Genomic DNA, 144179 nt, shown 5'->3' with positions numbered 1-144179 from the left:
TTTGATACGGAATCGTTTGTATTTTGTATGAAGAGTTATGAAGTGTGATTAAAAAGGTTTGTGAGTCACCCAGATAATTTTAATTAAATATTTATAAACTCGGTAGTTAGCCGAAATATAGATTTTTAGTTATTTATGTTAAAAGAAGAAGGCGCTAGTGTTCCCGAAGGTCCGTCTGCAATCAGAATTAATATAAACGTTTTAAAAATTATTTTATAGTGAAATAAATAAATATACAGACTAATAAGCCTGTAATTATAAGCGATAGTTGCTAATTAAGTTTGTGACTAATATTCTGTCTTGCAGAGAACCTCCGTAACGAGATCAAAGATGTACCAGCTGTGCAGGGTAAAGAGGTTATCTCAAACGCCCTGCCACAGCCCAATTGAGCGACTCAAATGTCATTACCGCTGAGAAGTACTTCTTGCCATTTGAATCAGCATGTCAGAGCTAGTCACTACGGATTGTGGTGACACAGCACTGGACTGCCTGCAGAAGTTAATCGCATAGGTATAGCCATCTCACTGGCAATGTGCCTGATTCAACGGAGCCTAACAAGCTGCTAATTATGCGCATTGTCGAGACAATCTGTGGTTGCGGTTGCTTCACCGGTCCACAGACCGATGAGGGTGTGCAGCTGCAGATTATTAAAGCTCTGCTGACTGTAATGACAAGCCAGCGGAGGTGTGGAGGTACACGAGAGTACGGTACTGTTAAACAATTCGTACTGTTTACAACGTTTACTTGGCGTCGCGCAACCTGGTGAATCAAACAACAGCCCGTGCGACTCACGCAGATGATCAACGTGATCTTCGCGCGAATGGAGACTCAGGCGGAGGAAGAGATCGTGACGCTTGATGGGGAACATCAGCAGGAGGGTTCTGTCATAGCAAACGGCGAAACTGAAGCCAAGGTTAGTCCAGAGAATGCTTCTAGTAATGATAACATTGATTCTCAAACAATTGTTAAAAGTATTCTTGATGATGTAGTAAAATCCGTGGTGCCATTGGAAGAGGAAGTCAGTTTGGAGAACGGTAGTCCGGAGAACAACGATGACGAGGCAGCCGCTGAGAATGACAACATGGTAACTGCAAAATTCACCCATGTGCTGCAAAATGATGCAGTCCTGGTGTTTCGCGCTCTCTGCAAGCTCTCTATGAAACCGCTGCCGGACGGCACTCCCGATCCAATATCGCACGAGCTCCGTTCCAAGATCTTGTCGCTTCAGTTACTTCTGGGAATCTTGCAGAATGCCGGTCCAATATTGCGCTCTAACGAGATGTTTGTTATTGCCATTAAACAGTACTTGTGTGTCGTACTGTCGAAGAATGGCGTGTCTTTGGTGCCGGAAGTGTTCGAGCTGTTGTTAGCGCTGTTCCTGGCGCTGCTCGCCCGTTTCAAGATGCACCTCAAGATGCAGATTGAGGTGTTTTTTAAGGAGATCTTTATGAACATCCTCGAGACCTGTAGCAGCTCTTTTAAGCACAAGTGGATGGTCATACATGCGCTTACGAGGATCTGTGCGGATGCCCAGAGCGTCGTCGACATCTACGTTAACTACGATTGCGATCTCAGCAGCGAATCTCTTTGAGAAGCTCGTCAATGATCTCTCTAAGATTGCTCAAGGTTGTCAAGCTCTGGAGCTAGGTGCATCGCCAAATCAGGTGCGTTATAAGAAAGAGGATGACAGGATAGGTGTATTATTTGGAACAGAGAATGTTCTTCGAAACAAGCAATATAAAGATTTGTTTGTAATATTAGTGTCTTGCTCTTTCAGGAGAAATCCATGCGCATTCGTGGTCTCGAGTGCCTCGTGTCTATTCTGAAATGCATGGTGGAGTGGAGTCGGGATCTTTACGTAAATCCCAGCGTGCCAGCGGATCAGCAATCATTGTCACATCCACAGGATACGATGCCGGAGACCCCGCTACCGCGTTACGGCAGCGCTGGCAGCCTTTCGTCGGCCAACTCCAGTCTGACTGGCAACAAGGAGGTGCCGGACTCGCCTGAGCAGTATGAAGTTCAGAAACAAAAGGAGGTATGGGAGGCTGGTATCGACATCTTTAGTTGGAAGCCCGGCAAGGGTGTGCAGTACTTGCAGGAGCAAGGCTGCTCGGTACTTCGCCGGAGGACGTGGCCAGGTGGCTGCACCTGGACGAGCGGCTCGATAAGACCGCCATTGGAGACTTTCTGGGCGACCATAATCATAACCAGGTGAGAGGAGGAGAAAACAATTGAAATTAATAGACTATACTAATTATAGACATAAATAGCGACCATGGTTGATCAACTCTAAATTATGTTATGATTATGCGCGATAATTATTGTTAATTAATTAGGATAATGACTAATTTTGTTATACCGTTTGCACAGGTAATGTACCATTACATCGATCAGATGAACTTTGCCGAACGCGATCTAGTAACCGCACTCAAGTATTTCCTGGAGGGCTTTTGGCTGCCCGGTGAGGCACAGAAGATCGACCGACTAATCGAAAAGTTTACCAGTCGCTATTGCGAGTGTAACCCTAACAACGGCCTCTTCACGAGCGCGGATACAGCCTACGTTCTCGGCTTCTCAATTATAATGCTGTCCACCGATTTGCGCTCGCCGCAGGTTAAGAATAAAATGACCAAAGAACGATACATCAAGTACGTATAGCAATTTTTAAAGTTAATTATAATTAAAAAATTATGTTTTACATACATATAATTATTAATATTGAGAAAATTTTATTGTATTTAAGTTTATCTTTGTTAGTATATTTTTATTAATTTTTTCTTATTACATTTTATTATTATTAATATTATGTAATAATTATAACAATAGGAGATTAAGATGAAGTCGAACCCTAATAATAGCCGGCTCGCCGGTAAACAGCTGATATCTAGTGAAAAGAAACGACGATTGTTATGGAACATGGACATGGAAGTAATTTCTACGGCGGCGAAGAATTTGATGGAATTTGTCAGTCATGTTCAGGCATCATTCACTACGGCGAAGCATCTGGAACACGTGCAGCCGATGTTCAAAATGGTCTGGACGCCATTCCTCGCGGCGTTTAGCGTCGGAGTTCAAGACTGCGACGATCCTTCAAACAATAATAATTATTTTTAATGTAGATGTGTTATGAAAGCCAAGCAATACATTCTTTAATGTTAATATCTTTGATATTAATTTCTAATGACATGAAGAAATATGTACAAGATAAAAAATTAACTAAAAATAAAATTATAAAAACTTATACAACATATAGACAAATTTAATAAAATATGTAAATGTAAATTTTAGTTAGCTGTGCTAAAAAGCATGAACGTTATAAAAGCAATCAATATCGAACTCTCTATCAGTAACTGATATACCTTCATCATGTGACAGCGAGAATCTAGTCATCTTCTCTTGCATTTTGATGCGTTCGACATTGCTATTTTCTTGTCTAGGATGTTCAGTAGAGGTGTCATCAGGAAGATTCAAAGTAACAGGTCCATTCTCCATACCACTTTGAAGCTCCATGCATAAAACTTATAAATAATAAATCTACTCGACGATAGTTTTAATTAGTTTTAAATCTAGTACTTTCGATCTTCCTTGGATTCTGCTATAGGCATAAAAAAATCAATTATTGACATTATAGTTTTCTATAAAGTTATTGTATAAAACTAATTTATAAAATAAATACATTTTTTGTTAAACTAATATATAATTTTGTAAAAGCTACATATGTACATACATAAAAAATAAATACACAGCATATAATAAATCTGTTATACTAATACATACATGTCTATACCTTCTGTTCACTGAGTAGCCCTACAGATTCCCCAATTGTCGGATCAAAAGGTATGACTAGCACGTCTTGAGAATTTTTATACAAAGTCTCCTCTTCAGGGGCAGCGGTGCCATTAATTTTGCTCCGCACTTTCGTTTGATACATTTGGTGAGAATGTAGTCATTCTTATCCCGCACGTCCTTTTCCCATTATAAAATATTTTAACATTACACTGTTGATAATTAAGACACATATACACATATAATCATTATTGCACTATTCATGTAATATACCTTTTCCTGCAGCAACACCTCGTTTGCGACAGCATTTCTGCTAATTGTTTTCTATCAAATGAGTTATGCGATATTGTTTCTCCATTTTTATCACTAGCGATCGTGTTCAAAAACGTAATTAAAGAGTTTTAGTTCACTTTCCGTAAACAGAGTGCTGCGGATCGTGACAGGCTATGAAATTTATTATTGTCAATAATCGTTGGTTCCTCTTCCAGCTTTTCTGTCGCGCCATCCAACATCGAGTCTATTATAGAAGACACCGAATCCTTCTCGAACTTCTTGTAAAGATCAATAATCGATTGATAATTATTGATAATTATTGAGATATCAATAATTATCGATACTTTAATACTTTTGTAGCGAAAGCATTTGTCCAACTTGCATTAGATTAAACTTCGCGACGTAACTTATCGGTGCATCGGTAATACCATAAGGCTCGGGATTAACTATAGCGGGACAAATTAAGTACGTGAATACAAGATCCGTGCACATGGCGTGCACCTCTTTTGGATCTACATTTCCGTTCTTACTAAAAAGCCCTGCCATTTGTCTTACAAGCCAGCAAACATTCGTAGGAAAGCAGTGTATTGTATCGCGAATGTTGACGATAAATCTCTGCGTGATACGATACAAGGAATTAACCGTCCACAGTCTGTAACGCTGTAACTTGGCTTGATACTCGGCCGTGCCTTCTTTCCCGAATTTTTTCAATCTCTCCGCAGGTGGAAATCTAATAGGCGCTTTATCCGGATCGATGTCCAGGAACATTTCATCTTCCATAAGTAACTGCACTATATTTGTTCGTGTTCGTATGTATAATTGTGTGTGTATGTCCGCGGTGTCGGGAACTCGAATTGATGCCGTAGGTTCGTTAAGCCCAAGGAACTGCGCGGATCACTTCCCCCTGCGGCCAATTATCTGCAGTAACATGAGATATTTCAACAGTTGGAGGACGTTTTTCTTATTAATCTTATTATATTGGACATATGTATCTACATACCATATTTAATTATCTTCATGAATTATATATATCGCAGCGATAGGAATAATTGTCTCATTTTGTGTACAAGATTTTACTTTAGTGCTTAAATTATTATATTGCTCCCATAATCCTGAAAGTCGTCTACAATAAGCAATAAAATGACCTGGATATCCTGCAACAACGCCTACTAGCCTGAAACATTGAAATAACACTTATATACTTTGTTTTAAAAAAATATGTAATTTAATATAAAACAACTTTACCTATATTGTTTTGCCAGTGTTACGTCCGGACGATCGTTCGGACGTCGGGGTGGGTTAATCAGTGAGAAAGAGTGAATTGAAACCTTCGCGATATTGTGTGAGTGCCTCACATGAACGAGGAGAGACGGTAAGTCTACTATATATATATATATATACATTTCTTCTTTAATTTTTGACTGGGTTGGTACTGACTTCTCTAAGTATCAGGCGGATTTTTTGCGTTAACGTCTCGATTTTCGTTATCTTAGGTAACTGTGGGTCTTGGACCATGGCACTCGATTGCTCCCGATTTGCAACGACCGGTGATTCTACGCGAGGATCAGTTTTTACTGTCGGTGGCGGAACGGTGTTTAGCACGCGCGGATCGAAATCGCCGCCGGAATAATAGGCTCGTTGTAGCCTTTTCAGTTGATGAGCACGTCCCGATCGTCTGGATCGCACCATTGATGAAAAAATGTACCTACCTTGGTAACTTGCTGACCTCCGAGTACGTTATATAAGTATATAGTGACTGGTTAAACTTCCTTCCTCCATCAATCGCATGCAAGCGTGTGTGTGTGCGTGTGTTCTTGCGAGTACGCGTGTGTGTAAGGACCCTTACGGTAACGTGCCGGCAGTCGTAATTAATATATATATATTTTTTCGCTGATTTAGATTAATATATGTTATAGGAACAAAGAAGGAACAGAGGAATTTAGAGAACGCCCTGAGAGAGGCGCGCATCTGGTTTAAGGAGCTGTCACGAACGCCCTGAGAGAGGCGCGCATTGACGGAAGGATCGGTTGAGAACGCCCTGAGGGAGGCGCGCATCAACGGGTATCCGGTAGAAATCAGTGTAAGATAAAAGAAGGATAAATCTTTATGTCTGGTAGAATGAGTATTTATTAATGCTGATGACGTTTCGTTTATTACAGAGTATCCGGCAGCACGACGCGTGAGAAGGCACCACGATCTGTACACTCTCGCGGCTATGTCCCTCGAGCTCGCAAGGCTCTCGCGGCTAAGTCCCTCGAGCTCGCAAGGCTCTCGCGGCTAAGTCCCTTCTCGACTCGCGGTGCTCTCGAAATCGAAATGAAACTGAGGGAATCTGAGGGAATCTGCCTGGCCCGTCTCGCAGGGCCCGTATTTATACTACCCGGTCGGTGGCGTCCGGGGTAAAGGGAATATTGTAATCACGCGAGTACGTGAATTTATCACGTGAAACTCTCTGTACACCGTGTTATTGATCGAGAGCGTCGCGCGTCGGTTCAGACTACGAATCAATTGATCGATGACGAATTTATCTAATTATGCGAATATTATTTCCACGTTCCTTTATATTGTTGCGGTTATATTTTACACTGTTGCTTTAAATAATCTGTAATAAATTTTAAGAACAATACTGATAATACTTAACACTATTATTAACAGGCGATTTACTTAAACCTACGAATTATAATAATATCAATACTGTCATGAGTCGTAAATTATATATACATTTATTCATGTGTAACATTGAACGGTGACAATATTAATATTATTATTCGTGCATCTACTAATTCCTATTTCTACGCAAAATACAGTATCTATACGTGCAACCTACTCTAAGCGTAATTTTACAGCAGTATCAGTGTTGCAAGCAATATGTATGTCGTGTCGTTTACATGCGGCCTTGAGATTTTTCGCGGTTCGTTACACCAGCATTAGCATTATTGGTAATTCTTTCAATTTACAAAACTTTGAAGCAGAATAAAGATTATCTCTGATATCCAATTCTATAAAAATGTGGCAATTAGTTTCGGTTGTTAGAACAGAGCAGCCATCACATTGACATCGTTTATTGTAAATGATTTCATGAAATTGCAACGCTTTCTGCAGAGCACGAAAACCTTTCTCCATAATTATTTTATGATTAGGCATTAACATTAATTGCACTCTTTCATGCTCGCCACACTTATCGCATTTCTCCATTTGACGGGAACTTGGCATTGATTTTAACAGTGTCATCCAAACATGAGCCGGACTATCTTTTGCATCATAAGAGAACATAAGCTCGCGATGCTCAGTTTTTGTAATACTTTTAGTATTTTCATATAAGGGTTTCAATAACATAAATCTCTCCTTATATAATTGATGACTTGGGCCAATGTCCATGAATTTCAAGACAAACTTAAAGAATGGGTTATCAGAAGTTTTGGCAATGGATAAATACCCAGGATCATCCAAAACGCCAATGAAAACAATTTGTGTAATAGAGTCGAAAGGACAACTGTTCCTTAAAAAATATATTTTACCATCAATTTTATAAGTTCCACACAAGGACGCATTTTTTAATAAATAGCGTTTTATGTTCTTGGTGACCAACTTATTATTTAACTTCACTTCAGGATATGCACAAAAGAACTTCGAATGAGATGGTTTATGTTCAAAATACTTTTTTGTTTCTATTTGAGTAACCTTCTCTTGTTTTACGGTAAATTCATTTTTATTTTTGCTGTTGACAAGTAGCGGTGATTCAATAAGAGTTTCCGAATTACCTTCTTCACTTTTAATCATTTTTGCACTAGAAATCTGGTTTTCAAAATTATCTAATCCTGCATTTAGTAATGCTGAAAGTGACAAATCATCTGTATCATAACTCGTAAAAGTAGAAATACCGACATTATCTATCTCTTCAACCAATTGCTCAAAGTTTTCATTATTCGATTCTGTCATATCATTCGAAACATACTCCGTTCTTTCTTGATTTTCATTTAATAAAAATAAAGGTTCCGCTTTTCCACGCCAGTTTTCTCTTGATAACAAATCATGTTCCATTTTTAAATTTTGTGTACTGACATCATTATAAAGTTCAGTTGGGCTTTTTGCTATTGGTCGAACTATAGCATATTGGCGAAAATTTTTTGGCTTCCAAGTTGGCACTGTATTCTCGTTTACAACAAAATTTTGCATTTTTGCTGAAAAACTTCGTGTACCTCCTATTAAATCACGGAGATGAATTTTGATAAAATTGTCAATTCTTTGTGGAAGTGAATAATTTTTAAATACATCATTTTTAATATCCCGAAAGATCCTCTCACAATAACTTGTAGTTGGATGACTTGTACAAAAAGGAATACACACTGCTGTCCAGAGTGGAAATTCTTTTCCAATTTGTTACAATCGATCGATCAATTTAGGTAAATAAAAATAGTTTAAATTTTCACCCTTCTCAATTGCTGATGAGGCTGAAATTTTTATATTATTAAAAAATTCGTTGATTTTAATATTATCATCGCCTACTTCATAAACGTTATCATTCAGTTGATCATTACTGGAATCAATAATTTGCAAATAATTGTCTATATCAGTAGGACGCTCTTTTATTAACGACTCCAACTTTTCCCTTGATCGTTCAGCTGTTTTTATTCCTTGATCTACCAATTTTACACTTACGGTTGAATCTTGATAATATTGGAGGGCAACAATACACGTAAGCAAATATATTTCAATAAAATCCTGATAACTTTGGCAGTCTATCATCAAAGCGATGCATCGAATATAGAAGTCGCGTACAGGGCGTAAAGGATGACTTTTTAAAGCAGGCCATCGACAAACCATATGGATTACATGTGCAACGTCAACCCTCACATATGTTGATATCCACTCTCGTGAAACATATTCCCCCGCCGAGGCAGCATTGAAACAGATTTCAATATATTTTTTTATAGTAATATCATTGAAAGCTTTCGAACAAGCCAATAACATTGCTCTGGAATAATCAACGACCACTTGGATTGGCTTACGAAATTTGACTATACGTAGCCACAATTTCAACCAGTGTTCAATTGTTTCAGTTTCTTGTGATTCTGTTAGTAATTGATATGCTGATAAAGACGTATTGTCAAAATGTATGGCAATCACGTATAAGAAAATATGAGCTGATTTTGTTTCCAATGACCTTTTTAATTTCCTAACAACACTGCCAGTTGCATCAATACTAATAGATGAAGCATTTTTATGCATATTATGATATTGTTCATAAACACTGATTTGTTCACCTGTGCCATAACACACTTTGAACGGCCAGTAACTTACTGCAGCAATAGAACCTTTATAAGGATTTTCAAAATTTAAACGATACATTGCTTGAATTACATCCTCGTCCTTTATTTTTTTGGAACCTAAATCTTCATCAATTGCTTCATTTTTAGCATGGCGGAGTACATCCAATGAAGGTATTATTGGTGCATCAACATCTCCAAGACGCAAATTTTCTCTCACCATTCTTTTTCGCAAATTTGAACATCCTTCTGTGATTGCTGCTTTGCCTGCCTGTTTTCGTTTTTCTCCATTTAAAGGACGCTGCAGAATTTCATGGGGTTGACCTCTAGTGTCCCGAGTTTTGACACATATACAAAGCACACCAGTGCTGGCTGACGGTTCTGTGTCAACAACGCCTTTGAAAATATTGCCACATGTTTTACTCTTACAGCTGCCGATGATCTTGATATAATATTTACTTTGGGAGGATGTATTTACTTCGCCTCTAACAAAAGTGTATGTGCAAGGTAGACGATATTGTCGATAAAATGCATCGGCAACGACGTTAGTCCATATCCATGGTCTTAATGTGTGATTAAATCTCTTGTTCTTTGATTGAAGTGGTTTAATTTGTTCCCATTCATTCGAATTTAATATTAAATCAAACCAAGTCTCGTTGTCTTGACAAGTAGAATCGAATGAAAAATTATTACAATTAATTGATTCATTGTTATCGTCTTCACTGGAAATTGTAATGTTTATTGATGGATCTAGCATGTCAAGACCTATTCCTTGTCTTGCGATAGAAAATATTTCTCGTCTATTATATTTAACATTAACCCACCAGTTATGGGCACTCCATGCATTTTGACATCTTTTACTCATTTGCTTCCAAATTGGGTCCGAGTAATCAGGTAATTGATCATTGCAAAAATGATCCAAGAATTCTGCGAGAATAGCCACTGCAACATCCACAGTTAGTTTATTTTCTCTCGGCATTTTCTTCAAATCTTTATAATGTATAACGTATAATAAAATACTATATTCTACCCAAGAATCAATGCTTTCTTCGATAATCTTTTGTTTCTCATCCATGATTGTTGTGTATATTCAAATATTTTGGCGCTCTTTTTGAATCTTTAATGTACGAATTTTTTGATGCAATGTATCTTCCTGTTCTAGTTCTAAATATACATATAATAATGAGATAGATGTATATAATAACAACATAGATGTAATAATGATAAAAATATATGTAATCTTTCGGAATTTATATGGCTGGATTGTGATTTATAATCTATGTTGATGTTATAACCTAGTAAAAAATGTCTATATAAATGTCAATATAAATTCCGAAAGATTACATATATTTTTATTATCGTTATGTCTATGTTGTTATATACATATATCTATCTTATTATGTTATGCTTAGAACTAGAGCAGAAATGATAAAAAGATAACATGCAACAATATTTATTACAAGTGTATTACTTTCTTGCGTAATCTCAAATTATTATATTTACCTCACTAATGGCACAAGTATATCACGTTGCACGCGATAAACGCGTGTCCATGGTGGTGTCAAAGCTAGTAGAATATAAGATCTATAAGATCAACTAATACACTGAGCGCATAGCTTTTATATCTCCCAGTTTTCCATAATTCAGTACAAGCCGGTGCCACGTATCAGTGCCATCAGTGTTGCAGCGTAAACGGGATTTTGTAGTAACTTACGGTAATTTACTCCGCGTAAACGAATGATATATCGTAAGTTACTACAGAAGTAACGCTCGCGTAAACGTAGTAATTATTTGGTAAATTAATCGACATTTAGTAAATCCGGCATCATGTGAGCTATCACCTTGAATTCAGCATCTTTTGCTGGTTGAAAACTCTCACATACGGCACGTACTGTATGCCCTCTATTAGTATCACACATTACATCTTCATATATTGATTGTACACCGATTTCTAAACGTGTGCATCTATGAAATTTTAATTTCACCGATAGACTCCTTCACGCTGTGATCCAACGAGCTCAAGTTGACTTCTTCTTCGTCTGGTTATTGGCACTAGCGAAAATCACCTTCTCCGCGAGCTGCCTAGATAGTTGCCATCGGTGTGAGCTACTGTGATGAGAGTTTTGATGGTATCGATGTTCTTTACCTTCATTTCCGTAATTGGTGAATTAACCGTCATGCCAAAGCTTGTACATAGGCATCGCGCTCGAGGCTCATATGAAAGATGCAGGCGATACGAATGGCGCACATCTAAAATATATAACATAAATAATATAAAGCACGAAAGGCACAGCCGTATAAATCTATTTTCCTTCGTTTCTCAGATTTCTTCTCACCTGATACCGTCCAAGCAGAGCGACGCGATCTCTGGATCGTCGCAGTCTTGAAGTCCGACGCTAAACGCCGCGAGGAATGGCGTCCAGACCATTTTGAACATCGGCTGCACGTGTTCCAGATGCTTCGCCGTAGTGAATGATGCCTGAACATGACTGACAAATTCCATCAAATTCTTCGCCGCCGTAGAAATTACTTCCATTTCCATGTTCTATAACAATCGTCGTTTCTTTTCACTAGATATCAGCTGTTTACCGGCGAGCCGGCTATTATTAGGGTTCGACTTCATCTTAATCTCTTATTGTTATAATTATTACATAATATTAATAATAATAAAATGTAATAAGAAAAAATTAATAAAAATATACTAACAAAGATAAACTTAAATACAATAAAATTTTCTCAATATTAATAATTATATGTATGTAAAACATAATTTTTTAATTATAATTAACTTTAAAAATTGCTATACGTACTTGATGTTCTTTGGTCATTTTATTCTTAACCTGCGGCGAGCGCAAATCGGTGGACAGCATTATAATTGAGAAGCCGAGAACGTAGGCTGTATCCGCGCTCGTGAAGAGGCCGTTGTTAGGGTTACACTCGCAATAGCGACTGGTAAACTTTTCGATTAGTCGGTCGATCTTCTGTGCCTCACCGGGCAGCCAAAAGCCCTCCAGGAAATACTTGAGTGCGGTTACTAGATCGCGTTCGGCAAAGTTCATCTGATCGATGTAATGGTACATTACCTGTGCAAACGGTATAACAAAATTAGTCATTATCCTAATTAATTAACAATAATTATCGCGCATAATCATAACATAATTTAGAGTTGATCAACCATGGTCGCTATTTATGTCTATAATTAGTATAGTCTATTAATTTCAATTGTTTTCTCCTCCTCTCACCTGGTTATGATTATGGTCGCCCAGAAAGTCTCCAATGGCGGTCTTATCGAGCCGCTCGTCCAGGTGCAGCCACCTGGCCACGTCCTCCGGCGAAGTACCGAGCAGTCCTTGCTCCTGCAAGTACTGCACACCCTTGCCGGGCTTCCAACTAAAGATCTCGATACCAGCCTCCCATACCTCCTTTTGTTTCTGTACTTCATACTGCTCAGGCGAGTCCGGCACCTCCTTGTTGCCAGTCAGACTGGAGACTGGAGTTGGCCGACAAGAGGCTGCCAGCGCTGCCGTAACGCGGTAGCGGGGTCTCCGGCATCGTATCCTGTGGATGTGATTGCTGATCCGCTGGCACGCTGGGATTTACGTAAAGATCCCGACTCCACTCCACCATGCATTTCAGAATAGACACGAGGCACTCGAGACCACGAATGCGCATGGATTTCTCCTGAAAGAGCAAGACACTAATATTACAAACAAATCTTTATATTGCTTGTTTCGAAGAACATTTTCTGTTCCAAATAATACACCTATCCTGTCATCCTCTTTCTTATAACGCACCTGATTTGGCGATGCACCTAGCTCCAGAGCTTGACAACCTTGAGCAATCTTAGAGAGATCATTGACGAGCTTCTCAAAGAGATTCGCTGCTGAGATCGCAATCGTAGTTAACGTAGATGTCGACGACGCTCTGGGCATCCGCACAAATCCTCGTAAGCGCATGTATGACCATCCACTTGTGCTTAAAAGAGCTGCTACAGGTCTCGAGGATGTTCATAAAGATCTCCTTAAAAAACACCTCAATCTGCATTTTGAGGTGCATCTTGAAACGGGCGAGCAGCGCCAGGAACAGCGCTAACAACAGCTCGAACACTTCCGGCACCAAAGACACGCCATTCTTTGACAGTACGACACACAAGTACTGTTTAATGGCAATAACAAACATCTCGTTAGAGCGCAATATTGGACCGGCATTCTGTAAGATTCCCAGAAGTAACTGAAGCGACAAGATCTTGGAACGGAGCTCGTGCGATATTGGATCGGGAGTGCCGTCCGGCAGCGGTTTCATAGAGAGCTTGCAGAGAGCGCGAAACACCAGGACTGCATCATTTTGCAGCACATGGGTGAATTTTGCAGTTACCATGTTGTCATTCTCAGCGGCTGCCTCGTCATCGTTGTTCTCCGGACTACCGTTCTCCAAACTGACTTCCTCTTCCAATGGCACCACGGATTTTACTACATCATCAAGAATACTTTTAACAATTGTTTGAGAATCAATGTTATCATTACTAGAAGCATTCTCTGGACTAACCTTGGCTTCAGTTTCGCCGTTTGCTATGACAGAACCCTCCTGCTGATGTTCCCCATCAAGCGTCACGATCTCTTCCTCCGCCTGAGTCTCCATTCGCGCGAAGATCACGTTGATCATCTGCGTGAGTCGCACGGGCTGTTGTTTGATTCACCAGGTTGCGCGACGCCAAGTAAACGTTGTAAACAGTACGAATTGTTTAACAGTACCGTACTCTCGTGTACCTCCACACCTCCGCTGGCTTGTCATTACAGTCAGCAGAGCTTTAATAATCTGCAGCTGCACACCCTCATCGGTCTGTGGACCGGTGAAGCAACCGCAACCGCAGATTGTCTCGACAATGCGCATAATTAGCAGCTTGTTAGGCTCCGTTGAATCAGGCACATTGCCAGTGAGATGGCTATACCTATGCGATTAACTTCTGCAGGCAGTCCAGTGCTGTGTCACCACAATCCGTAGTGACTAGCTCTGACATGCTGATTCAAATGGCAAGAAGTACTTCTCAGCGGTAATGACATTTGAGTCGCTCAATTGGGCTGTGGCAGGGCGTTTGAGATAACCTCTTTACCCTGCACAGCTGGTACATCTTTGATCTCGTTACGGAGGTTCTCTGCAAGACAGAATATTAGTCACAAACTTAATTAGCAACTATCGCTTATAATTACAGGCTTATTAGTCTGTATATTTATTTATTTCACTATAAAATAATTTTTAAAACGTTTATATTAATTCTGATTGCAGACGGACCTTCGGGAACACTAGCGCCTTCTTCTTTTAACATAAATAACTAAAAATCTATATTTCGGCTAACTACCGAGTTTATAAATATTTAATTAAAATTATCTGGGTGACTCACAAACCTTTTTAATCACACTTCATAACTCTTCATACAAAATACAAACGATTCCGTATCAAAACTTTTATTAATTTATCTATTCCGGCTAAATGCATGGTGTAAAAATAATTAATTAATTACAATTAAACGAATGACTCACAAACCTTTTCAATTGCACTTCAAAAGTCTTCATACGAAATACAAACGATTTCATATGGTAGATTCTTTCCCGGATATTCATTTCCGGTCAAATACATACGAATTCAAAGTTCTCTTTATTCAACGGTTCGATTCGCACTGAGTTTGTTCCGGCCATTGTGATATCGCGTAATAGATTCTACGAGCGTATTCGCGAAACTTCGATGCACTGCGTGCGTAATGGCGTCTACGAGCGTATTCGCGAAACTTCGATGCACTGCGTGCGTAATGGCGTCCACTCGCGCGATTCCCTTTTTGACTGTTGTTCTCTGGGTTACGTTCTCGCACGCGTCACTTAGCGCGTACCGTGTCTGGGCCCATAACCAATGTTGAGGCACGCGGATTGCAAGCAGTATTTGAATATTGGTTATAAACTATAATGAGGTTTATTATAAGGAACGTTACATAGAGAGTGGACACGTGTGTAACCGACAATGGTAAAGAGCGGACTGAGGAAGTAGAGGAAGTGGGGGTATACATCCCAGCAAACGAAAAAGGATTAAAAGATATTAAAATTTTTTAATACCTTTGAATCCCTTTTTTGGCGGAATTAGATGAAATTAAATGGGATTCGAAATGAGATAGTCCAATCCCATGGAATCCAAAAAAGAAATTTTTAATTCCATTCAATCTTATGGAATCCGTAAAGGTTATGGAATTGCATGGCATTAGATGGTTTAGGAAATTGTTTTAAATTTCTCCTGAAATGACCACACACACACACAATTTTATGAAAATAGGAAAGGATCAATGCTTTTAGATAAACGTTTATTTTTGTAGTCGGACGACTGGCGCCGTGTGGGCTTAGAGCTTGGGAACTTTATTGCCTTAGGCGACTAGCGCCTGAAAATATCCAAAAATATTTTATTCGGTCCCGTAGGGAGTCTCCCTATATACCGGTCGGTGCGGAATTTTGAACTCGAGAGAATGTGCGGGCGATGCGACGCCAAGCGGCGTTGATGCGAACTACCCATTTTCCGCGAGGGCGTGTATCACTGGTGGCGCGTACCGCCAAATTGGTTTAAAAGAATATTTCCTTGATAGAAGCCATCTAAGAAGTAATTTTCTTCAAGAAAGTAAAATTTTGTCATTAAGAAAAGGAAACGTTATAACCCACAAAAGTCATACTTTATTCAAGAAAATGATTTATTACATGGCTCTTAAGAAATTATTTCATTGGATTTAAATATTTATTTTCTTGGCATATAGATTTTAAATATTACACTCTTTCTTAAAAAATGTTACTACATAGAAAAAAATTATTTTTTGGTTAAAGAATAAATGTTTACTTATAACAAGATATTAAGTGTCAAAGAGCATATAAATTTCAACTAAAAAAATTGTTATTTTGATTCTGATATTGTACATTTTTATTTAAATTAAATAAATATTTACTTAAATAAAAAACATAATTTAAAAACATATTTATTTGGTTTAAAAAAATATTTCCTTGGTAGAAGCCGCCTAAGAAGTAATTTTCTTCAAGAAAGTAAAATTTTGTCATTAAGAAAAGGAAACGTTATAACCCACAAAAGTCATACTTTATTCAAAAAAATGATTTATTACATAGCTCAAGAAATTATTTTATTGGATTTAAATACTTATTTTCTTGGCGTATATATTTTAAATATTACACTCTTTCTTAAAAAAATGTTACTACATAGAAAAAAATTATTTTTTTGTTTAATGTTTTCTTATAACAAGATATTAAGTGTCAAAGAGCATATAAATTTCAACTAAAAAAATTGTCATATTAATTCTGGAAAACATTTTCTAAGATGTAATTTTTGAAGTGAAGAAAGTTAGATTTCTCATCTTGAAATAACAGTTTACTTTGTTTAATAAATAATATTCTGTATTTCATGAAATCTTTACTTTAATGTAGAAAATGTATAATGACTTAAAATAATTTATTTAATACAATACACATATTTACTTGGAATTAGATATTTTTATTTAAATAAAATGAAAGGTAGATTAGAATACAATTCTCCTCATCGAGCTCACGCTGAAAAACGAAAAATAATATAATTTATTTTATTGTCAACTTAATTGTATATATATTTGCAATAAAAATTGTCTAATATGATTTTTGTAAATAAAACGTTTTATTTTAATGTAACAATACCGACTGTTGAATATTTAAAAAATTTAATGTTTTACATTAGTCTGTTTATCCCAAAGTTACCTAAAATTAAACTAATACGGAACTTTTAAAATTACAATTAATTTATAAGAATGACTTTCAATTTTGTAAGTGATAGGGAATGACATATTCAATATATATTATAGACTCAAATAACGATGGGATAAAACTAGAAATTTAACGTATTATGCTCGTTTTTCAATCTTAATTTGGAATAAAATGGAATTTGTTCTGTTGTAAATATCGTCAAAATTCAATGGAATTCGATATATACATATTGATTTCCAAATTTGGGATTCAATGGTATTTATTTCATTGTCGGAATAGTCGGAATTCAATGGAGTTCAACACGGACACTTTTCAATCCCTATCCTGGCATTCAATGGTATTTATTTTATTGTCAGAATAGACGGAATTCAATGGAATTCAATACGGAAATTTTTAATTCCTAGTTTGGCATTCAATGGTATTCATTTCGTTAACGAAATCAATGGTATTCAATGGAATTCATGACGAAACTTTCCAATCCCTAACCTGACATTCAGTGGTATAATATTTTTGTGTCGGAATTGGATGGGATTCAAAAAAGACAAATTCTTTCCAAAATAAGGAATTCCATGATATTGAAACTATTTTAATCCCTTTTTGGACACAATGGAATTCGGAAAGTCCTTAATTGAATTCCTGGTAATCCCGTTTTAATTCTTTTCAATCTTTTTTCGTTTGCTGGGATGGGCGCTGCGTGCGCACACTGGTATCAGGCGCGGGGGCGCCGGTCGTCGTTGTCTCCATCATAGGTCGCCATTTCCAACAGAAGGTACGCCTGAAAAAACAAGATCAGAGACATTGTACAATTCGGCATTAGCCGAAAGTGATATTCAAGTTGATGCTCCATTCCACAAAAATACAAACAAACTGTTAAGTGCTAATAAAGGTAATAATGCAAAAATTTCAGTGACATTTACTAGTTTTACATACATAATATATATGTTCTCTATTAACAATGATAAATATTTGAAAAAGAAGAGTGCAAATGGTTTAGTTGGACATCATAAGATTTAGATATAAACACAATTGTTCAGATTGGATTCAATTAGCTTTTCTCTTATGAGTTTAATATGATTGAACAGTATAGTGTCAAAATGAATCGTATCCAAATAAAACACTGTCATTTTAAGTAATAATACTGAAATTTATATTTTTATATTGTGGTTATTATGTATTGCTGAAAATTAAATTCATAATCTGTACAATGTAAATAATATATTTTTAATTGTATTTTTTTCCAATGCATGCTTAACGTTTTAAATTTCCAAATTAGGTTTAAAATGAATTAAGTATACATTTCACTTTTAAGTTGTAAACTTCTACAATAAACATCTAAATTTAACTTTTACATAAATTTGATTTTTTTCTTGCAGTACTACATAAGTAAAATATGCTATAAAATACAATTTTTGAAAATAACATTTATCAGATAAACAATTTTTTGCTTTGTTTAATTCTTACAGTAGTTTTCAGTTTATTGTTATTAAAATATTAAAATTAATTTTACTTTTCTTGCAGAAGGTATCAATCACGAACCAAATTCAATATCTGATGAAGAAGGTACACCTAAAAAAACAAGATCAGAGACATTGTACGATAATGCCGAAAGTGATATTCAAATTGATGCTCCATTCCACAAAAATACAAACGATCTGTTTAGTGCTAATAAAGGTAATAATGCAAACTTCAACGACATTTACTAGTTTTACATATATATATGTATATATTTACATATATATTTACATATATATATATATATATATATATATATATATATATGTTCTTTATTAACAATGATAAATATTTGAAAAAGAGGAGTGCAGATGATTCAGTTGGACACCATAAGATTTAGATATAAACACAATTGCTCAGATTGGATTTGATTAGCTTTTCTCTTATGAGTTTAATAGGATTGAACTGTATAGTGTCGAAATGAATCGTCCAAATAAAACACTGTCATATTAAGTAATAATACTAAAATTTATATTTTTTTATTAAGTGGTTATTATGTATTGCTAAAATTGAGTTTATAATCTGAATAATGTGACTTGAGAGAGGCACGCCTGTCAAACGGTCAGTGTTTTTGCGAGCTCATCTGCCGTTTCTTTGCCGTGGGGCGACTTTGTTTCAGGTAGTTTGCATGCTCAAATATGCAGGACTGACTGCAGATATAAGTGAAGGAGTCGAACTACGGACGAATTCGGGGATTCTGTGCGGCTGCGACAATTTGGAGGTTAAGGTTAGAGGCGGAAACAGGCACGAAGAAACCGGAGTCGGAGCAGCACGAAAGCAGGTCGATAAAGAAGAGAGTGACAGGAGGAAAGAGGTGCCGAAGGGATAAGAAGCGAGAAAAGAATTCGGATGGACGAGAAGAAGGAGGAGGACAAGAAAATAGATATTAATCTTAAGAAAGGCGAGAAGGAGAAGAGGACGATAGAAAAAGGTACGGGAGGCAGGCCCACGAGGGCGGAGGAGCTGTCAAAAATAAGGAATAGGACAGGAAGCCAAGGATCAATTACAGAATACGTAAGAAAAAGAGGAAGGGAAGAAGAAAAAGAAATAGCAGAAAAAGCGGAAAAGGAAATTTTGGAAAATTTCAGCAAAGAAAAAAGGGTGATAAGATCGCCGCCAAACAAGGTTAAGAGAGAGGAAAAAAAAGAAGGACCATATATGTGGAAAGAATGCTGAAAGAGATTTTAGTGAAAATGGATGATCAAGAGAGAGAAAGAAAGAAGGACAAAGAAGAATTAATGAAAAAGATACACGACCTGTGTGAGGATTACAGAAAGAGAGAACTGCTTTGGGAGGAGCAGAAAGCGAGCTTAGAAAATAGAATAAAACAGCTGGAGGAGAAAGTGGAGAACAGGGGAGATGAAAAGGTAGAGAGCACTGAACTGATGAAGAAGATGAAGGAGATGGAAAGAAACGCCGAATTAGCCGAAAGGAGAAGAAGGAAAAACAACATAATCATAAAAGGAATGAAAGTAGAAAATGGAGGTGAAAGAAAAGAGAAGATGGAGAAATTTCTTGAAGAAGTCACTAAAAAGAAGGTGGAAGTGGACGAAGTGCAGGCAATTGGCAGAGGAGAATACAAAATGACGCTAGTAAGATTCAATAGATGGGAAGATAAAAAAGAAATAATGGCAAAGAGGAGGGAGATAGGAAAGGCAAGAAACATATTTATGGATGACGATCTGACGGCAACAGAGAGGCAGATACAAAAACAGCTATGGAGTATGGTAAAAGCAGAGAGAGAAAAGAGGAAGAAAGCAACGGTAGGATATCAAAGAATATGGATAGACAATTGCGAATGGAAATGGAATGAAAGAACCGAAATGCTGGAAAGTAGAGATGTTTTTCGGAAAGAGTAGAGAATAGAGAGGATAGGGAGAAGGAGAGAAAGGGAGTGAGAGAGGAGGGAGAAGAAAAAAATAAGGTGGAAAAAGAAAGAGGGTTAAGGATATGCTTTTGGAACGTGGCGGGACTGGCTAATAAATGTGAGGAAACATGGGACTATTTGGAAAATTTTGACGTGATAGGACTAGTTGAAACATGGATGGAAGAAGATAAATGGAGGAAGATTAAAAATAAATTGTCCGGTAAATTCATTTGGAATTGTGTACCAGCGAAAAGGGAGCACAGAAAAGGAAGAGCAAAGGGAGGGATAATAACAGCAGTCAACAAGAATTTGAAACTTATAGAGGTTAGGGAGATTAGCGACGAAGTGGTAGAAAGCAGATTAGAGTATAATGGAAACAAATGAAGAATAATCACGTTGTACAGCCAAAAGATGGAGGATACGATGAAAACACTAAGGGAGAGGATACAAGAAGAGGACGAAGAATGGTTACTAGTAGGAGGTGATTTCAACGCGAGGACGGGAAGCGGAGGAGGACCAATAAATGAGGAGGAAAAGAAAGAAAAGAGAAGTGAGACTAGAAAGTCGGTAAATAAAGTTGTAAATAGAGAAGGACGTATATTAATAGAAAAAATAGAAGAGAGAGGATGGGCTATATTAAATGGGAGTTTCGGAAGGGAAGGGGGATGGACGTATATAGGAGAATTGGGATAATCGGTTATAGACTATATCCTAGGGAATGACAGAGCAGGAGAAGAAATCAATATGGTTGAAAAAGGAGTTAGAACAGAATCAGATCACGTCCCGCTGGAGGTGGAGTTGACAGGACCACGAGTGTTGGAGATAGGGAGAAAGGAGAAAGAAATAGAATTAGAGAGAAGCGACTGGACAGAAGAAGGGAGGAAAGAATATCATGAGAAATGTGAAGGATGGTCGAGCACACAAATAGATACAGAAGACATCTGGAGGGAGATGAAAGAGAAAGTAAAGAGCGCTATCACGAAGCATAAGAAAAGGATAATACCATGGAGATTAGGAAGAAAAGAATGGTATAATAAAGAATGGAAGGAAAGGAAAAGGAGATTGAGGAGATTGATGAGGGACTGGAAGAAGGGAAGGATCGGAAAAGAAGAATATGTGAGGGAAAGAAAGGAGCACAAGGAATGGTGTAAGGAGCAGAAAATGAGACACGAAAGGGAGGAAAAAAAAAAGTTAAGGAACATTAAAAATGAAGCGGAAGCGTGGAAGTGTATAAATAAATACAGGAAAAAGAAAACTGAAGGGATAAGCGAGGAGATACAAATGGATGAGTGGAGAAACCACTTCATGGAAATGTTAGGAGGGACAAAGGAAAGAGTGGTGCTAGACATTGAAGAGGAGGAAGAAGATGGCACGAGAGAGGAGGTAACAAGGGGAGCCGAAGAAATATCGAGGGAAGAGGTGATTGAAGTAATAAAGAAACTGAAGATGGGAAAGGCAACAGAAGAGGACGGGATTGAGAACGAGGCGTGGAGATATATGCAAAAAGATGTAGGTGAAAAGTTCCTGAAGCTAATCAACAGAATATGGAAAGGAGAGGGAATACCGGGAGATTGGAATAAAAGCATGATTAGTCCAATATATAAAAAAGGAGAGAGAAACGATCCAAAAAATTACCGAGGAGTTACTTTAATGAATACGGCGTACAAGATATACGCAAGTATCTTAAATGCGAGGTTGGAGAAGGAGATGGAGGCCAAGTTAAGGGAAGTGCAATTCGGGTTTAGAAGGAATAGAGGAACGATGGATGCAGTATACACAGTAAACTATGTAGCGAATAAGGAGCTGAGTAAGAAAAGTGGAAAGGTTTTTGCATTCTTTGCTGATCTTAAGGCAGCTTTCGATAAAGTAGATAGAAGGAAATTGAATAAAATAATGAGGAAGATAGGAATTGAAGATAACTTGAGACGAAGAATAATGGAGACATACAAAGAAACGAAAAATGTAGTGAAGATAAGAGATAAAAAGACAGAGGAATTTTGGACAGGAAAGGGACTAAGATAAGGATGCCCGTTGAGCCCGAACCTATTCAACTTATGCATCATGGATTTAGAGGAAGGAATTGAAAAAGGACAAGCAGGAAGCCTGGTGATAGGGAAAGAAAAATTCTGGACAATATCATACGCAGATGATATAGTGTTAATGGCGACGAGAGAGGAAGAATTGAAGGAAATGATGAGGAGGCTCAAGAGGTATTTGGAAGGGAAGGGTTTGAGTTTGAGTCCAGAGAAATCAAAGATAATGGTGTTCGAGAAAGCTAGGGGAAGAGGGAAGAAAAGGGAATGGAAATGGGGAGGAGAAGACATAGAGGAGGTCAAAGAAATAAAGTATCTGAGATATATTCTACAGAAGAATGGGGGAGCGGAGAATCATATAAAGGATAGGATGAAAAAGGCTACAATAGTGATAAAGAGGACATGGAGCATTGGAGAAAAAATATTTAAAGAAGATTTTGAAAGAAGGATGAAAATGTTCGAGGCACTGGTAGAAGGAGTGGCATTATACGGAGCTGAAATATGGGGGTGGCTATACGAAAGCAGATTGCAGATTAGATGTGATAAAAAGAAAGTATGTTAAATGGATTTTAGGATTGGATAGTAGAACCCCGAATTATGTAATAGCAGAAGAAACCAAAATGAAGGAAATAAAAGTAAGGGCAATAAGGAGAGCTGTGAGGTATGAGGAGAAGGCGAGACAGTCAGGAAAGAAAATAGTTCAAGCATGTATAAAGGATCTAGAGAGGAGCAGACCAAGGAAAGAAGAAAGTAAGTGGGAGAAGAAGAGAAGAGAACTGATAGAGAGGGCAGGAATGGAGAAGGAGCAGCTAAGGAGAGAAATGGAGGCGGGAGACCGAGAGGCGGTGGGGAATCTTGTAAAGAGAATAGAGGAAAAGGAGAAGGAGGAGAGACAGATAAAGATAAACGAGTCAAGGTACAATAGTAGCTATAAAGAGATTATAACAGAAGAGTTACCAAAGTATCTACTAGGAAAGAAGAAGAAAAAGGATAGAATGCTGATAGCCAGATACAGATGCGGAAGTGAGGTGAAAGGCAGTCAACATTGGAGAGAGGAGGAAGATAGAAGGTGCAGAATATGCCAAAAAGAAGAGGAGAACATAGAACATATACTAAAAGAATGTGAAGCGACAAAAAGCGAGATACAGTTAAAAGAATTTTTAGGAGAGGAAGGAAAAGGACTAGAAGTAATGAAAAGGATAGAAAGGGTTAGAAAAGAGGCAAAGGAAAGGGAAGGGATGAAGGGGGAAGAGTAGGAAGGGAAATTGAAGGACAGTTAGAATGTTAAATTAGTTTTAGAGTTAGTTAAAATGATCTAAGTGATGTATAATATATATGTATGTTAGGAGAAAGTTATATGTTTGCAAATTATGTTGTATGTTTGTAAAATTATGTAAGGTTGATGGAAGTCATCCTAAGCCGCAAGGCAAGGATTAAATAAAATTATTATTATTATTATTATTTGAATAATGTAAATAATTATATATTTCTAATTGTACATTTATCTAATATGCATGCTTAACATTTTAAATTTCCAAATTAGGCTTAAAATAGATAAGGTAAACGCTTAACTTTTAAGTTTAAAATGTCAATAAACATGTAAATTTAACTGTTATGAAAATTTGATATTTATTGCAACACTACATAATACAAATATTAAACATTCTATAAAATACAATTTTTGAAAATAAATTTTATTGGATAATAATTCTTACAATTTTCTCCAGCTTATTGCTTTATTGTTATATTAAAATATTAATATTACTTTTTTGCAGAAGGTAACAATCAAGACCAAAATTTAACATCTGCTGAAGAAGGTACGCCTGACTCAAGGATATTGTACAATAATACCGAAAGTGATATTCAAAAGTTAACGCCCTATTCCAGAAAAATATAAACAAACTGTTAAGTGCTAATAAAGGTAAGAATGCAAATTTTAATAACATATTTTACTAGTTTTATATTTTTCAAAACTAGTGAAATTAGACTAAGTCTTCAACCAACGCGCATGTCTCAAGAAATATTAAAGATGTTTAAAGAGACGTCTAATCTCTATTAGATATGTCTAATTAGACTTATCTAATAAAAATTTGACATTTTTTAAAGCGTCTTTAACATTTCTTTCAGACATGCGCGTTGTGTTGAAAATATAACATCGGTAATTATGCATAAAAGGACCGTCCTCTCCGATGACCTTGACTTTGACATATGTTGTCAAGGTCACCCTCCTGAGTGACCTTCAGAAGGTTTTAGCCGTCGGTCATTGTTTATTAAAAAGTTATAAACCAAAAAAGTTTGAAAAATAAAGCAGCTATTTTGAGTATTGATGGAAGGCATAAATGACTAATATATATACGCACTTTACAAGCTCGTTTATTGTATATCGCTACAAATATTCACACAGATGATCGACTAACTTATCTTGTTTAATACCACCAGAGGTTTAATACCGTTAGAGGCCATTAGAATTGTTTATTAGAAATGTTTATTAGAATTTACACTTGAAAAATACAGACAGATAATTAGTAGGCCTCTAACTATAATTAAAAAGAATAAATAAATTAAGTATACTTTTAACTTTTAAGTTGTAAACGTCTACAATAAACATCTACATTTAACTTTTACGAAAATTTGATTTATTTCTTGCAGTAATACATAATTAAAATTATATTGAATATGCCCATAAAATACAATTTTACATACACAAGTTGAAAATAATATTTATCACATAAACATTTTTCCTTTTTTTAATTCTTGCAATTTTCTTCTGCTTATTATTAAAATATTAATATTAATTTTACTTCTTTGCAGAAGGTCACAGTGATGTACATAACTCAACATCTAATAAAAAAAATATGCCTTATAGAACAAGATCTAGGACATTGTACAATAATGTCAAAAGTGATATTAAAGTAAACGCTCCATTCCAGAAAAGGACAAAAAAAACTGTTAAACGCTAATAAAGGTAAGAGTGCAAATTTTAATGTCATATATATATATATATATATATATATATACAAGTTTTATATTTTTTAAATTTAATTAAATTAGTTAAAATATTAATGACTATTTTTATTACTTCTTTCTTTTTTTCTCAATTATTAATATTAGACATTTCCTATTAAATAATATACTATGTCGTTGTTTCTTGTCTATATTTATTACTCAGTTGCTAATCCATCCACTTGTAAAGAAAGCGTGCAAAGTCAATTAGTCGCATATATTAAAATATTATTGACGCTTTTCATTTCTAAAAAAGGCATGTAAAGTCGATAATCAAATCTATCAAAGTTTATTGTTGTCGCCTTTTCGCAATGCCAATTGATTTTCTCGTTGCGCTTACTTCGTGAGCGGCTATTATTGCATATTTTACCAGTTGATAAAGTTGTGTGTATCTAAGGGTTAATAGCGTAATAGTGTTTATATATAATATAAAAATAGCTTAAATAAATAAGCAGCGCGCGTTTAAAATGTCTAGTTATTACATAAAATTAATTTTTTTCACATATATTTTGTCAAGGTGGATCATAAAGTTAACTATATGCCCTATGTGCCCTATTAAATTAGAGCAATCTAAGTGATCTGTACTCAATTACATGTAATAATATAGGTATTACTTGTGTAGACAAAATATATAAATTCGTTACTTTCTAATAACCCTTTTTCTTTTTGCTGATTCTATTTTGTTGAATATTATATTATATATATAGGCATAAACAAAAAATTTTATGACATAATATTCTGTTTTCTAATTAACATTTTCTTATTAATCTCCTATTATATTTTTTACACAGAATTGCTATGAAAAGAACAAAAATACGCAGAAACAACATACTACTTCAAGGAAATTGCGAGAATTACATGTGGTTTTACACAAGATAGATGAACCATTAAAAAAACGTTACAGAAGTAACAGAATTTAAATTTCGTCAGGTAATGCTACCGTTGCTTAGCACTTCGTGTAATACTTTATACTCAGACATAACAGTTGACAAGTAATAACAGTTAACAAGTATATTACAGTAAGTTTTCATACATGTCTATGGACAATATCCTTAATATTCTTTGCTCTTTTTCTTACAGATGATTCATCCATATGTGAAGTGCCAGAAGATGACTATGGATATTGGTATAAGGATAACGGCAATGCTCACAGAGAAGACCTTCCATTCCATGCTATTAACAGAGACTACCAGAATTCTAACGTGTCAGAAGCAAAACCTTTCGAAGAAACCTGCACGGTGTGTCTTACTAATCAACGATCATGTGAGTACATGTTTTCATACCATGTGGTCATCTTGCTTGTTGCATTGAATGTATTGAAAAATTAGAAAGAAATCGATGTCCGATTTGCAGTACTACTTACGACAACTTTCTTCGAGTTAAAAGACCATAAGAATTGCCTTTGAGTCAAGCAATATTTTTTTGTTTACAAACACTGCTGTCTACTAATTTTAGAACAGAAAACGCTTTATTATTTTTATTTACTCTGTTTTGAAAATAAATTGACTCATATATTTCTTACATTATTTAGAATATATAATAAATATCTGTATGTGCAATATTGCTTTGATTGCATCTGAAATATCTACTTATAATTCGAATTTTACAGGTAAAGTTATGCACTATGAAGTGCCGATATATAATAAGTTTACAAATTGTGTAATGCATACAGATATTTGTTATCCTAAACAAAAAAATGGAAACAGACAAAGATACCAAAGCCAAATGTTAATGTTATATGTAACTTATTGCTATAAACGCATGTTTTACGTTGAAATTAATTGTTTTCTAAATTTAGCTACAAATCAGTTATAACTAGACATTTTGCACTTTGTATGATTTGTTGTAATAATTAATACCTTTCAAAATGCCTGATTATAGAAACTTTAGTTCCTAATTAAGCTTAATCATAATTAGTATAAGTAAGTTCTCTGTTACCAAAATGGGCATTTTATTTCATATACCAAAGATTTATGATAAGAAAGATATTTTGACAACTATTTTTTTTAATATTGTTGCGTATAGTGCAATGCGCTGTGATGATATGCAATTTTCTTTTGTAACTTTTTATCGGAGACAACACTGTATAATACAATTCTTCGTTTTTGATTACAAATGTTTAGTATAAGTATTGTTAGACTTTTATACTGCGCAGAAGGCAGATATAAAATAAAAACTGCGCAAATTGCGGATTTATGACACACAAGATATTTTGATAACTATTTCTTTTAATATTGTTACGTATAGTACAATGCGCTGTGATGATATGCGATTTTCTTTTGTAACTTTTTTTCGGAGACAACACTATATATTATAATTCTTCGTATTTGATTTGAAATATTCAGTATAAGTATTGTTATACCGCTATTGCGCAGGAGGCAGATATAAAATAACATTACGGAAATTGTCATAAATATACATACGTTTTATTAAACAGAAATAGAGTTTGTAACTTTTATCTCCGTACATAAATTTTAATGTGTTATGTAATTTTTTATCCTTTTCTATTCTTATCCTTACCCATATACTATGAATCACTTCTGATCCCAAAGAACATTGCCAACATGTAAAAATGGTGAAAACTATTGCAATTTTTGACCCAAGTATCAATTACAACGATATGTCGCGCATCTTCGTGTCCAACTGCACAGGCCGCGCATTTTCGTGTGCAAACGAACAGATCGCGAATTCTCGTGTGCAAACGAACAGATCGCGCATTTTCGTGTGCAAACGAACAGATCGCGAATTCTCGTGTGCAAACGAACAGATCGCGTATTCTCGTGTGCAAACGAACAGATCGCGCATTTTCGTGTCCAAGTGAACAGGTCGCGAATTCTCGTGTGCAAACGAACAGATCGCGCATTTTCGTGTCCAACTGCACAGGCCGCGCATTTTCGTGTGCAAACGAACAGGTCGCGAATTCTTGTGTGCAAACGAACAGATCGCGCATTTTCGTGTCCAACTGCACAGGCCGCGCATTTTCGTGTGCAAACGAACAGGTCGCAAACTGCACAGGCCGCGCATTTTCGTGTCCAACTGCACAGGCCGCGCATTTTCGTGTGCAAACGAACAGGTCGCGAACTCTTGTGTGCAAACGAACAGATCGCGCATTTTCGTGTCCAAGTGAACAGGTCGCGAATTCTCGTGTGCAAACGAACAGATCGCGCTTTTTCGTGTCCAAGTGAGCGGCGAGCACTTTTACGGTGTCCAAATGAACCGTGTCCAAATGAACCGTGTCCAAATGAACGGTGTCCAAACGAACCGTGTCCAAATGATTCGTGTCTAAACGAACGGTGTCCAATTTGCCGTGTCCAAACGAACGGTGTCCAATTCACCGTGTCCAAATGAGCCGTGTCCAAGTGAACCGTGTCCAAATAAACGGTGTCCAAATGAACCGTGTCCATAAAAACGGTGTCCATTTGATCGTGTCCAAATGAACGGTGTCCAAATGAACCGTGTCCAAGTGCAGGCCACTCAAGTTCACGCCCCGGCCGCACCAGAAGACGCGCATCTGAGACCGTCCGCTGGACGCCCTGCTCGATACCGGATCGGACATCTCCTTCGTCAACGAGCACACCGCCCAACTCGCGCAGAACCTCGGCTTCCCCGTGACCCCGGAGGAAGGGCAAGTCCAGCTCGCCAACGGGCAGCATATCACGTTACCGGGCCGCGTCCGGCTACTAATTCAGACCACCGGCAAAACGATCTGGCATTCGTTTACAATTATGCCAAACCTGAGAAGCGCGGTATTACTCGGGGTCGATCTGGAAGGATACTCATTCACAGTAATTACCGACCACCAATCCCTCCGCTGACTGCAAAAATTAGATGCACCCACCGGCAGGTTGGGACGCTGAGCATTCGAGCTCCAACAATACGATATGGACATCAAATACCGCAAGGGAGCCCTCAACCGGGTCGCGGACGCCCTGTCGCGTCAAAACACCGCCGCCGCCGTCACGACCCCGCCCCGCTGCTCGTGGTACCGCCGGACGCTACAAGCAGTGCAAAACACTCTCCGGGAACACCCCGATTACGAGGTGAGGGACGGGAAAATGTATCGGCACATATTGCACAACCTCGACTTTAACGAAACCCCGCCCGAAGCCCAATGGAAGGAATGCGTAGCTAAGGAATTGCGCTCCGAGATCCTTCACCAAAATCACGACGCCCTCACCGCCGGACATCTCGGCATCGCAAAAACGATCACTCGCGTCGCCCAGTTATGTTACTGGCCCGGCATGTTCCGGGAAATCGCACAATATGTATGAAACTGCCCTCGGTGCCTAAGGCACAAAGTCGCGCAAACCCGACCGGCGGGAACACTGCACGCCACGTCCGTCACCCGCCCGTGGCAACAGGTCACCCTCGACCTAATCGGACCGCTGCCGCGATCGAAGCAAGGCCACACATGGCTCCTAACAATGCAGGACCGCTTCTCCAAGTGGTTGAAGATGCGCCATTGCGTCGCGCCACCGCCACCGCCGTAACCACGCACATCGCCAAAGCGATTATATTCCGCCACGGCTGCTCCGACACGATATTATCGGACAACGGCACGCAGCTCCGTTCCAGTAAACTCGCAAAAATGCTCGCCGCCCATGACGTCCGACACGTATACGCACCGGTTCACGCGCCGCATTGCAACCCGGTCGAGCGAACAAACCGGGTTGTAAAAACAATGATTTCGCAATACGTCGACTGAAACCACCGTAATTGGGATGAGCGCATCCCCGAACTCCAATTCGCGTATAATACGGCCCGCCACGAAGCCACCGGCTACACCCCCGCGTATCTCATTTTCGGCCGAGAACCAATCTCCCTTCTCAACTGGGAGACTGCCCCAAGCACCATGGCCGCTCCACCGGACGAAACGCGCCGACACCTCGAGGAGGCCTACGAGCTCGTACGTATACATTTGGCGCGAGCGTTTCAGAGACAGGAAAAATACTATAATCTACGACGCCGACAATGGGCACCGAAAGTCGGGGAGTGGGTATGGATACGCGAATACCCACTCTCCAATAAAGCCGCCGCGTTTAACGCTAAACTAGCGCCAAAGTTCCGCGGCCCCCTCGAGGTGCGCCGAATTGTATCACCGGTAATCGTCGATCTCCGCGACAGAAGCGGCAAGTGGAGCCGCCATATCCACGTACAAGATTTAAAACCCGCCCCCGCCGCCCCCGCGCCTGACAACAACGAAGAGGACAATGACACCAAAACCGAAACCGACGCTGGCGAAAACAACGAACCTGACATCGAGGATGACAGCAGTACCAAAACAGAAACCGACAACGATGACAACACGGAACCGGGAGATAACGGCAATAACAATAACAACGAAACAAATTCGGAGGACGACGACGAAGCCGAAGATTAGGCAAAAAACAAACCGCCCCACTCCCAAAAAGGAAAATAAACGCCGGCGCCGAAAAGAAAAACACAGACGAGCCATGGAGACCGACCAGAGCAAGTCAACGGAGAGCGATATTCTCGCAGAGATCGAAAAGATCCTGGCAGAGCCAGTACAGTACGATCCGGCCTACCCAGGATTCGGCGCAACCTGGACGAAGATCTTCGCCCCAGGCACCGCCGCCACCGCCGCCATCCTCGCAAAACCCGCGGTCGCACCGCCGACACGAAAACCCGTGCCGACGATCGGCTGCAGGGTACAGCGCTCGGACGAGCAACAACGGCGAAAACTGGAATGGCTTACCACCCCGCCACCGCCACTGAGCCAGACGAGGCCACAATCCGCACCTACGATCGTCCGCATCGAAAAGAAGAACGTGGACCTCGCAGCTATACGGGACCGTCTAACGACCAAGCCCCGGGCATCGCCAGCAACACCGGCCAACAACCCGCCGGCGTCGGCAAAACCTCCGCCGCAACCGGAACCAGCCACGGCAGAGAGTCCCGCGCCGCGCCAACCGCAACCACCTCCGGCCGAGCTCCGACCCTTGCGGGCCGAAAGGACAAAGCCGCCACCTCCAATCCCGGTAGAAGTGGAGGACGAGCATATTGTTTGGGTGCCACACTACCACGCTCACGTGTCACGCCAGCACAAGACAAGGTCCCGAGGAAAGAGATGGCATATTCGGTTCAACAACACCGGCACCGTACGCACAATCCGAGAGATCAAACCTAAAACCTAGAGCGCCGAATTCGCGCTTTCCAAGGAGGGGGTTGATGTAACGATGCACCCCCGAACATGCATCGTTCCGGCCCAAACACCTCGCCGAAGCCACCCCGCCGACCACCCGCGGGGTAAAGACCGGGCACGGTGTGCCCATATTTTTTGTAACATATAATAAAGTCCGCGAACGGACTTAACGCGGCAACCGCCTCACCGCGCCGAGCGGTGCCGAAGGCAGCCGAACACCGCCGAACGCGATCGCAGCGTCGGGACGCCGTAAACACCGATCGTTCCGCCGCACCGTCCCGGCGCTCGCGATCGCCGCCGCTACCCCCACCACGCCGCGACGCCGCAGCGACGCCGCCGCGACGCGTATATAAGCCCGGCGTTGCTGGCACAGAGCGCGATTCTCGATCACCCGTCTTTCCGACAACACCGATCCTGAATGCCTGCACTAAGCCAGTCCGAACGTAAGGTAGAGCGCCTCTGGCATTCTCTGTCTTCGCCGAGTGTGTCTCGGCTAACGACCAGCTTTTCGTAGTTATCCGAATCACCCGAAGCCGTCCGAATAAGAAGGTAGAGCGCCCCCGGCATTCTCTGTCTTCGCCGAGTGTGTCTCGGCGAAGGACCCGCTTCTCTCTATTATCCCAAGCATCCGAAGCCTGTCCGGACAAGAAGGTAGAGCGCCTCCGGCATTCTCTGTCTTCGCCGAGTGTGTCTCGGCCGGCGACCCGCTTCACCCGCGTTCCCCACGCTTCGCGATCCATATCGCCGCCGCGCTTTGCGCCATTTTCCCGTGCTCCGGGCCACGCCGACCGGGCAACCGGCACCACCCCGGACCAATACCTACCACCACGCGATCCGGTCCACGAGGCGAACGAAAAGCGCCGGCTCCGCCCTGCACATACCGCGGGTTTTCCCGCGCTACCCGCGGCCAAACCAACGACGCCTCATACGCACGCCCAACCGTCGAAAACCGCGCGGGCACACGCGAGCGAACCCAGCCTAAGCCGTACACGCGTATTGACACATTGCAAATGTCGCGAGTGTATATTGTTAAAGAATAAACGTTACTATTTTCTGTTAACCGAGACACGCCTTCATTTTGCTAACCTCGCCACCCGTCTGCTTCTCCGCACCTCCTTCGAATCCAGGCCCGCCGCGATCTAGATCCGCGCTTCGAAGTCAGGTTGTTTTAAATCTCCACCTGAGTACCAGTCTTGTCTTGGGTTCTCATCATCTCCTGTCTTGCGAATCTGGTCTATGTGCCGCTCCCAGATCCGACCATCATCTAACGCGATCGTATAATGTAACTTTCCGGTACGACGAATGGCTTTACCAAAACGCCATTTAACTTTATTCCTGTAGTCTCTACATTGTACTCTCTCTCCCACCTCAAATATTCTACATGTCTTAAACGTTGTATTTGTACATTTCTTTGGCTCGTCCGGTAAACATACCGTTGAGTTATACGCATTCTTCCTTTAAAAATTCGATCGCATGGAGCTACGCCTGTAATACAATGTGGAGTTACTCAATATTGTACTAAAAAGTCTTGTACCGCATCTTCTAACGTTAGTCCCTTATTTCTAGGATCCGCAAGCATCTTTCGCAAAAAGTTTTTCACCGTTTGCATAAACTTTTCTGCCAATCCATTTGTTGACGGATAATACGGAGCAGTAAATTTCGGTGTAATTCCTTTTGACTTTAAAAATTGTAAAAATTCCGTGGAACGGAAATTGCTACTACAGTATCCATTACCATTATTTTTGGATAACCAAAGTTGGTGAACATCTTTTTGCATTCGTTAATCGTGGTTTTCGCGGTAATATTCTTAATTATCCGAACAAAAGGCCACTTCGAATATGCATCCATAACTACGAAAAAGTAATGGTTCATAAATGGTCCCGCATAGTCCACATGTACATGTTCGAAGGGGACTTCTGCTGGCTCTCACTCATGTACTTCGACCTTCGTTGGGTCGTTACGCACTTTGTTACATGTATTACAATTACTTGCTAATCTCTCAATTGCTTTGTCCACGCCAGGTTACCAGAAAGCATTTCTCGCTAATGCCTTTATCCTCACTACGCCAAAATGACTTTTATGTAATTCTCGCAGAAAACGCTGTCGCGTAATTGACTAGGGACTACGGCTTTCCTATTATAAAGGAGGACACCTTGTTGAATACTAAAAGCTGCTTGGTATTTTCTTTTTTTCATGTAAATCTTCAAGGATATTACTTAACTGTACATCATTTGCTGTAGCGCGTGCTAATTCCTCCACTGTAATGGGCAAGTTTTGTACTGTATCAATTTCATAGACGTCTATTACATCGCGTTCCGCTGTTGTTGACGTCGGCAACAGTAGTCGTGATAGACAATCCGCGTTAGAATGTAATTTCGTATTCTTATACTTAATATCGAATAAAAAACCCTGTAAAAATACCGCGTAATGCTGCATTCGCAGCGCTGTGTATGCAGGCAGCGCGTTGATCGGAGAAAATATTTGCACTAGGGGCCTGTGATCAGTATACAACGTAAATTTGTTCCCATAGAGATATTGATGAAATTTCTTCACACAAAAAATGATCGCATATTTGCCTCTTTATCAATTTGCGTGTATCGCTTTTGGGTCTCTGACAGAGACTGGGACGCGTACTGTAATACTCGCTCTGTACCGTCCAGATAGCGGTGTGACAAAACCGCACCTACGCTGTAAGGACTAGCATCCGTAGCCAGAATCAATGGAAGTTTTGTGTTAAAATGTGCAAGCACTGTATCGCTTTTAAAATTCTTTTTCGCAGCTTGAAAAGCCTGTTCATAACTACGCGACCATTTAAAACAAACATTTTTCTGTAGTAGTTTATGTAACGGTGCTAATATCGTACTCAAATTCTTAATGAATTGACCATAATAATTCACCATACCAAGGAATGAGCGTAATTCCATAACATTTTTCGGTTTTGGCATTTGATCAATAGCTTGTATCTTCTTTGCAGTTTTATGTAATCCATTTTTGTCTATCTTATATCCGCAATAATCCATGCTATTTTGGAAAAATTTGCACTTATTTTCATTGATTCTGATATTGGCTTTCGCGAGGCGCTGCAGTACCATCTCAAGTCGCTGCAAATGAACCTTATCATTTGGACCGGTTATTCTAATGTCATCCAGAAAGACTGATACTCCGGGTATATCCCCTAGAATATCTTCCATCTCGCGCTGCCAGATCGCTGGCGCCGAAGCCGTACCGTACATCAATCTTTGTGCTTCGATATAATCCCTTGTGCGTACTAAGTGTAAGTAATTCGCGATCTTCGACACAAACCTCAAGCTGCAAATATGCTTGTTTTAGATCTATTTTCGAGAATTTTTCTCCGCCTGCCATTGACGAGAATAATTCGTCTGTCGTTGGCAGTGGATGTTCGTCAACCACTAAGTATGGGTGTATCGTAACCTTGAAATCCCCGCAAATACGAACCGTGTTATCACGTTTAAGAACGGGTACAATAGGCGTAGCCCATCTGGATGCATTTACCATCTCTAAAATACCGGCTTGAACTAGCGACTGCAGCTTCTCTTCAACGAGTGGTAATAACTTAAAAGGAATTGTACGTGCTTTTAAGACCGGTTTAACATTTTCCTTTAATGTCAGACTAGCTTGTAACCCTTTTATTTTTGTAGAGTGTGGATCTAACCCATTTCGATACTGTTGTAATAATCGCGCAATTGTCTCTTGTGTATTATCGCGTAATTGTACATTATTTATTGATTCCGTTAGTTGTATTTGTAACTGTCGTATCCACTCACGCCCTAAAAGTGACTCACGCTCGACATTTGAAACGTACAGGTTAAGTTTAACAGTTTTTCCGCGCAACGTAACCGTCACGGGTACGACTCCAACGATTTGAATCGGCGTTTTGCAAAACGTAATTAACTGTAAGGACGTTGGACACGGACGTCGATTTTGAAATTGTTCCCGCAGCATTCGGATACTCACGATTGTAACCGCTGCACCGCTATCGATTTCAAAACGCAGGGGGCGACCGTCCACCATAAGTGTCGCAAAAAACTTATCTCGGAATTCGGTGTGTTCTAGGAGTAGCACTTCCTCGATCTGGTTGGTGGTTGCTCGCTTCGCACTCATGCATACTTTTTGTAAGTGGCCTGGCGTACCGCAATTGTTACATTTAATATTCCTATCTAGGGTACATTTATTCGTTAAATGTTTGCCACTACACCTGAAACAAGATACATTATACATGGTATTGACACGAGATTTATTGTTATTGGATTGAACTGCCTTATTTTCTGCCTTCGCCGATTTTGTAAAGGGTTTTCGCTTGGGCTGAGATTTCTTCTCTGGCTTTTTGTCCTTGGCCCCCATGTAGCTAGTTGTCCTTGGCCGCCGGCACCGTCGATCCTGATTGCAGTTGCTGAGCATCCTTCTCAGATAACTCCATGGCTGTAACCACCTGCACAGCCTTATCGAACGTCAGGTCCTTCATCTCCAGCAGCCGGGACTGGGCTCGATGACTCGCCAGCCCGAACACGAATTGGTTGCGTAGGGCCGTTTTCAAATATGGCCCGAAATTGCAATGGACATTCAACTTGTGTAGCGCGGCAACAAAGTCTTTGATGCTCTCTCCGTCACTTTGCTTCCGTTGGTAAAAAGAAATTTTCGGCAATTTCCAGGGGTACTGGTGCATAGAATTCCGTGAGGTTATCGACCAACGTATTGAAGGGAACTGTATATGGATCTGTCGGTGCCAGTTTGTTGACATATAACGTCGAATGCTGTAGATCCAATAAAATGTAACAAGTACATAATCTTCTGCTCGTCCGACACTTTGAAAATTTTTGCCGCAGCCGTGAATCTTTGTAACCACCGGTTCCAATCCGTGGTTGCTGGATCAAACGTATCGATGCTGAAGCTACCGTGTAACACGACCTCCACCATTTTGTACTTTCGCACTGGATTCTAGATTGTTCCACGTACCGATTTCTGGATTGTTCCACGTACCGATTTCTGTAACATGTATCGTACTAGTGTATTGTAGTCTTGAAACGCGTAATTCACTCTGTAGAGCTATGTACTGTCCCGTCTGATATCTTTCCCTTTTGTAGTAAGATCGCCGTTAGCTCACGTTACACAGGGCACTTGGCGCACACACAAGTATTGCTTTTCCTCGTGCAGTCACCGTTACCCGTTAAGCGGCGATCCCATAATGTAGAATGTGCTGTGTACAAATGTAGAGCAGAAATTGTTCCACATTGTGAGCTTCCTAAACATCGCAAGCAAACATTCAGACCAATGAATTATCAATTTCGGAGGGAGAATTAGATGAGAGGGATAATGTTGGCTCTGCGATTAGGAGGGAGAATGAAGGAGAGCTCGCAAATGTGAATGAAAACATAGAATATAACAATACTGAACTCGAGCAAGTCATTAAGTTAGAGGATATACAGACAATAGAGAATATAGAAGAAATGTGTGAAAACTCAGTAATTGAAAAAGTAAAGAAACTAGAAAAAATAAATGAGGCAATGTTATGGCATGTTAGATTAGGTCATGCATCGTTAAATTATCTAAGACAGCTACAAAAAGTAGAAAAGAGATTAGAGACAGTTAAGTTTGATAACTCCATATTAGAGTGTGAAGTCTGTATAATGGCAAAGATGGCAAAACTGCCGTTTAAAGAAAACAGAAATAGAGCACAGAGACCACTACAGTTAATACATACGGACATCATGGGTCCAATAAAACCTACATCCTATCCAGGACAAAAGAGGTTTATAATCACATTTATAGACGACTATTCTAGACTAGCGAAAGCCTACTCTCTGAAGACAAAAGATGAATCGGGAGAGGCTCTAGAGCAGTATCTAATATTCGAGAAATCTACTAGAAAAGGAAGAAAAGCTATGCTACGTGAAGTCAGATCAAGGCAAGGAATTCACGGGAGGTACTTTTAAAGAGGTATTAAAAATAGAAAAGATAGAAGCCATATTTGCACCACCGTACACTCCGGAACATAATGGAGTTGCAGAAAGGTTCAACAGAACGTTGCAAGAGAAAGTAAGAACATATATGTTCAACTCGGGATTACGAAAGAGTATGTGGGAGTTGGCAGTTGACGCTGCTGTGCATGCGTACAACAGATCTCCACACAAAACTATAGAGTACGAGATCCCGTTGAAGAAGTTCTCACCAGAAACGAGTTGTCATTTTGAGCAAATAAAGAGATTCGGATGCATTGGATATGCAAGAGTACCAAAGCTTAAGTCGAAATTTGATAAGAGAGCTGTAGAATATGTATTTTATTTTGAAAAAGTTTGTATTGCCGCGCTACATTAAGGCCGGATGTATTGAAGAGGGAGTCGCTGCTGCCCTCGAGAGAGTCAGTTCGCTACCAACAAGAGACACGGTCGAACGTATTCAGTCATTTTTGTGAAGTAAGAAATATATTTCTCTTAAAACATCCGCGCGTAATCTCTTACACCCAGAATCCAGCCATCCTAACGCCCATACCCTACAAATCAGAAGTGGGATTCGCGAGAGATTGCACGGGAATTACGCGAGAGGAACGAATTTCGTATAACGGCAGTGCGTGTGTGCGAGAACAAAGACATCGTTCGAGCACTGCGTGGTAGTACGTTCGGCAGATGCATTTATGGGCTGTGTGCTAGCATTGTGTCGAAGTGAACCGAATTTATGATTAATCAGGGTCTGTCGATCCTGTGGACGAAAGACATTGACTGAAGGGGCTCTTCGTGTGTCGAAAGCCATCGGCGGTTATTGTCCGCCATTTTGAGTGCGTGTGTGCGAGGACGAAGACGTCGTTCGAGAACTTTTGTGCAGCATGACGACGCCGTTCAAGAACTTTCGCGCAGCGTGAAATATCTGCAGAGCTTTTCCGGTGATAAGTCACGGGTCGGTAATATCGGAAGCGTGTTGCCAGAAGAGTGAGAGATCGGTAACTCTGTGGTGTGAGACAGTTGGTGTGACAGCTGAGACTTTAGGTTACGTGACGGTGTTGATTGTGAGTACGCGATTGACAGTTTCGTACGGTGATTACGAAGTAATATAAGAAAATAGAAACGGTACGATGGAGGCAGCGAGTCGGTTTAAGACATCTCAGCTTAAGGAAAAACTGAGAGAACGTAACCTGTCGACGGCAGGAGTGAAGACTGACTTAATAAATTGCTTGATAGAAGCGGATCCTGACGGGACGTGAATGAACGCGGACGACCTTACGGGTGACGAAGAAGAAAGAAGAGACGCTCAACTTCAATTGGAACGTGACAGAGCGGAATTATTACGTCAAGAATTAGAGGTTATGAGACGAGAACGAGACGTAGCACAATTGGAAACGGAGTTAGCTCGACGAGAGCTCGAGTTGGCAATTGCAGCAAATCCAGAGAATCGAGGATATCTCCAGCAACCAGAGGCGAGGCCAATGAATAATGTACAGCGAGCGGAAGCACCAACGCCGCCACAACTGCGTGCAGATGTCAAGGGTATAGGAGAGTTACTGGGCGAATTCGACGGAGCAAATCGCTATTTTGAAGATTGGGAGAAGCAAGTCCGATTAGTTAAGAGGCTTTTTGCGGTCGATGACACTATTATGAAAATAATTATCAGCTCCAAACTTAAAGGAAAAGCGGATCGATGGTTTTACTCAAAATCGGAGCATACAGAGATGACGTTGGATGCATTGCTTTCGGCGATGAAGGACGGATTCGACCAAAGACCAAGCAAAGTGGATCGTCTTAAAAAGTTCGAATTGCGAGTGTGGCAGCCGAATGAATCGTTCAATAATTATTATCACGAAAAACTTATTTTGGGTAATTTAGTGCCAATTGAAGAAGATGAATTATTGGACTTTTTAACGGAAGGAATACCTGATCAAACGTTACGGAATCAGGTACGTATGCAGAACTTTGGATCAGTGAAAGACTTGTTAAACGGGTTTGGTAAGATCTCCTTTTCGCATCGTGTTAAAAAGGACTTGCCACAAGGGGAGAAATCAAGTGCAGATAAGATTTCAGTCGAAAAAACGAAATCTGAAGCCAAGGTGCAGAAGACAGCCGGGAAAAAAGAGATCAGTGGACGATCGATGAAATGTTACAATTGTAACAAATTAGGACACATTTCGAAAGACTGTACAAAACCAAAGAGAGAACGTGGATCTTGCTACAATTGTGGCAATACGGAGCACTTGGCGAAGGATTGTCCGAGTAAGAAACCGAAGGAAGTAAAGGAGAAGTCACCGGTCGCCAATGTGTACGAGGACCCAGAGGAGGAAACCGATGTCGAACATAGGAAGATTGTGACATATGAAATAAAAGACTCTAGTTTACGGCGAGTATTGTGCTTAGATACGCTTCTCGATACAGGTAGCCCAATTAGTTTTGTTAAGGAACGGTTTATCGATAAGCAGGGACTTCTTCCATTAGATGCATCAGATCGCGAATACTGTGGGTGTAAAAAGGTGCAATTAAAGTTTTTAGGTAAAGTTTACATGACGGTTTCTATTGATGATGTTGCTAAGGAAAATGTTAGAATTAATGTTGCGTCAGAAGATACGTCAGTATCACCAGCTTTATTAGGTAGAGATGTATTGCATAAATTCGGTATTAGATTAACGTTGCCGATGAATAAAAATGCTTGGCGGGAAAATGATATTAACGCAATTGAAGTCGCAGATGATCCCGCTGATGAGTTACAGATAAACCCTAAAATATCTTACGAAACAGAAGTGGAGCTAAAACAAATTTTTCAGGAGTTATACGTAGAATATCCGAGGCCTTCTGAGCCAAAAATAAAAGATGAATTGAAATTACGATTGAATAATCCGCAGCCGTTTTATTGCACGCCGCGCAGACTTTCTTATGATAAAACAGAAAAACTTTGGGTGATTCTAAAGGAATTATTAGAGAAAGGGTATATACGACCTAGTGATTCTGAGTTTACCTCGCCTATAGTTTTAGTAGAAAAGAAAAACGGACAATTAGGTATGTGTGTGGATTACAGGTTTCTTAATAAAGTTTTAGCGCGAGATAATTTCCCTCTTCTTATCATCAAGGATCAAATAGTAATTGCGAGGAATAAAAAATATTTTACAGTTTTGGATCTGAAAAATGGGTTCCACCATATCCCGGTTGAGGAAGAATCAATTAAATACACGTCGTTTGTTACTCCATTAGGTCAGTTTGAGTGGGTAAGAATAAGAATGCCTTTGGGGTTAAAAATGGGACCACCGAAATTTCAGCGCTTTATATATAGAATTTTATCAGAGCTCAGTTATTATTTCTGTATAACAATCTACATGGACGATATATTAATAGCGACTGAGACTATTGAACAGCATTTAGAGATCCTAAAAAAAAGTCTTTAAGATTCTTTCAGAAAATCTATTGGAGTTGCGAATTGACAAATGCTATTTTCTTCAGACCGAAGTAGAATACCTGAGGTATATTATTTCAGAGCAGGGTGTAAAGCCAACGCGGAGGGGTATTGAGGCCGTCGAGAAGTTTCCGATTCCTACAAGTATACGGGACGTTCGTAGTTTTATTGGACTTTGTTCCTATTTCAGGAAATTTATAGAACATTTTGCGACTATTGCTAAACCCCTTTATGATCTGACAAAAGCCAACGCAACGTTTCAATTCGGAGAAAAAGAAAGCTTTATGCAAAAGAAAGCAGATGGTAAGATGCACCCGATATTTTATTATTCTAAGCGAACGACTGAAAGCGAATCGAAACTTCACAGTTTTGAACTGGAGACTCTTGCGATAATTTATGCTTTGGAACGATTTCGAATTTATCCTCAAGGATTAAAATTCAAAATTATAACTGATTGTAACGCTGTCACTATGATACTAAAAAAGAAAGATATAAATCGTAGGGTCGAAAGGTGGGCAATTGCATTGCTCGATTATGATTATGAGTTGGAACATCGTGCGGGTACGCGTATGCGTCACGTAGATGTTCTTAGTAGAGCCATCGGAGTTATCGAGGAAAACCCATTTGAATGGAATATTGCGATATGTCAGGGACAAGATCCCAAAATTGTAGAAATTTGTAATAAGCTCGAAAAATCTGAAGACAAGTTCTATGAAATGAGAAACGGGTTGGTGTATCGTAAGTACGGTAATAAGATATTGTTTTATGTTCCGGAGCAAATGGAAAGAAATGTTCTGTATAAATATCACGATGAGTTAGGACATGTAGGTACTGAGAAGTCAGCTCAAGCGATACTTGAAAACTATTGGTTCCCGAAATTGCGTGAGAAGGTAAGTTGCCATGTTAAGAATTGCCTCAAGTGCATCGCGTTTTCTCCAGTTAGCGGGAAAGTTGAAGGATTTATACATTCTATTCCGAAAGGAAATGTCCCTTTTAGTACCGTTCACGTTCATAATCTGGGACCAATAGATAAACAGCGGTTGATTAAACAACATTTGTTAGTCGTAGTAGATTCTTTTACCAAGTCTGTGAAACTCTATCCGACTAAAACGACTTCTAGTAAAGAGCCAATTAATTGTCTTCAATTATATTTTGAGCATTATTCGCGGCCGAGGGTTATGATTACGGATAGAGGTACCTGTTTTACGAGTTCCGAATTTAAAGACTTCATGAATGACAATGGAGTTGAACATATTAAGATCGCGACAGGTTCACCTCAGGCTAATGGCCAGGTTGAGAGGGTAAATCGGACCCTGACTCCCATGTTAGCTAAATTATCTGACAATTCCGCGGGCAAGCACTGGTACAAAATTGTCGCCGATGCTGAGTATGCATTAAATAACTCTGTAAGTAAATCTACGGGGGAAACGCCTAGTCAATTATTGTTTGGCATAAAACAGCGTGCGAAATCTGCGGATAGTCTATGCGAATATTTACAGAATGAAAGCGAGTCAGAGCGACCTGATATTGATAAGATTCGAGAGCGTGCGTCTGATAGAATCCTACGATTGCAAACGTATAACAAAGAATACGCTGATGGAAAACGTAAAGAAGCGCATAAGTACTTAGTAGGCGATCTAGTTTCAATTAAGAACTTTGATAGTACGGTAGGAGCATCACAGAAGCTTAAACCCGTATTTAAAGAACCTTATAAAATAGCGGAGCAGCTGGGGAATGATAGGTATACCATTATACTGATGTAGAAGAATTTCAGAATACCATGTGACCCTACCGTGGTACCTGGCAAGCCGTAAATCTGAGACCATGGTGTCAAGCAAAAGATGCAAAGATCTTATCCTAGTCTAGTTAGACATAAGTTCAGTTCCTGTTAGAAGTAAGACTTAAGTTTAGTTAAGCCTCTTGCACAATAGGCAATAGCGATAGCGATAGCGACAGCGATAGCAATAGCGATATAAATTTATCGCCATCCAATGAATGGTGCGATAGGAATAAAAGCGTAGAACCAATCAGAAATCGTGTAGCCTTCTTACCGTCTGATTCAGATATGAACGTAGCACATAACCTGTAATTGTCAAAGCGGTTAAATTCCACATCGACTGTACAATTCTGCAACAGATTTTGGAGTATATACTTTTTTAAGTTAAATATTACTTGGTAAGTACTTCTGAAACGTATTTATTTATATACATATGTATACTTATGTATATACATTGTCCTATGTGTTATATTTTAACAAATATCTGTTTCAGGTTAACTTACGATGGAAGATGAAGAGTTATTGTTATTTATTTGTACAATGCAAATAGCTGTGGCAGCATTGTACACCGCGTGGAAGGCCGAAAAAAGCAAGCGTTGGAAAAACCGCCGATAGTGGGTACGTCCCATAAATAGAGGACGAGCGGCGTATGGCGACTTTGCAACTCTATTTTCAGAACTGAAAGAAGACCCGGATCTCTTTTTCCGGTATACGAGAATGGATGTGCCTACATTTTATGAACTGCTCCAGTTAGTGGACCCACACTTGCAAAAAAGGAGTATAAGACCATCGATATGTCCAGAACAACGTCTCGCAATAACATTGAGGTAAATTTGTTATTGAAGTAAATCATATTGTTTATAGATCTCTTGAGAAAGATTCAAACTCCAAGGATCGAAACGTCGTAACGTTTATTTTTAATTTCTTTTGCCAAAAGGTTGTTGAAATAAATACTTCTTTTGTTAAATCATATTTACTTCAAATGGTATACTACTTTTTATTTATTAATTGCATTTTTAATAATCAATATAATCCCCCTTCTTTGTACATATAACTAGATAAGAAAATTTTGCAAAAAAAGCTACAGCCCATAAAATTAAAGTAAAGTAAAAAAATTTAATATTATTTTTTAAATTAATAAAGAAATACATTATTAAAATATTAATTTTGTTACAGATATTTGGCAACAGGAGATCGATTAAATGTTATCTGTAGCTCTAGCCTATAGAGTAGGAGAGTCCACAGCTCATATCATCGTTAAAGAAACATGCTCCGTTATAGCAAATGTTTTAATGCCAATCTGCATAAAACCTCCAACAGAAGAACAATGGAAAAAGATCTGCGTAGATTTTTTAGCTTTGTGGAATTTGCCAAATTGTGTCGGAGCGATTGATGGTAAACACATTATCATTCAGGCACCTCCGAACTCTGGATCTGTTTATTTCAATTATAAGAAGACATTTAGCATCGTGCTGATGGCTGTTTGTGATGCTAGATATCGATTTACGTTGTTCGATATTGACGCGTATGGCAGCGATTCTGATGGAGGAATTCTGTCAAAATCAGCCTTCGGAAAAGCTTTATATGGAGATACACTCAACTTGCCAAAAGGAACAGCTCGTCTACCAGGAAGCGATAAGGAAACGCCTTGTTATTTTGTTGGCGACGAAGCCTTCCAAATGTCGATAAACGTCATGCGACCTTATCCGGGCAGGGCTTTAAATGACCAAAAAAGAATTTTTAACTATCGACTCTCACGAGCTAGGAGAACAATTGAAAATACATTTGGTATCCTTGCAGCCAGATGGAGGATACTTCGGAGGCCAATTTGCGCTGGGCCAGAAGTCGTCGACAAATTTGTGCTAGCAGCAATGTGTTTGCACAATTTTATAAAAACAAAAGACGACGAGACAGCACCACAGCAGCAAAGATATTGCCCCCCTCAATTCGCTGATAGAGAAATTGATGGGCAAATAATTAAAGGAGAATGGCGAGAATTACCAGGAAATGATCATTTAAGATCCATCGGAAGATGTGGAGCACATAGAACTACGAGAGAGGCTTATTCGATGCGGGTTACTTTCGTCATATTTTATGACAGCTGCTGGCGAAGTTCCGTGGCAGTACGCATATATACATCAAGGACTACATCGTGATGCGAGTTGAAATTCTGCCGTTTCTGTATATATAATTTTTTAAAACTGACATGTTTTATGCACGCGCTATTCTGCTTTAACATTATACTGTGAAATGGTATAGAAGTAATAATAATAATAATAATATGTATTAATTTATATATTTTAATAAATAAATGGCCTTGAGAATTACCATAAAATATCTATTTATGGTATTTATCTATCTATAGTATTTATTAAAGTTCAAGTTGTCAACAATACAAAATTTCCATAAATTTTTTTTTCAAAATACTTTTCTTTGGTTCAAAAGTCTTTTTTAATTCTGCGGTGACCAGCTTCCCAATAAGGACATCAGAATCGTCATCGTCCGGTGTCGGATTCTTTTTGGAATATACCCGCGATGCCATCGTACTTAAAGTAGTATTAATTTGAGAGAATGCATTTTTTACTAGGTCGATCTTTTGTCTTTTTACTGGTTTTTGGTTTCTCATAAAACAAGTAGACGGAGGACTCAATATTTCAGAATCTGAATCTGAGGGCATCGATTGCTGAAAAAAAGCAGTCGATCAGGGCAAGGAGAAAGTAGTTAACCGCTGTGGTGATGAAGCAGCTGATTGTTTTGATGACGAAATAATTGAGCACTGTGGTGATGAAACAGTTGATCGCTCTGAAGCATTTGATCGTTGTGTTGAAGCAATTGATTGCTGTGACGGTGGAGGTGTCTCGAACGGAGGAGGTAATACCTGCAGGTAATTAAAAAATAAATTCACATTTTCATAAGTGATCTGTTTTTAATCCTTAATTAAATTACTTACAATTACAACAATAAAGACACTCAATATACACACATATTTCTAATTTACTATTAATATTCAATCTATTATTCTAAATAATGAAATGAACTATTACGGTTGTTCTAACATTACTTCTTTCTTACCCAACATTTTGACCAATCTTTTACATTCTCCTCAAAGACTACTTAGGAGAAATAAGTTGTTACAATATGTTTGTCAAAACATTGGCTAAAAAATAAACAACGTTACAACAGAACTGTAAAGGAATCAATTATCTTAATTTGTGGTTCTCAAAAAACCTACCTACAAATAGTTGATCATTTTAATATTAAAATTACTCACTGGTGCAGGTTGCGTGTCAGAAATATCTGTCGAAGCGAGTATCAAATTATCATCGGCTTGCTTAATCGTTGGACTCGATAGCTGCGGCTGTTGCTGCAACGGCGAAGGCGTCCATGACTACAAGTGCAGTTAATTATTTTTTATTACATGTAGTATGTATTTTGTTTTAGCATTTTATTTTTTACATATGTTATTATTATTTGAGTATACTATACTTCTCGTTCCAATGCAGATACGTTGTTCGTGGAATTATTCTGAGAGCGCGATATCTGGTTGTTCACCTTTGGTGAAGTCATTTTCTGTAACAAATAAAATAAGTTTGCAACCCGATTTCTCTCGGTCTCGCTAGCCGAAGGAGCGCGGCTGCAATTGGATTGACTTACCGCCATCAGACGATAGCTCAAAAGGGGATACCGAGGTCAGATTCCTTACCGTAATTCCTGTATCTAAGGTCTTGGACGATACCTTGCGATTGGGCGCCAGGTGCAATTATAGACGCGCACCACGTCTCGGCAATGCTCACCGTAGCCTCAATGGCCTCGTCGCGAGCTCAGGGCGTAAGTCCGCGCGAAAGAGGTGGAGGTGGAGAAGGAGCGTGACACAACCGACACACAAAATAAAGCTCGGCGATAAACAATATTAAGTAGGTATATTTCATATAATAGGCGAACAAATCGTATCGGAAAACCAGGGCCGGACGTCGCTCGAATGGCCGGTACCAACGCGGCAATCGGATCGGCCGTTAGCGCGCGCGGAGTGCGTGATGTTCACGCCCGCGAGACTCCCTTTGCGAACGAAGCTCTCAAGCGAGCCCCGCAATCTCGGTCTGGATACGCGCGACCACGCGGTAACGCCAATCCGCCCCCGTCTTAATCCCCCGATTCCGAACGCACGGCGATTCTTATACGCACGACATGAACGATCTTTATCCACCCGACATGACAATTCTCACCGACTCGACATCAACGATTCGCACACGCACGACACAATATACGCAACGCCACGCAATGGCGCGCTCGCGAGATCCTTCCTCGAGCCGGCGCGACGTTATTTGCCCGCGCACGCGACGCAAAATATCCGCAAGACTCGCGATGCACCACAAGATGCCCGGCGCGGTTTCTCCCGACACGCACACGGGGCTTCCGTACACGACACGCAACAATATACCCGAATACGCAACTCTAAACACAATATGCACCGGAGTGTACCGCCCGCGGTACGCCTCCGTCCACGATTCACAAAACACGCAAGGCGATAGCCGCGAATTGACTGACGATCGTACGCGAGCCTTCGAGTAGGGCTTTCGGAGAGGCTTCTGGCTACGATCTCGGCCGGCCACGGTCCCGCGATCCCGACAAACAGCCGCGATAATTTTTCCGGCACCCACGACGGCGGGAGCCGGTAGCTAAATACGACACGTAATCAGGTTAATTCACACGGCAATCTATTCGATATACACGTTTACTTGCGCCGGGTCGCGACCGAAATCGAGCCCACAATTACTTGGTAGCACCGGAGTGGAGATCTTACAAGCCTGGCTGCTCGCTGCTGCTCGGCGGCGTCGGGGCGCTCGTCCAGGTGTGGCTCCTCGTTAGCGGCTCGATCGACAGTGAGGAGTGGTCTGTTCGGCGGGACCATGGTGGAAGAATACATGGGTGTGCGCAAAACGACTCTTTCTTTGTCTAAAATCTATTGTTTCTTTCTGCACAAATTGCACAAATAAAATTAATAAGTGTAAGTGTAAGTGTTTTCATGTTTTTCAATCCTTTCTCGACAGTGTGGTATTATTTTGAAACATTTCTTGAAACAACTTTTTCTTCTTGCATACTAACATAAGTTTCGAAACATTAGAAATTAAGAAAGTGAGAGTTGTATGAAATAAAAATGTAATTTGTTACAATATTACTATAAATTTTACTTTTAGGTACTCATATTTATATACATTATTTCATTCTGTCAAGTATATTTACATAATTAATACAAAATTACAAACGTTATATATATTGTACATTGTTTTTTCTCGAGTAGACGAGATTGCGCTTATTTGCGCTTTCTTTTTGCAGGAAGAACATTCATTTTTTTTTAACTTTTTTGTCTTTCTTTTTTCTTCCTTTCTTATATTTTCTCTTTTATTAATTTCGTTCACTCTGATGTATGTGCGAGTTCTAACGAGGCATTGTAGCACTTCCTCAGGTACCCAATTTGAATCGTATCCGGAGTTTTTAACGAGGGAGACAACTTTTCGGATGACATAATCTTCAGTTGAAAAGCCTTCACCGTGGAAAGCTACAAAGCATTCATCCACAACTTTGCTTAGATTCATAAGCTCCTCTGATGGATGAATTAGGTACCCTTTGGAAACTGTTTTTACCCAGTCACATTCTTCCGTACGAGAATTGTCAGTAATGTTGATTGTACGCTCTCCTAAAAATGGATATTTTGATATGAAGCGATGGGCTACATAACCCGCAACATATTGTAGTCCTGCTGTTTGGACTATATCGCTGCTATTGGTACAGCTGACTGGTTCCTTCTCTTGATGTTGGATTTTGAAGCCACATTGCATAAAGTTCCACAAGTCGTTTTCTTCATTTTCATTCTCACATACATCATCATCCAAGATTTCTAAATTGTCACTTCTGTCACTCTCATGGACGGAATCCTCCAATAATTTATCGCATGTAATGTAATACAGCTTTCTTTCTTTCACACCTACAAAAGAAATGCATAAGTAAAGTAACTCGAAAACTTATAGTTAGTCGGAAAAAGTCATAGCAAAAAGACAATAGATCTCAAATTTCAAAATCAATTATAGATATTTGTTATCTACTATACAAATGTTGTCTGCAAATGTAATTCCACGAAATGTGAGAAAAAAATAAACAATCAATCCGAAGATATACCAATTTGTGTATATTCATAATCATTGACAAGGTACACTGTTCTTGAGATGAAAGGGTTGAACCGATTGACTTAACATTTTTCTCACAACTTGTTAAATATGTTTGTGAGACAACTATGTAGGCGATGAGAGATTTCTTAATTGTCATACATTTTATGGTAGATTGAATAATTCAACAAAAAATAATTTTTTATTGAAACCAATAGACATTTGTCAAAAAACCCGAATTGATATATCTTCAAAGTGAGTATTACAAACCTTGTTGAGAACGTAGAATTCCGTACGTTGCACAACGAATCAAAAGGCCCTTCTAGTGTACGGTTGACCCTGCCATTTGGTTCCAGCCAAGGATTTCTGAAAAGACATAAAAAAAATAAAGTATAAATAATAAATACTTCCTTTTTAACTTTATCTGGCATTTATTTAAAATTAATTACAAACGACACAACGTTACGACTAGGCACTTCCTAGTTAAATATTTGTAATTATTGATAGGTACACTTGAGAATAACTAGGAAGCGCCTAGTCGAAACGTTGTGTCGTTTGTAATTGATTTTTAATAAATGCCAGATAAAGTCAAGAAGGAAGTATTTATTATTTGAACTTTTTTTTATTTGCTGGCAAAGAAAAGTCTTATACGTCTTTTAAGAATAAAGTTTGTTATTCGTAGTAATGAGTGCAGGATTTGAAAATTCTATTTGTATTTTTCAGCACATGAAAACTGCAGTCGGTAGTAAAAACAGTTTTCAGGCCTTCGGTCTTACCACGAGTAACAAAACGTTCTCAACGGCAGGTTTGTTTGATAATGGAGGATTCACACTGCGTCCGATGTTCGACATACGACGATCCGACATCCAATAGGAAATTTTTGTCTTTAATAATAAATTCTGTTATTGGATATCGGATCGTCGTACGTCGAACATCGGACGTAATGTGAATCCTCCATAAGAATCTGTACTTTATGAGACTTTATCACTGATAATGGTTTTTATAAACTTTTTATTGCCCGTGGTATGACCAAAGATCTGAAGAAAACTGTTTTTTTTTTTATGGCTTTATTGATATCTGTAGTGGTTTGTGGGCACTAAAATATTTATTTATGAGATTATTATTATTAGTAGCGCTAATTAAGTACTTGTAGTGTAATACATACCGACAAGACACTGACGTTGTTGGAGTTTCATGTTGACCTGTCATATCTGCCTTATCCAGCAGACCTAAATCAAGCAAAGGTTCTGTCATCATCCTTGATACGGGTGTTGATGAATGTAGCAAAGATGAAAGTTCCGGCTCAACAGATGAGATTCTCTCCTTTGATGGGCCTGGCACAGGCGACAGACTTGCAGCATTTATTGCTTCTAGAGGTGACGTTGATGGACAAACCAAATTAAAGGTCCGCTTAACAATGTTACAATTTACATTGCCTTTGTCATGTGCCCTAATAAAGAAAATATAAATGTAGTTTTATTGTCACATGGTTCTTGGAGCAACATCCATAGTCATCTTGTCATAAGCGTATGAATATTAATAGTTTATGTTAACTTTATTATTTTTAATAATTATTTTTAAAAAAGGGAGCGTCAATATTTGCTTTGTTTAATAAATTACACATTCAACTTACTGTTCGTTTGTTGTTACCAGATGCAACGTTGGTACAGCAGTTGGCAAAAGTCGTCTTTTAAAAATATTTTATCCTCTTTTTCTCTTCGATTGAATGAAAGATTCCGGAGTAAAGTGTACGGAGCAAATTCGTGCTTAAATAACAGATAAAAGAGATACATTACAAAACTTTTCTGATCTTTCAAACAATATAGTTTTTGTTATTCATGATACAGTATATCAAAATAAACAAATTTAAATTTTATCATGCAGAGGCATACCGTTAACGATGTTCGAAGGCAATATAACTTCTCCAATGCTCCGAAACCATCCTTCACGGATTATTTTGTTATCCGGTAATTTATGAAAATTTGCTTGCTCCGGTGTGCATGTTCTGCAATTTTTTTCACAGTTTTTCACTATGCAGCGCACCATTTTCAACGATTTTTCACGTTTCACGACGCTCACGTTTCGACAGAGAATGTCAACAATGACATATGCAGAAGTAAAGTAAGATCAAGTAAGATAGAAGATAATAACCAGGGAGTGCGAGAAGAATGTTTAAACACCAATCGTACCAAACTTTCAAAGCTAAACATTTTGTTTTTCGCAGTTGCCTGCCCTGTGTTTTTTCGTGCCCCAAAGGCTGAAAAGAGGTGTGGTTTACGAGTTTTGCGCACACCATGTATTCTTCCACTATGGGCGGAACTACGCTGGGCCCCCGCACTTGCGCCCTCAAGCTCGCGGTTTTCCTGCCCCGCCGATTGGTCGTGTGCGTCGCCCTGTCCGCGACGTTGCAGACAATTTTCCGCCATTTTCCCGCGGCCCATTTGATTTGGCTGCTGGTTGCGCGCAGGCCCCTCGCGGTTTCCCGCCCGGCTGGCCAGGCCGTGGCGGCGCCGCTCGGCCCTCGGGGCGCCGTCGAGGGAAGTGTGCGGGTCGCCTACCCGCGCTGCAGTCGCGGTGGTGCACCCGTGTTTATGCTGCGGCGGGGCCGTGTTACGCTGTGCGAGACATTCCTGGCGCTTCTCCAGCGGCAGGCCTCGGTAGCCCGCCCGTCGGTCCGACCCCTCCGCCGTACGTCCTCCGAGCGCCTGTTCTTCCCTCGTCGCGACTAACGTCGGTACATTAGGTCGTGATCCCACGCTCCGGCACCACCTGCCATCCCTACGGAATGTAGCTTAAAAGGGTTAGTTAATGCGAGTGGCCCTTCCTCGACTTGAGTCGAGGCGCCATCCCTAACCTTTCCCTCGGCCGAGCTACCGTCTAGGCGGAGGACGCGACAAATGTCACGTCACAAGTTTTCAAAATATGTTGTTCAAGCAGAATACATGATGTTATTTTAGAAAGAATATAAATTGCTTCTTGTACCCTGAAGTCCTGATTTATTCTTTTCTCTTGATGCATCTTCAAGATTGATGGCTGAGAAAAACTCATATTCGTAATACTTCTAAAATGTTGAAAAGTTATGACAAAAATGTTTACACAGTACCATAAATATCCATAATAATTGTAACAAAAGTATACTAACTTTCTATGAACCATATGCTTTTTTAAAAAGTTAAGGTTCTCAAAGAGAAACCATTTTGGCCGTGTAAGGCTTTCCAGCACCACTCCTGGTTTCTTGTTCGTGCAACGTTCGTTCTTTGCTAAAACGTTGACGGAGACGTGTCCATCGTATTTGACAATCTGATACTGAAAATATAAATAGATGTTATTATTTAACCGCTTGAAAGAAAATGCATGGAGAGAGTGATAGGTAGTTTCATACATGCATAAAGCATGGTTAAATATGTTTAGTAAACAACTTATATTCAATAAATTGTAAATTAAAGAACATTAATAAACAAATATTTTAAATCATAATTAACTTACCTGTCATATTCATAATGCTAGCCATCTCTCTCCATGCATTTTTTTCAATCTCGTGTCCTTGTATTCTCTTTGAGTTTTGTCGTACAGATAAGGACGAGATCGTACAAGATCAATTAACAGTTCGTCACCATATTTGCAATTATCGTTAATGTTGCAATTTTCGTTAACGTTGTCATAATATTCATCCGATGCGTCAAATTGTTCTTCTTCTCTTCCCAAGTTAGTCGTATAATTAAAATGATCCATATCTCTCGAGTCTGACGCTGTATATAGTTGCACCACTTGCGAAATGAGCTTCAACTCCGTCCTGGAGCATATCAAGCAGTTTCACGATGGCCAGGAGGTTTTACTAGAGATGGCGGAGCAGTTGAATAATCTGGCGACGACACGTCCGGTATCCGTGTTGTCCGAAGGCTCGGAAAATGTGGCGAATGCACGGCAGCGGCAGACGATGAATACGTTGCGCACGGAGGAATGTGTGGATAGCGAGGGTAGGCTCTACACCAGAAAAGTAGTGCAAAATGAGAAATTGTGGGACCGTACTCCGATTCGAGTGACAACGTCACAAATTAGCAAAGGCTCCGATGATCAAAAAGTTCTTTTCGAATGTGGAAGGTTAAGGTACGAGAGAAACGCCTGGCGACCGCGTCGATACAAACGTACAAATGCAATCAGTACCTGCAGCAGTTCTCCAAGATGGGAAATTTTCGCGTGCACGCCTGTTTCCGTGGCAATAATCGTTGCGAGCAATGCGATCCTGAGCTTTGCGACCCCTAAAGTATAACCTTTCATATACGTACGGTTCAAAACATTCAAAACGTTCGTCACGGTAAAATTCTGAACGCTGATTGGTTGGCTACAAGGCAATAGATATGGAATTCCAACTCGTCGGAAATTTTGTCGCTATCGCTATCGCTGTCGCTATCGCTATCGCTGTCGCTATCGCTATCGCTATTGTCTATTGTGCAAGGGGCTTTACCAAATACATTTTTATTATTTTAAGACAAAAGTTACTTTGCCGGGACGGTAAGATAGTCAGATATGGCCAAATGTAGAATATGTATTTTATTTTGAAAAAGTTTGTATTGCCGCGCTACATTAAGGCCGGATGTGTTGAAGAGGGAGCCGCTGCTGCCTTCGAGAGAGTCAGTTCGCTACCAACGAGAGACACGGTCGAACGTATTCAGTCTTTTTTGTGAAGTAAGAAATATATTCCTCTTAAAACATCCGCGCGTAATCTCTTACACCCAGAATCCAGCCATCCTAACGCCCATACAGAGCTATTAGAGGTGTGTTGGTGGGATATACCGACACTGGATATATACTCTGGCATCCAAGTACAAGAAAATTTATAGAGTCCCGACACATTCGGTTTAATAAAAAAGTAACATATAAAAATGTATATCAAAACAGTCAAACAGAAGAAGAAAAAGACTCAAATAAAAACTAGATGAAAGAATTCGTAGAAGATGAGGAAAAGGGAGAACAAAAACTGGAGATTCCTGAAAAAAAGAAAAGAAGTAGACCGAGAAAACAAACAACACAACTAGATGAACCGAAACAGAAAGTCGAACAATAGGAAAGTAAAACTCCAATGACTAGAAGTAAAACCAAAAGAAAACTAGAAGATAATGGAGAATCTAACGTGCGGAGAGTAATAAAAGATATTAGCTTTGCTAATTATACTATTGTGAAAAATATTCAACAGAATATAGAGAATGAAGATAAATTGAGTCGATGTCTTCTGGCATCATTACATAGAGAGCTTTCGACATATGAAAAGGCAATGACAAGCAGCGAAAGAAAAAACTGGAAAAATGCTGTAATAGAAGAACTTGAGTCTATGCAAATCAATCAAGTATGGACGCTTGTCGATAGACCGACAGAGATGTTAAATGGCAGACGACCTAACATCATAAATTCATGATGAATATTTAAAAGAAAATTAGAAGCAGATGGATCAACCAGATATAAAGCGAGACTAGTGATAAGAGGATGTGAAGACAAAAATGTATATGATCTGAAAGAGACATATGCACCGGTTTCGAGATTGTCTTTGGTTAGATCCATATTGGCAATAATAAACAAGTATAATTTATATACCTGCCAACTAGATGTAAAAACTGCATTTTTGAATGGAACTATAGAAGAAGAAATATATATGGAAATTCCAGACGGAGTAGAAGTGAATGAAAACACCAAGAAAACAAAGGTGTGTAAATTGAATAGAGCTTTGTACGGATTGAAGATAAGTCCGAAAAGATGGAATATGAGATTTTCAGAAAAGGCTAAGAAACTTGGATTAGAGAATGACCTACATGAGCCATGCCTATTCACGTGGAGGAAAGAAGGCAAAATAGTGATCGTACTGCTCTACGTAGATGATATGTTAGTTGCAAGTAATGACCAGGAGAAATTAGAAGAAATCAAGTCACTAACAAAAGAAGTTGAGTGATACATTTGAGACAAAGGATCTTGGAGAACCAAAGAACTTTCTGGGAATAACAATAGAGCGAAACAAAGAAGAAAGATATATGTACATTTATCAGACGCGATATACTGAGAGCATATTAGAAAAGTTTCATATGAATGAATGCAAGCCTCAGAACACTCCTATGGTCACCAGAAAAGTGAGCAATAAAAACAGAAAGAGTAAATTAGAAGAAAAGAGTATTAGAGAAGAAATTAAAAGAGTACCTTTTATAGAGAAGCTATAGGAAGCTTAATGTATCTGGCAAATGCTACACGACCTGATATAGCCTTTGCAGTAAACTATTTAGCAAGAAGACAATTAGAGCCCACGGAAGAAGACTGGCAAGATGTAAAAAGAGTCTTCAGATATCTTAGAGAAACTGCAAATAGAAGATTGATATTTAAAGGTAAAACAGATGAGTTAGAATCACTGACAGACGCTAGTTTCAGAGATTGCATTGATTCTACATCCACTGTATAATCAAATTATTTGGAGATGTGAGCTAGCATGGAGAAGTCATAAACAGACATATGTTACACTCTCTACCTGTCAAGCAGAGTATCTGGCAATGAGTGAGGCCTGTCAAGAAATAATCTCATTAGACAAGTCGCTCAGGTATGTTGTTGGAAGAACATTCTTGCCTGCAATAATCTGGTGTGATAACAGAGCAGCAGGAAACTGCATTAAGAAGAATGGAAGTCACAAACTTAAAATGTTTGATGACAACTTAGAAGAAATAAAGAAAAACTTAGAAGAGAAAGAAGAAACTGGAAACAGAAAACATATGGCTGACACTCATGGAGATTTTATCAAACAATGTGTTGATCAAGGGAAGGTGAAAGTCGAATGGATTGAAACCAAAGAAAATTTGGCGGACATTATGACAAAACCTTTACCTTTAGAAGCATTTGCATATTTAAGAGATAAGATAATGAATATAGAGTCTAAACAAAATTAGAGATTAATTTTACTCGATAACTGATTCTTGTTGATTATTTTGCCAATCATCACTGTCATCTTCATCGGAATAGGTTGATTTTGTCAACGTCGTAAGACGACGACTTTTTTTTGAAGTATTGTCAACATCAGAATCAATATCCGAAAACTTTTCAGCCAGCTTTACTTTTGTCATTCCACTCTCATATGTATCTGAATTATTACAAACAATTAAGTTAATGTAATTAAAACATTTAGCTAAATGTACGATACAGTACATATACATCAGTCACATCTTGACAATAAAAATATGTTTACTTATCACATTAATGACAAATCAAATCATAAAATATAAATAAATAAATAAAAGAATTTAACATTCACATATGTACGGAATGAAACTTATGTAATATATATATATATATATATATATATATATATATATATATATACAGGGTGTATCATTTTAAGTGATTCAGCTGAATATCTCTTAAAGTAAAAGAGATTGGAAAAATTGTTTCAGACAAAAGTTGTTTGGTTCGAAGGGGGGCATAAGATAGTGTCATTGGTTTGGCCATGGATGGTCGTTTAAAGCTCACGTGAACGACACCTTTAATTTCTTAAATGGAAATCCCTATTTTTCAATGCATATTCTTGTAGCTAATCTCGAGAACTTTTCAAAACATTATAATAAAGTATTTTTTCGTTAAAAACTTTTGGAATTACTTGAAAGTTCTAGTATTTTGACATAAAATACAAAATATCTTGTAAAACATTAATTTTTCGGTAATGTTACCTTAATACTTTTATACACAGAATAATGAGACAAATCAATAGGTATGAAAAAAGGCATAGTTCGTTTAAGAAAAAATATGTAATTTGCAACACGCATCTGCATACTTTTTCTTGAAAGCAACCATGTCTTTTTTTCATACCAATTGATTCGTCTCATTATTCTGTGCATAAAAGTATTAAGGTAACATTACCGAAAAATTAATGTTTTACAAGATATTTTGTATTTTATGTCAAAATACTAGAACTTTCAAGTAATTCCAAAAGTTTTTAACGAAAAAATACTTTATTATAGTGTTTTGAAAAGCTCTCGAGATTAGCTACAAAAATATGCATTGAAAAATAGGGGTTTCCATTTAATAAATTAAAGGTGTCGTTCACGTGAGCTTTAAACGACCATCCATGGCCAAACCAATGACACCATCTTATGTCCCCCTTCGAACCAAACAACTTTTGTCTGAAACAATTTTTCCAATCTCTTTTACTTTAAGAGATATTCAGCTAAATCACTTAAAATGATACACCCTGTATATATATATATATATATATATATATATATATACACGATTTATATACTACCTTATATACACATTATATAATGTATTAATTATATTTGCATTTATTAGTTACTTATATGTATACAATGCAGTGATTATATTTGATACATATATTATAGAAAAATTCATTTTTGTTATGTTAAACCAATATACATTTGAAGCAGTCATTTATTTACTCACTTGCCGTTCCAAAAATGCGGACAACTTTTTTGATTTCCCAATTTTCATCATCTGGTTCCTTGCATTCAGCAATATTTTTATGAAGTCTTTTTATGTTATTCTCGTGCGTTGGCCAGAAGCATTCCGATGTTCCTCTTAATAACTGCAGTCCATCCTCAAATTCGACGATGGAAAATCGACTCATCGCTTCTTACTTATTGTACTCTACAATATAAAAAGTATAGCGAAGTATCAATCTCGGGGTCTGCATATATAAAGTCACAACACACCATGCATACAAATATACTTTAAATGCAACTATTTTTATATAAAAATACACGTATTTAAAATAATCAAATATTAATAAAATAATAATAATATTAATATAATACTAGTCTTTACTGTGTAAACGTAAGAATAGAGGTATATGGCAATTATATATCTGTGTCTAAATATACATGTAAAAGGCAAGACACAGTATATTACAGGTTCTCAGAACCTAACTTCGATATATATATGGAGGGATAAAAGCCATAGCGGTGTAAGTCAAAATTTGTAAGATATTGACTCGTGTACATACGTAGATGCAATCCATATACAATATATAATTGCATCTATGCACATGAGTCAATATTTTTAAAACTTTGATTTATACTACTATGGCTTTTATCCCTACATATATACTTATCATCAAAAAGAAAAATACATACTTATACACACACACACAGATATCTTATAATATATAATAAGTTATTTATTTTATATCATTGAAAAATCTCTCTTAATATCCTATTTTAAAGATCGCATTATTGGTCATTTCTAAGTATGTATCACTGGGAAAACAACAAACTGATTTTGATTATACGGCATTTTCCACATTTTGTTTCGAATATTTTCACATGGCCAAAGGCATACAGCAGTGTCTTCGCGCATAACTTGCACACCCAATTGTTTTGATGCACAAGGATAGACAGGATCAGAATACAAATTTTTTACTACTTTAAGCTTTCTACCAATTATAAATTTAGTATTATCGTCACGTTTAACTAAATTCAAAACTGACACTACAGTCCCATTTTCAAATGAAATACAATTATTACTAGCGCTATTGGAATAGATCGTATATGTTTTAGTGCGTAATATTTTATACTGACAAGAAAAATTATAACCGTCAATTAAAGGTCCGTTTAAGTGGGCTTTTTCAAAATAAATTTCATTACTGTTTTTCCGTTTCTTAATAGGCATATTACAGTTCTTGAGTTCAGAATATCTTGTTGACAATTGTTGAAGAGGTTTCTCATTTTTTCGAAGCATTTTCTTTATGTTTAACATGTAATTTTCAAATCTAAAAGCACTAAACTCATCGATGGGTCCATACTTCCGCACATCTAAACAAATATGTAACAAATTATGCAAATTATGAGACATAAATTTAGCTCCGTAAATTTTTTTAAAACATTTTAAAAAATACTTCATTAACACTTGAGCCCATATAATATTATTATTATCTTTTGAAAGAACAGGACTAGCAAGGATTGTTACGGCAATATGTAATGTTATAAAATTGATATACATATCCTTTTTTAATATGCCTTTTAACACAACTGGACCAGTGTACAGAAGAAATTGGCGAAATTCCGTTGCTTTCCATAATTTTACGTCTTTTAGCGATCGTGGACGTCGAACAAAATCATTTGGCACACTATTTTGTAAATTTAATAAAGCCCCTGAAATCTGATTTAACAACTGTTGACTTAATTGTACAGTACGCGGACCTTTAACCCAAAGCAATATCAATTTTTTCACTACTCCTAAAAATATCAAGTGCATAGAATCAAGTAGTACACTAGAAATTAATCCGAAATTGGGAATCTGCTTTAAAATTGTTTCACCAGTTTGGAAATCATTGTATTTATTATTAGCAAAATCTTCATTAGTCCTTAAAGCATCAACAATTTTTGTCGCTGGAAAACATAACCGTCCATCTAAGTACTCGCCTGTAATAGTACATCGCGTACAACTATTGTAACCGTTATGATTTTTTATTGATAAAATAAAAGCTTTTGCTGGCGCATCACAAATTAAACCATGAAAATTAATTTTTACTTTAATTCCATTATAAAAAAGTCCAGTATTGCTTAAAGAAATTGCTTCGTCAACAAAATGTCGTAAAAAATCATTGTTACACTGCGGTTTCGTTTGACCGTAGTATGCTCCAACAATAAAGACTGATTTTAGAACGGTGTCTGAACATAAAATGGGCCATAAAGCAGAATTGCTTGATTTTGAAATTGGCAAACCGTCAATGTTTATAAATATATCCAGACTAACAGTCATTCGGCCTAAAACCTTAATATATTTATCTAACATTTTTTTAAGTGCATTTTGTAAGCCGAAATGACAATATTGTCCCGAACCTATTTCAACGACTTCTGTATGCCTTGGCGTTTTAAGCAATGTTCGAGGATCTTTCGGAAATAAATATTGCGTATATTTTCGTAATATAAACAAAAGTGCCGCGAGAGCAACGTGGCAAATGTTGAACATAATTGCCCAAGAAGTTATGTCCTTAATAAATTGATCACTTTCTTCATTATCAATTTCATTGTCAGATTAAAAATCTCTCATACGCTGTACTACTGCTTCCTCAGTTAATTCACTTAAACTTGGATCATTATCACTACTGTCGCTACTATCATTATTATCTTTTTCTTCTTCCTCATTCAATTCAATATCATCAACTGTGTTGCTTTCAATTAAGTCGTTTACAAGTTCATCGTTTCTATTGGCAAATTCATTTTCTATTGGCTCTACATTTTCAATATTATCAAGCTGTAATTCATCGTCTTCAATATTATCAAGTTGTAATTCATCGTCAATTTCAGAATGTTCATTATTGTTAGTAAAATTTAATAAATCTGAAGCAGTATTATGAGCAATTATTCTTCGAAAATGCCGTTTAGAAATGGAAGAATAATTTTTACGTTTTCTATCCATTTTTTACTATTATTATATAAAATAATAATGTACTATCAAAAACGGAGATATCTAAGTACGTGTACCAATTGATCAATCATATAACCTACCTACATTTAATATTTGTATGTAAAAACCGAGATAGATACAAAATACCTTTTTTCAATAAAATGCCAATCTCAAGCGTTAAATGATGGCTTTCTCCGCGTACGTTGAAATGCAGCTGTATGTGGAATAATGGCTCTTCACACTTCAGATCGTACTTATCTAGCAACACATACAAATATATCATATAATTAATGTACTAACAAAAACGGAGATATCTAAGTACGTGTAGCAATTGATCGATCTCATAATCTACCTACATTTAACATTTGTACTGTAAAAACCAAGATAGATACAAAATACCTTTTTTAATAAAATGCCAATCTTAAGCATTAAAATGATGACTTTCTCCGTGTACGTTGAAATGCAGCTGTATGTTAATTAATGCTCTTCACATTTCAGGTCGTACTTATCTAGCAATTAACACATACAAATATATTATAAATATATACACAAATACACAAATGTTTATAAATTTATAAGGCCCGGTTGCACTCACGTCGCAGAACTTTAACCTTAGCTTAACTCACTCTCTATCTCTTTCTAAAGTAGGGAACACAGACTTTTGTATAACGCATAATGCATAAGCATAAGAATGGATTGGTCTATAATTTCTTTATGCACATGTATATGGATCAATCAATTTTTTTATGCTTATGCATTATTTGTTATGCACAAGTGTTGTGCTCCCCGCTTAACTGCTTCCCTTAGAAAACGAAGAGCGAGTTAAACTAACAATAAGGTTATAAAGTTATGTGACGTTGGTGCAACCAGGACTAAGGGCCAATTTCTTCACCGTTGGATTCACCGTTATCCTTCCGGTTAATCTCACTATATTCATCTCTTTCTAACTGCCCCCTTAGAAAAATATGAAGAGTGAGGTTAACCGAAGGATAGAGTTATCCGACGGTGAAGAAATTGGCCATAAGAAGCTTTAGGATAATCTACAATAACAATCAAATTCTGAACGATAACTTACTGCGTAACAAAATTTGAAGAACACGTTTCTTTCGCTCGCATATACACTGCTCGCTCCTTAGTTCTTCTCCTGCCTCGAAACTCTAAAGCTGAAATTTCATGCGAGCGAAGAAAAGCCAGCGTTTATCCCCACTCCACCTCACTGTAAAGCCAGCGTAGAACAGCTAACGCTATCGCCCCTATCATTTTCATGGAGCGAAGAAAAGCTGGCGTTTATCCCCACTCCACCTCACTGTAAAGCCAGCGTAGAACAGCTAAAGAAGAACTATGTATAATAAAAATGGAGTACTCCAATTATTATAGACAGTACATCGCGTACGTTGAATATTATAGACGTACAGTGGCAGCTGCAGTTGCAGCAGAGGTTGTAAGGCGACGACGCATAGCCGCTACAGCTGCAGCTATATATTTAATGAAAAAGAAAAGAAGATACGCGAAGAAAAGGTTTTGGGTAGCACCCATTTTTGAAAATCGTGATGTACATAGTTTTTTCTTTGCGTCGGTCCCGAAGTTAATATTGGAGGACATACGTTTCCACAATTATTTTCGGATGACCGCAACTCAGTTGGAAGAATTGTTGGGCATGGTTGGACGAAGATTGCAAAAGCAGGACGTCATTCGACAAAGTATCTCACCAGCTGAACGGTTGGCATTAACATTGAGGTTTGTTTTGCTTGATCCAATTTAATTTTTAATTTAGTGTTTTTTGTAGTGTATAAACGTAACAACGTCATACATTTTTTTTTAATGCGTGAATATTGGTATATTATATATTAAATATTATAGATATCTTGCTTCCGGGGACTCCATGATATCGATGTCCTACCAATATCTCGTGGGAGTGACAACAGCGGGTAATATCATCCATGAAACCTGCAAAGCAATATGGGATGTTTTATGCCCTTTAGTTCTTTCGGGTCGACTGGAAGAAGGAGACTGGGTGAATATCGCCAATGATTTTAACGAAAGATGGAATTTCGTTCATTGTATTGGAGCCATTGATGGCAAGCACGTCACCATTCAAGTACGTAAAATCATTGTTGGTATACGATATAATTTAATAAGAAGTACAATTTGAAATAACAATTCTTACTTTTAGTGTCCCAAAAATGCTGGATCAGCGTTTTATAATTATAAACACAGTCACAGCATAGTTCTCATGGCTATCTGCGATGCAAATTATATAATACGTTTTGTGGATATCGGGGCATACGGACGACGAAGTGATGGTGGCGTCTTCAAAGAAAGTGCTATGGGGAAAGCGTTCGAAGAAGGTAGAATGAATATTCCACAACCAGCAGCGCTTGGAGAAGGAGGACCAATTTTACCATACTGTCTTGTGGGAGATGAAGCCTTTCCTTTGAAGCCATACTTGCTTCGTCCGTATCCAGGTAGAGGACTGACACCAGAGCAAGAAATGTACAATTACCGTCTGAGTCGTGCGAGACGAATAATAGAAAACGTATTTGGTATACTCGCCAGTCAATGGAGAGTATACAGAAAACCAATTATCGCCAGTCCTGATAACGCAAAGTTAATGGTTCAAGCAACTGTTTTTTTGCATAATTGGCTTCGCCGGCAGGACATTGATGAGAACGCATATGTGCCTCCGGGTTTGATCGATGTCGATGATCCGCACTGTCCAAATGGCTTCAGACCAGGGTCTTGGCGTGTCATCATGGAAGATGGATGCGCATTCAGAGACATCTCAAACTGTGGATCGAACATGAGTGCCCGACAATGCATGAAATTCGAAATAAATTTTGTCGTTATTTTAATAACGAGGGAGCAGTGCCGTGGCAATATGAAAGATGTATGTAAATAAATGTGTCTGTGTCTTTTCTATTTAAAATGCATTTTTTTTTCAAGCTAAAAAACAGAACGATTATTTTACCTTATGGATGTATTGTAGCGGAAGGCTGATCGCAGTTTCAATTTCTATTATCTAAGCTAGGACATATTGGATATAATAAGTTATTTTGTATATAAATTTTCTATTTTTATTGTATTAATTTTAATTTTAAATATAGTAGCTATGTGCGAATTACATAGCAAATACACAAAAATATAAACAAAAAGTGTTTTTACAGCCCAAAATCATAATTCAAGTTAATTTGTTAATAAATCTACAAATAATATGCTGTTGTTAAATGAAAATAAAATTAAAGTCTATAACATGAGATACGATAATATACACGAGCGTGATATAGATACATATACCAAATTTAAGATTGCGCAACGGCCACCATCTTCTCTTGATAAATTAAATGTATAGTATGATTTACAAGGCCCATCAATTTTGATAACGAGCCCCTGTATCTAGAAGAGCAGCTTGTTCTTGCGTTCCAGTAAAACGGACTACGCCAGCTGGGCGATCTGTACGCGCGCTGATTACTCCAGTCTCTACCAAATTGCAAAGACATGCTTCTGTTTCTTCAGTCGGAAGATCTAGTAACTCAGCCATGCGAGTTAATGTAATCTTGGTGTAATATTTGGCCATAATCCTTATGTTCTAAAAAAATGTTTCTTTATATATTTACATTCTGTGCATGATATTATTAAAGTAAGACTATCGTCAAATAAATATTTTACTATTTTATATTTTTCAACTAAATTTCGAATATTGACAATTTTGTATGATATAACTTAATACATATATACTTTTCATTATTATTTAAACACGTTCTGAATAATATATAAACTTACATGTTCTACAACACGGTTCCGCAAATCTGCCCACTGTTTGCATCCTTCTCGATTATACTTTTTTCGCTTTAGTCAGAATTTGCATCACTTGCAGCATAACATCGTCCACTAGCCGAGGATTGATTTCTCGAAGTTGGGCAGCAACGAGATTGCCAAATAAAGCCGCTGCTTTGTCAGTCGGTTGTGTTGGTGGAGGAGGAGGAGGAGGAGGAGGTACAAACGGCGGAATGTTAATTGTAGGTGAACGACCGAGAGCATCAACCAATCGATCAAAGGGTCCGTCTTCATCTAAACTGAGACGACGCTTACCTACAACCATTCACAGATCCTGTATTTTCTATCTATTAAAATTATATTCATAAGTCAAATAAAGGGTACTATGTAGTAAACTTGTTAGTTTACTCACGTGATCCACGACTGCTGCTGTTACTGCCAATGCTGCCACTAGGAAAGATGTCTTCACTATCATTGGATTCTTCACATTAGTTTTCCAGACCTTCGGACGCCGGAATATTGGTTGCAGTCCTGTAACATACAGTTTTGCATTAAATTTGCATGCAATAAATATAAATAAAAATGTACTAGTGCATTGAGACACGTTTGTACGCTCGTAAATTCATACATACGTACTCGGTTTGAAGCTGCATATCGTTGATAAACTGCATCCGCTCAGCGTGCACCCAGCTGCTTCTTCGTGTTCCCGCTGAGCCACTCAGTTGGTGCTGCTTATTTTTATGGATTCTGTTGGCATCGCACAGAGATTTCCATTTTTTTTTTATACTTGCAATGTCCATCGTAGCTAGAAAAGATAAAAATATGTTTATAGCACACTAATAAATTTTATTCCAGTCAAGTTATAAACGTAGAATATTACAGTTCATTGCTGCAATTATTTCCTCCCATAGTTTGTTTCTGGCTTTCAGGGCTCGTTCTGCGAGAGGACGACGACAATCGTACAGCGGGGGACGCTTGCGAACTTCTTCGATAAGCTGTTCCTCTTCTTGAATTTTTTTGCTTCGCCAATTGCCATCAGCCTCTTGGTTTAGGATTTGGATGGTCTCCTCCCTCGGCTCCACCACCATCGCCTCCGTACCGTCCACCAAACTTTTACGAATAATTTGTCCGTCATCTGCACATTACAATATCCACTAATACTACTTACAAAATATGTATAATAAAAAAAAGGCATTAATACTCACCGGTTTGAGGATATAAAATATGTAAATCGTTATTTATATAAACATGAGTAAATCCCTGAAAGCAAGGATGCAGATCTACTTCATTTTTATGAATGACATTTTCACATATGTCACAGGTGTACAATAGAGTTTCCTACAATATAACAAATACAAATTAACACAATATAACAAATAAATTTATATTACTTAAATAAATAAGAAATAAAAAGCAACCTAACCTATAAGTATGCTTAGTACTGTATAATATATAGATACTAACTTCGTTTGTATTTTCTGGCGATGTAAAATTATCCGTCCTTTCAGCCATACTTATAATTATTTAACTTCTTTCTTATAATTTTCTAACTTCGTTCTTTCTGTGTCACCACGTGTACTTATTTCTCTCTGTGTCACCACGTGTTTTCGGCGTTCGGCGTTGCTTCGCTAAAAGTTCAACCGTGTTGAACTTTTTAGCTAAGCAACGCCGTAACGCCACCTTGACGAAAATTGATGGAGTGGGGGTAAAACGCTGGCTTTTCTTCGCTCCGTGAAATTGTACCTTTACAGAGAGTGTAATACTGATATAGAATAAATAGTGTTCCGTAAATTGTTGTGTTTCCTGCCCATCTCGCCACACACACAGCCGTCCTCTGATATAAATAGCCAATAAAAGACAATACGTGTGAAGATTTGTATCGCAAGAAACGGTCTTTATTAAAATAAATATTGTTCGGTTTGGTATATTCTATCCAGCCTGCTTCTTTTACTACATCGACAACAGGTTATGGGCACAGCACACAGTCCGCGTAGCGTTATAGTTACTGTTCTGTAGTAAAAGGAAGAATCTGCTCGCAAGAAATGGCATCCCTCACGGATCAAAGGGCTCTTGTTGAAAAACTCAGGGGTCCAGAGGATTGGGTAAAGTGGAAGCGGCATATGGGACATATATTTCGTGCAAATGCGCTCGAAAGCATTGTCTACGGGACTCGTCCATGTCCGCAACTGGGTGCTGCACCAACCAACGAACAGAAGATCGCGGTCAAAAAGTGGCAAGAAGATGATGCGAAAGCGGCAAGCTACATTGCAAGTGCGTTGAATAAATCCGTCGCAGAACTCATTTTGACATGTAAAACAGCGAATGAAATATGGATAAAGCTCTGTGCACGTTTTGAACGCAGTTCTACGCAACGGTTGAACATGCTCATTAAAATGTTTTTCAAGGCTGAGCGCGAAGAAAGTGATGATATGAGCACTCACATCGCAAAGCTGCAGAAATTATTTGTCGATCTAAACACGGAGCTTGAGAAAAATCGAGAAAATAGGCTGTCTGAGCGCATGCTGAATGGAAGAATTCTATCAACTCTCGGAAAGGAATATGCAAATTTCAAGGACGTTTGGGACACGATTCCGTCTGATCAACAGACTCTAAATTTATTGATTGAAAAGATGTGCAATATTGAACTGAGGGACTCTCAGAAAAGTGAAAGCAAGTCTGCGTTCGTTTTAAAGCATAGTGGGAAGCAGGACTCTCACCGTGATAAGCGCACTGGAAAATCTACCAAAGGCGTAAATTGTGCAAAACAGAAGTTTCCCTGTAATAAATGCAAGCAGCTTGGTCATTGGGCTGCTGAATGTCCAGAATCGAAAGACAAACTTGACAAACCATCAGCTGACAAAAACAAGGTTGCATTTATGGCGTACGCTTTAGGAGCATCAACGAATGTGAAAAATTTAGAAGATTGGTACTGTGACAGTAGAGCTTCAGTCCATATCACCCCGAACAAGCAGAATTTTTCATCGTACGAAGAATTTCCTGTACCAGAAATAATCTCACTCGGAAGACGCGACGCTGTAATGAAGGCCCACGGTCAAGGCTTAGTCAACGTTAAACTGTACTTCAATAATTCATGGCATGATGCTGAACTCAACAATGTATGGTATGTTCCGGACGCTAGCGCAAATCTGTTCTCCGTAAAAGCGGCTGTTCAAAAGGGTTTCAGTGTGACACTCGATCAGAAGCAAGTCTATATACGCTCTGTAAAGGATCAAGGCATTTGCGCCACAGGTCATCTTTCAAACGGTTTGTACGTACTGAACTTAAAGGTTGTAAAGCCCAAAGAACAAGAACAAGCCAACTTAGCCAGTACCACCGACATGTTGCAAGTGTTCCACGAACGGTTAGCTCATCAAAACAAACGCCATGTCAAAGAAGTTTTAAAGCGCATGAACATTATTAATGTGACTAGTGCGGACGAAAGTTTTTGTGATGGTTGCGCATTAGGAAAGATGCATCGCCTGCCGTTTGAAAATCGTCCAAATCAGTCAGAAAAGGTTGGTGAATTAATTCATGCAGATGTGAACGGGCCCATGTCAACTGCCTTCTTAGGAAAATCAAGGTATTTTGTCTGCTTCAAGGATGACTTCAGCAAGTTTCGGCGGATCTTCTTCTTAACAAAGAAGAGTGAAGTATGCGGAGTATTGAAACAGTTCCTGAATGAAGCTAAAATTAATGGTCATACTGTGAAACGGCTCCGATGTGACGGCGGAAAGGAGTTCGATAATAAGGATGTCTCCATGCTGCTCAGCAAATATGGAATTGAACAGTTAGTAACCCCAGCTTATACGCCACAGCAAAATGGATCTGCAGAACGCGAAAACCGCACCATCTTCGAGGCAGCGCGCTCTATGCTAAATCCTAGCAAGCTACCAAGATTTCTGTGGGCAGAGGCATGTAATACGGCTGCCTATATATTAAATCACACTGGAAAAACTAGAGTCGACAACAAATCGCCGTTCGAATTGTGGTTTGGAAAAAGGCTTGAAAGCTTGAATCATCTAAAAATCTTCGGTACAGAATGCTACGTGTATGTTCAAAAGCAGTTTCGATCCAAATTCGACGATAAAGCATGCAACCCGATTTTCCTCGGTCTCGCTAGCCAAAGGGGCGCGGCTGCAAATTAATCAACTAATTGCCAGACGATAGCTCCAAGGGGATAACGAGGTCAAATCTCTTACCGTAACTTCCGTATCTAAGATCTTGGGCGATACCTTTCGATTGGGCGCCAGGTGCGATTATAGACGCGCACCACGTCTCGACAACGTCCGCCTCAATAGCCTCGCCGCGAGCTCAGGGCGTAGTTTTGCGTGATAGGGGTGAAGGTGGAGAAAGAGCGTGACGCAACCAGCACACAAAATAAAGCTCGATAATCAACAATAGTAACCAAATATATTTCACAGCAAAAACATATGAATCATAGCAGGAAACTAAAGCCAGATATCGCTCGAATGGCCGGTAACGACGCGGTAGTCGAATCGGCGGTTAAGGCACGCCCGGGGCGCGTGATGTTCACGTCCGCGAGACTCCCTTCTCGGACGAGCGTGCCAATATTCGTCCGGACAAGCAGCACCAAGTATCCGCGAAGCTCTCAAGCGAGCTCAGTAATTTCGATTCGTATCAGCACGGCCACGCCATATCGTCAATCCGCCTACGCTTTGATCCCCAGATCTCGAATACACAACGATTTTCGTACGCACAACGTAATGCCCGAAGCGCGAACCCACAAGTACGCAACGCTATGTAATAGTGCTCTCGCGGGGCTCTTTCTCGAGCAAGCACGACGATATTTGCCCACGCACGCGACGCAAAATATCCGCGACGTTTTTAATACAAAGCAATATGCCCGGTGCGATCTCCCGCGACACGCACAATATGCTTCCACGCACGGCAAGCACCAATATTCACGAATACGCAACGAGGATACGGCCTTAGAGGCGTTCAGGCATAATCCCATGGATGGTAGCTTCGCACCACCGGCCGCTCGACCGAGTGCGTGAACCAAATGTCCGAACCTGCGGTTCCTCTCGTACTGAGCAGGATTACTATCGCAATGACTGGTCATCAGTAGGGTAAAACTAACCTGTCTCACTTCGACACGTTGCAGACGATTTCTGCCATTTTCCCGCGGCCCGTTTGATTTAACTGCTGTGTGTGCATGGGCCCCTCCGGACCTCTAGGCGAGTAGTTATATCAATAAGAGTTCTATCCCGGGGATCTCAGGGGGGGTGAGGGGCGGGGGGAAGAACTCGCGGCCGAGGGGTCTGCCGGGGGGGGGACACTCTAGCGCCGCCGTCATCCGAGGGGGAGGGGGGGTGATCTGCGTTCCCACCATATGGTTGGTGGGAAAAGGGGGGGAGGGCTTCGAGATAGAGGAGGTCCTGGGGAGGGGGGGGGTCGGCGAGCGTGTCGGGACATGTTTATTAAATATTAATAAACATATTTTGTATTGACAAGGGGTACCGCCGAGGGGGGGGGGGAGTAGGTGTCCACTTCTACGCCGAGAGTGGTCCGCGGGGGGGGGGGTCGTCACTTTATCGGCGCGGGGGTTTTACAAAGGCGCCGTTCGGCTGCTGGAATTTTATCGGCGAATATAAACAAAACAGCGAGTTAGACACTTGACTCTGCAATGATCTCACCCTTCTAGAACATGCGAGCCGCCATTCGATTTCGGCGTCTCACTACAAAAGCGAGCGTCGATGGCCCGACGACGGTTTGAAGATAAAATAGCCGAAGTAAACAATTGATGAAATTTGTCATCGATGACGATTTAACCGTTGCGGAGTCCTCTTCATGTTTTTTTCTAGGAAGAGCCGCTGCCGATTACGATTTAACCGTCGCGGCGGTATTCGGTTATGGCGCGGCATATTACAAAAAGCGAGCGCCGATGTCCGGCTGCTGGAATGTATAAACAAAATATGTCTAACGATAATTATACGAACGCATAGCATCCATTGTCGCCAGGATGATTATGGATCCACATCTTGTGGATCAGTCTTTGGCTAGTTTTCGCGACGCGAACGTTCATATTCGAGGGTGAAGTTTTTTGTGTCAAGTGTTCAATACAGAAAAATATTTTTCACGATAGAGGAGATGACAATAATTCCGATATGGATCGCGAGTTAACGGACGACAGTGACTACTTCAGTGATGAAGACAACAATCATGAAGAAGTCATCGATAGAATAGTGCTAAATTTACGTGTAAGACATTGCGTAATATATTTTTATTATTCAACGGGTGGTGCACTTGCACTATGTGCTTCATGTATGGTTGCTTTATAGGACCTTGATTTCGGCATGTACGCTCGCCTAAAACACTTTGTTGAGAGACGCGGAACGACGCAAAGCCGGTATTGTTCAAGATGTCGTGAATCATTGTTTATGATATTTCCGCGAAATATGTGCCCGATTTGCACACGATAAGAAAAAAACATTATCGCGGCTCTTAAAAGTTGATACTTGGGGCTGAAGTTCTTGTGTCAAGTGAGCGGTATAAAAAAACATTTTTTTCAAAAAACAGTGAACAATAATTTCGAGGCAACAATGGATGTAGATTCATCCGACGAGGATTGTCCGTTGTCGCCGGACAGCACCTATAACAGCGATGAAGACAATAACCGTAAAGAAGTTATAAAAAAAATAGTGTCGCGTCCCGAATTTTTAGCGCTGGATGGACGTACGAAGTGTTGCGCTATTTATTTTTATTTTGAATACGGCTCAGATAACTTGTGTTATTCGTGTATGATTGCTTCACCAGACACTGGTGAGCACATACGTGAACGTCGAGAGCATGTAACCGAGCCGTACGACGTAATGACCATTCAATTTTGCACAGATTGTCGTAATACTCCATTGTTCCAAATATATCCATGCAACATGTGCCCGATTTGCATGTAGTGATAAAAAAAACATTATCGCGAGTGGGACATTATATAACGTGCGCAAAATGAAACGGATAATTGAAAAGAACAAATTAAAAAGACAAAGTGATCTTAACGAGTATATAACCTCTTTAGGCTATGATCACTATTTAATAAACGATATCGCCGATGCTTTGAAGAATAATGTGTGAGACGAAAGACTGAGGGATGTGCGACGAATATCGCCGGTACAGTTTCTTCGCGATCGCAAACTAGGTATACGCGGAACCAGTGAACGCTTCGCTAGACAAGGAATCGTTATCGAAACCGAGTCTCCTTATGACTGGAACGTGAGACAAAAAGTGTATCAACGGCTGCTGGACGAGTACGTTAGCAAGGAAAAAAGATGTGCTGACGTGCCATATTACTTTAAACCGCGCTATTGGGACTATCACTTTTGGGCAATTGAAATTTTTCGGAAGATCGAGGATGGTGGTTGTGAAGCACTGTACATTAAGATTCATACAGGTATTGGGAAGTACGTTGAATTATTGGTGATAAATAATTCGGCACATATGTATATGTACCATGACCTCAATAATCCTAATCATCTATTGATGCTTCAAAGAACCTTCGAACGTGACCGTGATGATATTGATAATTGGGAGCTTAATCATTTTAATACCCCCTACTTCTTTCTTTATCCGTTTATGTCTGCGCACTATGTCGTTCAATATTGCAAACGATATTGTTCAGCGTGCGATCGAGTCACGTGCAAGTGCTCCATCGAAGAATGTGACGTGATTTAAAAAAAAAAACAGTATTACAAAAAAACATGGAACATCTCGATAAAACGGAACGCGACCTGGTGGAAGGATCCAACCAAATCGCTACCTTGGACGAATATCTTGCATGGAAACAGCGATGCGAGAAGTTTATTGAGCAGCTCGAAGAAGACTGTCGTTCCAAACGTCCGCGGGTCTCAGACGGCTCTCAGACTGTCGGAAACAGGTCATCTTTAGTGGCAAGAATCGCGCGACTCGATGGTGCGAAGACTCTATTACAGAGACGGTTCGTACATATCGGTGGTGAGCACGCGGCAGGCAGTAGTAGCGGTAACGAAAACGCGGAAAGACTCGTGTGGCGAGAGATCGATGCCGCGTTCGAATGGCGTGTATTGACTGGTGCAGTGATAAATATCAATTACATCGAACCGCAAAAAATTCTCAAAGATGCCGAAGTCATCGTGCTCGATCATGTGCAAAACGTCGTGCAAACACACGCAAGTGTAAAGATAAACACCGTGTTCAACGGCGAGTTTGTGACGGGTAACAAACGTGACAATAAAAGTTTCAACACAAGTAACTGTGAATTCTTTCGTTCGTCCGATCTGCGCGAGTGGTACAAGCTACACGTTATCGAGCCCACATTAGCGAAACTCGATGAGTTTCAGGAACGCGATAGCGGGTGGGCGTTGTCGCGTATACTCAATTTGACAGTGAACGTGAACAAGTACAATCCTTTGCGCGCGGGATGTTACATCAATTTACCGCAAAAAATTAAATCGAAAAAAGCGGTGATCAACGTGCAATCGATGGACAATGCGTGCTTCGCGTGGTCAGTGGTGACTGCTTTACATCCAGCCGAAAGACATTCAGAACGGGAATCCTCGTACCGACATTACACAACAGTATTAAATTTACAAGGCATTGAGTTTCCAATGACTTTGAAACAGATTAAAAATTTTTAAAATTACAACAATATATCCATCAGTGTGTATACCATCAAGGAAGAGAAGACGCCAACCGTTCTCCCGATACGGTTCACCGACCGGAAAAGAGAAAAGCACGTAAATCTGCTGTACGCGCAGGACCCGCGAGACGACGTGGGACATTTCGCGTGGATAAAAAATCTATCCCGCCTCGTGAGCTCGCAATTGAGCAGGTACAATGGTCGGAAATACTTTTGCGATCGGTGAGTACTTATACTCCTTTTAATAAAATTATAAAATATTTCATTTTTTTATTTATTAATTTACAAAATTGTGTTTTTTCTTTTTTGCAGATGTTTACATTATTTTCATTCGAGCGAGAAATTGGAAGCCCACGGTGTAGACTGCCGAGAGATAAACAATTGTGCCATCCGACTACCGAGCGAGGACGACAAGTGGTTGAGTTTCAAAAATCACAGCAGGAAGGAACGACTTCCATATGTCGTATACGCCGACCAGGAATGTACCCTCGAGAAAACGGATGCGGATCCGACAACGTCCACGTTCAGGTTTCAACATCATCAGGTATTTAGCATAGGATACTACGTGCGGTGCTCGTACGACGACTCGTTATCCGCGTATCGATTTCGTCGCGATAAGAATTGCGTCGCGTGGTTCGCCGAGGAACTAAGACGTTTAGCACACGACGTAAAGAACATCTTGTCCGATAATATACCCATGGCGGATTTTACGCGAGACGAGTGGAAAAAATTTAACAGCGCAACGCACTGTCACGTGTGCGAAAAACCGTTCGAGCCAGACGACGTGCGCGTACGCGATCACTGTCACTTGACCGGCAATTATCGAGGTCCCGCGCATTTTAATTGTAACTTAAATTATAAAAATTCTCACTTCATTTCCATAGTATTTCATAATTTATCGGGTTATGATTCTCATTTTATTATAAAAAAATTGCCACCGCGTACGAAGGCGCGTAGAATTACTTCCAATCACGAAGGAAAAATACATTTCATTTACGAAAAACGTCAAAAGCACTGAAGATAAAAACTACCAAAATTGCATTAAATTAAGATTCATCGACTCGTACAAATTTCTTAGCACGAGTCTCGAAAAATTAGCATCCTTCCTCGATAAGGATAAGTTAAAAATTATACATTCAAAATTTTCCGCGTTATCCGACCAAGATTTCGAATTATTGACGCGAAAAGGTGTCTTTCCATACGAGTACATTGACTGCGTCGAAAAGTTAGAGGATGCGTGTTTACCATCGCGCGACTCGTTTTACAGTTCATTGACAGGCGACACTGTATCCGAGAACGATTACGCGCACGCCGTCAACGTCTGGCAGCGGTCCTCTATTCGAACGCTCGGTGACTACAGCGATCTAAAGATCTAAAGATCGATGTCTTGCTGTTGGCCGATATCTTTGAAAATTTTCGCGATAGCTGCGTCGCGAGTTATGGACTCGATCCGGCGTATTATTACACTCTACCGGGATTTACGTGGGACGCTATGTTGAAGCATACGGGTATCAATTTCGAACTGCTCATAAACATTGACATGGTCATGTTCATCGAACGCGGTATTCGCGGCGGTTTGAGTCAATGTTCAAACAGATACGCGCTGGCCAATAACAGGCACATGCAATCTTACGATACATCGAAACCATCGTCATACCTGATGTATTTCGACGTAAACAACTTGTACGGCTGGGCAATGTGTCAACCATTGCCTTATGCAGACTTTCGATGGGTCGAAGACGTCTCGAATTTCGAGTTTAGCGCGATCGCTTTGGATTCGCCCACGGGTTACATTCTCGAAGTCGATCTAGAGTATCCGCAGAATAAACACGACGCGCACGCTGACCTACCGTTCTGTCCGACGCGCGATAAACCGCCCGGCAAACAGCAGGACAAACTTCTCGCCACGCTGTACGATAAGAAGCGTTATGTCATACACTACCGCAATCTACAGCAATGCACGCGCCACGGTCTTCGCGTCACAAAAATTCATCGCGTATTGCAATTCGCTCAATCTCCATGGCTTTGCAATTACATCGAACTTAATACAAAATGTAGAACACTGGCCAAAAACCATTTCGAGAAAAATCTGCATAAATTGATGAACAACGCGGTTTTCGGGAAAACGATGGAGAACGTTCGAAATCACGTGGATATAAAATTAGTGACAAAGTGGAACGGTAGATACGGCGCGGAGGCACTGATCTCGAAACCAAATTTTCACAGCAGGAGCGTTTTTTCGGAAAATCTGATAGCCGTCGAACTGCGAAAACTCGAAGTTAAATTTGACAAACCTACTTACGTCGGCATGTGCATTCTCGACATATCAAAAGTCAGTTTGTACGAATTTCATCACGAGTACATGTCTTCCCTGTATCGCGACAAGTGTAAAATTATGTATACCGATACGGACAGTCTGATATACTACATCGAGTGCGAGGATGTGTACAAGAACGTGAAACGCGATATCGCTAGATTCGACACGAGCGATTACGCGATCAACAACGCGTACGGTATCCCACTCGCCAATAAAAAAATTCCGGGCTTGATGAAAGATGAAAACAACGGTGCGATCATGACCGAATTCGTCAGACTCAGGGCGAAGATGTATGCCTTGCGAGTGGATGGTAAGAAAGACTGTAAAAAAGCGAAAGGTGTCAAGAGCAACGTCGTAGCCAGGTTGATAACGTTCGACGATTACACGAGGTGTCTGCGAGACGAAATTGAAATGAAGCAACAGCAGGCTTGCATAAGGTCTGAAAAACACGAGGTGTACACCGTATCCGAAACAAAAATCGCTTTGAGTCCGTACGGCGACAAGCGATACATTATACCTAATTCGACCGATACGTTGCCGTGGGGACATTATCAAATACCTTTGTAACGTTTGTATTGTATAACGTATGTATTGTATAACGTATGTATAGTATAACGTATGTATAGTATAATGTATGTACAGTATAACGTATGTATAGTATAATGTATGTACAGTATAACGTATGTATAGTATAGTATAACGTATGAATGTATGTAGTAACCTATTGTGAGTGTTATATTACAGTATTGGAAAGAATATTAATAAATAAATATATTGCACACATATGTGTATTTCACATACTTTATGTGTATTTCATATTTCAAACATTTACATGTATTACATATTGCATATGTTTATGTTATGAATAAAAAAAGTTTGGCCAAAATTAAATAACATTATCCTTGGATATCCATGAGTTGTGCGATCTATCGAATCCCAGCCATTTAACGTAAACCTCGTCGCCCCTCCTGCGCAGTACTTTCTCCACGAGATACACGTCCGGATAAGTCGCGCGATGCAACTCGTGTTCGTAGAACCCTCCAGAGACGGATTTTCCACGATAGTCCTCGAGTAGATAGGTTACGGGATTGGTACGCTGCACTTTAACGATCTTAAACACCTCGGTGGTCCAATTCGGCGTGTAACCCTTCTCGAAAATCGTCTTGTATTTGCTGACGCGTACTGAGTTACGGCACGAGTCGCGGCAACGCGTCGACCCATTTGTAATTTCCGTTGAACGTAAACATCTTCCACATGTTGTTCTTTAACGTACAATTGAATCGCTCGACGACCGACGCCTTCAACACCGAATACGTGGAATAATGATTGATGTCGTGTTTTCTCACAAAACGTTGCACGTCGGTGTTGTAAAATTCCTTCCCCATGTCGGTTTGTAGATTACTAGGGCACCTCCCGCTGCGTCAAATTATCTCAGCGATAGCGTCGGCTGTCTCGCTGCCGCCTTTACCCTTGAGCGGCACGGCCCACGCGTACTTGCTCAACACATTGATGACGGTAAACGGTAAGTATGTAGTGGTAGCCTCCGTTGAAACGTGAGTACGGACGCATCTCGACGATGTCAGCCTGCCACAGGTCGTCGTACCCTCGCACTATGACGTGTCTTCGGGGAAAATTTCTTCTCGCCGGAGCGTGCAGTTCCTCGACGAGTCGTTACTTCTCGATATTTTTACGTCCGTCGGATTTTAGCGATGTCATGTTTTTGTTGTCGTTTATAACTGCTCGTTAGCCGTTTGTCAACCGTTTATTTCCATTTGTCGTCGTCGTCGTCGTCGACGTTCTCTAGCCGTTTGTAGCCTTTCCTGTCTCCGCGTAGTTCGCAGCTGTTTCTAAACCGCTCGTAATCGTTTTTAAGCTGTTTTTGAACCGTTCGACAACCGTCCGACAACCGTTCTCGAACCGCTAGACAGCCGTCCGACAACCGTTCTCGAGTCGTTCGTTGCTGTTCCTCGCCGTCGTTAATAAACCGTTGCTTCTCTTCACTCGACGCCTTTCGATAGTCGTTTCTGCTGAACCGTTTGTCCATTGTTGTTGTTGTTGTTCGTTGTGGCGTCCGATTCAACGGTAGTCGAATGGCGAAGCTTGTTTATCGCAGTCCGTAAGGCTTGCAGATCCTTCTCGAACGCAGTCAGCTTCTCGTCTGATTTTTTTCGTTGATTGTTCAACATTTTAAAGAATTGATCAACGTACAGTTTGTTAACCGCGTCACCGTCAGTCTCAGGTTGCGCTACGCGACGAATCTTGCGCGACTTTGGTACGAAATGGCATTTGTCGCGTCTCCGTTGTGCTCGAACAATCCAAATTTGTTGATCGGCATTTCGACGCTGATTGAACGGATCGCCGTCGCATGGTTTAATTTATAATAAGCCCGGCTTCGCGAAGTTCCTCGATGATCGACATGATCTCGTTGTCGTGGGCATTGTTGCCAGCTTGACGCGAAGCGTCGAGCAATCGCAGACGATCCACCAGCTCGTTGGGGTCGTCCCAGTGCACGTAGTCGATCTTATTGTCGGTTAGCGTCATCGCGCGTGACATGGATAATCCCTTTCCGGATTTTTTCTTCTTGGATTCGGTAGACATCAACGGTGAGATTACAAATCGATACTTGAATCCCACGTCGCCCTTTAGTCGCCCGAGAGGATCATGCTTGTATTTATGAGCACTGGTTGCCAACAGTATGCTCCTGTACTTGATTTTATCGTCCTCCGTGTAGATCGTGTCATCGGGTATTTTTTTGAAGATCAACTCGTAAATACCGGGTGTGCCGGCGTATCGTACGCCGTCGATATAAATGTTATCCGCTTTGTCCACGTCAAAATTTTTATTACCGAGCATCAATTTATTATTGCCGAGATAAACGCCGTACGCTATGTCCATCGTTGGACAGGCGCCCAAAACATCTGCGATGTAACTTCGGCTCAGTGGACCCAAGTGATCTTCCAACGATTCTATAAACCATTTTCGACCCTCCGACGTTTGCAACCGATTATGAACGGTCGTCCTGATCGAGTCGTCCGTGGTTTCGAAAACATACGCGGTTTCAAGAAGGACTTTATCTCGCTCCTTACAAATACGGACGAGAGCTGTATCTCGGCCCGCACAAACGCGGGCGAGGAGTAGCGTCGAAAATAAAAAAAAAAACGTCAAAAAGACGTTAAATATGCCCGCGGGTATTACGACTAACGTACAATTGAATCGACTGGCAAGGCGTTTGCGCGTACCATTCTTCAGAGGTGTCTTCATGCGTGATTCGTTACCGATCGGCGGTGTACGTCGAAACGAGAGCGGTATCGTGAATTTGGACGATGCAGCGGGTCCCGGTACTCATTGGGTAGCGTACGCGAAGAGGGAAGATCGAGTCGTATATTTCGACAGTTTCGGCACTCTTCGACCACCGAAAGAATTGGTGCGATATTTCGGGCCGAGCGTGACGAAGATCGAGTACAATTGCACGTCTTATCAGCTATACGATCAGAACATCTGTGGACAATTGTGCCTGCGGTTTCTCCGGACGATCGACGCTAATTTAAAGCCTGACGGTGCGCCGTGGTGACTCAGTATTCGTTAACGGTTTCCGCCGACATGTCTATAACGTTCACGCTGACCGGGAAGAGCAGCATCCTCGCGGAGCACTATTTTCCCGCAGTGGATCTGAGCGACGGTGACTACGAACTCGGTCTAACGTGTTTTGAGACTTATCACACGATTCCGAACGTGAAATCTTCGAACAATAAATTTAATTTCGACGAGGATGACACGGAAATTACTATTCCCGAAAGATCGTACGAGATACGAGCCATACATGAGTTTTTGAAACGCGAAATTTCACGAAAACGCCCGCGACGCGTAAATCGTTCCAACGATGATCGTACGTCGGTCGCGAATATCGCGCGAGAGGCGACCGCTCGCGCGAACGGCTACGAAGACAAGGCCGCGGAATACCCGATAGTGCTCCGCGCAAATTACAATACGACGAAGAGCGAGATTAAGTGCGCTTTCAAAGTGAACTTTAACAAACCGAACAACGTTGGATCGCTGCTGGGATTCTCGTCGAAGCGTATATTGCAGCCGAGACAGTGGCACGAATCGGATGCATCGATTAATATTATCAACGTAAACATTATCCGCGTGGAGTGTAACGTAAGCGCGGGTGCGTACAGCAACGGCAAACGTGTTCACACGATACACGAATTTTACGAGCGTACCACCGGGATATAAGATATCGGAAACGCCGGCGCAGATCATTTATCTGCCGATCATCGCGCGAAGCGTTACGGATCTAACGATACGCGTCATGGATCAAGACGGACGATTGCTCGATTTTCGAGGAGAAGATCCGTCAAATTGCACGTACGACGGCTACAGCGATAACGCGCGACGTGTGACATGCTCGTGTTGAACGACTCGGAGCACGCGACAAATAAAAATATCTTTACGACTGCGACAATCGACGATATCATCAAATCGACATTCGGTAGCGTTAAAACTGAGACCAAAACAGAGACGAGAAAGAAGCTCAACGCATCGAACGTTAAATTTTTACAATCTCTGGGATTCGCGGTACAAAACATCTGAACGATGACTAAAATTTTTAACATCGAAGGCGAGCCGGTCTTTGACGATCGCATCGTCAAGATCGAGACTCACACGTACAACCCGTACGCCAACACAACGTTCGAGTATAGCGACGAGATACGAATACCCATACAACAGCAGGATCTGTATACGTTGCCGTGCGAAAGTTTTCTCTACGTCGAAGGAACATTGACGGTGACCAGAGCAGCCGGCCAAGCCGATGACGTGGTATTGGGGAATAATTGCGTCGCGTTCATGTTCGATGAAATTCGATACGAGCTCGACGGTGTGGAGATTGATCATTGCAGAAACGTAGGAATAACCAGCACGCTCAAGAACTACGTAACGGTATCGTCCGACAGAAGCGTGATCCTGCAAAACGCGGGCTGGAAACCGCATAATAACGCGAACGAATACTTCAATTTCTGCGTACCGCTCAACCTGTTACTGGGATTTTGCGAGGATTACAAACGCGTGGTGATCAACGCTCGTCACGAATTAATCTTGATACGATCGCGCACCGACAACAATTGTCTGATGGGAAGTCTCGCGTTGGAGCCTACTGTCAAACTAGTCAAGATACAGTGGCGAATGCCTCACGTGGTATTGAGCGAGGTCAACAAGCTGTCGATGCTGCGCACCTTGGAAAACGGACGATATCTAAGTATGGGTTTCCGTTCGTGGGATCTGTACCAGTATCCCCTGTTGCAGAACACGACCAAGCACTCGTGGGCCATTAAGACCGCGACTCAGCTCGAGAAACCGCGATACGTGGTCTTCGCGCTGCAAACGGGTCGGAAGAACGTCATGTCCGCGGACACGGGCCGATTCGACGACTGCAAATTGACCAACGTGAAACTCTACCTAAACTCGGAAGTCTATCCGTACGACGATTTGAATTTGGACTTTAGGGTAATTATGCAGTATAGGGGAAGCACCTCCGATGACCTTGACCTTGACATATGTTGTCAAGGTCACCCTCCTGAGTGACCTTCAGAAGGTTTTAGCCGTCGCTCGTTTTTTATTAAAAAGTTATTAACAAAAAAAAGTTTGGCGACCTCACCGATTTCAATGACCTTGATATATGTTGTCAAGGTCATGACCACGAGTGACCTTCAGAAAGTTTTAGCCGTCGCTTGCTATTCGTTAAAAAGTTATTAACAAAAAAAGTTTGGAAAGTATAGCATATATAGGTGCATATATAGGTTAGTTGACGCGCTTTAAACACTTAAATACTTTTAAAGCGCGTCACTAACCTACATAGGTACGATTTACNGCTTTAAATGTTGTGTNNTGGTAAAACAGCGATTTTTTCGCAAAATAATGTATTCTCTGCTTTAACAAAAAAATTTCAATTTATCAACAATTTACTGCTTTAAATATTGTGTTTTGGTAAAGCAGCGACTTTCTCGCGAAATAAATTATTCTCTGCTTTAAAGAAAAACGTAATATTAGTCGTTTATGCCTCTCAGTACTTAAAATAACTGCTATATTTTCGAAATTTTTTTTGTTTATAACTTTTTAATAAAAAACGAGCGACGGCTAAAACCTTCTGAAGGTCACTCAGGAGGGTGACCTTGACAACATATGTCAAGGTCAAGGTCATCGGAGGTGCTTCCCCTATACTGCATAATTACCGACTTTAATAAACACAGATGGGCGATTCTGTACGATATGTACGCGCGTTTCTGCAAGGGCTATTACGGATACGAATATCTCGAGCCGAGTCTCACCGTTTCGACTTTTCTACGTAACGGCCCGTTCGTGATCATCGATTGCTCTCGACAAAACGAATCCGTCAAAAACGCCACCGTGGATGTCAGACTAGAATTCGATTGCATGGAGAACGTACCGCCGAATACCTCCGCGTACTGTCTCATCATACACGATCGCGTGATCGAGTACAATCCGTTGACCAACGTGGTGCGCAAAATAGTCTGAGTGTTCGCGGCAACGTCGACAAAAATTTTCTCTCTCTTTAACCTCCGATACAAATTTATGAGAGGGGAAAAAGAGGAGCAGGATATAAAAATCAGAGTGTCGCAAAACGCGCGTCATTCCTCTCGATTCACGCATCGAAGAAAGAGAGATATCTCTTCATGTCCGCACCAACGTTCGTCGACCTGCAAGGTTTCGTCGTCGGGATGAAATTTGTCGTAAAGGAAGCGGCGGTGCTGAAAAACGGGGCCGTTCTGGCGCATTACATCTTTACATGCCCTATGCCGTGGAATCTCCTCACAAAATCCGACAAATCGTGCGCTTCCTGGTTGATTCGCAATCACCATAGATTACGATGGGAAGACGGAAACGTGCCGTACAGCAAGGTGAAACGTTTAATTACATCGGCCGTGCTCGGTGAAGAAAAGGACGACAACTATGACGACGACGACGACGATGACGACATGATGTCGACTCTCGTGTACGTCAAGGGATGCCAGAAACGAGAATGGCTGGTGGATCTGCTTGAGAATAAAGCGAGAAACCTAAACATCGAGACTCTGGATGCGGATTACGAAGATATCGAATCTTTAAATATTCTAGATGCTACCAATACTATGCAATGTGGAAAACACGTTAAGAATTGCGCGTTGCAAAATGCATTAAAAATATTTAACTGGTGGTCAAAACGCCAGAAAAAATTGTCATCTTTTAAAAAAATAAATTTTATATGTATGTGTAAATTTTACAATGTTTTATTTCCTTTCCCCCATTAGTCGATAGTGTACAAAAATTGAAGAATAAGTAGGTATCGTGACGAATTCTAACTCGATAGCTTCGAAGGGGGTATCAGTTTTAGACGAACATGTTTGAACATGTTTGTCGGTTGATGTCATGTAGAGGGGGGAGGGGGGATATACGTCTTAATAAAAAAAAAAACATTCTTAGTCCTCTCTCCTAAAATTCAGAGCGCTAATTGGGCGTTCCAGAAACATTAATTCCCCCCTTCCCCTCCTTCATCATAGTTTTGTAAGTTGCCGCGTATATTCGATTAATTTTATACGACTAGTCTCGTATCGACTGTTTGTGCGAACGGTGTTCACTTCTCATATCCGAGAGAAAGAATGTATTCCGCTGAAGGAATCAACGGCGGTAACAGCAGTGGCAGTAGACGTATGAATTATTACGTGCCGAAAACAAGTAAGATTTGTATAATTTATAGAGCTTTATATTTTTTTATATCTTTTTTTGCGAATTGTATTATTTTGAAAGTAATCTCATTATTTTTTTTCTATAGCATTTCGTTGGAGCGTCGCGCGGTTCGTATACTAGGCAGACGATACGCATTGACAGCAACAGCTTATAAATATTTGGATATTGGGATCAACGTGGGACCTATGTCCTCTGTGGATATACATATTGGCGATAACCAAGGCAATCGGATAATTCTGCTTCATGCAACGTGGGTGACGTTCATCGAAAGACGTGCGGATATTCAGCAACTCGTGCAGTCACCATCGCATGCAGGACCATCATCGCTAGCGTTTCGAGATCTGGAACTCGTTAAAATACGTGACGCAAATATTGTAAAATTGGCCTCGTGCGACACCAGCTTGTACATGAAACCGTCAACCGTACTCTTCTTGTTCGAACTAGAACATTGCGTCGAGAATGTGTATTTTCAACTATGCCAAAATGTTCATGGCGTAAGTGAAAAATTTAAACAATTTGTAATCATTTTACGTCAAAATTGTATCACCGATAAATGTAATGCAGTTAGAATCTTGCGTGAATTTTATGATAAGAATTCAATTATTGATTGTGAACTGTTGGCGTATGCTGCAGATAATATTGTACATGATGCATTACATGAGAAATAAATGTATATATATATATTAAAATGCATATCACTGTATCTAAAATTATCTTTCCTTCTCCCAATTATTTATTATAATGAAAAGAAACGCGAGCGAAGGGGCGCGAGCGAGAGAGAACGCGCGCGAGAGACTGCGCGCGAGAGAGAACGCGAACGTGGGACTGGAGCGAAAGAGAACGCGCGCGAGAGAGAACGCGAACGAGAAGACGGTCCTTTTCGAGAGGAAGACAAAGAAAAGAAGGAAAAAAAGAAATAACGCGCAACGTCATAATCGAATGGCGCCGCAAAAACGTGACCCAGTGAACCTGTGACCCACATGTTCACTAAAAAAAACCTCAATAAATTGCCCTAAAAGACATGTCTGAAGAGGACATTGCGGCGGTATACATGCACAGCGGGGGTCTCCGAGAGACTCCCAGGCCAACTTTTTTTCCGGCGTTTCATTGTTTCTCTTTTTTTACCCCGTATATCTCAAAGTTTTTTTTAGAAATTTTTCTTAAAAAATAAAAAAAAATATTAAATAATTATAAATAATTATCTATTCTTTTCCTTAGATAGTTCACCTAGACAGAAAAAATAAAAAGGAGAGACCGCAACGGTTAAAACGTCATCGGTGACAAATTTTATCAATTGTTTACTTCGGCTATTTTATCTTCAAACCGTCGTCGGGCCATTGACGCTCGCTTTTGTAGTGAGACGCCGTAACCGAATGGCGGCTCGCATGTTCTAGAAGGGTGAGATCATTGCAGAGTCAAGTGTCTAACTCGCTGTTTTGTTTATATTCGCCGATAAAATTTCAGCAGCCGAACGGCGCCTTTGTAATACCCCCGCGCCGATAAAGTGACGACCCCCCCCCGCGGACAACCCTCGGCGTAGAAGTGGACACCTACCCCCCCCCCTCGGCGGTACCCCTTGTCAATACAATATGTTTATTAATATTTAATAAACATGTCCCGACACGCTCGCCGACCCCCCCTCCCCAGGACCTCCTCTATCTCGAAGCCCTCCCCCCCCTTCCCCCCCCCCACCCTATGGTGGGAACGCAGATCCCCCCCCCCCCCCCCCTCGGATGACGGCGGCGCTAGAGTGTCCCCCCCCCCCCGGCAGACCCCTCGGCCGCGAGTCCTTCCCCCCCCCGCCCCTCACCCCACCTGAGATCCCCGGGGTAGAACTCTTATTGATATAACTACTTGGGCGCCGTCGTGAAGTGTGCAGGTCGTCCACCCGCGCTGCAGTTTGGTGGTGCACCCGCGGGGCTGTATCATGTAGTGCGAGACATTTCCGGCGCTTCTCCAGTGGCAGGTCCCGGTAGCCCGCCCGTCGGCCGACCACTCCGCTGTACGTCCTCCGAGCGTCCGTCCTTCCCTCGGCGCGACTCTCGTCGTTATATGTGGTCGGTGATCCCCCGCTCCGGCACTACCTGTCATTCCTACGGAACTTGACTAAAAAGGTTAGTTAACGCAGATAGCTTTTCCTCGAGCCGAGTCGAGGCGCCATCCCGGACCTTCCCCTCGGCCGAGCTACCGTCTGGGCGGAGGACGCGACAAATGTCACGTCACAAGCACTAAAAGGATACGTAGTCGGTTACGTTAATAAACGAGATGGATACCGAGTGTGGATTCTTTCGTAGAATAAAATTGTATGCACTCATGACGTTCGTTTTAAACCAGAAGTCGTTTGCAACAAGAGCAATGATGTGGTTGAAGTGCCTGTCGAATATAATCACTCTTCGAGTCAAACTGAAATGCAAAGCGAATAGAAGAAACCGGAAACACGGAAGAAACATCTGATGAAGATGCCTATGAAGATACCCACAAAGATGGCTATGTGAGCAGCAAAGAATCAGAAGATAAAGTCTCATCTTCTCCCAGTAATAAGCGTATAAAGAAAAAGCCAGAATGGATGACAAGCGGAGAATATGTATGTCTTGCTCAAGATACAGGCAATTCAAGATCGTACCATGAAGCAATTAAGTCAGAAGATCGAGACTCTTGGTTAGCGGCTATGAAAAAAGAGTTGGACTCCTTGGCTGAAAATAAAACCTGGGTTCTCGTGGATAGGCCTGCTAATGCAAAAGTACTCAAAAATCGCTGGGTCTTACGCATCAAGGAAGATAATAATGGAGGTGTTCGCTACAAAGCTCGTTTGGTCGCAAAAGGATATGTCCAAAAATCAGGAATCGACTACGACGAAACTTTTAGTCCCGTCGCCAGGTACGACACGGTAAGAACTCTTCTCGCAATCGCTGCTGCGAAGAATATGAGTCTCAGGCAATTTGACGTGAAAACAGCTTTCTTCTACGGTTCTCTTGAGAAGGAAGTTTAATTAGAACAGCCAGAAGGTTTTGAAGATGGAACAGGACATGTGTGTCTACTAAAAAGAAGCCTATACGGATTGAAGCAAGCTCCACGTCAATGGAATAAGCGCTTTGTTATGAAGAAGGCTGGCATGAAAAATAGCAGTGCGGATCCATGTCTGTTCTATCGCAAGCGCAACGGACATTTTCTTTACGTTGCAATATACGTAGATGATGGAATGGTTGTCGAAAGCAGCGACTTCGAAGTTCAGTCGTTTCTTAATTTTCTTCAGCAAGAATTCAAGATTATGGGCAATCTAGAGACCTTTCTTGGACTGAATATTGATCGTCAGAAAGATGGCTCAATCACCATCTCCCAGCAAAGCTACATAGAGAAGATTTTGAGAAAATTTTGAATGGATGAATGCAATCCTGTGTACACTCCTGTTGGTCGTGAAGAAACTGTGCCAACTGAAAAAGTCGACGATCATATTCCCTACCAGGAAGCTGTGGGAAGTTTGATGTACCTGATGACAGCGACACGTCCCGACATTGCATTCGCTGTAAATAAAGCAGCTCGTGCTTTTCATCAACCAACCAGAAGCGATTGGAACAATGTAAAGAAGATCTTCAAATACTTGAAAGCTACTGCAAGCCACGGTATCACCTACAAAGGTCAAGATGGTCTGAAGATATACAGTGACGCCGACTTTGCTGGTAATGTCAAAACGCGAAGTTCAACCAGTGAAGTAGTAGCATTGTATTCAGGAGGTGCAGTCTCATGGTCAAGTAGACTGCAAAGATCGGTTGCTCTCTCTACAACAGAAGCAGAGATTATGGCTAGTGAAGCAGTTAAGGAAGCTATATAGCTGAAACGCCTGATATATGAATTGCTCAATGAGAGTTGCCAGCCGATTTTGTTTGTTGATAGCGCCAGTGCTGTCAAACTCGCTAAGAATCCCGAATTTCACAAGCGAAGCAAGCACATAGAAGTACGCCACTTCTACGTTTGAGAAATGTACTTGGAAGGTACCATTGATCTCCAGCATATCGAGGGGAAGCTACAACTGGCCGATATTCTGACAAAGCCTTTGGAGCACGTGCGTTTCGACAGACTGCGTCAGGACATTGGATGCAGAAGTTTGGAGGAAGTGTTGTGAACTGAAACCTTCCGCATCAAGATGGCGCGACCAATGAGCGCATGCTTCTATGCGTCATTTTTAGAGTTCGAGTCTACTATCAGTCGAGTCATAGTTCTAGTAACTTCTAGGGTGCGTTCGGGAAGACACTATTAGTGCTATTTGCTTATTTTATCCTTGTTTTACACCTGATGGGCGATAAAGATAGAATGATGCAATAGCGCTAATAGCGCGCTTCCCGAACGCAGCCCTAGTATTCAGTATTCAGTTACACTTTGCTTTGTGGTCGCACGTTATAAAGTCCTCAGTTTTACATTTAAAGAAAAGACAATACGTGTGATGATTTGTATCGCAAGAAACGGTCTTTATTAAAATAAATATTGTTCGGTTCGGTATATTCTATCCAGCCTGCTTCTTTTACTACATCCACAACATTTTCGAATAAGATACAAGCCGTTTTCGGCCGAAGCTTAGATCTTATAGGCAGCTGAATATTAATTTCTGTGTATATGTATTATTATAATACATATATGTACATATATATTCCAATTTATTACTGCGCGCCGATCACAGTCGGATATAAATAATTTTAATTATTGCACTAAATTTGATTGATTTGGGATTTTATTTAAGGATATTATGTAAATAGGAATAATTAGTTATCTCATTATTTAGTGATATTAAGAAAAAACAATTCCAAATAAATAGTTTGAATACAAATAATTTTTTAAATAGTAATTATTTTTTTATTTATTGAAATTAATATAATTTTTACAAAGAAAATGTTTTATTAGTTAGTAAATTTAATATTTACATTACAATTTCCAAATTGGATGATTGGATTCTTTTCTCGATTTTGTGTTTCTCATTACTTTACTTTCTGCCCGCTATACGGGATGGAAAGTACCGATTTTCCTCCCTAGGGAGGAAAGTAAGCCTTGCATGAAATTGGCCACTTTCGCCCCTCTCTACAGGCATGGAAAGTCGGACTTTTCATGGAGGTGTTGTGAAAAATAATATACTACTGTGAGATATTACATGTACGTCCTGATAATTTATGAGAAATTATATACTACTAGAGATGTTATAGAAATGTTTGAAGTATATTATATACGGTACGTATATTTACAGTACAAGTACAGAATATTTGAATGATATCATGTGCTGTATGGGTTCTACATTCCAATATGTGATCTAAACTGTAATTGTCATGCATCTCTAAAGTGTCTACACAAATTCGCGTACGAATATACAAGCGGTTTTCTTTCTTTCTATATGCATTACGTGTGTGTATTATTTTGGTAAATGTCAAATTCGAAGTAAAATACTGCAGGAAGAGCTGCGATCATTTTTCGTTTATTTCTTGTTACTAAATACAATTAAATAAAGTATTGATACGCAATTTATAAAATTTTTACTGATGGATGTGAAAAAATATATTTATCAAAATTGCCGAAAAACACATACACATGACGTGCACACAGGAAATGCAGATGCCAAGTTTTACAAGAAAGAGGTCTGCAACAGGACTTGTGTTCTAAAACAATCCATAAGAAAATTCCTCAACGTCGCATTATTTCTATATATTTTTATGTCTATAATTTTATTAGGTTGTAATGTGGTCTCCGTTTACAAAACAGTATAGGTATCTTACCATCAGATAGCACACATGTCTAAAATCGGGACATAAAATGTCTTTAAGACGTCTTATGTCCCAATTTCAAACATGGTACATACTATCTGGGTTGTTAATCGATGTAACGATAAACCCACGAATATGATCGCCGGACTATATAAATATATATATATATATATATATATATATATATATATATATATATATAATTACACGTAATTACAATGCGCGCGGTTTAATACTTTTTGGCGCAAATACAGGTTCATTTAGTGAAGTTCGTTTGGCTACACGGAAAAAATGGTTTACTAACAACATTTTAATTAACAGTTTAATTGAAAAAATGATCAAAAATATTAATGAAACAAAATACGTCATGCTCTTGTTTTAATAAAATGTTATTTGTTTTATTAATATTATTATTGACATTAACAATTAAAACAACCTAGCTTCCGAAGCGCGGATTTAGCTCGCGGCTGGTCAGGGTTCGGAGTAGGCGCGGAGGAAGACACAAGACTCGGTTAAAGTATAATACAACAAAGTACGGTATTTATTCAGTTACGCGTGAATACATAGAGATGCTTGCGGGAGCGGTGAATATGTACCAAAGATCGCGGTCGTTGCGACGATGGCGACGGATTACAGCGATCGCGGAGTCGCTGGCTACGTGTGGTAAGTCGCGGGCGCGGTTACAAGATACGCGTAATAGGTCGCGGACGCGGTTACAATATCGATATCGCAGAGCGTGCGGACGCCTGGTAAAGCGATGATGCACGGAGATCGCTGGGTTTCGCGGACCGGCGGGCGTGCGGGCTTGCGGAGGTATTTCGGCGCGGGTGACGCGGTATCGCAGGTTTGGATATCGCGATTGGGCGTGATATCAAGCGGCTAAGACCCTTAGCGGAGATAGAGAAGTACTCTCTATCCCCTGGCACCTCGATTCGTGTAGGCGGGAGGCGGCACCGGGTGGCCAAGACCCTTGGCAAGTAAGAGAAGAACTCTCTTACCCTGGTTCACTCCGGTGTCACAGGTGTTCGTATAGGATTTCGAGTCAACCGCCTAGATACTTCACTCGGCAGAGGCAGAGAGCTCTCTCTACCTCCGGGTTGTTCGACTGTGGGATTGGGATCCGTGAGCAGCGGAATCGGTCGGATCGGTTTGCTGGCTCACGGTGGAATCTCTAACTTAGCAACATTGCTCGGTTTATATATTTGCGGTGGCGCGTCGGCGTGGCGGGGGTATACGCGACGGCAATCGCGCGCGCCGGGATGGAGCGGTGGAGCGTTCGGGAAGTACGGCGCCCCGACGCCGCGATTGCGTTCGGTGGCTCTCGGCCGTTTTCGGCACCGCTCGACGCTCCGAGTCGGTTGCCGCGCTAAGTCCGTTTGCGGACTGATACGCGAGATGATTAGTTTTAAAAAAGGGCACATCGTGCCTTGTCTCGCCCGGCGGGTGTTCGGCCGGGCGGCATCCGGCTGATGCTCGCCGGGAATGATGCGTTTTGGGGCGCATCGTTACACAATATTATTTTCAATGAGACTAATGCTGTTAATACAACATCACTTTTTTCCGTGTAGCTTCGTACAGTTTCTACATTTTTTCAATACAATCCATGATAACTATTGTCTCTGAAAAGCAGAAACTGCATATATTGAGAGCTTTCCACACAATATTCTAAAATTTTTTGCAATATTGTTTTACAAATAGACAATACAGTTGATTAGTGTTTATCACTCCGGTAATCATCAGCTTTTTGTGTACATGATACGTACTTATTAAGTTAATTCTTGAATAGGTGTATATATATATATATATATATATATATATATATAAATCATGAAATGTAGGATAATTTTTTCTCTCTAGTCGCTTTATATTATAAATTTTTTAGATTCTTTTCCTACAAGATAGATCTATTTTTCGTATTAAAATGACAAAATGACGAAGTAAGAAAAAAAATAATGCAATTCTTTAACGTGGACATTGATCTATTTTTGCGTCAAATTCCGCATTTACGACACGTCTCTATAACGGTTTTCCAACGAAAGGAATTAGAGAAACGCTTCTGCTAGATTCAGAGATATAAAAAGATAATAGAAAAAAAGTTATATAAATTTAAAATCGTTTACAAATCGCAGTGCTTCAACTGTGAGTAGCGACTATTATGTATGTACTTTTTTCTCCTAGATTCACAATTCTATCAACATACACAGAGAAGGAACCCAGATAGCAAAGAGAATTGAAAAATAATTCTTTGAATTCCCGAATTATGAAATAAATTTTTTTTCCGTACCATCTGCTCTAAAAGACTCTTAAAAGTTCGAGGAATTCATTTCTAGGTAAAAATACACATTAACTTAGCCTGCGATGATTTTGACCTTAACATATATTATAGAGGTCAAAAGTTATAAACAAAAAAAGTTTGAGACAAGTTTGTGTCAGTGCTAAGAGAAATAATTTGCTGATACAAGCATATACATGTAGACTGTCTATACACACATATCAGCAAATTACTTCTCTCAGTACTGAAAAAATAAAACATACTATATTACAGCATATGCAAACTTTTTTCGGATAACGGACCGTCGTGAGACAGGTTAGTTTTACCCTACTGATGACCAGTCATTGCGATAGTAATCCTGCTCAGTACGAGAGGAACCGCAGGTTCGGACATTTGGTTCACGCACTCGGTCGAGCGGCCGGTGGTGCGAAGCTACCATCCGTGGGATTATGCCTGAACGCCTCTAAGGCCGTATCCTCTCTAGTCAAAGGTGGCAATGATATCTCTAGGAGTCTCGTGAGTCGAAAGGCTCAAAACAATGTGACACACTACTAGGCGGCCGGCCGAGACTCGGAATCGTCTGTAGACGACTTAGGTACCTGGCGGGGTGTTGTACTCGGTAGAGCAGTTACCACGCTGCGATCTGTTGAGACTCAGCCCTCGCAGAAATGTATCCATTACATGATGATATTGCGTTTGATACAGCAATTACAGAAACAAAAAAAATGTAATTTACTCCTTTTCAAATTTTTAAATAAAAAATTAAGGTCCATCCCCACCCGCCACCGCTTATATGTGTACTGTCCATATACACATATCAGCAATAAATTACTTTCCTTAATATATATTGACATAAATTCGTATATCTTTCAAACATTTTTGTTCATAACTTTTAAATAAGCAATGAGCAACGATTAAGTTATAAGGAAAAGTTACTTAAGGTCGACATGTCCTTTTTTTATAACGGGGGGGAAAATCCACACGGATACCCCCTCCCCCGGAGTGGGGAGGGCGGTTATATGGGATTTTAACCCACTAAAAACCCCCTCAAATGTCCCTCACGGCGCTTTTTGGGGAGGCCCCGGGTATCACAAGTATACCTTCGGTGAGCCTCCCCATGTCCTTGACAACATATATCAAGGTCAAGATCATCAGAGGTGGCTAAGTTAATGTATATTTTTACCATATATAGTTCCAATAGGTTTAGGTGCAGTTCCCAAACAAGTTAAACCTGCATAAATCGTATTTGATATAGCGATCGAGAACAATAAGAGATTTTGAAAATTGGAACGCAGTTTTATTCCAGAATGAAATAAATGGGAAGTAAAAAAACAAAACATTTAGCTTGAGCGCCGAGTATCTCACAAACTCGCTTTTTATCTTAGCGCATGAGGATTTTTGCTTACGAGAAGGTACTGACGTATGTATATTATAGCCATGTGGCGGTAGCGCGCGTTACTAGCGCTCACAGTTTTTTTTTCAAATATGAAATGTGAAAAGAAATTCTTTTTGAGAGTTTATTTCGAATAAATTACGCGAATTCATAAAGAATTTAAAAAGGTGAATCCTTTTTGAGTTCATAACGATTACCTGTGCTATCTCGAAAAAAAAATCAAGTTTAGTGTTAACCCCAGATTGATCCGCTCCGTCCCTTATAAAAATATTTCACCGCTTTTACACCTCATATAGATCGTTTTTAGCCCGTTTTATTATTTTTATGTTCGTTTCTTGCACTCTCAAGCACGCGCAGTCTACTGCAAAAGAACATGATGAGTATATGCGAGTATATGCGTATGAGTATTTTTGAGTAGATTGTCCGTTTTTAATACTCGTTTTTCAATTGATGAGTGACAACCACTCGTTTTTAAGCAAAAGGGCCGCTTTGTGCCCCAAAAACGGGTCAGTACTCATTGAACCAAATGCACGTTTTTACTACTCGTTTTTACTACAAACTGACCGTTCTCGCGGTCCAAAAACGGTGAAAAATTTTTATAAGGGGTTCTAAGCTCCTCCAAAAAAACATAATAATAATAATAATAATGATAATGAAAAAGATAACTACGTGTCAGCTTAAGTGTCAGGGTCGTTTCACCACAAAGGTGAATGATAGAACTTGAGATCCAGATGGCCGTGTTGATTGGTGCCGGTGGCCACTTCCTGGGCGCACGATGGCGACGGTTTCACGTTCTTCTCCATTTTCTCGGTCTCCAACAGGACAGGGACGAAGGGCTTGGTTTGATTGTCTGGCACGACAGGCGTCGGGACGGTGGTCATCTCGAGACTACGCTGCTTCTGCTCCTCCTCGGAGTAGAGGCTCAAAGAACGTGGTCGTTCTAGCTTCAGCGGTGGCGGCGGCGACGCGCTGTCACCGTTGTTGCTGAAAAATCAACTTGCCCGTCAAGTCGCGATAGGTGACGCAAGCAAACGATATGCGATCAGCAGCGATATACAATCGCACGTCTCTCTGTCTGCAAGAATTTTCTTTCGTATATCGGTAAAACTAAGAAAAAAATTCGAAGAGGAATTTTTAAACACATAGACAAGAGCGCGCTCGATTGTTTTATTAGTTATAAATTAAAAGAAACATTTGAAAGAGGCGATGCTGAAGTCATCTGTTTTACCAACAAAATGTAATTGCCAGTTTTTATTGTTTCTATTGGAGCTTCCGGTCAGAAACGTGTTTTAAAATACACGGGTACACATGACACGTGTAGTCGTTCTACACCCCATACAGCACATGTAGATTATACTGAGAACGTTCGAAGGATATCGCAGCAGTATATTCTCGTATATATTACGTATGTTCTCAAAACATTCGAGATACGTACTATGATTTACTGCGGACATACTGAGAAGATTTCTATGTCCGCCTTTTTCTAGTTTGTATAGTATATACTGAGAATATTTCGCAGTAAATACCAAGAACATCACAAGTACTAATATAGAACTAAGGATAGAATGTGCACGGTATATGTACTTATTATGTTAAATTAAATTAATAAAATGTTTGTTACCTCCTGCATTGTGCTACGTGAGATATAAGGATCACTTAAGGTGACTTAAACTGATCCGCAGCAAACAATATCAAGGTTTAAGCATTTTGCAGCATCTCGCAGGCTCGCCTCTTATATTGAACGCGTGACGATTTTTAATTACGAGAAAGTACGCCGCGTGGCGGCAGCGCGTGTTACTAGCGTGATGGTAGATTGAAGTCTTGAATTTTTATAGGGTGAGTCATTTTAATCGACGCAGACAAATATCTCAAAAAATATGAAAAAAATGCGGAAAAATATTTCAGATAAAAGTTGTATGGTTTAAAGGGGGACACATGATTCCGATAAGAGTCATATCATAGATATCGTCATTTTCAAGAAATTTTATAAAGGCGACTAATTTTTTAAATAGAACTTGACTTTTTCCTTGAAATAAAAGTTGTAGATCTCGTCGAGACGTTTTCAAAACACTATAATAAAGTCCTCTTTCGTTAAAAATTTTCTGAGATATTTAAAATTTTGTTATAATATTTTTAATATAAAATATAAAATATCTCGTGAAGTATTCTATGACTTTTCTATGACTTTACCTTTATACTTTTATTATTATAAAATAATAAAAGAAAGCGAATATATAATAATGTTGCATTCACATTGAGTTCGTCAGCTTGGCCCGGTATTTTCCGCCGCGGAGCGTCCTTAGCAACGGTCGTTGCTATGAGTTGTTGATACAGCCCGGCTGTCAGATTTCTTCTAACTGAAACTCGAGCGGACGTTTCGGTTCGCGGTCCGCAATTGTAAACGTACGCAATAAACCATCCTTTCTTTGTTAAACCTGTGTTCCTTTATTCCGTGGGTCGCGAGTGAACGCGCAAGCGAGTGCGGGAGTGCGGAGTGAGTGTGCGGAAGCCGCCGGAGTGCAAAATTTTGGGGGCTCGTCCAGGATAGGACGAGCGTTCATTGAGACAAGCAGAGAGACGATCGAGATGGTTTCGTCTGCGGTCCCCTCGAGAAAGAGAACGCGGGACGAATTTAAACTCTACCACAGGCCACGACGCAAGCCGAGACCCTCCAAACGGTTCTTCAAGAGATGCGAGCAATGCGCGAGGAGCAGGCGCAGAGGGAGACAGTTTTTACAACGGAGCTACAACGTCGGGACGAGGAGCTACTACTCCTCCGTCAACAGCTAAGTTCCTCCAATAATAGAGCGTCCGGGGATTCAAGGACGCGTTTCGCGCTACCGGGGGCGAGTGACGTGCGCGCGGACCCCACGGCCTATGCCGCAAATTCAGAAGTGAGCGACGCGCGAGAAAGTACGGGGGCGCGTGGCGCGATTACGGAGCATAAACGACGTGCGCGTGGAGCTCGGATATAAACTTAAGCCCGACGTTTATGACGGATCGGTCCCGTTACGGGAGTTTTTCTCCTAATTGGAGATTATCGCTCGCGCAAATCATTGGAGCGACGCGTTAAGGACCATCGCATTGGCCTTTTGTTTAACGGGAAAAGCGCGGTCGATTCTGGACTCGGTCGAGGACCTAGAATACGCAGAGCTGAAATCGAAGCTTGAATTGCGTTTTGGGGAGGGGCACCTCTCCCAAAATTATTACTCCTTCTTCACGAATCGAAAACAGAAATTTGGGGAGGACTTTGGGTCTCTCGGCTCCGAGTTGGAAAGACTTGCTCGGTTGGCGTACCCCGAGTGCCCCTTCGGTATAAGATTGCGTGCTTACAATTTATTTATGCCTTAACGGACGGCTTTGTGAAGAGGACTCTCCAGTTGGAAGGAGTTACTCATTGAAATTAGCGGTAGAGAAGGCGAAGGCCGTTAAGGCTATACAGGGGGAAAATTTCGGAGAATTCGGGAAAAGGAGGGAGAATTTTGGAAAACCTTTGGAGAAAGAGGAAAAGAAAGCCTCGCCTCAAAATAAAGACGGCGAAAAGTCCGAGGGAAAGAAAAAGAATAACGTCCGCAAAGATTTTTCGCGCAATTATCGCGGAAACCGCGTCTCCGCAAAGGAATGCTGGCTTTGTTGTAAGGTTGGGCATTTCCGGGCCGAATGTCCCGCGAACACGGAAAAGGGAAACGCGGAATAGTTACTCTCAGCGGAGGGAGAGTGACCCGCGCAGATAAAACCCCGGAAGTTACAATCGTTCAATTAGTAATAAGTGTAATAATTTTTGTAACAAAGGAAAATTAAATGGGAAGAATTGTTCTTTTGAAATTGATACGGGTTCCGATGTTTCCATTTTGAGTAGAAAGTTTCTCGGAGAGATTAAAGGGGAAATTCGGGTCGAGAATTGTTCTCTTCGTTATCCCACGGGAGAGAGGGTCCCTATGGAGTTTAAAATTGAAGTAGAAGTTCGAATAGAAAATTTTTTTAAAAAAATTTCAATGTACGTGGCGGAAATTGACGATCAGTGTTTGTTGGGGAGAGATTTCTTAGAAATTATAAATCTAGGAGGTATTTTTAATTCGGTTTTTGGAAAAACGGAGTCAGAAATCGAAAAGGTTTTGTGTTGCTCTCGGGTAGTAAATTTTTCCGAAAAAGTTTCTTTTTTTTTAAAGAAGTTATTTGAAAAAATTCTGAAATTTGGACGCAGGACAGAAGGAGGTTTTTACTGGATTTTTGGATGAATTTCAGGATGTCTTTTCTGAAGACGTCATTGCAAGAAATTGTGGAGTCGTTAGTCATGAGATTAATTTAAAGAATCTCACCCCGATTAAACAAACTCCCCGACGTGTTCCTTACCGAATGCGAGAGAAAGTCGACAAAATCATTGAAGTTTTTGGAAAAAGTTACGAAGAAATGTTGGAAAATTTGAAAGAAGTATTTTCTCGATTGCGTGTAGCTAATTTAAAAATAAATCCTAAGAAATGTGTACTTTTCAAAAAGCAGGTTAAATATTTGGGACATGTGGTTTCGGCAGAGAGCATTACTAAGACCCCGATAAGATTTCCGCTGTAAAGGAATGGCCGATCCCCTATTTCAAAAGACAATTACGCAGTTTTCTCGGTTTTTGTTCTTATTATCGGAAGTTTATTAAAGGTTTCTCTTTTTTAGCGAAGCCCCTCTTTGTGCTTACCGGAAATCAAGTGTTTATTTGGGGAGAGGAGTGTCAGAACTCCTTTAAGAACTTAAAGCGGGTGTTAACATCCTCTCCCGTACTTTCTTTCTCGAGAGGGGAGGGTGAGTTTGTGTTGGACACAGACGCTTCTAACATCGGGATTGGTGCAATATTATCCCAGAGGCAAAAAGGGTTAGAAAAGGTTATCGCGTACTTCAGCCGTATGCTGAGTAAAACGAAAAAAAATTATTGTGTTACTCGTCGTGAGTTGTTAGCGATAGTCAACTCGGTAAAATCTTTTCGACATTACCTTCTGGGGCGCAAGTTTATCATTCGTTTAGATCACGCTTCCCTTAGATGGCTTATGTCCTTCAAGGGCTTAGAAGGACAATTAGTTCGCTGGTTAGAGAGTCTCCAACAATATGACTTTAAAATTGTTTATCGTAAAAGTCTTTCGCACGGAAACGCCAATGGATTATCCAGCCATCAGTGCGAAATTGATGGCTGTACGTTTTGTGCTAGAGTAGAGGAGAAGAACTCAGTCGAAAGACAGTCGCGCGAATAATTTTGCTGGGAAAAACCTTAGATGAATGGAAGAAAGACCAGCTAGAGGATCAAAGTATCGCGACAATTTACCAAGGCAAGGAAACGGAGGTATAGTCTAAGAGCTGGCAACAGAAAAAGCAACATGCCTCGGTCCATGAAATATTTTATTTGGAAAAGGTTCGATTGCTGCCGGCAAAGCGAAAGCCCGACCGTCAGAAGGCGGACTGGAAGCTAAGTGATCAAACGTGTAAATTTTCCAACAAAAAAAACTGTCGATCGGCACGGCTGAAAATTTGCTTAGGTATCGAGGAGTATGAGAAAAAGCATGAAAAAAATTGTCAGAAGAGTAAGTAGAAGCTAAAGGGTTGTCAGAAGCTGTTAAATTTGCGAAAAATCTCGGAAAATTTACATATTAAGAAGCACTTCTGACAATTTGCATTTGTATTGTTTACGTATAGAATAAACTAAGTGCAAAGTGTCAGAAGGCAAAGAGGAAGCAATTATGAGAAAATCGGGTGCAAAGTGCGAGGACATCTTTCGGCGCGCGGCGCAGCGCCCAGTGGACCGATCGCTTTTCTCTTGATTTTCACACCGTACATATTTCATAGCACTTCTGACAATTTATCTCAATATTCATAAAATACTAAAGAAACTATTATTAAAATGTCAGAAGTCAATTGAGAAGAATTAATCAATTTAATTTTGCTTCGTCATAGAGGAAGCTTTGTGATGGTGAAAAAATTTTTTTTTCGAAATTTTAAAGAAAATAGGTTTAGAATGTCCCAAAATGTCGAGAAATCGTATTAGTAGAAAATGTCTGGAAGTATGTGTGTGTGTGTGTGTGTGTGTGTGTGTGTGTGTGTGTGTGTGTGTGTGTGTGTGTGTGTGTGTGTGTGCGCGTGTGCGCGCGTGCGCGTGTGCGCGCGTGCGCGCGTGCGTGCGTGCGTGCGTGCGTGCGTGCGTGCGTGCGTGCGTGCGCGCGTGCGTGCGTGCGTGCGTGCGTGCGTGCGTGCGTGCGTGCGTGCGTGCGTGCGTGCGTGCGTGCGTGCGTGCGTGCGTGCGTGCGTGCGTGCGTGCGTGCGTGCGTGCGTGCGTGCGTGCGTGCGTGCGTGCGGGCGTGCGTGAGTGTGTGCGTGAGTGCGTGCGTGCGTGCGTGCGTGCGTGCGTGCGTGCGTGCGTGCGTGCGTGCGTGCGTGCGTGCGTGCGTGCGTGCGTGCGTGCGTGCGTGCGTGCGTGCGTGCGTGCGTGCGTGCGTGCGTGCGTGCGTGCGTGCGTGCGTGCGTGCGTGCGTGCGTGCGTGCGTGCGTGCGTGCGTGCGTGCGTGCGTGCGTGCGTGCGTGCGTGCGTGCGTGCGTGCGTGCGTGCGTGCGTGCGTGCGTGCGTGCGTGCGTGCGTGCGTGCGTGCGTGCGTGCGTGCGTGCGTGCGTGCGTGCGTGCGTGCGTGCGTGCGTGCGTGCGTGCATGCATGCGTGCGTGCGTGCGTGCGTGCGTGCGTGCGTGCGTGCGTGCGTGCGTGCGTGCGTGCGTGCGTGCGTGCGTGCGTGCGTGCGTGCGTGCGTGCGTGCGTGCGTGCGTGCGTGCGTGCGTGCGTGCGTGCGTGCGTGCGTGCGTGCGTGCGTGCGTGCGTGCGTGCGTGCGTGCGTGCGTGCGTGCGTGCGTGCGTGCGTGCGTGCGTGCGTGCGTGCGTGCGTGCGTGCGTGCGTGCGTGCGTGTGTGTGTGTGTGTGTGTGTGTGTGCGTATGGATTTTTGTACACGTATCTACTTCTACAATTTTTTAGATACCGGATTGAAGTTTTGCACACCAAATAGAGTATCATAGAAAGTATGTCTTCCTCTAATTTTATTAAAATCCGTCGACCGGTATGGATTTTAAGGAAATTTTCATTTTTCAGAAAAGCGTATTTTACGCTGTAGCTTTCTTAATATTTCACAGATATATCGATCTATTTTTAATTCTATTATATTTTTCAGTTTTTTCTACCCCTATATTTCATATACAATTCTTTAAATTTGGTTAAAAAGTTCTTGAGTTATAGAAATTTCAGTAAACTTGACTGTTTTTTTAACAGAAATCGGTAACCCTTTTATTATTAACAATTTTTATTAATTTTATTATATTCCTGAGTTTTTTCTACCCCTATATTTCGTATATTATTCTCTAAAATTTGGTTAATCAATCAATAATTCTTTAAAATTTCTGTTAAAAAAACAGTCGTTTACTGAAATTTTTATAACTCAAGAACTGATTAACCAAATTTTAAAGAATTGTATATAAAATAGGGATAGAAAAAACTAAAAAATATAATAGAATTAGAAATAGATCGATATATCAAATATTGAAAAAGCTACAGCGTAAAATACGCTTTTCTGAAAAATGAAAATCTTCTTAAAATCCATACCGGTCGACGGATTTTAATAAAATTAGAGGAGGACATACTTTCTATGATACTCTATTTGGTGTGCAAAACTTCAATCCGGTATCTAAAAAATTGTAGAAGTAGATACGTGTACAAAAATCCATACGCACACACGCACGCACGCACGCACGCACGCACGCACGCACGCACGCACGCACGCACGCACGCACGCACGCACGCACGCACGCACGCACGCACGCACGCACGCACGCACGCACGCACGCACGCACGCACGCACGCACGCACGCACGCACGCACGCACGCACGCACGCACGCACGCACGCACGCACGCACGCACGCACGCACGCACGCACGCACGCACGCACGCACGCACGCACGCACGCACGCACGCACGCACGCACGCACGCACGCACGCACGCACGCACGCACGCACGCACGCACGCACGCACGCACGCACGCACGCACGCACGCACGCACGCACGCACGCACGCACGCACGCACGCACGCACGCACGCACGCACGCACGCACGCACGCACGCACGCACGCACGCACGCACGCACGCACGCACGCACGCACGCACGCACGCACGCACGCACGCACGCACGCACGCACGCACGCACGCACGCACGCACGCACGCACGCACGCACGCACGCACGCACGCACGCACGCACGCACGCACGCACGCACGCACGCACGCACGCACGCACGCACGCACGCACGCACGCACGCACGCACGCACGCACGCACGCACGCACGCACGCACGCACGCACGCACGCACGCACGCACGCACACATATTTCCAGACATTTTCTACTAATACGATTTCTCGACATTTTGGAACATTATAAACCTATTTCCTTTAAAATCTCAAAAAAAAAATTTTTTTACCATCACAAAGCTTCCTTTATGAGGACGCAAAATTAAATTGATTAATTCTTCTCAATTGACTTCTGACATTTTAATAATAGTTCATTTAGTCTTTTATGAATATTTAGATAAATTGTCAGAAGTGCTATGAAATATGTACGATGTGAAAATCAAGAGAAAAGCGATCGGTCCACTGGGCGCTGCGCCGCGCGCCGAAAGATGTCCTCGCACTTTGCACCCGATTTTCTCATGATCGCTTCCACTTTGCCTTCTGACACTTTGCACTTAGTTTATTCTATACGTAAACAATACAAATGCAAATTGTCAGAAGTGCTTCTTAATATGTAAATTTTCCGAGATTGTTCGCAACTTTAACAGCTTCTGACAACCTTTTAGCTTCTACTTACTCTTCTGACAATTTTTTTCCTGCTTTTTCTCATACTCCTCGATACCTATGCAAATTTTCAGCCGTGCCGATAGACAGTTTTTTTTGTTGGAAAATTTACACGTTTGATCGCCCGCCCACCCACTTAGCTTCCAGTTCGCCTTCTGACGGTCGGGCTTTCGCTTTTCCGGCTGCAATCGAACCTTTTCCAGGTAAGATATTTCATGGACTGAGGCATGTTGTTTTTTCTGTTGCCAGCTCTCCGGCTAGTACGGCCGTCACGATCTGAGATTTCGGCAGGGGACGTTTCCGCTCAAATTTACCTTTCCTATTGGGACGCTATTGTCTTGAAGAGTGGAGTTCTTTATAAGATATGGAAAGCTCCTAGTCTAAAATCTAGGATTTATCAACTATTGTTCCACAAAAACGAATTAAACAGATTTTAGAAAAATAAGAAAATGATATCTATTTATAATCGCTCCAGCTATTCTGTAAAAGTCGCCTACATGTGGAACATGCTGAATTTGCATTGTTTGCTGTAAAGAAATTTAAATATGGATTTAAGATATTACAGAATAGCTGTGGAGCGATTATAAATAGATATCATCCTCTTATTTTTATGAGAGAAGCTAATGCTCAGATAGCCCAACAATTACTCCAGAAAGCGAGAGAACCAAATGTTGTTAAAGCCTTGGTTGAAGCTGAAAATCTCGTCACCAGAAACGTTCAGAGATGGGTTCAATTGAGTGGTGAAGAAGTATTAGACTTACCAGTTTTAACTCTTGAATATCTAAAGAACTTTACCAACGGATTAAACCAAGTAAAACTTGCACCATCGTACATTCAAGATAAACGAAGAAATGAAGATGAAGAATTGCATATTGAAATGTTAAAAGATAAGAACAGACTACCAGAACCGGGTTTAGTGCGAGCAAGAGTGATTGCTTCCGTAATGCCGCAAAACATCAGCTTTGATCCAAAGCATATCGATTTACAAATAAGGACAAAAACGATCAAAAAAATGAAAATCCTATACAAAGCTATTACTGCACGTGCAAATCCGGTGCTTGCATTGTCGGTACCTGTGCACACATTGCCTCTATCATCTGGTTTATGGGTTACGCACAACATCAATCTAATCATTATCCTTCAAACCAGATAATCATATCCATTCGTGATTCAGTGAACCGACCGCAGCGACGTAACATCAACGAGCGACCCTAATTATATACATTGACCGGTCTTTTTCAGGGCCAAAAGATGTACAAAATCCGATCGCGCAACCTTCACGGCCTTCACGCGGTTTACATTTGGTAATGCTAATGCCGACGGTGCACTGATTATAAGAATATACACGCATCTACATTCACACACACATACACAGACATACCCTCACACACACACACACACACACACGCACACACGCACGCACGCACGCACGCACGCACATGCGTGACACACATAAAGATTTATCGTCGTGGATACGCTAGAATAGAATATCTCCAATATCCTCTTTTTTACCATGTTCAACGTCTGATAACTCGAAAAGTGGATGGTTTTCGGACTTCGTGCCCATTAACACTTTTGATCAGGAGATTATGAAGTACAACATACTACAGTTTCAACCAATTTGACCGGGATCCATTTTCCCTATGGCTGAGGCTAGGGTTCTTTATCTCCAAAAATCAAAGAGATTGAGATAGGTGGATCCCCTTGATCTTCTTATTCCTTTTGGCTTACAAATCTTCAAAACATGAAACCATGTAACTCCTGCGAAGATGTATTGTACCCGGAATCTTAGGTTGCCCTTGGATTTATTACAAGGCAGTCCTCCATGACTTCGGGAGGAGAGCCCTAAGTCGGAGGCGATTTTATCAAAAAACTAAGGGAAAAGTTGGAGGAGATTCATTCCGTAGTCAGAGATAAGTTAGAAATTAAATTTTCTAGAGTAAAAGCCTGATATGATCGTGGAGCCAGGAAGAACCTTTCTCGAGAAAATCAGAAAGTGTAGTTTTATAATCCTCGAAGAGAGAAGGGAAAGGCTCCGAAATTGCAAAGTAGTTAAGAGGGCCCTTTTTTAATTGTAAGAAAATTAAGTAATGTAGTATTTTGCATTCAAAGATCCCCCAGACATAGAAAGAGGGTAGTACATGCGGATAGGTTAGCCCTTTTTTATGAGAGAACGGTAGGAAGTAGTTAGAGAAATCGGAACCCGATTTATCCTTAAGAAAGTTTTTCTTTCAAGTTGTTAAGTGTAACTGCGTGTATTGTTTTTTTTGTGTTTAAGGGAGAGTCATCGTTTCTCCATTAGAAGAGCTTCTTGAAGGACACGGAGTGGAGTCTCTTCATTGTTACCTTAAGACTATCAGTTGAAAGAAGACTGCCTATCCCTCGGCAGTTTTTGTGACTGAGATTTTTCCGAGGGACTAGGGCGAATGCCGAGGCAGAGACTAGGGGAGTCCTAATACGAACAGATATTTCGGTTAAAGACGATGAGTCCTCAGGAAGTTATCCCCCCCCCTTGTCCGAAGACTTCCGTGGGGCGACATTTGCGGCGGAAAGAGAGAGCGGCGGCGAAAAGAACCAGGTCGAGGAGAAATTGTAATGGGGTTTCAGTTCGTAAAGTCGGAGACGAAGAGAGCCTCCTGTAACGGCGAGGAACAAAAAGAGGACAGGAAGTCTTTGGCAGCAGATTGGGCCTAGAGGAGGCGAAGCCCGATATCCTGTGGCAACATTGAGATAGGGCGAGGTACGCTTCAAAGCCCTGAAGCCTGCGAACCTTCTGGAGACTGCCCTTCCGGATTGTTGGGACAACAATCTGAAGAACGGGGGAAAGGGGCAGTGTTGCATTCGCGCTGAGTTCGTCAGCTTCGCCCGGTATTTTCCGCGCGGAGCGTCTTTAGCAACGGGCGTTGCTATGAGTTGTTGATACAGCCCGCCTGTCAGATTTCCTTCTAACTGAAACTCGAGCGGAACGTTTCGGTTCGCGCTCCGCAATTGTAAACGTACGCAATAAACCATCTTTTCTTTGCTAAACATGTGTTTCATTATTCCGTGTGTCGCGAGTAAACGCGCGAGCGAGTGCGGGAGTGCGGAGTGAGTGTGCGGAAGCCGCTGGAGTGCAACAATAATATTAATAACAATTAAGTAATTTAATCGACTGACAGGCAATAAGCCAACTCGCTTTGTCGGATTCACACAGCACTTTTTCGGATCAATCGTCAAGACATTATTAATTTTGATCAACGCTTTTGGTCAGATGATGTAATTTCTGAAATAAATAATTTTTATTTTATTGTGAAAAAATATTGCCCTAGCCATCGAAAAGACGTTATATGTTGCCTGTCAGTCGATTAAAGTATTTTATGTAACACGTGCATGGAAAGTGCCCCATTGCGCACGCTACGCATGCGTGATAGACCGCTTTCCACGCACTTGCAACATAAAACAAGTAGAAACTTGCACATTGTTTCCTCGTAGTTTTTAATTGTGCAAGTAGAAACTTGCACATTGCTTCCTCATAGTTCCTAAGTGTGCAAGTTTTTATTTTATTCAAGGTATAATTATCGGTATTTATTTGTTTTGGCTTCCTCATAGAGGAAGCTGTGTTAGCAAAGGTTCTGATTTCACACTTAACTCTTTTGGGGACTGCGTAAATAATTATGTACATTCACTAAAAAATACTAAAAATACTTGTCCACTTAAAAACTAAAACAATATGCAGATTTCGCCAAATTCAATACCAATAACCTTCCTTAAATGATACTTTATCGATAAAAAATATCAGCCCGATATTATAAATATTTGAGATAGCGATTTATTTTTAATTCTATTATATTTTCCAGTCTTTTCTACCCCTATTTCATATATAATTGGTTAAAATTTGGTTGATCAGATCAAGTTTTATAAAGCTTCTATGTATGTACGAATTGTTCGAAATTTCAAATGTGTGTAATACGAGATCTGATTAATCAAATTTTAATGAATTATATATGAAATATAGGGGTAGAAAAAAAACTGGAAAATATAATAAAATTAAAAATAAATCGCTATCTCAAATATTGAGAAAGCGGCAGCGTAAAACACATTTTTCAAAAAAAGGAAAATCTGCATAAAATCTATACCGGTAGACCGATTTCAATAAAATTTGAGGAGGACATACTTTCTATGATACTCTATTTGTGTGCAAAAATTCAAACTGGTATCTAAAAAATTGTAGAAGTAGATGCGTGTACAAAAATCCGTACACACACACACACATACACACACACACACACACACACACACACACATACATACATACTTCCGGACATTTTTTACTAATATGATTTTTCGTCATTTTAGAACATTCTAAACCTATTTCCATCAAAATCTCGAAAAAAAAATTTTTCACCATTACAAAGCTTCCTCTATGAGGAAGCAATAGAGTGTGCAAGTCGTGCGTAAAGATAAAAATTCAAAATTTTCATTTCACAGCACTTGTTGCACAAATAACTATAATTGTTATTTTATATACTGGCGAAGAAAGTTCATTATTACACCGTTGACTGAAGATAATCGGTGCTCCATCCTTTAGTTGTTATTGCGATAAATATTACCACAGTCCTAGTGGTCGAATTGACACGACACCCACACGGTATACGGAAGGTTCCAGATTCGAACCCTGGCTGGGGTAATATTTTTTTGCGATATAATAAAAATTATTTAATTCAGAAATTACATCATCTGACCAAAAGCGTTGGTCGAAATTAATAATGTCTTGACGATTGATCCGAAAAAGTGCTGTGTGAATCCGACAAAGCAAGTTGGCTCATAGTTTTTTCAATGATCACATCGAAAAGACGTTATATATTGCCTGTCAGTCGATTAAATTACTTAATTGTTATTCTATATACTGGCGAAGAAAGTTCATTATTTCAGTAATATTAATTATTACATTTGCAATTTTACAAAATTGAATGCGTCTATAAAATGCATTTAAATATTTTTTCTGTTTTTTTTTTTACAGCAATCGATTTCTTTCATTATTCTACATATAAAAGTATGAAGGTAAAGTCATTGAAAAAGGAATACATTGCAAGATATTTTATTATATATTTACTTTTTATATATTAAAAATATTATGATAAAATTTTAAATATCTCAGGAAATTCTTAACGAAAAAAAAAGAACTTTATTATAGTGTTTTGAAAATGTCTCGACGAGATTTACAACTTTTATTTCAAAGAAAAAATCATGTTTAAGTTAAGAAATTAGTCGCTTTTAAAATTTCTTGAAAACGACAACATCTATGACATGACTCATATCAGAATCATGTGTCCCCCTTTAGACCATACAATTTTTGTTCAAAACATTTTTCCATATCTTTCATATTTTTCGAGATATTTGCTTGCGTCGATTAAAGTGACTCACTCTATATTCTGAGTAGTATACGAGAATTTACGAAAAATGATATACTACTGTGAGATATTACGAGTACGTCCTAAAAATTTACGAAAAATAATATACTACTATGAGATATTACAAGTACGTCCTGAGAATTTATGAGAAGTAATATACTACTATAGAGATGCTATATAGAAATGTTCGAAGTATTATATACGATACGTATATTTACAGTACGAGTACAGAACATTCGAATGATATCATGTGCGGTATGGGACGTTACACCTGACACGGGTCACAGCGGGTACACGTGTACCCGTGTATTTTAAGGAGGTATTCTAGTGTAACGTGCGCATTTTTTAAAGCTTTTTTCGGGATTTTTTTACAAGAAATCAGTAAAAATTGTCAATATTAGCTTTTTATGTGTATATTTTATTATCTTTAGAGAACAAAAAATATTATTTTGAGCTGAATTAATGAATATAAATATTAATGAAACCTTATCGAATACATGGCGAAAAAAATGGCTTCCATGATATCTCAAGATCTATTTGACCAATCAAGTCCAGCTTTTGCGTACATCCTCAGCAGGTGTGTCGCTATAACCCGAACTAGAATTAAGTAAAAAAAATTTTTTTACAATTTTTACAGTCTTCGAAAGGTTAAAAAAACTCGCAAAAATCCATACTTAATTTTTAAAGTGCCGCCATTTTTTTTTAATTTTGCTTCCTCATAGAGGAAGCTTTGTAATGGTGAAAATTTCTTTTTTCGAGATTTTGATGGAAATAGGTTTAGAATGTTCTAAAATGTCGAAAAATCATATTAGTAAAAAATGTCCGGAAGTATGTATGTATGTGTGTGTGTGTGTGTGTGTGTGTGTGTGTGTGTGTGTGTGTGTGTGTGTGTGTGTGTGTGTGTGTGTGTGTGTGTACGGATTTTTGTACACGCATCTACTTCTACAATTTTTTAGATACCAGTTTGAATTTTTGCACACAAATAAAGTATCATAGAAAGTATGTCCTCCTCAAATTTTATTGAAATCGGTCTACCGGTATAGATTTTATGCAGATTTTCCTTTTTTTGAAAAATGTGTTTTACGCTGCCGCTTTCTCAATATTTGAGATAGCGATTTATTTTTAATTTTATTATATTTTCCAGTCTTTTTTCTACCCCTATTTCATATATAATTGGTTAAAATTTGATTGATCAGATATCGTATTACACACATTTCGAAATTTCGTACATATATAGAAGCTTTATAAAACTTGATCTGATCAATCAAATTTTAACCAATTATATATGAAATAGGGGTAGAAAAAAGACTGGAAAATATAATAAAATTAAAAATAAATCGCTATCTCAAATATTGAGAAAGCGGCAGCGTAAAACACATTTTTCAAAAAATTTGCTAACAAAGCTTCCTCTATGAGGAAGCCAAAACAAATAAATACCGATAATTATACCTCGAATAAAATAAAAAATTGCACACTTAGGAACTGTGAGGAAGCAATGTGCAAGTTTCTACTTGCACAATTAAAAACTACGAGGAAACAATGTGCAAGTTTCTACTTGTTTATTCTATTTCTTGTTATAGCCATACTCATACTAATTAAGAATCTTTTTGTATTTTTTGTTTCGGACAAGCAGAATGGGCGCAATCATGGAAGCCATTTAGGGCGCTTTTTTTCCCCATGCATTTGATAAGGTTTCATTAATAATTATATTTATTATTTTAGTTTAAAAAAATATTTATCATGTTATCTAACGATAATAAAATATATACATAAAAAGGTAATATTAACCATTTTCAGAATAGTAAATTTTTTTCGCCAGTATATAGAATAACAATTAAAGTAATTTAAATCGACCTGACTGGCAATATATATAACGTCTTTCCGATATGAACATTGAAAAACTGTGAGCCAACTTGGTTTGTCGGATTCACACAGCACTTTTTTCAGATCAATATCGAGACATCATTAATTTTGACCATGGTTTTGGTCAGTTAATGTAATTTCTAAATTAAATAGTTTTTTTAAATTTTATTGCGAAAAATATTACCCCAGCCAGGGTTTGAACCTGGAACCTCCCGTATACCGTGCGGGTGTCGTGCCAATTCGACCACTGGGGCTGTGGTAATATTTATCGCAATAACAACTGTAAGATGGAGCACCGATTACTAGGTCGACGGTGTATAATAAACAGAATAGTAAATTTCTTTCGCCAGTATATAGAATAATAATTAAAGTAATTTAAATCGACCTGACTGGCAATATATATAACGTCTTTCCGATATGAACATTGAAAAACTGTGAGCCAACTTGGTTTGTCGGATTCACACAGCACTTTTTTTAAATCAATATCGAGATATCATTAATTTTGACCATAGTTTTGGTCAGTTGATGTAATTTCTAAATTAAATAGTTTTTTTAAATTTTATTGCGAAAAAAATTTTCAATGTTCATATCGGAAAGACGTTATATATATTGCCAGTCAGGTCGATTTAAATTACTTTAATTGTTATTCTATATACTGGCGAAAGAAATTTACTATTCTGTTTATTATACACCGTCGACCTAGTAATCGGTGCTCCATCTTACAGTTGTTATTGCGATAAATATTACCACAGCCCCAGTGGTCGAATTGGCACGACACCCGCACGGTATACGGGAGGTTCCAGGTTCAAACCCTAGCTGGGGTAATATTTTTCGCAATAAAATTTAAAAAAACTATTTAATTTAAAAATTACATCAACTGACCAAAACCATGGTCAAAATTAATGATGTCTCGATATTGATCTGAAAAAAGTGCTGTGTGAATCCGACAAACCAAGTTGGCTCACAGTTTTTCAATGTTCATATCGGAAAGACGTTATATATATTGCCAGTCAGGTCGATTTAAATTACTTTAATTATTAACCATTTTCACTGGTTCCTTGTAAAAAAAAAACCCGAAAAAAGCTAAAAAAAGTGCAAGTTTTTACACTAGAATACTCCCTTAACTTACTTGCGTGTATGTTTGCGTTCGTGTGTCACGCACTCGAACTTTAGGGTATTTATATTTATAAAATATGCGCGACCAATTCTGTCTTAGCAAAATATCACTCTGGGCTGCTGAAGGCACTCGGATGATGTTTTTGAACGTTCTATTTGTTTATTTCGTTATTCCTTTCTCGTTAACGGTAATCTCCGTTTATCCATCGCAATGTGACTCGCTCGACAGCTTTTTAAATTTGTTGAAAAAAAATAAGAAACATATATTAAATATATTAGGACTTCCGTTTCCGGTTGGTTAGGTGTGAGACGACGTATTTTGTGTGTGAAAAACAGAGTGCGAGTGTGAGAAGTAGAGTGTGTGAGAGAAAGAGAGAGAGAGAGAGAGAGAGAGAGAGAGAGAGAGAGAGAGAGAGAGAGAGAGAGAGAGAGAGAGAGAGAGAGAAAGAGAGAGAGAGAGAGAGATTGATTGATTGATTGTTTAATTATGCCCAAACAACAGCTATAGGGCAAATATACAAAATAGCGAGCACGGACAAAGAATGCAATATAATACCTGCATAGAACGCAGAAGCAACATGACAGTAGTAGAAGGTAATATTACTTAAAGCTAATGTTTAACTAAATAAAGCAAACGCAAAAAGCTAACTAAAAACTAGATTATATATACAACTTAAAATTAACAGAAAATATATAACGCAACAAAAATCAAAACTTATATAACGCAATATGACTAAAATGCAATCGCATAAAGAGCAGAAGTACTAACCGGCTTCAAATGTAAGCAGAAACGAGCGGAGAAGATTCTTGAAGGATGGAAAAGACAATGCTGAAGTTATGTTATTCGGAAGAGTTTGCCAAAAACGTATTGAGGAAAGGCGAAAGGAGTGCATGTAGATCGTAGTTCTGCAGGACGGAGTATGAAATGCTTGTGATGAAGTGACTAAACGATCAGATCTTCTCAGTGAAAGGTCAAGAGGCGTGAAAAGCTCACTCAGGTAAGATGGAGAAGTTAAGAAAAGGATACGATACATCTGACAACCAAGAAAGTACAACCGCCTGTTTTCCACTGTAAGCCATCTCAGTCTACGCCTGTATGGCGTAATATGTTCATCACGTCTAAGGTCAAAAATAAACCGAATACAGCAATTTACAAGTCTCTGCAATTTGATATTCAACTCGTTGCTCAAACCATGATAAACAAGGCAACAATAGTCAATATAAGGCATAATCAAGGTCGTGACTAATTTAATTCTTAATTCAGATGAAAGAGAATTTCTGTTGAATTTTAGTTTATGCAGCGCATAATGGACCTTTTGCGAGACATGCAAAATATGCTTCTTCCAAGACAAGGTAGACGTGAGAACAACACCTAAATTCATAACTTCACTCACATATGAAAGGGGAACTTGGTTTACAGTGATAGGCGGTAGAAGACTGAAGTCAATATTTTTGACGTAAGCTTGACTATCAAAGATAAGCACCTTGGATTTGGCAGGATTCAATTTAAGACTATTGGACTGAGCGTAATTAAAAATAGCATTCGCATCTCTGGAGATTAACTCTAACCCATAACGAATATTAGCGGGAGAGCACTTAAGATAGACTTGAATGTCATCGGCAAACAGCATATGAAGTGCATACAACAAGACGCTACCAATATCGTTGATGAAAAACAGGAATAACAGTGGGCCCAGCACGGAGCCCTGAGGGACGCCAGATGACGTAGATAACCAATCAGAGAAGTTACCAGCATCGTGAACCACTGCCTGAGAACGGCCAGTTAAATACGAAAATATCCAGGCAATAACAGCGTCAGAGAAACCAATCTTTTTAAGCTTAATGAGTAAGCGAGGATGTGGCACCGTATCAAACGCCTTGCTAAAATCAAAGAGAATCATGATAGTGATGAGCTTATTATCAATCCCTTCTTTAATATTCTCACAAACACATAGAAGTGCTGACTGAGTGTTAAAACCCGGTCGATAAGCAGACTGCTTAGGATTTATGAGATCATGTTTAGTTAAGTAATCCATAATTTGTGAAGCAACAATCTTTTCAAGTATTTTAGACATCTCGGGTAGATTTGCTATTGGTCTCGTATCAGACGGGGATAGAGGAATACTGATCTTAGAGAGAGGGCAAATAAGCGCTCGCTTCCATTGAGACGGAAATGAAGAAGTATTAAGTGAGCGATTGAATAAAGCGGTAAGGGATGATGAAATTATGGGCCAGGCAATACGCAGAATAAAAAGCGGTATACCATCAGAGCCCGACGCATAAGAATGGAGTGGTGCTGTAGAAATGTGCTTAAGAACCGTACAAGGCGTTATAGTAGAGAAACTAAATTCGGGACGCTGAGATGGGCGAGTAACCAGAGCACAGGCAGCAGTAAAATCAGCATATGAGCAAGGCAACTGAGCATTCGAGACTGAAACATAAAAAGAATTTAATTGATCAGACGTAAAAAAATGTAGTGGGGAAACTAAGGTAGATTTTGCTAGACCCAGAACAGCTAGCTCTCTCCAAAGTTTAGCAGGATCGGTGATAGACTTGAGAGAATTAAATTGAAACTCACTTTTGGCTTGCTTGATATCAGTATTGAGTTGGTTATGAAAAAGTCTGTAGGTAGCATAACCAAGCAAAACTGTGAGAGCGCTTTGCCTGCTTATGTAACTGATTACGAGTGCGAATTCGGGATCTAAGTTTGTCCGTAAGCCACTTGGCAAGAGGCTTCCTGATTACAAATGTCAAGAGAGAGAGAGCGAGGGAAGAGATCAGAGAGTGAGAGGGGGAGGGTGCAAGAGTGGAGGAAGCGCGAAGGATTCAGAGAGAGAGTCCGTGGAGGCTGAGGAGAAACAAGAAGATTGAGCTTAGAGAGGCAGACGTAGAAGGAGAAGAGTATAAAGCGCTGGAGTAAAAAGCTAGGGAATTCTGGGGAGTTCGGGAATAGCGCGGGGAAGCAGTTCGGCCATAGAGTAGGAGGATAGGAGATAGTACAGTTCGCGGATAAATTAAGGAAAGAGAGATGCGGTAGTACGGGGAATATAGACGAGCTTTTCAAGAGGAAAAGGGATACAATGGAAAAGGAAGAAGGAGCGGTTGGGAAAAGAAAAAGGAGCGAAAACTTTTTTAATAAGAGAGGTGGCGAAGGGGCAGAGGGAGGCAATGGTGGAAGAAATAGAGAAGATAAGGAACGAGTTAAGGGCGAGAGAGGAGAAATGGAGCAGGAAGAGAGAGGCGTTTAAGAATATAAAGAAGATTTGGAACAAAAATTAGAGGGGATGAAGATGGTGTTAAAGGAGGGACGTCACGCTGGAGGAAATGGTGCAGAAGGATGCGGAGAAGGGAGGAGGGGAGGGGGGAGTCTAATTGAAAGGAGAGGATAAAAAAGCTGGAAAGGTATGAAGTGAAGGAGAGGGGAGAAAGAAGGAGAAACATTTTGATAAAAGGAGTAAAAGAGAATGCGGAAGGAATAAAGGGGGGAATAGAGGAGGTGTTGAAAAAAATAGGAGTAGAGGTTAAGATAGAGAAAATTAGAAAAATAGAGGCGGGAAAGAAAGAGAAAGGAGGTATGGTAGTGGTAAGAGTAGGAAGTGAAAAAGAGAAGTCAAAAATAATGAGAAATAAGTGGAAATTGAAAGATGGAAGTAGTTGGATTGAGGAAAATTTGACATGGAAGGAAAGGAGGATAAAATGGAGGGTGAATCAAATTGCATGGAAGGCAAGAGAAGAGGGTAAAAGGGTACGGATAGGGCAGGGAAAGATATAGATAGAGGGGGAGTGGTGGGTGTGGCATGAGGTAAGAGATGTGCTCAGGGATAGTAGAGGAAAGTGTTGGGAGGCAGGGCAAGGAAAAAAGGAAGAAGGCAAGATAAATGAAGAACAAAAGCAGGGGGAGTAGAAGAGGGAAAGGGAACGGGTAGGGTAAATGAAAAAAGAATAGAAAAAGAGAAGGAGAAGAGAGAGGAATTAAAGAAAAGTTTTGGTGAGGAGGAAGGGGAGGAGGAAGAAAGAGAAGAAAGAGAGGAGGGAAGGAAAATATACAAGATGGTTTTTGGAATGTGGCGGGGTTAACAAATAAAGATAAAGAGTTCTAGAAGGGGCTGGAGGAATGGGATGTAATGGTGTTATGTGAGACGTGGGTGGATGGAAAGGGATAGGAAAAGATAAAGGAAAGGCTGCCGAGAGGTTACGTATGGGAAGTGAAAAAAGCAGGGAGAAAGAATCGGAAGGAAAGGGCGGTAGAAGGAATGATACTAGGGGTGAGGGTAGGGGTTAAAATGAAAAAAAGAAGGGCAAAAAAAGATAAAGAAGAGATGACATCGATAAAGGTAAGGTTAGGGGACGAGTGGTGGAGAATAGTAGGAGTGTATATAAATAACGATATGGACAGGAAACTGGAAGAGCTAAAGGAATGAATGGAGGAGATAGAGACGGGAGTGAGGGTGCTGATAGGGAAGGATTTTAACGCAAGGACGGGGAAGGGAGGTTTTGTGGAAGAAGGAGAGAAAGAGAAGGGAAGAACAAAAGATGGCAAAAGGTAAACGGGGAGGTAAAAAAGCTATATGTAGATTTTCGGAGAAGCATGGGTAGGTGATTTTTAACGGAGGAATTAGAGGAGATGAGGAGGGAGAATGGACATGTATAGGGGGGGGGGAGGGGAGTCGGTGATCGACTACGTGTTGGAGGACAGGAGGACAAAGGAGAAGATAGAGAGAGTAATGGTGGAAGCGAAGGTCGACTCAGACCACCAGCCAGTGACGGCGTAGAAGGGGTGGAGGACGGTTTGGGTAAAAAAAAGGGGCAAAGAGAGGAAGTAAGAGAGGAGATTGGTCAGAGGAGGGTATGAAAAAATTTAAGGATTTAGTGGGGGATAAGCAATTTCAGGGAGTGGGAGTGAAAGAGGAGTGGCGGGGGTTGAAAGAGAAGATAGAGAAGGTATTAAGAAACGTGAATGGGAAGGGAAAGAAGGGCGGAGAGAAGGACTGAGGAATGTAAGGAAGAAAAAAAAGGTTGGGCTCGTGCTAAGGCAATGGAGAAAAAAAGAGGGGAATAAAGAAAGTTATAGGGAGGAAAAACAGCAAGAAGCTGTGAGAGGAGAAGAAAAGAAGGAAAACGGAGAAATAGAAAACGAAGGTAAAGAAGATTAGGACAGAGGGGCAGGTATGGAAGGTGGTAAACAGGAAGAGGAAGAGGATGAACGAGGAAATTAGTATGCAAGAATGAGATGGGTATTTTAGAGATTTGTTGGGACGAGTGGAAAGGAGGGTGAGGATGGGAGCAAGAAGAGAGGGAGAGTTGGAAAAGGAAGAGGAGGAATAAGGAAAGAGGAGGTGTGGAAAGTGATGGAAAAACTTAAGGAGGGAAAAGCGATGGGAAGTGATGAAATTCTAAATAAGGTATGGAAGTTTGGAGGGGAGGTGGTTAAGAAATAGTTGTGGGAGGTGTGTAATAGAGTGTGGAAAGGAGAGGGTTGACCGGGGGATTAGAGGGAGGGAATTATAGTGCCCATAAGAAAGAAGGGGGAAGGAGAGAAAGTGGGAAACTACAGAGGGGTGACTTTAGCACAAACGGCGTACAAGGTGTACGCTGCCGTTTTGGCGGAAAGGCTGAGGAAGGAGGTAGAAGGGAAGGGTTTGCTACCGCCGAGTCAGACAGGGTTTTGGAGAGGGGTAGGGACCACGGATAACATCTACGTGTTGAATTATTTAATAAATAAATGGAAAGAAGGGGAAGATGGTGGTGTTGTTCGTGGACTTAAAGGCAGTTTTTGTAGACAAGAGGATACTGGTGGAAGCAATGAGGAAAAGAGGAGTGAGGGAAGGCTTAGTAAAGAGATGTAAGGAGCTGTTGGAGGAGACGGTATGCAGGGTGAGGATGGGAGAGGAGCTGAGAGAGAGGTTCTGGACGAGAAGGAGACTTAGACATAAGTGCCCGTTAAGCCCGAGTCTGTTTACGTTGCTGTTGGCGGATATTGATGACGAGATGAGAAAAGGGGATTGGGGTAGAATTAGGTTGGGAGGGAGGAAGTTATATACGTATGCAGACGATATAGCGATGTTGGCGAAGAGTGAAGAAGACATAAAGGGAATGATGGGAAAATCAGAGGAGTATTTAGACAGAAGGGGACTGGTATTGAATAGTGAAAAAACAAAAGTAATGCGATGTAGGAAAGGGGGAAAAGGTGAAAAAAGGTGAGCCGGAGATGAAAGAGTAGGGTAATTGAAGAGGTAAGGAAATTTTGTTATTTGGGTTATGTAATAAAATATAATGGGAGGCAGGACGAACACGTAAGAGAGAGAGTAAGGAGAGGAGCGGCGTTAAAAGGACAGGTATGGGGGATTAGAAAGAGAAGGTTTGGGAGAAATTGGAGCAGGAGACTATGGTTATTTGATAGATATGGTCGGTGATAAGTTACGGAGTTAAAATATGGGGGTGGAGGAAAAGAGGAGAAATAGAGAGGTTACAGGAAAGGTATTTAAGGTGGGTATTGGGAGTGGAAAGGTGTACATTTGGGTATTTGATTAGGGAGGAGATGCAAAGGAAGAAACTAAGAGGAAGGGCAGTTATGAGAGCATGGGAGTATGAGAAAAAGCTGGAGGAGGGAAAAAGAGGAGAGCTGGCGAGGGAGTGCTAGGAGATAATGAGGAGAAAGGCAAAAAAAGGGAGAGTTTAAGGGGTTGGGAGGAAGAGAGAAAAGAAGTGGCAGAGAGTAGGGGATAGAAGATAGAGAAGGTGGAGGAGTTAAGGAAGGAAGGGAAGTGGAGAAAGGAAGAGAAAGGTGTATGAAAGAGAATGGCATAGGCAAAGAGAGGAGAGGTGGAAGGAGATAAAGGAAGCAAAATTTAATATGTAGTATGGCATGGTAAAGAGAGAGGGGATGCCGGGGTATTTAAAAAAGAGCTGGGGGGAAAGTAGGTAGCAAAGGGTGGCCAGGTATAGACTGGGGGCGGTATGAGGGGAGGGAAATATTGGGTGGCAGAGAAAAAATGAAAGTGCAGGGTTTGTGGAGGTGGGGACGAGACGTGGGAACATGTGTGAGAGAAATGTGCGGAGGGAAGGAGATCGTAGCAGGAAATGGTTGGAGAGGTGTTGGGTGATGAGCGGGAGGGGAAGAGTTGGTTGAGGAGGTTAGAGGAGGTGAGGGGGGAGAAGAAAGAGATGGAAAAAGGAAGGAAAAAGAGGGAGGGGGAAGAAGAGAGAGTGAGTGAGAGAGAAAGCATGAGTAAGAAAACATACAAATGTAAACGAAAACGGAAGTCCATAGGTTAGGTTACGGAAATTGCGAGCGTGTGTGTGTGTGTACAGATAGGTAGGGTAAGTAGTTTGTAAGGACTAGTGTTAAGGTAGATTAAAAGTTTTTGTGTAAGTTTTGTAAGAGTTGGGAACGTCCCTTTAAAACGCCTTGCAACCCCGAAAGGAGTCAATAAACGTATATACTATATAAATATATTAACCCTCCTGTATACGTGGGTTTACGGAATCCGTGCCAAAACATCTGCTCGTAACTTGAGAACCAGTAAGCCTGTTTGTCTGACTCTCGCCTCTAAAAAAAGTAGGTGGGGAAAGGAATTCCAAGGACCCAAAGCTGCTTCGAAAAATAGACATATCGCTGAATGCAGAGCAAGTCAAATTTCGCACAGACGTCTCAGACCAAAGTATACACTCGACATAGTCTTATAAGTAACAATGTTGCAATATTTATAATAAATGCTGTTTTTTGGTTAAAACAACGTCTCTTTAAAAAATTTTGACAAATAGTTGCTTCTCTAGTTTATTTATTTTCCAAAAATAGAATTTCGGACGGCGGCTGAAGCTCGGCAAACAATTTTTTTTAAACATATTATATAATTTTTTTAACATATATAATTTTTTCAACATATTCTACATATTATATTACACTAGATTTTTCGCCCGCACTTGTCGCGGGCTCAAAATCTATTTCCCTCTCCCCAAACTCATCCATTAATGAGGAGCATTAATAGAACCCCATGAAACACCCAATTTTCAACCCCATAGTAGCCATCCCCATAAAATTAGTAATATTTTGGTACTAGTTTCATCAAAATCATCAACAAAAAATTAGAAAAATTTGACACCGGTTTCGAGGAAATCAATCCGTTAATAAAAAATTATTCATTAATAAAAAATTAAACTAATCCTCCAAAAATAAAAAAATTCTTGGCATTGGTTTCAAAAAAATTGGTCAATTAATACTTATTATTTCTCGAAATTTGAATGATTTCCAAACCGGTTTCCAAAAAATCGGTAACAAAAAATTATCCATACAAAAATTATTTATAAAAAAGTTATCTATAAAAAAAATTCAGCTTGATATCTCAAAGTTTGCGGAAATTGGAGCAATCACGTACATTTTTTTTAAATAAAAATAGAAAACTCCTTTACTATTAGCAATTTTTTTAATTCTATTACATTCTTTAGTTTTTTCTACTTTTATCTACATCAAGAGACACGGCAGTGTCTCGTGCCAAGTACACGCGGAGCGAGACCGACCGTGACTCTTTTACGCGACGCGACGGGTTGCGAGTACCCGAGATGTTGAGATTTCGATAACAAGTGAACGGATCAAGTTCTAAGTAGGCTTGATTGATAGCTTGGGGTCTAATTAGGGGGGGGGGGTTCTCTTATAATATTCCGCTACGTGCCCTACGAGCGGAGATATTGCGACGCAAAGTCCAAATGTGAAAATTTTTTATTAAGATACTTCCTCCTAACGCCGACGTTTTATATGACATATATATAATCAGAAACGTTACTGTCACTTTTTCGACACTAGCGGCGCAAGTTTCGATATCGCGCGCGCATTTCGATCGATCTAGTAGGTAAATTAAATTAGGTCGAAAGACTTATCAGTCAGGAAGAAAATTTCTATTTAGTTAAATTAGGTATATATAAATATATATTGAGTCAATTGCTTCATGTTTATCTGGAGAGAGATTTCGTATCCTTACATCGTAGTACCACCGCTCTGCCGGAAAAGAAGGTTCTCTACGCTTGGCAGAAAGTGCCGCTAGGGAATTTTTAAGTCGATTCTTATGAATCAAGCTTGAATCGATGTCTAGGTATCCCAGGTTGCCGATGACGAGGTCCAGATAGTGCGCTTCATAGTTTTCGGTGTCCAGGTGTAATAATAAGTTGAATTCGATGTCTACGTGTCCCAGGTTGCCGATGACGAGGTCCACATAGTGCGCTCCGTAGTTTTTGGTGTCCAGGTGTAATCGTACGTTGAATTCGATGTCTAGGTGTCCCAGGTTGCCGATGACGAAATCCACATAGTGCGCTCCGTGGTTTATGGTGTCTACGTTGTGACGTGACATTTGTCGCGTCCTCCGCCCAGACGGTAGCTCGGCCGAGGGAAACGTCCAGGATGGCGCCTCGACTCGAGTCGAGGAAGGGCCACTTGCGTTAACTAACCCTTTTAAGCTAAATTCTGTAGGGATGGCAGGTGGTGTCGGAGCGTGGGATCACGACCTAATGTACTGACGTTAGTCGCGACGAGGGAAAAACGGGCGCTCGGAGGACGTACGGCGGAGGGGTCGGACCGACGGGCGGGCTACCGGGGCCTGCCGCTGGAGAAGCGCCAGGAATGTCTCGCACAGCGCAACACAGCCCCGCCGCAGCATAAACACGGGTGCACCACCGCGACTGCAGCGCGGGTGGGCGACCCGCACACTTCCCCCGACGGCGCCCCGAGGGCCGAGCGGCGCCGCCACGGCCTGGCCAGCCGGGCGGGAAACCGCGAGGGGCCAGCGCGCAACCAGCAGCCAAATCAAACGGGCCGTGGGAAAATGACGGAAAATTGTCTGCAACGTCGCGAACAGGGCGACGCACACGACCAATCGGCGGGGCGGAAGAACCGCGAGCTTGAGGGCGCAAGTGCGGGGGCCCGGCGTAGTCCCGTCGAACCGACCACTCCTCACTGTCGATCGAGCCGCTGACGAGGAGCCACCCCTGAACGAGCGCCCCGACGCCGCCGAGCAGCAGCGAGCAGCCAGACTTGTAAGATCTCCACTCCGGTGCTATCAAGTAATTATGGGCTCGATCTCGGTCGCGACCCGGCGCAAGTAAGCGTTTATATCGACTAGATTGCCGTGTGAGTCGGCCTGATTGCGTGCCGTACTTAGCTACCGGCTCCCGCCGTCGTGGGTGCCGGGAAAATTATCGCGGCTGTTTGTCGGGATCGCGGGCCCGTGGCCGGCCGAGATCGTAGCCAGAAGCCTCTCTGAAAACCCTACTCGAAAGCTCGCGTACGATCGGCAGTCAATTCGCGGCTATCGCCTTGCGTGTTTTGTGAATCGTGGACGGAGGCGTGCCGCGGGCGGTACACTCCGGCGCATATTGTGTTTGGAGTTACGTATTCGGGTATATTGTTGCGTGTCGTGTACGGAAGCCCCGTGTGCGTGTCGGGAGGGACCGCGCCGGGCACCTTGTGGTGCATCGCGAGCCTCGCGGATATTTTGCGTCGCGTGCGCGGGCAAATATCGTCGCGCCGGCTCGAGGAGGGATCTCGCGAGCACGCCATTGCGTGGCGTTGCGTATATTGTGTCGTGTGTGTGCGAATCGTTGATGTCGAGTCGGTGAGAATTGTCATGTCGGGTGGATAAGAATCGTTCATGTCGTGCGCATAAGAATCGCCGTGCGTTCGGAATCGGGGGATTAAGATGGGGGCGGATTGGCGTTACCGCGTGGTCGCGCGTATCCAGACCGAGGTTGCGGGGCTCGCTTGAGAGCTTCGTTCGCAAAGGGAGTCTCGCGGTCATGAACATCACGCACTCCGCGCGCGCTAACGGCCAATCCGATTGCCGCGTTGGTACCGGCCATTCGAGCGATATCCGGCCCTGGTTTTCCGATACGATTTGTTCGCCTATTATGTGAAATATACCTACTTAATATTGTTTATCGCCGAGCTTTATTTTGTGTGTCGGTTGTGTCATGCTCCTTCTCCACTTCCACCTCTTTCGCGCGGACTTACGCCCTGAGCTCGCGACGAGGCCATTGAGGCTACGGTGAGCATTGCCGAGACGTGGTGCGCGTCTATAATCGCACCTGGCGCCCAATCGCAAGGTATCGTCCAAGACCTTAGGTACAGGAATTACGGTAAGGAATCTGACCTCGGTATCCCCTTTTGAGCCATCGTCTGGCGGTAAGTCAATGCAATTGCAGCAGCGCTCCTTCGGCTAGCAAGACCGAGGGAAATCGGGTTGCAACGTGTATTAATACCTTGAATTCTATGTCCACGTGTCCCAGGTTGCCGATAACGGGATCCACACAGTGCGCTTCGTAGTTTTCAATCTCCAGGTGTAATAATACGTTGAATGCGATGTCTAGGTGTCCCAGGTTGCCGATTACGATGTCTAGATAGTGAGCTCAGTAGTTTTCGGTGTCTACGTGTATTAATACCATGAATTCGATGTCTAGGTGTCCCAGGTTGCCGATAACGAGGTCCACATAGTGCGCTCCATAGTTTTCGGTGTCTACGTGTATTAATACCTTGACATTGATGTCTAGGTATCCCAGGTTGCTGATGACGAGGTCCAGATAGCGCTCCGTAGTTTTTGGTGTCTATGTGTAATAATACCTCGAATTCGATGTCTACGTGTCCCAGGTTGCCGATGACGAGGTTTTCATAGTGCGCTTCGTAGTTTTTGGTGTCTAGGTATATTAATAACTTTAAATCTGAATGTAGAACACGTAGATATCAAATTCGAGGTATTAATACACGTAGACACCGAAAACTACGGAGCGCACTATGTGGACCTCGTCATCGGCAACGTGGGACACCTAGACATCGAATTCAACGTATTATTACACCTGGACATCAAAAACTATGGAGCGCACTATCTGGAACCCATCATCGGCAACCTGGAACACGTGGACATCGAATTCAAGGTATTAATACATCTGGACACCAAAAATTATGGAGCGCACTATGTGGACCTCGTTATCGGCAACCTGGGACACCTAGACATCGAATTCAAGCTTGATTCATAAGAATCGACTTAAAAATTCCCTAGCAGCAAAATTAAAATTATGTCATAACATAATAAAAATTCGTTGAATTAAAATTATATCTAGACATAATAAAAATTGGACAAATAATAGTAACCTTTCGAAAGTAGAGGTTTTAAGCTTAAAATTTAAATTTTATTCATTTTTAACAAAGTTACAGCTGCTCAAATTTTGCCTATTTTTAAAGATAAATTTAGTGTTCCTTCAATTTTTGTGAGATGTGTATAATTTACTTTTACTTATATATTATTAATTTTTATGTATTTGTTGTTATTGCGAATTTTGTAAATAATTAAAAAATAAGAAATAAAAATGTTTTGCAGATCCTTGCTTAACACTATACAAAATAGGTGATATCAGTACAAAATTACCTTTTTCAAAAAAGGTAAAAAAGTGCCAAGTACACGCAATGTATTTTGTAAATTCAAAAATCTAACCTAAGTGGTAGCTTTATATCTTTTTCACAAAATTATATTATCTAACTTAACTCAAGTGACATGTATTTAAAAAAAAAGATGTGAAATCTTTAATTTCTTCTTCATAAAATTATATTACCTAACTTAACTCAAGTGACATGTATCTAACCTAAGTGGCAGCTTTATATTTTTTTCACAAAATTATATTACCCAACTTAACTCAAGTGACATGTATTTAAAAAAAAAGATGTGAAATCTTTATTTTCTTCTTCACAAAATTATATTACCTAACTTAACTCAAGTGACATGTATTTAAAAAAAATGAAATCTTTAAATTAAATTGCGCCAATTTTGTAAAGAGAATATTGTTTTGAAAGATAATTGTTATGCAACTACTTTAAAGAAATAAAACCCAAGTGGTATCTTCGTATTCCTATTCAAGGGTCTTCCTATTCTAAACCCAAATGATAATAGCTTCTTAATTCTCTTTAACAAATTTTTAATATTACAAAGAATCATTTTAATTACAAAGAATTAAAGAAGTAACAGTACAAAATAAAAATATTTAAGAAAAACAAAATAAATAAATTTTTCTTGTAAAAAAACTTGGCGCTGCTTTTTTACTCCTGTCGCATTCTTCCCTAAATTATGTTTATTGTTTTTTATTCAATCAAAAATTTTAGTACTAATGTTTAAATTTTAATGTTTAAATTTTAAAGTCTAGCAGCGGCAAGTTTTTTTTACAAAAAAAATTTATTTATTTTGTTTTACTTAAATATTTTTATTTTGTACTGTTACTTCTTTAATTCTTTGTAATTAAAATAATTCTTTGTAATATTAAAAATTTGTTAAAAAAAATTAAGAAGCTATTATCACTTGGGTTTAGAATAGGAAGACCCTTGAATAGGAATACGAAGATACCACTTGGGTTTTATTTCTTTAAAGTAGTTGCATAACAATTATCTTTCAAAGCAATATTCTCTTTACAAAATTGGCGCAATTTAATTTAAAGATTTCATTTTTTTTTTAAATACATGTCACTTGAGTTAAGTTAGGTAATATAATTTTGTGAAGAAGAAAATAAAGATTTCACATCTTTTTTTTTAAAATACATGTCACTTGAGTTAAGTTAGATAATATAATTTTGTGAAAAAGATATAAAGCTACCACTTAGGTTAGATTTTTGAATTTACAAAATACATTGCGTGTACTTGGCACTTTTTCACCTTTTTTGAAAAAGGTAATTTTGTACTGATATATAAGTATCGTTGTCTGTATGTATGTATGTCTGATCGCGAACTACTCATTCGTTAGTGGACCGAATTTTTATCAAGGGTACATGAAATAGGGGTAGAATTTCCCGGAGAGTGCCATAAAGTGTATAGTATTTTGCTACCGATTTTCTGGAAACCGATTTTTCTAATTTTTTGGGAAATAACTGACCGAATTTCAAAGAATTATATATAAAATAGAGGTAGAATTTTCCGGGGAGTGCCATAAAGTGTATAGTTTTTTGTTACCAATCTTTTTGGAAACCGGTTACAAAATTTTTCCAATTTTACGGAAATTAATTGACCAAATCTTAAAAAATTATATGAAGTAAGGATAGAATTTTCCGGAAATTGCCATAAAGTGTATAATTTTTCATTACCAATCTTTGGGGAAATCGGTATTAAAAAATTTTCCAATTTTTTGGAAATTAATTGACCAAATCTCAAACAATTGTATATGAAGTAGAGGTAGAATTTTCTGGGGAGTGCTATAAAGTGTATTATTTTTTATTACCGATCTTTTTGGAAACCGGTTACAAAATTCTTACAATTTCTCGGAAAATAATTGAATCTTACAGAATTACGGAATTACATATGAAATAAAGGTAGAATTTTCCCGGGATTGCTATAAAGTGTATCATTTTTTGTTACCGATTTTTTTGGAAACCGGTTACAAATTTTTTCCAATTTTTTGGGAATTAATTGACCAAATCTTAAAAAATTATATATAAAATAAAAGTCGTGTCAAAATTTTTTTAATTTTTGGAGGATGTTTAATTTTTTATTAATGAATAATTTTTCATTAATAAATTAATTTTTTTGAAACCGGTCACGAAGTTTTTCCAATTTTTCTAAAAGAGTTTCCGATTTTTGTTTAAAAATATGTACGTGATTGTTCTAATTTCCTCAAATTTTGAGATATTAGCTGAATTTTTTTAGAGATAATTTTTCGTTACTTTCTTAAAAACAATGCCCAAATTTTTCTAATTTTTCGGAAATGGCAAAAACGTGTATAATTTTTCATAATCGATTTTTTGGAAACTAGTTTCAAAATTTTCTAATTTTTTGAGGATGGCTACGATGAGTTTATAGAAAAATTGCTAATAATAAAGGGGTTTCCGATTTCTGCTCCAATTTCCGTAAATTTTGAGATATCAAACTAAATTTTTTTTATGGATCATTTTAATAGATAATTTTTTGTTACCAATTTTTGTGGAAACAGGGTACAAAATTTTTCAAATTTCTTGGGAGTTAATTGATCGAATTTCAAAGAATTGTATATGAAATAAAGGTAGAATTTCCTGGGGTTTGCTATAAAGTGTATAATTTTTTGTTACCGATCTTTTGGAAAACTGGTTACAAAATTTTTTCAATTTTTTAGGAATTAATTGACCAAATCTTAAAGAATTATATATGAAATAAAAGTAAAATTTCCCGGGGATTGCTATAAAGTGTATAATTTTTCGTTACCGATTTGTTTGAAAACCGGTTACAAAATTTTTCAAATTTTTCGGGAATTATTTGACCAATTCTTAAAGAATTATATATGAAATAGGAGTCAAGTGTCAAAATTTTTTTAATTTTTGGAGAATAAATTTAATTTTTTTTTAATGGATAATTTTTCATTAAAAATTGATTTTCTTGAAACCTGTGCCAAAATTTTTCTCATTTTTTGATGATTTCGAAAAGAGAAAATAAAATGGAAGAAAATGAAAGAAAGCTAATAATGGCGGGTCAACGGAGGGTGAAAACGCGCGAGGCGCGAGCAAAAATAAAATTTAAAAACTTTAATATAAGAGATTACATTTTTGAAATATTTGACAATATGCTAATTTGCATCTATAATATTATCTATTATTTTTTATTTTTTAAAAAAGAATTTAAAGATATAGGTTAGAATTTGAGGAGAAAGAATATCAAAGGTCCTCCTAATTGGGTTCTCAAGTAAAATTTTTTTATTAAGCGGTATCCATAATTAATGTAAAGAATCTAAGCGGATTTTCAGTATTTTTTTAATTCAAAAAAACGTAAATTTGAGAAAGTTATAGCTTTCTAAAGTTTCTTTGATGACGGCAACTTCAAAAGATTTCGCAACAACATTATGACGTCACGCACATTTTCGTGTACTATATTTTCTTCAATTTTGAAGATATTGCAAAAATTCAAAAAATTTACAAAGAAAGTATGCCATGATCTATCAGAATATACTGTTAGGTAAAAGTCGGTTGAAGACCGAATTAATGAGTGAGTTTGGGGAGAGGGGAATAGATTTTGAGCCCGCGCGAAGCGGGTATAAATTATAACATTGAAATATATAATGCTATGTAAAACTAACTATAGAATATCGCCCACATTAAAGAAAAATTAATTACATAAATAGATCGGGCAAATAGAAATTTTATTGCTCTTATTCAAATAAATATCAAGTTTTGCAACTTATATTACGATAATTCGTGCATTGACAGAATTTACCCTTTTGCGAATGAACAACTTACTCAATTACTCTGATATTTATAATAATTAAAAAAAAAAAAAAAAAAGAAGAAGAACTAAAAACAATCGCTAGGATTATTTTTCAGAATACTCGTACATTTTGGATTACATCGTGATGTTTTAGATTATAAATAAAATGTCAAATAAAGTTCAAAAAGAACCTTCATCTTTCACCTGCCATGTACAAAGTTGAAAGACATCTAAATTCCTGTTTAGTTTCACGTCGATCGAAGGGAAAATAAACTATGTGCGCAGCAAGTTAGTAAATAGAACTTTATTAACTCATATATAAATGCTAATAATTACATACAAACTTATAAATTATAATTTACATAGGGCGCGTTAAATAAATAGAATGTACAAGTTTCACACTCATAAATTATATAAATTAAGCAAGAATGTGCGTGCGTGCGTACATGTAAACAAATATTGGCTTTTAAGGATATAAAAAAAATTCTCTCAAATTTTCTACACTTCGCTACCTCATTCATTTCTCTTTGTAAATGAAACTAATCCATATTTACACATTGCGATATTACAAATATTCGCAATATAGAAATCCTCTAGTGCTTCTCAGTATCTTTCTTTATATATTATCAATATTATTATTATTTAAATTATAATCATTATTTTATACGACCTATTACGTATAATATCTTTAATATTATTAATGTATGTAAGTCGACAAGTTTAATGAACTGTATAAGTACTTCAATCGTTTGTCGACGTACAGAGAGGAATGTGTATAATGAAAATAATTCCTTCAAAGAGAATCAAACAACTTCAATGTAATTTACACAAATTTTAATGTGGCGGTCTACGCCACCAATAATACATCTCTGCGCGATGCCTGCAATACCGGCAGTTCGGAAACCTCACATCCCGACAGTAAACAGACGGGAGGCAAGACGCCGCGGCTTTTTGAGGAACGCTTCAAAAAGGACGATGACCCTACTCGGCGACGCCGGACCCTGCCGATGCCTTTACAGGCCACATATCGGAAGAGAAACGTGTCGCTCTCTTCCCACTCGTCCGGAGTAACAAGCGTGGCCAGCACGACCGCGGCCGCGGGCGTCGCAAAACTCGTCGAGTCCCCGAAACGCGTGAAGGGCAACCCGGACAAGGCCCCGGGCACCGGCAAAAAGAAGCACACACACGACGCCTCTACCATAACCGACGCGGAGCCAACGGTGAGGGGCGCCCCAACTTTAGTCACCACCGGTACGCAGACGGACCCGGAGGCCACAAAAGCCGACGCCTCAACACAGACGAAGCAACGGGGTGGCCAACAGGCCAAGGCGAGATACCTCAACATTCATCGGCGATGTAAATAAAATGTAAATATAGTGTATAAACATATATGCGGTGTCGTCTACATTCTTCTTCCCTCCTTTGCGATTACCTAACCTGGGCCAACTCCTACTCACGCACCAGTAGCTGAATAAGTTAGAATAAGCATAGCTGACTAAGGTAGAATACCGCTCGGCAAAAGTAACAGCGCCCATATTTAACATTTGCGTATCTCACCAATCAGTTAATGCATCGTATCGAGTTAAAAAGGATTGGCTTCTAGATTCTATTCCATACATTTTTAGAATAAAAAAAATAATGAACACAACATATTAGTATTATCACAAGATTATGTAATATCAGGATGAAAATCTTTTATTATAAAATGTTTATTTAGAAACGTTGACAAATTATACGTTTAATTTCATACTATTTATATTTTTTTCATTTAAAACACAAATTTATATCAAAGTCCAGTCCTACTTTCAATTCACAGGGTCTGAAATCTGAGATTTGGATAATCGAGATAATCGAGGTAAAACCCGGAAATATTTATCTGCCTATGTCCTGACAAGAGGTAGCGTTTATGTATACCATGTAATAATAGTTTCTCTCTCTCCCCCTTCCCTCCCTCCCTCTCCCCCCACTCCCCCTCCCCTCTCTTTATATCTATTTCTCTCTGAGAGGATTATCACTATATCATCACATGTCTAATTAATCTACCAACTCTAAAATGAACTTTTCAATATTGCAAATAACAAAATTAATCGATAGTTATTGACGCAAGACATTATAACAACAAATTATTTGAACCATTTTGAATTATTAAAAATATTTTAGATATCTTGAGCACACTTACAATTAGTACGATTAATTAAAGCTTCGGTGTTACTTGTTACATGGGAAAACGTTTGTTTACAGTGCAACAATGCGAAAATAAATATAAATGCAGGCAACACGTACTTTCATAAATTTTCTCTCACAGTTCCGTTGTTTAAAATGCGTTACGTCAGCCGAGTATCATTTTGCTCTTTACGGCTAAAAACTTTTCTCGAAGTTTCTTACAAATTAAATTTTCATTGCATACAATGAGAGAATAGCCTTCCAAGATATCACAACCAATTAAAAGAATATTATTGCACACAACAATATCTTTCCTGTGCAATACTGTTATCCTACGCATAATAATTAAAGGAAAATTATAAGGCAAGCACAGTTCGTAGGTTCAGACTCGCAATCACCTCAACGATCATTGCGTGAATTATACTCACCCGGTATGCTCGGCTGATTGACCAAGCACACACACACCCATCGCTGTGTTATGAATTATCTAAAAGAAAGCGTCGATTTGTATTATTAGTCATGCTATGCGGCGAATTATACAGGTAAGAAAAGTATTCAAAGCCTAAAAGAGATAATCTCGAGATTGTTCCAAATACGCACCAACATTAGATTCAAACGAATAAGAAAATTTCTGTTTAGATATCCATCATATCCATATTTTGCCAATACAAAATTTCTTATGTTTGATTGCATTTGATAGCAATGAGAAATGATAGATAGGATTGTAGGACCGTACCACGTATATTTTTAGCAACAATTAAAAAATTTTAATTGTTTTTATATAATCAAATTCTATATATATATATAATAAAAAAATAATGCTATATTTTATTATATTCTACATTTAGAAATAAACATTCAAACTTTGCAAATATTAAAATTCGGTGATTTCAGCGATGTCATATACATTACATATATGTACACATTTAGAATTCTCTCTCTCTCTCTCTCTCTCTCTCTCTCTCTCTCTCTCTCTCTCTCTCTCTCTCTCTCTCTCCCTCTCTCTCTCTCTCTCTCTCTCTCTCTCTCTCTCTCTCTCTCTCTCTCTCTCTCTCTCTCTCTCTCTCTCTCTCTCTCTCTCTCTCTCTAATGTAAATAAATACATTTGCAATGCGATAATTATTATGAACATGCGTTGGAACTGATAAAGAAGATACGATAGCAATTTAAAAAAGGGATTATGGAGTGACGGCCGAAAGCGCCTTCATTTAAGTGGAATTAAAAATGTCGATAATTTTGACATTTCTAATAATCCCGTTTCCTATGTTATCGGCCTACTTCTGTTCTTTATTAACGAGATCATGCAATATATCTGTCCTTGTCAGATTGCAACGCCATGTATTATGTGTGTATGTATAAAATCTGTTGAAGTAAAAATCTTTCTTATTAGGCTTTTAATCTTAGCTTCAATGATGCAACGCTATTCTTTGATCTAGTCGTAAGCTATATAATTTGTATATTAAGTTAACATTTCCTTAAAGTGACAGTTGTATTATAGGTACAAAAGGTGCAACACCAAGTAATAGTATTGAATACAATTTTCTTAAGTTTTTAGTCTTAAATTTACCATCTTGCACATGATTTCTGTACGTAACTTTAAACGTAACTATAAATGAGTTTTCCATTCTGTAAAACCAATTTGAAGAAAATCGGGCGAACTGTAAATATCGATAATTGCCGTCACTCTAGGATCCCCTTAAAAAAGGTTTTTTCAGCTACTTGAATTACTTCTCTACGTTGTTGTACTCACATTTGCCATGGAGCAGGGCGGTCGCGCCGCGGCGTATCTACCGAATGCGCTACGCGAAACGGATGCCACATATGGTATCCCGTTGAGACTGAAAAGCGATATATCATTTTCTTCTGTACACTTACCGGCAGGAATGCCTGGACATTTTGATATGTATATGACATATATGTATATATCTATGTATTAGGTATGCCCAGGCATTCCTGCCGATAAAACGTATATGTACAACAGCAAACGGTTTTACGCCTTGCATCTGTCGCCTCGTAATCGCACGATGTTCGACTTGACGCACCTACCTAGCACCGTTCCTTCCGTTGTTTTCGTTGTTGCCTGATGTATCGTCGTCCAAGCTCGCTCTAGGAGGTAAGCTGTATCTGTTGCTCTTCACGTCTCGACTCTCTGCGAACACGAAAACGATGACAGATGAGAATCACACGCACAAAATTTATGAAAATATAAAGACAAAAGCTTTCACAAACAAATCTGTTTGTATAATATCTCCCAATGAAAGACGCTAATATGTGAACATCCAACGTTCCTAAATTTCGTTAGAGATTTTTATTTCATTAACTTTATAAACAAACAATTCAGAAACAAATGAAAAAAGGGGTGGAGAGTGCAATGCGGTTATTGTTAGTGTGTAAGTTATTCGTATAACAATTTTTAATTATTAATCAAAATCAAATAATTAGGACTCTCGATACTGAACAATAAAGATTAAATCTGGCCATGAGAGTCAACGCGATTATTTGTGCATGATAAATCAAATTTATTTATTAACATCATCAGCGGTATAACAAATACAATTTAATATTCTCACAATCTCCGTTACGCTATGAATGAATACTTCGGGACTGGAAAGTCGGAAAGCCGCAATCTGCTGGTAACGTGTTGACGTATGGTTGGAATGTAATGTCATTGTTTGTGTAATGTCTAATGTATATTAGTTAGGAGTCTAATTATTAAAGTTATTCCGAGACAACTCACCAAGTGATCAGGAGAAAGCAAGTATGAGAATTGATATCGTGGTCATTTTTAAATCCGTTGTTCAGCAATTTGATTTATTACGTACAAATAACTGCGTTGTCTCTTATGGCCAGATTTAATATATCTTTATTGTTTTAATTTTAATAAGATAGTAATAGGTGTACAAATAAGTCTCCGCCGTTTTACAATAGATGGCCCCACCAGGAGGTTATGGTTGAAATTGTCAGATGTAAAGTGTTATATCGTAAGATTGGACATCTGGCAAAACCATAAACTTGACATAGTATCAGACTGTATCGGCATCACATAATTCTTTTCGTGCGAAAATGTCGAATTTTGAGCCGAATAAGCGTCATTTGCGGGAACTTTTGATTTATTTCTTTAATTTGAAGAAATCTGCAGCTGAGGCGCATCGATTGCTTGTAGAGTGAGAGAAGTTGTCGTGAGTGGTTCCAAAAGTTTAAGAACGGTGATTTTGACGTCGAGGACAAAGAACGTAGCGGAAGGCTGAAAGTGTACGAAGACACGGAATTGGAAGCATTATTGGAAGAAGATTCGTGCCAAACGCAAAAAGAACTTGCACTTACATTAGGAGTGACTCAACGAGCAATTTCACATCTTCTTTCACAATAAATGCCCAATTTTTGATAAAAAACGGCGGAAACTTATTTGTACTCTTTATACATAATTATACATATATAATACATCGAACGTTCCCGCTCTACTTTGATTCGAGTCATCTTCAGCGATGCAGTAACAAATAAAATAAAATAATCTCATGTTCTCTGATGAGCCAGATGAGTACTTCCAGATTGATTGATCTAAAAGGAGTGCATTTCATGCGAGGAGATCCGAGTGAAACTTTGGCTAATGATTATAGTCCAAATAATCCAGAGAACATAAGAATAAAAAATAAAGCCGTAATAAAACATTGAATGATAAGTATCTCAAGAGATCATATCTCAAGAGAAGGTAAACGATAAAATTGAGTTAATAATACAGTCGTGATATAAAATAAAGACTAAAGTCGAGAAGTAATAAATAATAATTAAACCCATTTTTATTATGATATAGCATCTATAATTTAGCGACTACTTGCCAAGTTGATATAATCAAGTAATTCGAAAATTTCGAAAAATTGTTTAGAAAGTATTTTAGAGAAACATATTTTTATCATCTTTCTAATGTATGCAAATTATAAAAATTTGTTTTCGTACGCTCGCTTAGTTTTCCATCCTCTTTATATCGTACTAGACTACAGACACAAATACCGCGCGCGCGCGGGGTTCTTTTTAATCAATCTTTAAGTAGCTCTACACTTGACGATATCCGTTAAATATACCAGTTATAGTTTCGTCGTATTGGTGCCACTCATTGTTTTGCAATCGCATTTTTTTCCATGTTTAATGCTCCATTTTCTAGCGTATAAAAAACGCTCATCAACTTCTTGTCAACGCATTATCAATAAAATTAGAGTGGATTGTACATAATTAGCATAAATGTGACTCAAGCAGTGGCTCGGCCGTCTAAGGACGGAGCTTGATCGATCGTACCGTCCTTAGCACGGCATTGACCGCAATTTTGACCCTCCCAGAGCGTACATTGCCGATTTAGGACGCGAGAGACTCGATGCGAGTGACTCGCCTCGTAGGGCGATGCGACCTTCAGAACCAGATCGACAATGTCTGACCTTGCCATTCGTATAGATAGACACCTTGAAATTCAGCGAGAAAGATGTCATGGGAGCTCGGATTGTATCGTGGGGAGAAAAATTGAAGTCGATCATTTCGGAGAGAGCACGGAGTTACACAAAGCAAAAAATTTTCAGAGGAGAGAAGAATATCGATCACCTTTTTTATATTTGTCTTTCAATCATCGTTATCGTAATCGGCATTCCAAAATAATCTCGTTTCCGTGTTGAATTTACGGAATTAATCGCATATGGCGCTTATCGTGCGTCATTGATAACAAAACCGCGCAAAAAGAACGATCGATACACAGATTTTGCAGAAATGGCAAAGATCGAATCTTGACGTGAAACTTATCATTCACCGCGTATATTACTGTAATGTATAGGTATTATTTTTCGCCGAAAATCACTGCCTCGGCACCGCTTTGTTATAATAAGACATAAGAGAAGCGTTTTACACGGTGCCTTTTTTCATATCGGAGTGTTATCTTCACTTTAATATGGACTAGACACTACAGACGCGCGCTTCGCGCGCGCTATTTATCTTTAACATTATGCTATTACTATTACACTATTAACTCTTTACAACTGTCAAAATATACAATGACAGCTGCAAATGAAGTAAACGCAGCAAGAGAACCAATCGGCATCGCGGAAAAGTGACAACAATACCTACGACATGCCTTTTTTAGAAGAGGAGGAGTTACTATAATTACCTATCTCCGGTCCGCTAATATTTCGCGTGGCACTTCGATCCTTGCGCGACGCGACCGAAATTCAGAATTAAACGATTTTATATTTATATTAACGATGAGAGATCACATTAATAATAATATTAACCTAATATTAACCGACACGACGCGGAACGATTAACCTCGCGACACGACGCGAGCTGTCACATCACGACACACACGACGCCACAGAACATCACGACGCACTACACGCACGAAACTCGCCACACTCCGCGATGAGTGCGATGACACGATGACAGTCCCTCACGGGATGAAGCAAGCTACGGCGCGGCAATCAATCGAGATAACCAATCGGCATCGCGGAAAAGAGGCTTCAATTTTTCGATACAAACGAATTCACTCAGTTAACACGCTTTTTTTAAAACTGGACTAGAACAACACAAGGGCGCGCGCTACGCGCGCGCCATTTATTCTGTTATTTCATTTATAATATATTACTTAAAAGTTTGGAAGTATTATAATTATTTAAGGGGGCATATACCTTTCTCAGCCCAAAAAATAAACATATTTCGTGATTTTTTTTTAACAATAAAAAGAAATGTTTGAAGATAAGGGTTTTTTGTACAACAAAGTACATCTATTGTAGTTATAAAAAAATTTTTATTTATTATTTTTAATAAACCATCCCCCCTCTTTCGCCTCTTGAAGTAAGTCCCGCACAAAATGTTTGAAATTGCGGTACCATGGATATCTCCGCAGGATCATCTGAAACAAAAAAAAGAGTTACAGAATATTAAAGTTTGATAATTTTTCTAGTCCTTGACCCATCCTTTTTTGAAAATTCAAATTTTCAATAAAATGGCAGACTGTCAAAATTTAGGTATCGATTTTCGACAAAAATTTCAATCTTTTTTGTTTAAAAAAATATATATAAAATCAAAAATTTTCAAAAAGCATGGGTCAAGGACTGGTAAATTTTATGAACTTTTATTTAAAAAAAAAATTAAATAGATCGGTTGATCCATTACCGAGATATTTATGGTACCGACTTGAAAAACATGGTTTCGAGAAAAACGCGTTTAAAGTTTCAGAACAAGTTTACACCATGATAAAACTGTTTCTCACGACTTACATGTAATCATCTATTCCGGGGCCATACAAGGAATCCTCCAGGGCAAGGTGCTCATCATTTTGATGGTTTTTTTCAAGGCGGCGCTTTACTCGGGCCTCCCGTGTTGCATGCTGCTCTCGGACGTCTGCTTGATCGCAGCGGCGAGTGTTACTCAACGCAGCAAATTGTACTGCGTTTCGTCCAACTGCTATTCCCATTGTACTCATTACTTTCAAAAGAGCTAAGGTTCCTTCATTAAATAAACAAACAGCGAGAAAAGTCGCAATTTCGACAACTCGAGCGCTACTGTTTGTATTTTTCGGAGCTATCCTCCAGATCAAGTTATTATAACTTTCGTTCGTGTTTTGAGTATATCCGCCAAGGCAACGTTTCAATAACGACTCATTTGAAAGATCTTCGTATATAGTGCGAATTGCATTTAAAACGTCGTCAGGTAAGGTATTGTAGCTTTGCTCGTACTTGTCCAAAGATCCGTTCGCTTTTGCTAGTTGCCACTCACACCATGAATCCGAGCCTTCAGGACAAAGATGATGTTGCGGTTTTATTGTCGTCGAACTATAATGATAAAAAGTAGCCCACACAGCATTCCGCATTCCTTCTACCGAGTCGAAATTGCGCCGAATAGCAAGACCATAATACACGGAGAGTTTGTCTATCATCTTCGCAGTTAATTTATTCTTTCCGCCAATACCTTTGTGATCTTTCTTACATTTCCGGAGTCGAGCGCCCATGCGTTTCTGTACGTGTCCGATGCACTCTTTTTTTTGTATTTCTTTATCTCCGTATGGTTTAGATTCAACGATACCCTTATACGTTTTTAAATCGCCATCTCCAATGTACCGCGTATACTTTACTCCGTACTGTTCTTCTGATCTATGGAACATTTCTTTGATGGAATCTACTTCCATTTTTCCGGCGGAGCCTTCATGATTCGCTTGGCAATTGCTTTCATGCTCGATTTTCCACTCATTATACTCTTCGGTGTTTTTCTTTTTTTCCCAAACTTCGCATTGTTTACAGTAAGAAGATTTTACATTGACATCGACAACTTTCTTCGAATGTGCACCGATGAGACTGCATACGCCATACAAAGAAGAAAATCCGCGTTTTTGCCAAGTCCCGTCTCCAGAAACACATAAATCCGTAACATTTTCGACTTCTTGCTCCAAACTCATCCTCAGCTGCTCTTCTTGTACCGCGTCCTTCATGCTCATTTCCGCAACGGCCTTGGATGCAATATGAATGTTTTTTTGGATTTCATCGTGCGATTTTTGAGCAACAGGAGGAGGTAAATCCATCAATCCACAAAATTTTTTCTCACCTGATGCTCCATGTCCTAAACAACGTATAGCAAAACTAAATCGACGGTTTATTTCGTACGATAAACCGATTTTTGGACAAGAAGAAATGTCAGTTGGCCTGCACTCGTCACAAAGTATCAAAATTTTAAAACCAAGGCCTCGAGAACTTTCTGTTTGAAATTTCACGTCGCCTCCGCACGTTTTACATTTCACAACCTGTGAAATTTCGTTGAAAATTGATTTGAAATTTAAAATTCTGTAATTCAAACTGTCATTCTCCGGCACGAGCATACTATTCTCCGATTTCAATTTGTTCGCAGCTGTAGTGGTCGTCTCGATTTCACTTTCTAATGCCCATCTATTGGGCGGCTTCGGACGTTTTGGTATCGCATCCTTGCGAAATTTATTGCTTCGGTGCAATTCCCGAGAACTTTTTGATCTCTTCATTGTATCATGTGCGTACAACAGAACTGACACCAAGCAACTGAATACGTGGACTAAAGATTATTCTAGAAAAAATTTAAAGTGCCATCTATTAAAAGACTTATGTACCTACTACCCAGAAACGAACTTCTATTTAAATTACAATGGAGGGTCAGCTACCAGCGGGGGGTACAAGAGTCGAACGCGTTGCTCCGAAACGGCCTAACAGACGCTCGGACGGCGCTCAGTACAAAGTGCTGTAACTTCTTCAATTTTTCGAATTTCTTTAAATGGCTTTGGATTTACATTCCTGAAATGTTGTTTTTTCGAAATATGGAATAAAAAAAAATCGATTTTTTGAAGCCGAAAAAAGTATATGCCCCCTTAACACATGAAAATATAAAGTCTATACTTTATTTAATAAAGCAAATCAATTTCTATGGCTTCCGCCAAGAAATCTGGAGATTCATCTTCGTAGCTGACATAGCACACGCACGCACGCACGCACGCACGCACGCACGCACGCACGCACGCACGCACGCACGCACGCACGCACGCACGCACGCACGCACGCACGCACGCACGCACGCACGCACGCACGCACGCACGCACGCACGCACGCACGCACGCACGCACGCACGCACGCACGCACGCACGCACGCACGCACGCACGCACGCACGCACGCACGCACGCACGCACGCACGCACGCACGCACGCACGCACGCACGCACGCACGCACGCACGCACGCACGCACGCACGCACGCACGCACGCACGCACGCACGCACGCACGCACGCACGCACGCACGCACGCACGCACGCACGCACGCACGCACGCACGCACGCACGCACGCACGCACGCACGCACGCACGCACGCACGCACGCACGCACGCACGCACGCACGCACGCACGCACGCACGCACGCACGCACGCACGCACGCACGCACGCACGCACGCACGCACGCACGCACGCACGCACGCACGCACGCACGCACGCACGCACGCACGCACGCACGCACGCACGCACGCACGCACGCACGCACGCACGCACGCACGCACGCACGCACGCACGCACGCACGCACGCACGCACGCACGCACGCACGCACGCACGCACGCACGCACGCACGCACGCACGCACGCACGCACGCACGCACGCACGCACGCACGCACGCACGCACGCACGCACGCACGCACGCACGCACGCACGCACGCACGCACGCACGCACGCACGCACGCACGCACGCACGCACGCACGCACGCACGCACGCACGCACGCACGCACGCACGCACGCACGCACGCACGCACGCACGCACGCACGCACGCACGCACGCACGCACGCACGCACGCACGCACGCACGCACGCACGCACGCACGCACGCACGCACGCACGCACGCACGCACGCACGCACGCACGCACGCACGCACGCACGCACGCACGCACGCACGCACGCACGCACGCACGCACGCACGCACGCACGCACGCACGCACGCACGCACGCACGCACGCACGCACGCACGCACGCACGCACGCACGCACGCACGCACGCACGCACGCACGCACGCACGCACGCACGCACGCACGCACGCACGCACGCACGCACGCACGCACGCACGCACGCACGCACGCACGCACGCACGCACGCACGCACGCACGCACGCACGCACGCACGCACGCACGCACGCACGCACGCACGCACGCACGCACGCACGCACGCACGCACGCACGCACGCACGCACGCACGCACGCACGCACGCACGCACGCACGCACGCACGCACGCACGCACGCACGCACGCACGCACGCACGCACGCACGCACGCACGCACGCACGCACGCACGCACGCACGCACGCACGCACGCACGCACGCACGCACGCACGCACGCACGCACGCACACACCCGGCCCGGGTTCGGTGACTGACGCGTCGCCGGTAAAACGGCACGCGTCAAACCCCCGGTTGCCCGGCCGGCTGCCCGGCGGTACACGCAAGGTATCAGGCCGCACGTTTTCGAATAAAACGCGCTCGCGCGCGCCCGTTCACCTCGGTGTGCGAGCGCGTGTGTGTGTCGCGCTAATTGGTTGTGCGTCGAGGCCGTCGCAAGCGCGCGCCACGGTACACGGAGGCTAACGGACCTCGTGCCGTCACCGGTCCTGGCCCGCTGTTGGTCGTACGGTTAACCTTCGACAGGCCTGCGTAACGTTCCATCCACTCTAACCCCGGGCCTCTTCATCGGGGGTTCGGCGGCGGCGGGTGGGACCGATACCGGTCGGCGACGCTACTGCTTTGGGTACTCTTAGGACCCGTACGGCCGTAAGAAGACTAACTAAACATAGTCAATAATTTTCCTTGCTTTCAAAGAATAATTGATTGTGATTGGTCAATTTTCTTACGGCCTTGCGATTACTACTAAAATTTGTGTACATGCAATGGCCTTTAAAATATTACATATATGATTTTGACATATGCATACTCGCCATATATGGAATAATAAATATTTTAAAAACATACATGTGACGTTGTAGCACGTAATTAAAATAAAAGTAATAAAAATTCATACATATATTACAAATATGTTTTGTAATTTTATTATTTTTGTACGAGTAACTACATTTAATGAGCAATAATAATTAATCATTATATATGTGTATACATAATATAACTTTTAAGGTTTGTGCTGTTCATTATAATGTTGTTGTTCGTACGAAAATAATAAAATTACATAGTAACATATTTGTAATATACGTAATTCGTCACTCGTCAATTTATTACAGTACCACTATAAATTTTTTATTATCTTATTATATAATTTATCCATACATTTATACATTTTTTTTTATTTTAATAATACAAGTTTTCTCACTTTGTTACTGTATAATTATTTATTACTTTTATTTTAATTACATGTGACAATATCACATGTATGTTTATAAAATATTTATTATTTCATATACGACGAGTACGCATATGTCAAAACATGTGCTTTATGGAGTTTTAATTAACCTAGAGATCCTAAAGCGGGGAGCACACACTTCTGCACAGCGCATAATGCGTAAGCATAAGAAAACTGATTGGTCTATTTCCTTATGCACATGTGTATGGATCAATCAATTTTCTTATGTTTACGCATTATGCGTTGTACAGAAGAGTGTGCTCCCCGCTTAAGGATCTATCCAGACACACTTGCATAAGTACATAAACATATGCATATGAAAATGGATTGATCTATTTCCTTATGCACATGTATATAAACAAATCAATTTTCTTATGCTTATGTTTATGAACTATGCAAGTTTGTCTAAATAGATCTTAAGTGCTGGTCTACAACCTTGCTTTAAAGAATATTTAAGCTCTAAGCCCGTAAGAAATTGACCAATCACAATCGAACTTTTGTCTACCGGTACTGCTACTGATTGGTGATCTAAATCTAGCTTACACCCCACCTCCAATCTTGTCACTCTTTCACAAGCTTTTCTCCTATTACGTAATTGATCACTGTTTCCCCCTTCCTCCTGTAAAAGTCACCTCCTTCTCCTCATCTCCCTCCTTTGTTCCGTTCATAATTTCCCACTTTTCCTCTTCCACTCATCTAATCAGCCCTTTCCCCTACCTATTTATTATTATATCTTTCAATTTTCTTTCAACTCTCTCTTCTTCATTTTTCAGCGCTCCTTTCTCCCCTCTTCTCGCATTGAAATCGCTCCCCACTATCCACTTCTCCTCCCTCCTGACCTCCTCTTTTACCGATTTTATCTTACCCATTACCTTGTCCAAGTTGCCGCTTACGTAAACTGTTGCTAATTTCCATTCTCCTTCTTTCATCTTACTTCTTTAATCATTAAACCCTCCACCTCCTCCACCCATTCTTTTTCCTCTTCTAACTCTTTTCTGACTCGCATCATTATTCCACCTATTGTTCTTCCTTTTCTTCTAACTCTTTTTTTCTTTACACCCTGTATACTCCAGTTAAACTCTATTGGCACCTTATTCTTCATCTTCTCCCATTTCTCCTGTTCCAGCCACGTCTCCACTAACCTCACGACATCCCACTCTTTTATCTGTTCCCAAAACCCTTCCTGTTTTCTCTTCATTCCCGCTACATTCCAAAAGCCTATTTTTAGGCTTTCTTCCTGTTTCTTCCTTCCTTCCTTTTTTCTTCTCTTTTTCTCCCCTCTTTTTCCTTTTTTTCACTCATTTTTACTTTCCCCACTTTACCCTCTTTGATTTCTTTTTCCCCTCCCACAAGCCTCACCACACTCCCTTTTTTCCTACTCTCTCTCTCCTCCCTCTTTTCTCTACCCTCCTTTCCCATCGTTTTTCCTCCCTCCTCACTACTTTTACATTTTATTTTTCCGTTTCCCTCTTTTCTACTTTTTCTCTCTTTCTCTGTTTCTTTTTCTCTCCCTACTTTTTTTTGTTCTTCTTTCTCATTTCCTTTTCCATCTGTCAGGACTTTTTTCCTCATCCCAACTCCACCACTTCCCCTCTAACCAAATTTTTTTGTACTTTATCCAATCTTCTTCTATTCCTTCTATCCCACCTATTGCTCTTCTTCATCTTTCATCTTTCAAATTTACGCGACGCGACGAGTTGCGAGTACCCGAGATGTTGAGATCTCGATAACGAGTGAACGGATCAAGTTAAGTAGGCTTGATCGATAGCTTGGGGTCCAATTAGGGGGGGGGTTTCTCTCATAATATTCCGCTACGTGCCCTACGAGCGGAGATATTGCGACGCAAAGTCCAAATGTGAAAATTTATTTTTAAGATACGTCTCCTCCTAACGCTGCGATCTATTATGACGTCATCAGAGAAACGTCACTTTCACTTTTTCGACGCTGGCGGCGCAGGTATCGCCAGTTTCGATATCGCGCGCGTATTTCAAAATTAGGTCGATAAACTTATCGGTCAGGAGGAAGATTTCTATTTAAGTAAAAATTAGGTATATATATATAATAAATATTGAGTCAACGGAAAAGTAGGTTCTCTATGCTTGGCAGAAAGTGCCGCTAGGGAATTTTTAAGTCGATTCTTATGAATCAAGCTTGAATTTGATGTCTATGTATCCCAGATTGCCGATGACAAGGTCTCCAGATAGTTTTCGGTGTCCAGGTGTAATAATACGTTGAATTCGATGTCTACGTGTCCCAGGTTGCCGATGACGAGGTCCACATAGTGCGCTCCGTAGTTTTTGGTGTCTACGTGTATTAATATCTTGAATTCGATGTCCACGTGTCCCAGGTTGCCGATGACGGGATCCAGATAATGCGCTTCATAGATTTCGGTGTCCAGGTGTAATAATACGTTGAATTCGATGTCCACGTGTCCCAGGTTGCCGATGACGAGGTCCACACAGTGCGCTTCGTAGTTTTCGGTGTCCAGGTGTAATAATACGTTGAATGCGATGTCTACGTGTCCCAGGTTGCCGATGACGAGGTCCACACAGTGCGCTCCGTAGTTTTTGGTGTCTACGTGTATTAATATCTTGAATTCGATGTCCACGTGTCTCAGTTTGCCGATGACGAGGTCCACACAGTGCGCTTCGTAGTTTTCGGTGTCCAGGTGTAATCGTACGTTGAATTCGATGTCTAGGTGTCTGCCGATGACGAGGTCCACATAGTGCGCTTCGTAGTTTTCGGTGTCTACGTGTATTAATACCTTGAATTCGATGTCCACGTGTCCCAGGTTGCCGATGACGAGGTCCACACAGTGAGCTTCATAGTTTTCGGTGTCCAGGTGTAATAATACGTTGAATTCGATGTCCACGTGTCCCAGGTTGCCGATGACGAGGTCCACACAGTGCGCTTCGTAGTTTTCGGTGTCCAGGTGTAATAATATGTTGAATGCGATGTCTACGTGTCCCAGGTTGCCGATGACGAGGTCCACATAGTGCGCTCCGTAGTTTTCGGTGTCTACGTGTATTAATACCTTGAATTCGATGTCCACGTGTCCCAGGTTGCCGATGACGAGGTCCACACAGTGCGCTTCGTAGTTTTCGGTGTCCAGGTGTAATAATACGTTGAATGCGATGTCTACGTGTCCCAGGTTGCCGATGACGAGGTCCACACAGTGCGCTCCATAGTTTTTGGTGTCTACGAATATCTTGAATTCGATGTCCACGTGTCTCAGGTTGCCGATGACGGGATCCAGATAATGCGCTTCATAGATTTCGGTGTCCAGGTGTAATAATACGTTGAATTCGATGTCTACGTGTCCCAGGTTGCCGATGACGAGGTCCACACAGTGCGCTCCGTAGTTTTTGGTGTCTACGTGTATTAATATCTTGAATTCGATGTCCACGAGTCCCAGGTTGCCGATGACGGGATCCAGATAATGCGCTTCATAGTTTTCGGTGTCCAGGTGTAATCGTACGTTGAATTCGATGTCTAGGTATCCCAGGTTGCCGATGACAAGGTCCACATAGTGCGCTCCGTAGTTTTCGGTGTCCACGTGTCCCAGGTTGCCGATGACGAGGTCCAGATATCGCGCTCCGTATTTTTCGGTGTCTAGGTGTAATAATACCTCGAATTTGATGTTCACGTGTCCCAGGTTGCCGATGACGAGATCCAGATAGTGCGCTTCATAGTTTTCGGTATCCAGGTGTAATTGTACGTTGAATTCGATGTCTAGGTGTCCCAGGTTGCCGATGACAAGATCCACATAGTGCGCTCCGTAGTTTTCGGTGTCTACGTGTATTAATATTTTGAATTCGATGTCCACGTATCCCAGGTTGCCGATGACGGGATCCAGATAGTGCGCTTCATAGTTTCCGGTGTCCAGGTGTAATCGTACGTTGAATTTGATGTCTACGTGTCCCAGGTTGCCGATGACGAGGTCCACATAGTGCGCTTCGTAGTTTTCGGTGTCCAGGTGTAATAATATGTTGAATTCAATGTTTAGGTGTCCCAGGTTGCCGATGACAAGGTCCACATATTGCGCTCCGTAGTTTTCGGTGTCTACGTGTATTAATACCTTGAAATTGATGTCTAGGTGTCCCAGGTTGCTGATGACGAGGTCCACATAATGCGCTTCATAGTTTTTGGTGTCTAGGTGTATTAATAACTTTAAATCTGAATGGGTGCGTTCAGCCGATACTCCGCTAGCCTAGCAATCATGAGCAGTTGCTCGTTTTCGCTCGTTTCCTCTCCTTTTAATCCATTAGGTCAAAAGAGAGGAAACGAGCGAAAACGAGCGTCTGCTCACGATTGCTAGGCTAGCAGAGTATCGGCTGAACGCACCCAATGTAGGACACGTAGATATCAAATTCGAGGTATTGATACATGTAGACACCGAAAACTACGAAGCGCACTATGTGGACCTCGTCATCGGCAATTTGGAACACGTGGCCATCGAATTCAAGGTATTAATACACCTGGACACCGAAAACTATAGAGCGCACTATGTGGACCTCGTCATCGGCAACCTGGGACACCTAGACATTGAATTCAAGCTTGATTCATAAGAATCGACTTAAAATTTCCCTAGCGGCAGAATTAGAATTATGTCATGACATAATAAAAATCGCTAAAGTAAAATTATGTCTAGACATAATAAAAATTGGATGAATTAAAATTATGTCTGACGTAAAAATAATTATCAAAAATATCGATACCTGAAGATATCGGTACATATACAGTTGCGAACAACATTCAGTAAGACACGCAAATAAAAATAAATAAAGAATTTTACAGTTAACGACTTATTAACATTAATCATGCTTTATTGAGATTATGTTTTATGTTGAAATTGAAAAATATATACAAGGTGTACAACTAAAAGGGTTACAGATTATTATTTAAAAAAAACTAAGCAAAATATTAAATTGTTGTTTTCTTTAGAAATAATAGTCCGTAACAATTTTAGCTTCATACCTTGTATTATATACTGTTTATAAGATTATAAGATATATTGTTTATAAGATTAAGATGCGTAACACTACAAAAAAGCGTGATATCCGTACAAAATTACCTTTTTAAAAAAAAGGTAAAAAAGAGCGCCAAGTACACGCATAGTAGTGTATATGTATTATGTTGTTACCCTGTTATGTTGTTACCTCGAAAAAAAAACAAAGTGGTAGTATTATACCTCCAAATAGCTTTACCCTATACATACTGTTTATAAAATGCGTAATATACTACAAAAAGGCGTGATATCCGCACAAAATTACCTTTTTTAAAAAAAGGTAAAAAAAGACGCCAAATACACGTATAGTAGTGTAAAAAAACTTGGCGCTGTTAGACCTCGAAATTTTAAATAAATAAATAAATTTATTCTATACTTAATTATAAGCCGCATTATCCGCCGTCCGCGTCGTCACGCACACCCATATCATTCACTCCCACATCCACGCTGATAATCATTTAATATTACTCCCA

The 144179-nt window shown here is 40.2% G+C and overlaps 9 protein-coding genes and 4 pseudogenes across 13 annotated transcripts; 7 read left to right on the top strand and 6 right to left on the bottom strand.

Moving 5' to 3' along the window:
* The first annotated feature begins 358 nt into the window (after positions 1–358).
* On the top strand, positions 359–3294 carry LOC143894306 (brefeldin A-inhibited guanine nucleotide-exchange protein 1-like; annotated as a pseudogene). Its single transcript, XR_013256054.1, has 4 exons — positions 359–1664; positions 1778–2214; positions 2374–2651; positions 2862–3294. The product of XR_013256054.1 is annotated as a brefeldin A-inhibited guanine nucleotide-exchange protein 1-like (transcript).
* Positions 3295–4445: 1151 nt separating this feature from the next.
* Positions 4446–17842, bottom strand: LOC143894305 (brefeldin A-inhibited guanine nucleotide-exchange protein 2-like; annotated as a pseudogene). The gene is made up of 8 exons (XR_013256053.1): positions 17803–17842; positions 13124–14481; positions 12572–13010; positions 12140–12412; positions 11666–11910; positions 10154–11579; positions 5063–5236; positions 4446–4980 (listed from the first exon to the last, which is right to left on the bottom strand). The product of XR_013256053.1 is annotated as a brefeldin A-inhibited guanine nucleotide-exchange protein 2-like (transcript).
* Positions 17843–22538: 4696 nt separating this feature from the next.
* LOC143894312 (uncharacterized) lies at positions 22539–25791 on the top strand (annotated as a pseudogene). The gene is made up of 2 exons (XR_013256056.1): positions 22539–24431; positions 25322–25791. The product of XR_013256056.1 is annotated as an uncharacterized LOC143894312 (transcript).
* A 3603-nt stretch (positions 25792–29394) lies between these two features.
* LOC143894304 (uncharacterized) lies at positions 29395–29784 on the top strand. The gene has a single exon (XM_077400475.1). The coding sequence runs from the start codon at positions 29395–29397 to the stop codon at positions 29782–29784; it is 390 nt and encodes a 129-aa protein (XP_077256601.1).
* A 9099-nt stretch (positions 29785–38883) lies between these two features.
* Positions 38884–45137, top strand: LOC143894309 (uncharacterized). Of its 2 annotated transcripts, XM_077400478.1 has the most exons (4): positions 38884–43235; positions 43331–43455; positions 43514–43664; positions 44014–45137. In XM_077400478.1, the coding sequence occupies exon 1, from the start codon at positions 38890–38892 to the stop codon at positions 41050–41052; it is 2163 nt and encodes a 720-aa protein (XP_077256604.1). In that variant the 5' UTR covers positions 38884–38889; the 3' UTR covers positions 41053–43235; positions 43331–43455; positions 43514–43664; positions 44014–45137. The 2 variants fall into 2 exon arrangements, with proteins under 2 accessions (XP_077256604.1, XP_077256603.1); XM_077400477.1 differs by having other exon boundaries at positions 43331–43664.
* A 7039-nt stretch (positions 45138–52176) lies between these two features.
* LOC143894311 (uncharacterized) lies at positions 52177–60527 on the bottom strand. Its single transcript, XM_077400479.1, has 3 exons — positions 57423–60527; positions 52485–56106; positions 52177–52304 (listed from the first exon to the last, which is right to left on the bottom strand). The coding sequence occupies exon 1, from the start codon at positions 59946–59948 to the stop codon at positions 58221–58223; it is 1728 nt and encodes a 575-aa protein (XP_077256605.1). The 5' UTR covers positions 59949–60527; the 3' UTR covers positions 52177–52304; positions 52485–56106; positions 57423–58220.
* A 2923-nt stretch (positions 60528–63450) lies between these two features.
* Positions 63451–68634, bottom strand: LOC143894313 (uncharacterized). Its single transcript, XM_077400481.1, has 7 exons — positions 65625–68634; positions 65366–65498; positions 65041–65295; positions 64797–64965; positions 64573–64691; positions 64167–64475; positions 63451–63972 (listed from the first exon to the last, which is right to left on the bottom strand). Exons 1-5 carry the CDS (start codon positions 65670–65672, stop codon positions 64649–64651), a joined length of 648 nt encoding a protein of 215 aa, XP_077256607.1. The 5' UTR covers positions 65673–68634; the 3' UTR covers positions 63451–63972; positions 64167–64475; positions 64573–64648.
* A 5650-nt stretch (positions 68635–74284) lies between these two features.
* LOC143894303 (uncharacterized) lies at positions 74285–75676 on the top strand. The gene has a single exon (XM_077400473.1). The coding sequence runs from the start codon at positions 74285–74287 to the stop codon at positions 75674–75676; it is 1392 nt and encodes a 463-aa protein (XP_077256599.1).
* Positions 75677–75995: 319 nt separating this feature from the next.
* LOC143894301 (uncharacterized) lies at positions 75996–76494 on the bottom strand. The gene is made up of 2 exons (XM_077400472.1): positions 76383–76494; positions 75996–76291 (listed from the first exon to the last, which is right to left on the bottom strand). The coding sequence occupies exons 1-2, from the start codon at positions 76492–76494 to the stop codon at positions 75996–75998; spliced, it is 408 nt and encodes a 135-aa protein (XP_077256598.1).
* A 3211-nt stretch (positions 76495–79705) lies between these two features.
* On the top strand, positions 79706–81643 carry LOC143894300 (uncharacterized). Its single transcript, XM_077400471.1, has 3 exons — positions 79706–80145; positions 80248–80625; positions 81358–81643. Exons 1-3 carry the CDS (start codon positions 79706–79708, stop codon positions 81641–81643), a joined length of 1104 nt encoding a protein of 367 aa, XP_077256597.1.
* Positions 81644–86228: 4585 nt separating this feature from the next.
* LOC143894299 (uncharacterized) lies at positions 86229–86681 on the top strand (annotated as a pseudogene).
* Positions 86682–88033: 1352 nt separating this feature from the next.
* Positions 88034–129992, bottom strand: LOC143894314 (uncharacterized; the record flags this gene model as incomplete). The annotated part of the gene is made up of 4 exons (XM_077400482.1): positions 88034–93242; positions 128259–128317; positions 129581–129668; positions 129877–129992. Coding segments are annotated over 4 exons (552 nt in total), but the record flags the coding sequence as incomplete, so codon positions are not given.
* A 3533-nt stretch (positions 129993–133525) lies between these two features.
* Positions 133526–135986, bottom strand: LOC143894290 (uncharacterized). The gene is made up of 2 exons (XM_077400458.1): positions 134082–135986; positions 133526–133714 (listed from the first exon to the last, which is right to left on the bottom strand). Exons 1-2 carry the CDS (start codon positions 135827–135829, stop codon positions 133711–133713), a joined length of 1752 nt encoding a protein of 583 aa, XP_077256584.1. The 5' UTR covers positions 135830–135986; the 3' UTR covers positions 133526–133710.
* Between the last annotated feature and the right edge of the window lie 8193 nt (positions 135987–144179).

This window comes from Temnothorax americanus, unplaced genomic scaffold (assembly GCF_048541705.1).
Source record: "Temnothorax americanus isolate GAGA-0224 unplaced genomic scaffold, ASM4854170v1 Scaffold135, whole genome shotgun sequence".
In the NCBI taxonomy this organism is placed as follows: domain Eukaryota; kingdom Metazoa; phylum Arthropoda; class Insecta; order Hymenoptera; family Formicidae; genus Temnothorax; species Temnothorax americanus.
This window is presented reverse-complemented; position numbering and strand designations above follow the sequence as displayed.

Excerpts from the sequence above, each read along its gene's own strand:
- LOC143894311 (XM_077400479.1), bottom strand. The coding sequence starts at position 59,948 with ATGTTCAACATTTGCCACGTTGCTCTCGCGGCACTTTTGTTTATATTA.
- LOC143894300 (XM_077400471.1), top strand. The coding sequence starts at position 79,706 with ATGACTAAAATTTTTAACATCGAAGGCGAGCCGGTCTTTGACGATCGC. Across the intron at positions 80,146-80,247 it reads TTCTGCGTACCGCTCAACCT|TCTCGCGTTGGAGCCTACTG; the intron begins GTTACTGGGATT and ends TCTGATGGGAAG. Across the intron at positions 80,626-81,357 it reads GACTTTAGGGTAATTATGCA|ATGGGCGATTCTGTACGATA; the intron begins GTATAGGGGAAG and ends TAATAAACACAG.
- LOC143894303 (XM_077400473.1), top strand. The coding sequence starts at position 74,285 with ATGTTGAAGCATACGGGTATCAATTTCGAACTGCTCATAAACATTGAC.
- LOC143894309 (XM_077400478.1), top strand. The coding sequence starts at position 38,890 with ATGAACGCGGACGACCTTACGGGTGACGAAGAAGAAAGAAGAGACGCT.
- LOC143894301 (XM_077400472.1), bottom strand. The coding sequence starts at position 76,494 with ATGGGGAAGGAATTTTACAACACCGACGTGCAACGTTTTGTGAGAAAA. Across the intron at positions 76,292-76,382 it reads GGTCGTCGAGCGATTCAATT|TACGCGTCAGCAAATACAAG; the intron begins GTACGTTAAAGA and ends GCCGTAACTCAG.
- LOC143894313 (XM_077400481.1), bottom strand. The coding sequence starts at position 65,672 with ATGGCTGAAAGGACGGATAATTTTACATCGCCAGAAAATACAAACGAA. Across the intron at positions 64,966-65,040 it reads AATAATTGCAGCAATGAACT|CTACGATGGACATTGCAAGT; the intron begins GTAATATTCTAC and ends TATCTTTTCTAG. Across the intron at positions 64,692-64,796 it reads GATATGCAGCTTCAAACCGA|GACTGCAACCAATATTCCGG; the intron begins GTACGTATGTAT and ends TGTATGTTACAG.
- LOC143894290 (XM_077400458.1), bottom strand. The coding sequence starts at position 135,829 with ATGAAGAGATCAAAAAGTTCTCGGGAATTGCACCGAAGCAATAAATTT.
- LOC143894304 (XM_077400475.1), top strand. The coding sequence starts at position 29,395 with ATGGACATCAAATACCGCAAGGGAGCCCTCAACCGGGTCGCGGACGCC.